The sequence below is a fragment of the Mesoplodon densirostris genome, chromosome 17, assembly GCF_025265405.1.
Source record: "Mesoplodon densirostris isolate mMesDen1 chromosome 17, mMesDen1 primary haplotype, whole genome shotgun sequence".
NCBI lineage: Eukaryota > Metazoa > Chordata > Mammalia > Artiodactyla > Ziphiidae > Mesoplodon > Mesoplodon densirostris.
Genome location: NC_082677.1, coordinates 48,818,492 through 48,919,863, shown reverse-complemented (window position 1 = coordinate 48,919,863; position 101,372 = coordinate 48,818,492). Strand labels below are relative to the sequence as shown.

The 101,372-nt window shown below is 38.3% G+C and overlaps 2 protein-coding genes and 1 non-coding gene across 7 annotated transcripts; 2 read left to right on the top strand and 1 right to left on the bottom strand.

Moving 5' to 3' along the window:
• Nucleotides 1–8,004: 8,004 nt before the first annotated feature.
• Nucleotides 8,005–50,713, bottom strand: UCHL3 (ubiquitin C-terminal hydrolase L3). The gene is made up of 8 exons (XM_060079874.1): nucleotides 50,591–50,713; nucleotides 40,414–40,542; nucleotides 37,440–37,596; nucleotides 37,006–37,091; nucleotides 35,125–35,172; nucleotides 13,930–14,005; nucleotides 8,960–9,018; nucleotides 8,005–8,214 (listed from the first exon to the last, which is right to left on the bottom strand). Exons 2-8 carry the CDS (start codon nucleotides 40,486–40,488, stop codon nucleotides 8,131–8,133), a joined length of 585 nt encoding a protein of 194 aa, XP_059935857.1. The 5' UTR covers nucleotides 40,489–40,542; nucleotides 50,591–50,713; the 3' UTR covers nucleotides 8,005–8,130.
• Nucleotides 50,714–58,579: 7,866 nt separating this feature from the next.
• On the top strand, nucleotides 58,580–79,623 carry COMMD6 (COMM domain containing 6). Of its 5 annotated transcripts, none has more exons than XM_060080188.1 (3): nucleotides 58,580–58,660; nucleotides 71,169–71,321; nucleotides 73,621–73,978. In XM_060080188.1, exons 2-3 carry the CDS (start codon nucleotides 71,196–71,198, stop codon nucleotides 73,669–73,671), a joined length of 177 nt encoding a protein of 58 aa, XP_059936171.1. In that variant the 5' UTR covers nucleotides 58,580–58,660; nucleotides 71,169–71,195; the 3' UTR covers nucleotides 73,672–73,978. The 5 variants fall into 5 exon arrangements, 4 of the variants coding, with proteins under 4 accessions (XP_059936171.1, XP_059936174.1, XP_059936172.1 ...); XM_060080191.1 differs by lacking the exon at nucleotides 58,580–58,660 and adding an exon at nucleotides 58,681–58,870; XM_060080189.1 differs by lacking the exon at nucleotides 58,580–58,660 and adding an exon at nucleotides 58,891–58,977.
• A 17,676-nt stretch (nucleotides 79,624–97,299) lies between these two features.
• On the top strand, nucleotides 97,300–97,372 carry TRNAW-CCA (transfer RNA tryptophan (anticodon CCA)). Its single transcript has one exon. It is a non-coding gene; the product is annotated as a tRNA-Trp (tRNA).
• The last annotated feature ends 4,000 nt before the right edge of the window (nucleotides 97,373–101,372 follow it).

Here is a 101,372-nt window from a genome sequence, read left to right as displayed (position 1 = left end):
GTTCATTCCACCTTCTTATTTAAATTATTTTAAAAATTAGATGAATCTGATGATTCATGAAACAAAGTTTGAAATTACATTCAATATAGCTTATTGCACTTGTGGAGTGTTATAGACACCACTTTTTGTGTGCTGGCTTTTATGTACTACATCTGTACTTCTCACAAAAAAACCTGCATGAAAGTACTTTTACTTAAGGTGTTAACAGCCCCAAACCACGCAGAGCCAGAGCCAAGAATCAAACCATGTCTAACACCAAAGTCTGAGCTCTGTTTATGAAGCAATGACATTTAGACAATTGTTAGTGATCCTAATAATGTCTCTTTTTTTAAATAGTAAAATCACTGTATTTTATGTCATTACCTCAGTATCATTCTATCGATCAAGCATTGTGGGAACACTGAAATTCTAAATTACTAGAAAGGGAATTTAGAAAGGGAAAGGGTACTAACTGGATATTAGAGAAAAAAATTCTCTTAAAAATGTTCCATCAGGGGCTTCCCTGGTGGCACAGTGGTTGAGAGTCCGCCTGCCGATGCAGGGGACGCGGGTTCGTGCCCGGGTCCGGGAGGATCCCACATGCCGCGGAGCGGCTGGGCCCATGAGCCATGGCTGCTGAGCCTGCGCGTCCGGAGCCTGTGCTCCGCAACGGGAGAGGCCACAACAGTGAGAGGCCCGTGTACCGCAAAAAAAAAAAAAAAAAGTTCCATCAGCCAAGATCTCCCAATTCAATGGAAGAGGTATCTACTCCTCCTCCAAGATTCACCTCTTCAGCTGGGTTCTAGAATCTCCCTACTCACAGTGAGGTCCTCAGACCAGCAGCCTGGGTGCTAGTTAGAAAGACACAGTTTCAGAATCTGCATTTTAACTAGATCTAGGATCTCATATGCTCATTAAAGTATGAAATGCTTTGCTAGATGATGCATATCTTACCCATCTCCACCCTCCATAGGTCCCCCTGTCATCCCTTTTCTTTCCTGTGTCCTAGTTTCTCTCCGCTTTTTTTTTTTTTCCTCACAAAAAAACACTCTTTTAAAAGACCTCTCTGATCCTGTTCTGAAACCAGTTATGACCTAATTTCTCTCCTGTTCTCAACCAAGTGGCTTGAAGGTGGTGTCTGTGCTCCCTGAATCCGTATCTTCACCCTCTATTCGCATCTCAACCCACTGCAGTATATAGTTCAATCACCTACTGAATATCATCTGGGCCCTACTATATACCAAGCACTGTACCAGACTCTGAGGATAAAATGCTGTGCAGAAGACACTGACTTTGTCCTCCAATGACTGTCTTCAAATTGTTTTGACGTAGATCACCACCGATTCCCTAAATTGCCAACTTCAGCAAAAGCACTTTTCATTATCAGAAAGGAGACTCTAGCTGTCTTCAGTAAGTCAGATATTAAAGAGATTTTGCATTTTGTTAAATGTGAAACAGTGCTACTCTTCTCACTAAATTTTAAAAGTTATTTTAATTAAAATGTTATTTTTTAACTTGTAATGGGTTTATTTTTACTTTTAAATGAATTCATAAAAATTCTTAAAATTTGCATAAATTTTTAATACTTACAGATCGACAGATATAACCTATAAACGTTCCCTGGACTCCTCAATAATTTTTAAGAGTGTTAACGGGTTCCTGAGATGGAAAAGTTTGAGAATAACTGGATCCCATTTTAAACCAGGTTAACTGCTCAACAAATTCTTAATAGCTACATAGCTATAAACTATAGAATTAATATTGGAGGGATATGAATAAATTGGCCTAAGCATTTTCTCTCCTATGTTTTGTTAATTTAGCTATAGAAGTCACTTGCTCTAGGCATTCCATACACAGTAAGTAAACAGTAGACGGCTACTAGCCTTGGGAAATTAAGAGCCTCCACTGGAATACTTGTAGCAAATGAGATACATGGGTTCTGAAAATGGAAAAAAGCATAGTAAAAACTAAAACAGTAAGGTGAATAGTTCGCTTTAAACATTCTTTCTGTGTTTATTTTGCCCACAAGTCACATTTTCTAAGGTTCTTAAAATAAAATCAGTACTACTGTACTGTTATCTCAAATACTTCATATGTAGCTGATTATTAAGCCATACCAGAATACAGCTATGAGAGCAAATATTATCATATTAAAATGAAGAACTATTTATGGCATGTGCATTTTGTTTATAAAAGAAATCAGTTCTTCATAAGAATGTTTCTTTTAAATTATACCCAGACCATGAAATATGTTTTGGTTTCAATGGTAAAAAATATATATATAAACAATGTAACATTCCCATTAACTGTATACACTATTATCAAATGTGTATACTTCTACCAGTGGTGGTGGAGGATGGGAGGAATGTCTGCCTTCAAATACTTAGTATTCAGGGCAGAATAAAGGAAAATAACTTTCTACTACTGAGCCCTAAGGAAAATTCAAAAGCCATCTTTTGTCATTCTTCAACCATAGGTAGTTAAACTCTCAGTAGGCAATTCAACATAAACAATGTTTATGTTTTAGCATAATGTTATTAGCATAATTACTGTTATTTAAATACCAACTATGTTTACGTGTTGATAAAGGGCAGAGTTTTAAGTGAACTAAAATGTGTCACTCATATCATTTGGGATTTATTCTTGACCATATGGATTTTTATTTTAATTCAATTTACACTCATATCTGTCTCATAGATTAGAAGAGCTTTATTACATATTTCTATGCATTTTAAATTATTTTAAATAATTCATTTTGCAAAATAGCTTTTAGTATGGATTATGTACATTCAGTGCCTCTAAACCAGGGATTTCCAACAATCCTATCCATTAGACAAGAAATTAATGTTCATAATCTATATAGCCCTTGTTGTCTACATAATCTCCCTTATAATATCTAGGCTTGGACTGTAGTAATGTCATACTGGGGACTCTCACCTATCAGGTGGAAGCAACAGACAGGTTCAGAACCACTATCCTAAACGAAGAAATCAAGAGAAAGGTTTAGAATAACTTTTGTAGAAAAGCAAAACAAGTAAGAATTTATGTGAAACTAAGGCATGGTGGACTGGTCTCCTCTATTGATACCATTGGCACCAAGAAAAAAAATGCCCTTAGGACACGGAATCTTCCAAAGCACAATAGTTTATGCTTGTAAGCGGCCAAAATTTGCAATCAGAAGGAACAAAGGCAGTGACAAAACTTATTTTCTGCTATCTGAAAACTCAGTGTATTCCACACTTGGTTTTTGGTAGTAATTCTGTTGAGAGCACAAGGAACCTCATTTTCAGACCTTGCCAGAGAATTCTGTAAGATTAAAACATGATTAAACTTTCTATGTGTACAAATCCATCTAAATTATCTCTAAAAACCTTCACGGTGATTACACACTTTTCAAACTGGTTTTACTTTAACTTCAGTCAGGGATTTTAATAATATGCAGAGAATTTAGACCAAAGTTATTTTCCTATTCAAGGTATGAATGTGTATGTACATATATATACATGCACATATATGCATATGTACATACATATATACCATATATACTTATTAATGTCCAGATAATGTATATACACCCACGCATGCATATATATATGCATGCGTGGGTGTAAATACACCTATATACATGTATGTAAACTTTCCCTAAAAGAAATAAATTTCTATAAATAGAAGTTTTTAAAAAGTAATGAAAATATGCCTCTTTGCAATTTTCTTATAAGCATCAATATAGGAATCTTAAGCCTATAGATGCTTCTTTTGAAAACTATAGTAGTAGTCAAACATTAATGGCTAGGGGCTTCCCTGGTGGCACAGTGGTGCAGGGGACACGGGTTCGAGCCCCGGTCCGGGAAGAACCCACATGCTGTGGGGCAACTAAGCCTGTGCACAACTACTGAGCCCGCGCTCTAGAGCCTGTGAGCCACAACTACTGAGCCCATGTGCCACAACCACTGAGCCCGCATGCCTAGAGCCCATGCTCCGCAACAAGAGAAGCCACCACAATGAGAAGCCGGTGCACCACAATGAAGAGTAGCCCCCGCTCGCTACAACCAGAGAAAATTCCACGCGCAGCAACGAAGACCCAACACAGCCAAAAATAAATAAAATAAAATAAATTTATTAAAAAAACATTAATGGCTAAAAACCTCTTAAACTATATTTTCATTAAATGAAACAAGCAGGTTTATGTTATAGAGAACCCAGTTATAAAGCTTACCTAATAAATACTGTACACAAATCTAAGATGGAAATTAAATTTAAATCAAATCTTTGTTTAAATAATTTTTCAGAATTAAAGATCGTTTGCATTTAAGCTATATTAAAGTTTGATTCACCATAAAATACAGCTAACTTCTGTTTTAGTCACAAATGAACACAATATATTGGGGGTTAAATATTATAGAGTTTATAAATGCTCCTCTGTTTCAATAATTTAAAGCAAATCATTACACCTGCTGAAAGGTGATGTTTAGTCAGCTCTCAAAAGTCCACCAAGAAAAAATTTAAAGTTTCATTTTAGTCAGTCCCATTTCCCCAAAACATATTATGGTCCTTAACAGCAGCATACAGAAATGACCCAGAACTTGACATACAAATGGCCAACAGGCACATGAAAAGATGCTCAATGTTGCTTATCATCAGGGAAATGCAAATCAAAACCACAATGAGATATCACCTCATGTCTCTTAGAATGGCTATCATCAAAAAGACCACAAACAACCAATGTTAGTGAGGATGTGGAGAAAAAGAAACCCTCAGACACTTGGTGGGAATGTAAATTGGTGCAGACACTGGGGAAAACAGTATGGAGGCTGCTCAAAAAACTAAAAATAGAACTGCCATATGATCCAGCAACTGCATTCCTGGGTGTAGTTTTCCTGAAGAAAACAAAGACACTAATTCAAAAGATAAATGAACCCCAATGGTCACAGCAGCATTATTTACAATTGCCAAGATATGAAAGCAACCAAAGTGTATATCAACAGATTAATGGATAAAGAAGATGTGGTATATATACAATGGAATATTACTCAGCCATAAGGAGTGACATTTTGCCATTTGCAACAACATGGATGGGCCTAGAGGGCGTTATGCTTAGTGAAATGTCAGGCAGAGAAAAACAAATACTGTTAGTTATCACTTATATGTGGAATCTAAAAAAATAAAACAAAGGCATGAATATAACAAAACAGAAATAGATTCACAGATATACAAAACAAACTAGTGTTTACCAGTGGGGAGTAGGGAGAGGGAAGGGAGGAAGGGCAAGATAGGGGTATGGGATTAAGAGACACAAACTACTATGTGTAAAATAAATAAGGATATATTGTACAGCACATGAAATGTGGCCAATATTTTATAATAATTTTAAATGGAGTACAATCCATAACAATTTTGAATCACTATGTTGTACACCTAAAACTAATATTATAAATCAAATATACCTCAATAAAAATTTTTTTTAAAGTTAGTACTCAACCTAGAAAACTTTGAGAAACTATGTAAATTCTTGCTAACATGTCACTGATTAAGAATCTATTAAGAAATTATGGGACTTCCCTGGTGGCGCAGTGGTTAAGAATCCGCCTGCCATTGCGGGGGACATGGGTTCGAGCCCTGGTCCGGGAAGATCCCACACACCGTGGAGCAACTAAGCCCGTGTGCCACAACTACTGAGCCTGCACTCTAGAGCCCGCGTGCCACAACTACTGAAGCCTGTGCGCCTACAGCCCATGCTCTGCAACAAGAGAAGCCACCGCAATGAGAAGCCAATGCACCGCAACGAAGAGTAGCCCCCGCTCGCCGCAACTAGAGAAAGCCCGTGTGCAGCAACAAAGACCCAATGCAGCCAAAAATAAATAAATAAACAAATTTATAAAATAAAAAAAAGGAAATTATATAGGAGAAATCCAGCAAGGTAACAGGCAGAACACTGCTTAGGAATATTTAAAATATTTAAGATGATACACAAGATAAATTTGAGGACAAAATGCAAACAATGTAACAAAAAACCCGAACACTTTGTTGTTATTGGCATGCCAAAGCATCATCTCTATCTACTATCCATTTACAGCATTGTTTCAGATTATTTCTTCACCCCTATTGCCAACACTTCATTCAGGCCCTCTTCAGATAGGTCGAAAGTGACCTCATTATAGTCTATTTTTTCTAATCCAGTGCTTCCCAGACTTAATATGAATCACTCAGGGATCTTGTTGAAAACACAGATTCTGATTCAGTAGGTAAAGGGTGGGGTCTGAAATTCTTCATTTCTAACAAGTTCCCCAAGTAATACTGATGTAACCACACTTTGAATAACAAACAGCTAATTTATTCAACTTTTTTAAAGGTGTACAATTTATTTAATGCATTTATATATTGCAAAATAATTACCATAGTGTTAACACCTGCATCAAGTTACTGACCATTTCTTTTTTTAAATTAATTTTTAGTGGAGTATAGTTGGTTTACAATGTTGTGTTAGCTTCTGCTGTACAACAAAGTGAATCAGTTATACACATATATATATAACCACTCTTTTAGATTCTTTTTTTTTTTTGGCTGTGCCATGTGGCACGCAGGATCTTAGTTCCCTGACCAGGGATCGAACCCATGCCCCCTGCGTTGGGAGCACAGAGTCTTAACCACTGGACCACCAAGGAAGTCCCTCTTTTTTAGATTCTTAAAATACCACTTATCTCATGTTGCAGCCTCAGGAATCCACCCTAACTCAGTGAAGCACGTATAAAACATCTACATTCAATTCTACGGGTTCAGAACTTCATTCTGGACCAATCTGGTCTTTCTTCTGCTATACTCATTCCACCCCATCTCTGCTCTGGTTTTTTTTTTTTTTTATTGTTGTTTTGTTTTGTTTTGTTTTGTGGGGGGGTAAAATGTATATACAGTGAAGTAAGATTTCAATGAGTTTTGCTAAATGTATACACCTGTGTAACCAATATTCTGAAAAGATGAAGGACCATCACACCAACCCTGTGTTTTGACGTTAACTCTTCAAATACTCTTCCACTTTTCCACTGCCTTCCACCTTATCCTTTAAGACTTAACTGAAGCCCCTTCTTCTTCAAAACACACCCCAAATTCACTCACATACCTCAATCTAAATTACTACTAATTTTAAGACCCTAGCCATCACTATCTGTCTCTTAACTAAAGCAGTGGGTTCCTCACGTCTCTCTACCCCATTCTTATCCCCCTCCCCAATATATTATCCACAGAGTAGTCAGTGATATAAAATTATAAACCAAATCAGGTCACTCTCCTGCTTAAAACCCTCCAATGGCTTACCATCACACCTGCAATAAATCCAAATTCCTTTCCCTGTATTCCTGTATCACTAAGCCCTCCTACTCTGACCTTATCTCTTGTTATCTTCCCATTATTTTCAATGCTCTGGTCATATGAACCTTTTTTTCTGGTCCTACAACACAGTGAGACTTGCCTACTTTAGGGACTCTGCATTAATTATTCCCTCTATTCTCCCCACCACTCTCCCCTCTTCTCCCATTTCTATGACTGGCTACTTTTTGCTATTCAGATCTCAACTTCAAAGTTACCTCTCACAGAAGCCTTCCCTAACCACAAAAATCTAAAGTATCCACTCAGTCACTCTCTAACACAAATCCGACTTTAATTTCTGCACAGCAGTCATTGGTATGTATCTTACTCATGTGCTTATCATCTGTCCATTCTCACAAGAACATAAGCTCCGTGACTAAGGAACTTGCCCACAGTGTTCACTGCTGTAACTCCAGCGCCTAGAACAGTGTCCAGCTCATTAAAAGTAGATGCTAACCAAATGTTTGCTAAATAAATATATATGTTCATACTATGCAGATGGAAATTGTGCCTGTGTGCCAATACAGAATCTCCCATGACATTCAAAGAGAGTAAGAAAGATACAGCTAGTCATCCAATAAGGTAAATCCTTCATGAGAAAGAAACGGAAGAACTGCAGCTTTAATTTGAGGCAAAAATAATATAAAACACAGATTAAGCCAAAGCTTAGTTCACATAAAGTTTAATCAGTCAAGTTAATGAAAATATCAAAATTTTTGAGTTAGTGTATGGCAGAAGAAACTTAATTTTGTTGCAAATAATACTGTGTTTGGTGTTTCCATTCCGGACAAGCTAAGCTGCAGAAAGAGCAATGGCATTGAACCTCAGCTCATCAGGGTCACGTTCCATAAACTTCTTGCAAACTTCTATGGCATCCTATAGGGAAAAAAGATACATCATCTTTCAATTTTAAAACGTGTTTTACTTAAAACTGATAAATAAATGTTTCACGTTTTCCTAATCCACACTAATTTTATACTGCAGACTTCTTTTCTCAAATAAAAAATAACTTAAAGGACACTAGAAGAGTGAATGGCTGGTGGTTTAATTTGATTAGTATGAAAATATAAGATCCGCTAAGTGCTCTTTCTTAAAATGCTTTTAAGAAACTTTTAACATGAAAATTACATATTTTATTGATTCTAAGCCATAAAATTTGTTCGTAAATTTAAAAATCTCTAAGATCAAGATATAAATGATGGTATCTTGGATTTAATGAAATATGGGATATGATGTGCATCTCTTTCAATACTATTCTCGTCTTTTTCAAATTTGATACTTGTTCACAGAAAGAGCTCTGCAAACCTCTTTATTTGCTGTAGATTTTTAACGCTAGTTCAAATTTTTCTTTTTGGATTTTCTCAAGAGAGCCAGGACAAGGAGAAATACAGAAAAAGGTTATACCAGTTATCTTTTAATTTATTTATTTTTGCCATGCCACGTGGCATGCGGGATCTTAATTCCCCGACCAGGGATCGAACCTGTGCCCCCTGCAGTGGAAGTGTGGAGTCTTAACCACTGGACTGGCAGGGAAGTCCTATACCAGTTATCTTTAGAGATGTTTTAAAAATAACAAGAACATTAATGACACTGAAGGTGGGCCAACAAGTTTTATTGTTACCTCTAATAAAGTTTCATCACTAGTTTCCCCATGGTTAATTGGAAATGGTTTCCGTCCATCTGTGGAAAATAGATGAACAGGTGAATGGTTAGTTGTTTGTATAGGATAATGTACTTTCTTTCTTTCTTTTTAATACTATAAACAATTAACAACATGTATTTCATGTACAAGTTTTTCCAATCACCAAGAAATATCCTTTATCCATATTGTTTTGTTTTATGTGGGATCTAATCAAGAATCACATATTCTATTTAGTTATCCTATCTCTTTAGTCCCCCTTAATTAAGAATGACAGGATAATGTACTTTCAACTTCCATTTTCCTCTTCCCACAATGAGGCAAAAGTTAAAAGATAAAATAATATATCCTAAAACAAACACTTTAAGTATGCTACCTATGAATATTTTAACACTAGTAGTTATTTAGAACCTTGCTTCCATGTTTGAAAGCCTATATTACCTTCATAAACAGACATTATTAGAAATATATACTATTGGCTTTAATTTCCTAAAAAGAATATGCAAAATTAATGTCAGCTTTTCAAAAGTTATGACCATCAGAAATATAAAAAATTTCTTTCTTCACTTTAAAGCCTTCTGATGAAGGCTCCTAAGTAAGACTGACATGTTTATACCAATGAAAGGAAGCCACTACAAGGTTTATATATTACTACTACTAATTGTGTACCAAGGTAGGAGTATAGACCAACAATCTAAATAACCTAGAATTATTTTACTGACCACCAAAAGTAATCAGTATCACCTTGAAAAAACTAGTACTTTTTCAATACTATGAAAAATGAAAAAGTCCAGAATTATATAAACTCCTGCTAACCCAAAGTTAACTGATACTCTCTATACAAGCCTATAATTTCAGATGTTTTATAAGTGGCACATCAAGTTCAAGCCATAAAACACAATTCCCTCTATAATTTCATGGCTTCTAAACATAATAAAAAGTTTTGAATCAATATGTATACATAGTGACAGACCTGGACTAAAAGATACTACTTTTAAAGAAAATATGAGGGAAGATTAACCAAACCAAAAAGCAAAACAGGACAATTATGAAATCTGGAGAAATAAAAAAGTTGAAAAGAAAAGTACATTGACTATGGCTCATCTGAGAATAGTATTTCTGTAGTCATAAGAATATAAACAACTATAACAACACTGGAAGACCAGGAAAAAGTAAACCATGTATTTTGTGATTGGGAGGGAGAGGTAGGTAAAGAGGGTGACAAAGGAAAGCTAGATTATCTTCATTGTGGGGAGCTAAGGAATAACATTAGGTAACTTCCACCTCTAGCCAGAATGAAATAATGTACTGGACTAGGCCTTCCACTGGAAACAACTAAAGACCTGGACTAAATATCTGAAACCATTGTTTTATAGATCGGGAAACAGGTAGCCCAGAACTGTTCGTAAGCCTAACAGTAATATCCATTATCTGCCTGTGCTGGAAAGGAAAACCCAAGCAGCCTACAGCAGCCTCAATTAGGAGACTGAGGGGAAAGAGAGCAGAGTTCAAGGAGGCTGAGGCAGTTGGAGTTTGCACAATGCCAGGAAGAAGGTAGCTACACACTTTGGCGAGCTGTTGCTCTTTGTCTGGGACCAGGCCAGGATCAGTGGGCCAGCTGGGGGCGGGAAGCAGTGTGTCTGGAACAGAGCTTTGGGCTGGGGTGGTCAAGAGCTTGTTTACATACCAGGGGAATGCTTAAATCAGAAAAGAAATGAAGGATAATGAGAGCTAGATTTCCCATGTTCAGAAAAGGAAGTCACAAATATGGATAACACTAGAATAAACTGTATAATATTAGGTTAGAATTATAAATGTGGATGTAGATAAATGCTTTTTAATATATAGAGAAACAGATATAATTGTGTGTGCATGGATATCCATATTCCCATACATGTATCTATGTATATAATACATACAAATATTTCCTAGCTCTGTCCTCTGAGAAAGCCTAGAAGTAATGATATCTTAATAGCAATGAACACACTTAGCACCCAGGTCTTGGTTCTAATCATTATTTTCCAATAAAAGGAACCAGGGCTCCTTGGAGAAGTGGCTGAACACAGGGCTGGGGCACGGAAAACAAAGGATGAACCAGGAAATGTTGTTCTACTAGAAAGTTAGAAAGTGCTCAAAAGAATGACAGGGACACATCAAAAGGACATATGCCAAGAACTACATGAAGCCCTAAGGACAAGAGGTGATAATAGAAAGATGAATAACTCAGTCCCTTTCATCAGCTAACCTTACAATTAGAAGGTTAATAGAGAATGAATGCATTAAAGACTACCACTACCCTTTGTTATACAATTGTCCCGTAGAAATTACCTTGCACCACTTCTATAATCACATAGCCTTGTTTTTTAAAATAAGGGTACTTAGAAATGACTTTTTTTTTTTTTTTTTTTTTTTTTTTTTGCGGTACGCGGGCCTCTCACTGTTGTGGCCTCTCCCGTTGCGGAGCACAGGCTCTGGACGCGCAGGCTTAGCGGCCATGGCCCACGGGCCCAGCTGCTCCGCGGCATGTGGGACCTTCCCAGACCGGGGCACGAACCCGTGTCCCCTGCATCGGCAGGCAGACTCTCAACCACTGCGCCACCAGGGAAGCCCAGAAATGACTTTTTTCTTAAAACCCATATGCTGTTCTCTTACCCACTGTTTGCTATGCACTGACTCAATACTCCTCTTGCTCAACATTCCTTTTAACTTTCTTAGGAATTTGCGTCAGGGCTACCACCAATTCCCCTTGCAATGAGTCAGCAGATGCCCATCTTCATTTGTCTTGCATTCATCCCTGTCCTCTCTAACATCTCAAAGATTCCAGCTATTCTTTAGAACTCTGAAATTCTTTAAACTCATTTAGAGAATGTAATCCTCAAAGGGCTCGAATTCTCTATCAGCAACATCGATCTATCTTTCTTCCTGCTAAAGAATACTTGAACCAAACAAGACCTCAGTAGTTCTGCCTTTCTTTTCTGATGTGCTTAGTTCAAACCAATTTTAAAATACTTTGGTGTTGATCTTGGCATGCTACTAAAAAGAACCATTCTGCATATGTAGCCTATCCCTGATACACGTCTTTCCTTCTACTGCCCTTTTAGTCTCTGAGCTCAGAAAGCTAGCTAGTCAGTCACACTGAGGTTTTTAGACAACTCATTCCTTCCCATGAGATGATCAGATTTTTTTCTTCTGAATATCTTCTAGATGTTATTGTTTGCTCTATTATGAAGTCTCCCATTCTGAAAGTCACCATTACTTTTATAGTCTCTAGTTATGGATCACATTTATCACTCCTCTGGCCTTTCCTAAATCTACTTTCTTGAAGTCAGCAGAATGTGTCTGTAAGTCTCAGCACACTCTTTATTTCCACTTCTACTAGTTACTCTTTATTATTCAGAATTCAGAGCAGAAACTAGCTTCCAGCAATCAGACATTTGAAATCCCCAATCCCTATTACATTTTATCTTTATGTAGATTCTAGAGACTGAATTAGCAAAGCATATGTTCCAAATTGCTCTGCAGGTCTGTTATATACTCGGATGACAACTATTTCACTTTAGTTTGATTCCTACTCAAATCACTCTACTATTGTAGATGACCCACAGGGATGTACATTCCTTTCCTCGTCCCCTTTAATAGAGCCACTTCTTTTTAATGGAGTGTATGATTCTGTTGCCATATTCCAAATATCAAATCCATCTAAATTTTATGGACCACATTTACAGTCACAATCAGAGTCCTTTTGGAACTCTTCAGTCTTTAAGTAAGTTAAGGAAAATGAAAGTGAAAAGTTAATATTTACAGCAAATGAGAAGAAAGAGAACTAAAAATCATGGTATCTAGACATTGAAAAGGATTTCACTTTTCTGTTTCTTTATTCGGCCTTTTTTAATCGAAGAAGGTCTCAGAGAGAAAGACAAAAAGGACTCATAAGTACTATCTACCAATTTTGAAAGAATCATAAAAGTTTCTTCTGTCTGAATGAATCAATTTAAACTATCCTCGGGTTATTATCCTCTAAAATTATCCTCTAATTATCCTTTAATTATCAATTAAAATATCCTCTCCTCCAAATACAAACTAAAGTAGTCCACCTATAGTTAAACGTTTAAAAGGTAAGTGCAAGGGCCTCCCTGGTGGCGCAAGTGGTTGAGAGTCCGCCTGCCGATGCAGGGGATGCGGGTTCGTGCCCCGGTCTGGGAGGATCCCATATGCCGCGGAGCGGCTGGGCCCGTGAGCCATGGCCGCTGAGCCTGCGCGTCCGGAGCCTGCGCGTCCGGAGCCTGTGCTCCGCAACGGGGGAGGCCACAACAGTGAGAGGCCCGCATACCGCAAAAAAAAAAAAAATAAATAAAAAAAATAAAAAATAAAAGGTAAGTGCAGGAATAGGCCAAAATACCAAGTAATTAATCATGGCTACTTTGACACATGCCTTAGGGAACTGTTGCCAGAAAACATAGACTCCTGTAAAGTCTTTTTAAAAATCAGATATGATACAAAGGGATAGTACAAAAGCCTGAAAACTAGTGATACTCATTATTGAATACAAAAACTAGTCATTATGAATAATACACTATGTTTTAAAACTAGTTTCAGGATCAAGATGGTTCATCCAAGATGTTGATGATAACCAACTCAAAAATTTAGTAAAGACTGCTGAAGTGATTTACAGGAGTTTCCTAAATGATTTAGCAAAACATTTTCCTGCTTTGCTAAAATGCAAAGGTGGTATGCAGGAATTCTTGAATTATAAGTTACTTGAACATCAAAAACATATTTATTTTTTCTAGTAAAAACTTTTAAATGGAAAACTTCCATTATGCCAACTCAATGTTATAGGGTAATCAATTAACTTAGGTAAACACAATAAATATCAACAGTCATGTTTATCATAAATACAGATTTCCCCATTTACTATTTCTTTCCCCAGGATAAATTAAAATAGTTCTTACCTAATTCATAGAGATGCCCATCTACATGAACTAATGCAATAAAATGAAGATCTACTTTTTCATCTATATTTGGTGCCTGGAATAGGAGGGGAAAATACATATTATATATATTAGTAGTCAAACAAATCAATCAACTACATGTAAACACATACAAATAATATCAAATGACATGAAAAAACATTTATCCAATATAATTCAAGGCTTAATCTTTGATATAGTGGACAGAGTGAACATGCCTACATTTATAACAAATGTGCTTGACCATCAACAAGGAAAACACTGACTCAAGGCACACCTTTCTTAATCTCAATTGATTTTAACCTAATTTGTTCACTCTGGAAGCCCAGCACCTAGCACAACACCTGGTACATAGTAAGTATACAGTGTATACTTGCTGAATGAAATGAATGCATGAACTAATTTGTCTAATTTCTGAAATTTGAAATAATAAAGTTTTAAGAAGTTTAATAATAGCATAAACAGAGTTTAAAAAAAACTCTTTGCAAGTTAAATTTTAGGACATCAAGAAAGTGAGTTCTTCCCTTAATGATGTAACCTTAATCTCATTTTTTGAAAAATGCAATATAGACTTAGAATAAAATAAGTATTTTTATTCATCCTAGATTCAAAAGGTTTAAAAACGGAGAGAAGGGTTTCCCTGGTGACGCAGTGGTCGAGAGTCCGCCTGCCGATGCAGGGGACACGGGTTCGTGCCCCAGTCCAGGAAGATCCCATATGCCGCAGAGCGGCTAGGCCTGTGAGCCATGGCCACTGAGCCTGCGTGTCCGGAGCCTACGCTCCTCAACGGGAGCGGCCAGAGCAGTGAGAGGCCCACATACCACCAAAAATAAAATAAAATAAAATAAAATAAAATGAAGAGAAGCAGGAACATAGCCCAAAAGATTAAAGGAGAAAAAGGGAATATGAACAAGTTAAAGTAAAATTTAACTTAGCCTACGATTTTTCTCTTGTTTCTCAGTGAACTATTTGATATTAAAATTATACCTAGGTTTTTTTAGCTTGCCAAATTCAATTTGCATGAGCAACTTGTGCTACATTTCTTAGACATTCAAATAACTTATGCAAGTCAATACATGATAAACTAGCACTGTTTACAATATATAGGAACTACACAGATAACACTAATATGTGTTAGCTATATACCAAATCTAAATGGTTTGAAATGAAATATAATCACTGTTAAATGTAAGTACAAATTTTAGAGGCAAACATTTTAAAGAGGCATAATCAAGTTATATCTCATATTATTTAATATCCAGTAAGTAGCACAACGGTATCAACTCTAAAATTTCTATTTTTTACCCTCAAGTAATTATATAATTTTAAGTTTTAAGTAATACGAAGTTTTCAGATGCAGAAATTGAAAGGAACAGAACAAACATTACTATCTTGGATTTACTGGATGCCTCTAAAGCATTTACAGAGTGACTCATCTAACCTCGTATTGTTCTTCAGAGATTATTGCCCTCAAATTACGAATGGCAACAACGCAACGTAAATTGCTGTGGTCAACTAGCTCTTCCTAAATTCAACTTAGAACTAAAGAATTTCACAGTTGGTAGGAATCACAGTTACGTAGTTTTACTGTTGCTCCAATGCTGGACTGCTCTCTATTGTAGCCCCATCTTGTGGTATCCCTGCAAACAACAGGGAACTGCCACTAGGTTTTCAGGCAGTCCATTCCATTTTGAGTTTTGTTAGAATTATCCCTCATATTGAGGCAAAAAATGTTTCCCAATATTTTCCATCATCTTAAAAAAGTCTAATCCCTCTTGAACATGATATTTCTTCAAACACTTAAAGACAGTGATAATGAGTTCCCTTATTTTACTGGTCAGAGAATCAAAGATTTTAGTGATCATTCAATCCAATACCCCCATTTCACCAATGACCAGAGAGAATCCAATTTTTCAAGGTTAAATCTAGGCAATTCAACAAACTATAAATTCAATTCTATAACACTAAGAACACTACAAAAAATTCCTTATCCAACTAGGAAAGGGGCTTGATTTACTTATTTTAAGATAATTCTCCAGTAGGATATAAAGTATATTTTAAATCTTTTGAGCTATTATGTCTTTAAAATTATTACTTATTTTAACACCATCTCTTCTTAAGAATAATACTTCTAATAGCTTCTGGTTTTTATATTTTGTCAGTAAATACAACTATGCTAGAGATAAAAGTAATACAACCAGAACCAGAGACCTGAATATGTACCCAACCCCTGTGAGCACTGGGTTTCTTATCTGTTCTGAGGTTTAAACAAAATGCATGAAACTACTTTAGAAACTGTTAAGTGCCATATAAACATTATGTGTTATTACAATACTAAGACTACATTATTACAAATGTAAGAAGTCACTAAATCAAGTGACTCAAAATTGTGAGTCATTGTACCTTTTATCCAAAAGTGCATACTAAAAATACAAAACACTAAAGAGGGCATGAAAAGCCTTCAAACTATTATAAAAGATAAATGCTCAAAATTTCTAAACCTTCCACAAGACCTCAGCGCCTATTACAAGCCTTTTCCTTTGGTCAACTTCAATTAGTCAGAGTCTGAAATCTATAATTATCCAATTGCTTAAACATTATTCCACTGAAAACAAGAACAATACATAAAAAGCAAATTCCAGTAAGTCTTCTGTTTCAAAAAATGACCAATAACTAACAAAAGGCAAAAATCAGAAGCTACAGATTAGATAATTTTTACCTATATTTTTATATCTTATTTTTTACAAAGTTTCTTAATTTAGAACATACTTCTTATTACCTTGAATTAAAAAAACGATTAGATAGAAATTAACTAAATGCTAAATAAAATTTTCAAATTATAAAAAATAGTTTAAATTTAATTTATAATTGTGGCGTTAAATATATACCAAGCACTGTTCTAAGTGCTTTATAAGAATTGACCAATTAATTGTCATATAAACCATATGAGGTAGGTAATATAGTTATAGCCATTGTACTGTCAAGAAAATTGAGGCACAGAAGTGTTAGGTAACATGCGCTGGGTCACAAAGCTAGTAAGTGATAGAATCTGGTTTCAAATCCAGGCAATGTCATTCTAGAATCCATGTTCTTAACCACTAGGCTATGAAAACACTTATGAAGCTATAAAGCAATGGAATTAACATGGGAAAAAGATCAGTATTACATAAAAACATAAAACTGAGAATGCCAATTTTTATGACATGTTCATTTATATTTAGAATATTTTTTAAGTACAAAGTAATTTATTCCTATTTGGAATCAACTGTGCCCAAGTCAGAATTTAGAAAATTAGGGTTTTACTCTGATCATCTAATTCACTTATATCTCCTACTGTGCCAGCGTATGGCACAGTAGGGAAGCAATAAATATCAGATGGATAAATAAATATGACAAATGCATGTTGTGACCCAGTGAGGATAATGAAATAGAGAGACACCAGTTTGTTGATACCAGTTTGTTGACGAAAGGCTATTTTGATGACCATACTGATATTTGGTGGAAGCAGATGTTTAAGGAAAAGTGCCAAGACTCCACCTCATAGTTTGAGAATAGCTCTAGAAGAGTAAATAAGGGAAAGGAAAGAATGTCTGACACCGACTTTTAATTTTTTTAAGCATGAAAGTATGTGTAGTCAGACTTCCTCTGGCTTCAAAAGTCACGATGATTTACTGAAGTGTCAAGTTTCTTATAAATGTGTGGCGTACGCCAAATCTTTCAGATGTAGCATTTCTAGGTAGGCTCTGCCAAGCTATAGTCATTACCATTAATTTTCTAAAACATCAGAAAGACAAGAACTATAGTTGCCATCCTGCATCTTATTTCAATTATGAGAATTATTAGAATTCCATCATCAGCCTCAACATTTAAGGTAATTAGCACGATTACAAGAACAAATGTACTTTTTAACAGTTTGCTAATATTATCAACTTAAGAAGGAGAAATTATAAAATTTGTGGGAAGTCTATATCAATTCACAGGGAGAAAAATCGTCACCTCCTACTTGAGAAAAGATCTTTAGAAACTGAATAGGCAGGGAAGATTGGATCAAGATTAAACCAAGTACCTGAGCCACCTCAGGGAATAAAACAGCTTAGATGAAACACCCTACACCATGGAGGCTTAGATTAAGGATAGAGTAAGTAAAATAACCCCACAGCATGACAAGAGACTAAAGTCATGTTCAGAAACATGAAAAAAAAATAAAGTAAGAGATGGCAAAGAACTCAGACGGTACACAGCATTTGTTGACCTGAGTCAACTAAATGAAATTGGAAAGATGAAGGGTAAGAGAATACATATTCACTTTAACAACTGACAGGAACTTAAACATTATCATGAATGTCGATCAGCACTCATCAAAAGGCAGGGAGGGACCTGCTGGCGTTATATGGAGTGGAAAGATGGATGTTCACCAAGGCACTGGTGAGGGTCAAGCTGGACTGCAAAACATAGAGGTATGCTTGCAGTCTTACTTGGGGAGAAAAAGCTAATGGTTGATGAACCAAGAGAAAAGCGCTCTGAAGACTGAAGAAGCTTAAGGGAAAAAATGGACTGCCCCTGTCACTGGAAGAAGAGATGGAAGATTGACTACACTTACAACAGAATGGAGACCCAAAGATGGTAGGCGTAAGAAGGGTCGCCAGCGACGAAGACGGAGAGATGGACTGGTAGCCTTTGCAGGGCCTACATGGTTACGTTTGGCCCAGGGCAGGGATGCATGGTGACACCATGATGAGGCCTTCGCTCTGCAGTGGCTAGAATGAGGCTGTGATGAGCATGGCGAGGAGGACTACATAATTAAAAAAGAGAACATTTTACTGAGACCACGTTACTGGGAGATCAGTTATTCTTAAAAGCACCGTATGGTCATACTTGGATTTATATGGTCTAGTATTTTTAATCAATCATAATTTAGAAAAGGATCGTAAATGAATATTAGTTAAAGGTACGTGAAGCGGAAATACATAACCTAAGTATCAGGTTATATTCCATAGCTTCTGTTAAGTGCACATCTAAACTATCCTCATTTGTATAGTGCAGACTCATGGAATTATTTAAAAGTCACTAAAGTGGAATTATTACATCAAACTGTTTAAAAAAAAAAAGAACACACACACAAAACACGTAACATATACAAAACATACAAAGAATTATGTGTAAAAGAAAACTGTATGGTAACAGGCACTAGTAAAAAGAATTCCTTAGCAGTAATAAACACTAAGGAAAAAAACAACTTCAAAATATAGAGGAGTGAAACAAATCCCTCAGAAGCTGATGCCATGCATAAACTATTCTCTTACTTAGGCTGAAAAGTTAAATGGAAACTATCATGGATTATTACCCATCTTTTAGTAAAAGAAAAAAACAGTTAAAATATGTATCACTTATTTTGTGCCAGGCACTCTTTTAAGCACTTTACACGTATTAATTCATTTAATCCCCCAGTAACCCAGGAGATAGTTACTGTAATTATCTCCATTTTACAAATAAGAAATCAGAGCACAGAGAGGTTAAGTAACATAACCCAGGTCACACTGCCAGGAAGTGGCAGGGCTGGGATTCAAATACAGGAAATCTAGTTCCAGAATCCAATGATCTTAATAATTGTGGTGTACAGCCTAAGTGGCCAAGAAAAAGATTTTAATACTAATTTATTAGACCAGATTCCAATAAGCAGAGGAGTAATCCTCTTAAAATTAGATTTTTGGGAGTCACCTTTTCGAACACTATTGTACCACAAAAGGTGAATCTGACCTAAGAGTTTTCCACAAAATGCACATGCTAATAATAACTAACTTATTAATGGTAATCCAAATGATAATTTTACATTTGTTGCCTCCAATAAATAACACCAGCACATGAAACTGAGTTTAAAGCAGTATGATAAAATTATAATCACTAACAACCATAGTGAGAAAAAGTAAAAAAAAAAAAAAATAGTGATATAAGTCCTTGCTTAGTGATAATGGATTTCACTAACCACGACCTATTTTCTTTAGGAAAATAAAGGGGTTTTCCTTGAATGATTTCTAAGACTCTTTCAACCCTGAAAATCCTATGATCCTACTTAGTACTTCTGATCTATGTAAATAATACAATAACCTAAAATAAAGGGTTTTAAAAACATGTTTGTGAACAGTTTAGCTGCTCATAACAAGAATCAATCAATTAGAAATACATAAATGAATCCTATACTTTGCTCTATATGGGAACAAAGGTATATATAATAAAGTGTCTGTGCTCACATAGTCTAACAGATGTTTGTCATATTCAATCTGATTACATTTAAATAAGAGAAAGACAGAAGAGTGGGAAAGAGGAAAAGGAAAATGGATGGAGAAAGAAAATGGAGTAAAGGAAGAGAGGAAGAGATGACTAATGAGTAGTGGAGAAAACAAAAATTTTCTAAGAATCTAGGGAAGGAGAGATTACTAAACCAGAAGTAGAACTAAAGGCATACATTGAAAGAACATATAAGGTTTGGGCAGGCAAAATGGGAAAGGTATTCCTAGCAAAGAATTCAGTGTGAGAAAAAAGACAAAAATAGGAATGAGGATGACATGTTCAGAGGACTAGACTATCAGGTCTCGGATCTGACTTTATACCCCTTCCATCTAAAAAGTTATCCTGTTACTTGTTCATAGGTGCTGGCAGAAGACACGAGACTCTTGTGTCAGAGACAAAGGACTTTACTCATAGCACAGCCAGGAGCATGATCATCACTATGTTAGTGTCAGTTCACCTGAAGGCAACACAGAGGGCCCAGATGGATGGCTGCACACACAACAGACTGCATTATAGGAGAGGAACACTGAGCTTGGGGAAACTGATGTATTATAATAAGCAGTAAGCAAACCTGTCTTTGTTCTGGAGGCAGACATTACCTCATCCCTCACAGTGCTTACTGGGAGAAAAGTGATTTCTAACTTCAAATATGATGGCTCTCTTCTTTTGCCATTTTTGAAGAATGTTTTTAAAAACTTAAAAAATAATTTCAAATTACAAAGAGTTACAAAAATAAAAAGAGTACAGGAAACACCTAGATTTACCTATGACATTTTACCCTGATTTGCTTTATCATCTGTACTTACACTCTCTTGCTCTCTTCCTGTCTCTCTACATAGTTGTTTTTTTTTTTCTTCCTGAACCATTTGAGGATAAGTTATATAAATCATGGTCCTTTACCCCTAAATACTTCAGTATTTCTTAAGACTAAGAAAATTCTCTTGGACTTCCCTGGTGGCACAGTGGTTAAGAATCCGCCTGCCAATGCAGGGGACACAGGTTCAAGCCCTGGTCCGGGAAGATCCCACATGCCGTGGAGCAACTAAGCCTGTGAGCCACAACTACTGAGCCCACATGCCACAACTACTGAAACCCGCGCACCTAGAACCCGTGCTCTGCAACAAGAGAAGCCACTGCAATGAGAAGCCTGTGCACTGCAAAGAAGAGTTGCCCCCACTCACTGCAACTAGAGAAAGCCCGTGCACAGCAACAAAGACCCAATGCAGCCAAAAATAATTAATTAAAAAAGAAAATTCTTTTATAACAGCAGTTATCACCTTCATAATTTCATATAGATATGGGCTGTGTTAGGATGTGTGTAGGTTGGATGTCATGTTAGACTTCTGTCTAACCTTCCATCCATATTTTAATTTTGTCAGTTGATCCATTCATGTCCTTTGTAGCATTTCCCCTCAGGATCTAATCTGGGAGCAGGTATTGAATTTTTTTTTCATGCCTCTTCAGTATCCTTTAACCTGAAGCATTTCCAACAGCCTTTGTCTTTTATGACATTAACACACAGTCCCCTTCCCCCATTTTTTAATAAACAGTTTTTTTTACATAAAAAATCATGCTCTCTGTGAATACAGACATCTGTATTTCTTCCTTTCCAATCCATATGCCATTTGTTTCTTTTTCTCACCTTACTGCATTGGCTATAGGACTTCTAGAACAATAATGAATTTCCCTGATTTTCACTTTTAATTATTTCTTCCTTGTGCATGCTTTAGGGTTAATTTTCTCTTTTTATTTTATTTTTTTGCTACCTTTAGGTAAAAACTTAGATCACTGACTTGAAGCCTTTTTTCTTTTCTATTATAAGCATTTACTGCTATAGATTTTTCTCTAACCTCTGCCTTTTCTTTTCTACTATAAGCATTTAATGTTACAGATTTTCCTCTAATCCCTGCTTTAGCTGCAACCTGTAAATTTGGATATATTTAATAATTTTTCATTCAATTCAAAATGTTTTCCAGAAAACAAATTTATGGTTACCAAAGGGGAAAGGGGGTTAGGGGAGGGATAAATTAGGAGTTCAGAATTGGCAGATACAAACTACTATATATAAAAATAGATAAAACACAATGTCCTACTGTATAGCACAGGGAACTATATTCAATATCCTGTAATAAACCATAATGGAAAAGAATATGAAAAAGAATATACATATATTTGTATAACTGAATCACTTTGCTGTACACCAGAAACTAACACAGCACTGTAAATCAACTATACTTAAATTAAAAAATTTTTTTTAATGTTTTCTCATGTTCTCTGTGACTTCCTCTTTGATCCAATGAGCTATTTAGAAGTGTATTGTTTAATTTCTAAATATATGGGGATTTTCCAGATACTTTTTACTGTTATTAATTCCTAATTTAATTCCATTATGGTTAGAAAATATTCTTTGTATAATTTAAATTTTTAAAAAATTTTTTTAAGATTTATTTTCTGATCCATAATATGGTCTATCCATGAGCACTTAAACATTTTTTAGAACAATTTAAAAAACAAAATTTATTTTATATTTACCTTTACTTGTTCCATTTCCAGTGCTCACCAGTTCTTTGTGTAGATTCAAGTCATAGTGCAAGTAAGCTTGTAATGAATTCTCTCAGTTTTTGTTTGTCTAAAAGACTTTATTTCTCCTTTATTTTTGAAAAATATTTTTGTTCCATCGAATTCTTTAAGCATTTTAAAAACCTTTTTCTTCTTTTTTTTTAAATTTATTTATTTGGCTGCGCCGGGTCTTAGTTGCAGCACATGGTATCTTCATAGCAACGAAGGGATCCTGCGTGTGGGATCTTCGTTGAGGCATGTGGGGATCTTTAGTTGTGGCACACGGGATCCTTTAGTTGTGGCACACAGGATCCTTTAGTTGCAGCATGTGGGATCTAGTTCCCTGACCAAGGATTGAACCCGAGCCCCCTGCACTGGGAGCGTGGAGTCTTAACCACTGGACCACGAAGGAAGTCCCTCTCTTTTCCTTCTGATTCTACCTGCACATATTAGATCATCTGAAATTGACCCACAGCTCTTGGGTGATCTGGGGGGTTTTGTGGGGTTTTTTCCCATGATTTTTTATTTTTGTGATTCAGTTTGGGTACATTTCTAGCAATTTATCTTCACATTTTCTGATTCTTTCCTCAACATTTGCAAGTCTACTGGCAAATCCATTAAGGCATTCTTCACCTCTGGTACTGTGTTTTTAATTACTAGATTTCCATTTGATTCTTTCTTAGAGCTTCCAACTCTCTGTTGATTTCCCCATCTGTTGGTATCTGTGGTCTACCTTTTCTACTTGAGCCTTTAACATATTAATCACAGTTATTTTAAGTTGCATCTGACAGTTCCAACACCTGGATCATATCTGAGTTTGATTCTGTTGATTCCTTTGTCTTGTGACAGTGTGTTATTTTTCTTGTTTTCTTCATCTTATAATTTTTGTTTAAAAGGCATACATCCTGTGTAGGAGCAGAGAGACTGAGACAAATGTATTTATGTCTGGGAATGGGCATGCCTCCTCTTCTGTTAGGGCTTTAGTGTGTGGAGTTGAGTCAATCTAGTTAGAAGTTGTGCTGTTTGGTTTGTTTTTGCTATGGTTATCCTCAGTAATCTACCAACTTAAAATCTGCCTTGCATTACTGTGTGCTTAGGGTAGGAGCTGGGTTGCTAAATGCTTTCTTTTTCAATGTTCTTGTTCCACTCATAGCTTTAGGATTTTTCTCAGAGTCTATGCCTCAGAGAAGGTCTCTCTTCATGCTCTCGGCCTACCCCACACATTTGACACTTGTTTGTTGGTGCTGGCTGGTCTAATGGTGGGAAGGTGAAGGCATTCTTTGTTGATATGGTTCAGCCTCCATCATAAGTAGGTTGTTTGTACCTGGATATCAAGGACAAGGCTTTCCACAGGATCCTTCCCTCCTCCACTGATTTCTCTCATAGGAGTTTCCTATACCTCCCCTGAAGGAGTAGTTTTGTCTGTTCCCTTCTCCAGGGAGGGTTTTCTGTCTCAGCATTGTTAGGTTTTATTCCATAGGGGAGAAGAATCCAGGCCCTTCCCAAAGTAGAAGCTGCTTCCTTCCCCGAGGCCTGCACCTTGGGCCTCTCTCTTGCCTTCTCCCTAGTTTAAGCTTATAGGTACCCAGTGAGGTCTGTGGAGAGTGGTTGTGAGCTCCCCTTTGGCAGTGCTTAACAGGGATTTTATAGTATCATACCAGCCTATACTTGACCTTTAGCAATTTGTTAAAAATTTTAACATTTTTTACAAAGAAAAAAGTCATATTCTTCACGCTGCTTTCACTTTCCATATATTTTGGGCATCTATCCACCTCAATAAGTATATATCTACATTATTTTTCACAACAACATATTATTCCCTAAATAGATGTACCTTAAACATATTATGGCATCTTTAGTTTGTTTCTAGTTTTCTACATTTATAAACTATGCTGTAGTAAATACAGTCACACAGGTATCTTTAAATGTTCATCAGTCAACAATAATAATAGCTAGCATTGAATGCTTACTATTACATACCAAATGTTCTAAACTGTGGATGCTATAGAGTCTCACAATGATCCTACTAAGGTAGAAATTATGATCATTTCTATTTAAAGATGAAGATACAATTTTTGTCCAAACATTATCAGATTATCTATGGGTAATTTTAGCCCTCTTTTTGCTCATCATGTTTTCCATATATAAGAGGAAGGAATGAAAAAAAGAAAGGATATGTTCAAAAGCACACCCTCCTGAATGAGTTCCATACATCAAGGTTCATGTGTGTGTGCATGTGTTTCTATTTGGCAACTGTTCTACAATATCAAATACAGGACAGTACGTTACTACATTATGACTGTCTTACTTGTAACTACCTTGTAATGCTCTTAGAAAAACCTTTTATCCACTATCATATTGCTAGCATACTAAGTATTGTTTTCCATAAGTAAATGAATATGTTGAGTTGTTAAACATTAGAACCAGTAATTCTAAATTTTTACTCTAGTCATATTTATTTCTACCTCTGAAAGCTAAAGGAACACAGTATATACACATTTTTTCCAACCGTACAATTTGTAAAGATAATTTAATTCATAATATAGACATAACTGTGTATATCACATATATTTTCAATTCCAATGAAAGTTTATATGATAATTCAGGGAAGGACTTTCTTTTTTTTTTTAACATCTTTATTGGAGTATAATTGCTTTACAATATTGTGTTAGTTTCAGGAAAGGATTTTCAAGTAATATTATTTTAAAAGATGAAAAGACTGATATGAAGAATGCTATTATGGAATCTGAATATACCTAGGCTTTCTCTTAGAATTACAAATATTAAAGACATATTCACCAACTTTTACACTGTCATAATATTAGCTGCCGAAGTAACTAAGTTAGCTTTGCTTTCAAATATGAAAATTTAAACTGTGAGTAGAAGCTTCAGAATAAATAGCCAATTTCCTTTCCATACTAACTGGAAAAGATCAAATATCTACAGCTTATTCTTGAGTCTTTCAGCAGATTTTAATAAAGAGCTCACTTTCTAGAGCATCTGAATAAAGAACTCACTTCCTCAGTTTTTCAGTCCTGGTAGAGGAATCCAAAGTTGTCAAAAATTATGTATTTCATTAGAATTATTAATGACATCAATGTCTGCCAGGACATCAACACTGAAACCGTGCCCCCTCTGCTTACTGCGTGGGTCTGCAACGGTATAATGTGACTTGACATACACCACTGCAATATAACCTATCTCTTCATTACAGTTTTGAAAAAACCAGAACAGGCTTTTCAAAAACCCTAGGAATTAAATGATTTGCTCCTCAGAAAGTACTCTAAGGAGTTTAACAAATATTTTTTGCATAAAGGAATTAGGTATAGACATTCGTTTTGAGATTTTTAAGCATTCTGATTCTGACTTAAATCCTCTTGAGTTAAAAAAAAAAAATACAGGGTGAGCTATTTGGACACAGCCCATGAGCATCAGGACAGTGTTGGGGTCTTTTAGAGGCACAAGGACTTAGTTGACTTGCCCACAGTCATATAACTAGCGACTCTCAAAGCAGAGGCAGAACCCATGACTCCTGGCTCCAATTTCAGTGTTTTCATCTCACACAAAGCCACCCACCCATCAACTGTCAACTACCTAATTCACAGAGGCAAACCTATTACTATCTCTAGCTGTATTCCCATAACAATCAACAGTTCAAATTTCTCTATCTTCAAAGTTATAACTGGTTCAGAAAGAAACCAAAATACCTGGGTCCTAAAAGGCCAAATTACTTTTCCTTCACAGTTAATGTGTATGTCACTTTGTATATGAAAAAATGAGTCAACTACCCTTTAAACTGTTTAATAACCACAAAATTAGAAATGTCATGAAGGCTAAAAAAATTTTTTTTTCAAACCTTTAATAAAAAGGTGGAAAGAGTGTGTTGGTCTAAAAAGCCAAATTACTTTTGCTTCAGTTAATATACATTCTCTGGGTGTACAAAAAGTAAAGTACTCTTTAGAGCACTTAATAACCACCAAAGAATTAGAAATGTTGTAAAGGCTAAAAAGAAATGATACAGACCTTTTAACAAAGGGGGCAGAGGGTCAGACTAGTATTACTGCTTTATTAAGAAATCAAGTGTTTGGTAGTTTACCCTAAGTGCTTAAATCTAAATTAGTCTAAAATGTTAAAATAAAGCAAGTAGATTTTGGCTTACACCCAAAATGTTTTCCCATCTAAAAGGGCATCCTGTTACTAAGAAAAATATCATTATAACCATGTAATTTCCTAAATATAAAGGGATCATTGGCTGGTAGGTACTTAAAATAATTACTGTTTTCCAAAATACAGATAACATAATTACCAAAAGACTGTGGTTGGTTTATGGGTAAGACTTTATGTTTAATATAAGGAAAAATCTACTGTTGACTGAGAGCTTGTTTGTTTTAGCAATTTTTATTTATCTATACATTTTGTTGCCTTAAGACCATGGACAGTACTTACTAGCTGTGTGACTTTGGACAAGTTAGTAACTTCTTTGTCTTCCAGTCTGTAAAATGGGATAACATCTATCTTAAGGAATTGAGAAGATTAGAGTAGGATACACACAGTGCTTAGTATAATGCCTACCACATAAAATGCGTTCAGTAAATGGTAACTATCATTATAATAAGATGACAGACATACTTTTAAAAGCAGTGAGAATTTAAGAAGATGAGAATACTTGGCAATTGATAAGCATGTCAATTTCCATTGCATTCACCCATAAATGACACTTAAGAATAATCAAGACTGATACTGTAACACCCCAAAATGATTCCCAATGTTTCCAGCAACCCCAGGTATCTCATGGTGAGACTCTTTTGTCTTAAATACCTACAAAATCATTCCTTTTACTGACCTGCTGATAAAATATATACTTAATCATGACAATTAAATTTATTTCCAGAATAGGACATGTTCTTTCAAACTTTAGAGATACCACTGAGTCCAAAAAAAATGGCACATGGAAAGGAAAAAAAGTAGGAACTTCTCTACGGCTTCCAAATGCCATGAAAAGAAGTAAAATTATAAATGTAGGCATACGTGCATGAGGATATGTACACATATATAAAACTTTAAAAGTTTAAAGTCAAAATTATAAATTAATTCTAAATGGACTCCTGTAGATTGGAATAAATTTCAGTATAATACATTGAATTACACTAAATTTGAGGTCCAAATTTAAAATAGGAAAGTAAAACCAGATTCATGCAAAGGATGCAAACTTTCCTATAACGTATCCATGTTCAGTTGGCAAAGAAGTCAAAGTGAAACATGGGCTAGATACCGAAATACACAAAATACCACTATATATTCCATGGAAAATGGCAAATTTCTTCATTTTGCTCACCTAATAAATCAAGATACACACAGATTTCTAGATATTCTTTAAAGACTTTTTTCTCTTACTGGTTAAACAACTGTATTTTCTCACTTCCGTTAACAATTCTCCAAAATCCCTATTAAGATAATGACCTATATCTCTATACTTTACATTAAACTCAAGCTTACCATTGTTAAGCTGGCCAAAAACTAAGTCCCAGAAATTATTTATTTATTTATTTTTACAATTTGAGAGTAGCTCCAATAAGATTCTCATTGACTACAAACAAAAAGAATCTTAAATCTTAACCCTCTGTTTTGGAAAGTTGTGGTTAAAACAAAACAAACAGAAAAATCCACCATCCTCAAATATCAATACAACCTCAACTCTATTTTTATTGCTGGAGCCATTTTTAGATAGAAGAATTACATTGGGCTTCCCTGGTGGCGCAGGGGTTGGGAATTTGCCTGCCAACGCAGGGGACGCGGGTTCGTGCCCCGGTCTGCAAAGATCCCATATGCCGTGGAGCGGCTGGGCCCGTGAGCCATGGCCGCTGAGCCTACGTGTCCGGAGCCTGTGCTCCGCAACGGGAGAGGCCACAACAGTGAGAGGCCCGCGTACCACAAAAAAAAAACAAAAAAAAACAAGAATTACATCTAGTCAGGTCTGGAAGAGTAAACTGATGAGTTCAATATAAGAATTTACTTTAAAATAATAATAGTTATATATCTCCTTTTCCAAAACCCTGATATTGGAGAAAATAAGAAGAACAAGAAGATGATTCAGAAAGAATAAAAAACAGAATATTTTGATTCATTTAGGACAAAATATTTGTTAACCTAAGAAAGGGAAAAAAGTGTAAACAGGACAGAGTAGTAACTATATTCTGACCCTTTCAACAACTAATTCAATCCATTTAACCATCATTCATTTTCCAGTGATATTAGATAAAGAAGAACTGATTACATGTAAGGAGATAGAATATCACTGCTTGAAAACAAAGGATCAAAAAAAGAACCATTTCAATAATATATCCCCCACTATGACTAATCCTAATTTGTACTTCCTCTTTCAAACTCAGCTCTCCCATTCAACTCCACACATACGCTTTAAACCAGCTTCTATTCAGGGAATGATATACAGAAAAAATGATAATGGAAGGAGAGAAAAAGGCAAAAGTGTAAGGAGTTAGGACAGAAGTTCCAGAGCATTTCTCAGTTTTAAGAATGACATAAAATGAAGTTGCCCCAAAAGGATCTACCTTACATCTTGTTGGAATGGAATAGAGAAAATGGGATATGGAAAATAAATGGAAAACAAAAAGAAAGATCAGAAAGATGCAATTTCAGATTTCTTGACAAAACTGGACTATACAGCTTAAAATGCATGGTACTTTGCATCTGAGTTTCATTTACTGTTCCCATCTGATTCTCCCAAAACAATCGGGACCTTAAATTGTACATTCTATAAGAAGTAAGTTTCTTCCTAATATCTTCCGTTTCTTTCAGAGTCAAGGAAAAAAGAAAATAAATCCCTAAAGAAGGAAAGTAAATGTGAGAGCATCTTAACTCCTTGTAATTCTAACATAATCAAAATAATGAAAAACTATACTTCAGAGTAAAATGAAGCCATGCAAACTATACTTATACATCTAATAAAGATAAAACTTGACACTATTTCCTCCCCCATCACTGACATTCTGCACTGATTGGGCCAAAAAAGCCAACTAGACACATACATATATATACACACAGACATAATTTATTTTAAATTGTGTATACATATACGTGAACACATAAGTGAAATCAGAATTTACCCACTGCTTTCCCAATAGTCAAAAACACCTTCTCTTATAGGAAACACTAACCAAAGTAGATTACACATTTCACTTGTAAATTAATTACAATTTAATTTCATGATTGAAATTCATTTCATAAACTTTTACAACAGATCTTTGAATGGTCTTAGCAATCAACCACATTATTTCCCTCTATCAAACAAGCCAAAATTTAAAAATAGAATTCAACACTGGCAACAGCTATTTTTGAAGCTATCTCCATTGAAATAAGAGATCCTCAAAGACACAAACTGCATATTTATCTCTGTATATATAGTTCCTAGCACCATACCTGGCATACTAGGTGCTCAAACAGATTACTAGGTTAATCAAATGAAAGACAGACAATAATTTTATATTATGTAACAAGAACTTGAAAAATGTTCATCCCTTCGACTCAAGGTAATTCTACCTATAGGAAATGATCTTAAAGAAAGAACCTAGAATGAATATATGAATAAACAAAGATATTCAATGAAGTTGTGTGTTTAACTTGAAAAACTGAAAACAATCTAAATATCAAAAGTTAGGGTAACTGGAAAGTAAATTATGATTCATTCACATGAGAGTACAGTGCCATAAGGAATTATTTATAAAGAGGTTTTGATGAAGAAAATACTCATGATAAAATAATAAGAAAAAAAATCCACAAAAATGTTTGATTTCGACTGTTCTAAAATTAGCTAAAAAAAGATTTGAAGTTAAAAAAAAAACCCATAAATGCTAAAAGCATTTTTTGCTACATTTTCCATACTGGCATGTTTGTTTAATACATACATAGAACAACTGTGTCAGTTTCTATTATTTTGCATTATTACTATAAATTTGTATGGAGGTTCCTGAGCAACATAATAAATTTATTCTTTTTGTAAAAAGTTAAATAAACAATAAATCATCAGGAGATCTCTACTCATATCTGGGCTGGCTCCTAAATTAATATGGGCAAATCACAAACTTTAGAAATGGCTTTTTAGATAAGTATTGATGAAGTAAAACTAGGGTCTGAAGGCAAATAAAATATTCTTTTGGATTTTTCTTTTCTTGCCTTTACGTTTGATTTGCATACTGTTTCCATTATTGTATTACTATATTTGTTCACAATTTAAAAAAACACTTTTAATTTAATTTCCTCATATCCCATTGTTGTTCTTCTATCTTCCCAAACTTAAGTGAAACATGAAAGCAGTAACTTTCAGAGTAGGTTAACGAAGCATAAGTGAGGTGGGGCTACCGTCCAAATTTCTGGATTAGCCAGAGTCGGCCAGACAATCATGGTGGGATTCAGAACATACAAGTAAACAACTACTCTTTGGCCGCATTTACGGCCAATCTTCTAAAGAGGCTACTGTGTTTTGGTGGCTCATCTTACTGATTTCTCACTTAGTCTACAAGTCTCTGCATGCAATAAGGCTCCTGCCTACTCCATTCTCATGAAAGCGTTCTGACAGAGAGTATCAATGATGTCAGTTGTTATTACACTGTTATTACTGGCTCCTCTTCTTCCACCCACTCCTTTAACACCTATGTGCCCCAGGGATTCATTGTGGTTCACCACTATTCTCCCTCTGTAGAATTCTCAAGGTTCTAACTACTCTCCAACCAAATACAAAACTCCAGATATCGCCCTAGAGCTTTAGACTCCATATCCAACTTCTACACAGATGACCCATTACTCACCTTGAACTCAATATGCTGAACACTAGACATACCATCTTTGGTGGCTCCCCATTGTTTATAAAATTCAAGCCACCCCTTGATCTGGCTTCACCCTATTGCTTCAGTTCATCCTCTGTCATTCATATTCATTTTTCTGAAAGCCTGGTAAAACAAAATCACCACCTAGTATTTACTGAGGGCCCATTAAATACCAGGCACTATTTTAAGCACTTTATATGGTTAACTCATTAATCTTCACAGCAATCCCATAAGGTAGATGCTATTCTTTTCATTTTATGCTAAGGAAAGTATTTTGCCTAAGCTACTAAATTGTAGAGTCAGTATACAAACCTACATCCTGTGCTCCTTACTTTTATACTATGCACTTTTTCATAAATGCCTATATACTGTCCAATGCCAAGCACTGTCCTGGGGATTCAAGGTAAATATGACAAAAAAGACCCACGTCCTCATGGGACTCCTATTCTATGAAATAAATGGAATAAACAAACAAAAAAATATTGTAGATTAAAAAATGCCAGGAAGAAAATAAAATGGATTTTATGACAGAAAATTCACTGAGGTGGCCCTACTTAACGGTAATAAAAGAAAACCTCTCTGAAAAATGACTTTTAAGGTGAAACCTAAAGGATGAGAAGGTACCAACTATGTAAGGTGAAAGGGTATACCTGGACAAGAACTGGGCCCTTACAAAGCACAAAAATGGTACTATGGACTGAACGATGTTCTCCAAATATTCATATACTGAAGCCCTAATCCCCAATGTGACTGTGTTTGGAGACAGAGCGTTTAAGAAGTAGTTAAGATTAAAGGAGGTCATAAGGATGAGGCCCTAATCCAACAGGGCTGGTGTCCTTATAAGAAGAGGAAGAGACACTAGAGACTTCTCTCTCTCTGCAAGTGCACAAAGAAGAAAAGCCATGTGAGGACACAGTGAAAAGACACCCGTCTACAAGTCAGGAAGAGAGGCCTCACCAGAAACCAACCCTGATGGCACCCTGGTATTGACTTCTAGCCTCCAGAACTGTGAGAAAATAAATTTCTGTTGTTTAAGTCATCCAGTTTATGGTATTTTGCTATGGCAGCAAAATCAAACAAATACAAATGGGAAAGACTGAGGTGCGTCGTAGGAACTGACAAAAAATAGTGTGCTGGAATACAGAGAGCAATGGAGATAATAATATGTCAAAGACTCTTAAGTCCACAGATGGTAGATGAACCAGAAATAAAATGATCGCAAAACCTGTCCCTGGTGCAGGAGTTTTAAGGTGGTTGATACTGAATTTGGAAATGTATGGTGTGGGTTTTTGTTCTCTCAGTGACTGGGAGTCACTAACATACAGTGGTTGGAATATAATAATCTATATTCTACCCTGGAATGAACAAAACAGCCCACACAACAAAGAGCTGAACTCGTCCCAAAATGTTAATAGTGCCCTATTGAGGAACAGTGGCTAATAGTATGTTTGGTTTACTCAGGGGACTACAGAACACCAAGATTTAGCCTTTTTGGGTAGTTCTTATACCACTAAGGTTAGTTTTGAGCTAATTCTGGTGAATTAATAATTATGTGTTGTGCCGATGCACAAGGAATGGTGTTGGATACTCTGGGGCATACTCACAGGAATCGAACACCAATCCTAGGTCGAAGAGCCACAGTAAGGGAGATATGACACCACATTTCAGCAAATCTAAGGCACCAGTGGTTTTAAGATGCATCATTTTATGTACCACTAAAGAAGGTAATACCACCAAGTAAATTACAAAACCAACTGTAAGATACACCCTAATTTCAGAGCTGTTACAATGTTAAAAAAAATACATCTTAAATAAATGAAAAAGAATATGAAAACAAATAGCTAAAATGCAAATAGTAGGAATCATATAAAATAAAAGAGTCTACAGAGGGAAGGAGTTTAGGTCTAGAGAAAGAGATGTGAACATCATCTAAAAGGAGGTATTAAAAGCCGTAATTTGGATAAAGGCCAAAAAGGAGGCAAGAGGAGGTACCATAAAGACAGTTTTTTTAAGTAAACAGGTATTAAAGCATTTAACTGCTTTACTACAATTAACAGTTTTCATATTTTACAATAATTTCATGCTGATCTTCACCATCACTGCTAATTTTAACACTATAAATTTGTAAACAAAAAAAAGCAAAGCATAGTGAAGATTAAGAACATGCTCAAGATCGTAAAAAGCAATACAAAAAACAGAGTATCCCATTCATTTCCAGTATGGTGTCGAAACCACTTAGACATGCCACTTATGTGTGTGTGCGTCTGTGTATGTAAACTTAGTCAAAAAGCAATGGTACACACCTCTGAAAGCAGAACCTGAGAGCAACCAAGAAAGTATGGTACAATTACATGGAGAATTAATGTTTAAATTCCTAAGTGGTTTTATTATAAACATTCACAGTTACCAGTCAGAGCTATGAAAAACGGCAGTTATATCATAGTATCAAATTGTTTTCTCCTTAAAAAAATTTTTTTTGAAGACAGTGGGAATATTTAAGTTCAATACTTTTAAATCAGTATTTTTTCAAGTTCGTTGTGGAGCACAGGCTCCGGACGCGCAGGCTCAGCAGCCATGGCTCATGGGTCCAGCCGCTCCGCGGCATGTGGGATCTTCCCGGACCGGGGCATGAACCCACATCCCCTGCATTGGCAGGCGGACTCTCAACCACTGCGCCACCAGGGAAGCCCTTTTTCAAGTATTTTTAAAGCATAAAGGCAATGTCATCTTTGTACATGAAAAAGTATGGTTCCAAGTCATGCATGGGATAAGAAAGAAGAAAATCTATAATTCTCTGGTATTAACACTTAAATGTGTTATAAATACACCAAACGATTTTAATTAAATTCTATTCATTTTGACTGAAACACCTTCTGACAAACTTCCTCCAAGAGTGGGAGGGTGAGGGAAGAAAAGGGAGGGTTTTGAGGGAAGAAAAAGGAGAAATGGAGGGAGGGAATCCCTCATGAAAAAGAGAATGAAAAAAGAGACAAGAGGAGGAGAGGAGAGGTGACCTATCTGAAGAAATAACTAGCTAACAGGGTAAAGATGGTGAAGATCATCACATTGCCCCCGAACAGATTTCCTGAATAAAGAGAATGTTACAGCTTTTTGCTAGAAGCTGAGCATGATAAAGGCTCTTGAAAACCATACTGGCTATCTACCTTTACTACAGGGCAGGTATTTTTCTCAAAATACTTGCAAGTCAAAGGAACCTGATGGGGAACACGCAGACCACCCGTTAGCCAAAGCAAACAGCACACAATCTGCAATCTGTCTAAATGATTAGACAAACTGAGATGGCTGTTATCAAAGTGCATATTAACAGTTTGTCAAAACATGTTCTTGGGCTACTTTATGACTACTTTTACATAAGCAAGTTCCCTCAAAGGAAAAAAAGTCCCAATAATTTTCTAAAACTACATGTCATACAATAGAACTGTAGTTAAATTTACAAGTGGCAGGAAAAGTTTTGAAAAATGTGAAATACCTCAGTCTGACCTTCATGGGCACTGGTCTCATGAGTAACTCGAATGGCCTGTAATAAGAATATAAAGTATTAACAGGAACAAATGACTATATCCAACTTTTTAAATGAAAACAACAACGCTAAATTTTAACATCTAAAGCCTTGTTAAGAAACAAATTGGAGGCGATTTTTGGAACAGTTTAACACTAAATATTTAAGAATGATTTCTGAGTAAGCAAATGAATTGCTGTGCTTCCCAACCCACAGATCTCTGCAACCTTAGGAAACTGAGTATCTGCTTATTTGTAATTGCCAGGGGTTAGTGGGAGTCATTTACCTTATTTAATTGCTGGGACTAACATTTAACACTTTATTCAACTGAGACTAGAATAAAGTAAGCATCTCACAGATAGAGACTGAAGAAGCTTAGCTCATCTGTTTCTCCAGGTTACATGCTATTCTGCAGCTCTGGCTGTATTTACGCTTAATCATGCAGCTTCAGTCAGCACTTTAGAAATGTGGAGCAAAAGGCATGCATTTATCAGAAGCTAGAGATTTTAGGTTCCTGAACTTAAAAAAAAAATTGCTCTTATAATACGCACTGTTAACAAAGATGAAGAGAAATAGTCAAAGTAAACTACAGGTGAAAGTACCTTTATGAATGGCAATTTGGCAATAAGTATCAAAGCTTTAAAAACATGCAAACTATTTGGTCCAGCAATTTCTCTTCTAGGAGTTTATATATTTACATATAACTGTACATAATTATATATAACTAATGATATTTGCAAAGACTTAGCTACAATGATATACCTTGTAGTATTTTTTCAAATGGAGAAAAAGGGAAAAATATTAAATTTCTGACAATAATTTATTGGTTAAATAAAATACTACACTATGGAAAGCTAGGCAGCCATTAAATGATGATGTCAGATATATACTTACTGGTATGTAATATGTTTGTGATAAGTTATGTGAAAAAAGCAAGTTATAAAACAATATTACCGTGTGATCAAATTTTTGTTTTAAAAAATTGTGTATACAATTATATACTGCCTATTAAAAATATAAATGGTGGCTACCTCTCATTGGTGGGATTACTGGTGACTTTTATATTGTTCATTTTATTTTTATGTAAAATAAAGATGTTTTATGAGATCAGCAGGCTTTTTAAAGAAAATACAACTTAAAATAATCAAAGTATATTAGAATGCTAAAACAACATAATCAAGTCAATGGATTTATTGGGCACAAACTCTGCCTAACACATTGTTCTAGCCAAATAATTTGTACACTATACTGTTTCTAATTTCGAAGAACTTACAATCTACTTAATAATGTCATTAAAAGGTAAAAAGCCTTCAAAAGAAAAATAGATTTCAAACAGAATAAAATGTAAATACCAATCTAAATTCTATGAAAAGGTACAATCATTTAAAACGTCTTAGACTATATGGCCTGTGTCCTCACACATGCAAAAATATTACACTGATAAAATAGCTAGAGAATATTCTAACATCTACCTTTAAACCTTTGTTTTTTCCATTGGTCTTCAGGCTTGTTCCAAATTCCCAGTGAAAGACACACAGGGTATTGCCAAGCATATATTTATTATAGGGAGGGAATGGTAAGGAACAGTCAATCATAAGATATTTTATAAATTGTTAAATCAAATTGCCTTTTTTCTCTCATTCAGCTCTGGACGTAGAAAAGAAGTGGCAATTTATCAACATTTATGGATATTTCAGATAATGTTACAAAAGTACAAAAGGCCTGTTTTAATGGATACAACAAAAATCCATAATTGCATAATATACAGTTTCAAGACAAACCCCCCAAAAGAATCTACAATCCCAGAGAATTTTGCCCACACATGAGATCAAAACAGAAAAAGGTACCGACGTCATAGTTCTCCAGGTATCTGGCTCGTTCTTCAGGGCTCATTGATGCAGACTCCTCCAGGAATTTTTTCAAGGTTGATCCAGATTCTGAGAATATTAAAGATGATAAAATTGAAAAGGCTTGCTATCTCAAAGAGACTGAGATATGAAAATACTAGAAGCATGCTAACTATTTCTCAGGTAAAACCCTTTCACTGTTAAGTTAGGAATATAAGAATATTGGGATAAATGATAGGGCTTAAGTTATTTGTTTGTTAAACCTGGGGAGGATTAATATTTTCCCTAATGGTATATACATTCCCATTATAAAAGAAAGAAGGGGGGAAAAGCTTTATTTGATACTTTGGAAGAAAGAACTAGAACACCACCTACTGATCAATAAGTTAACTTATAACTTAAGGAGAGGGAAGATAGCAGTAATGAAAAATTATTTACCAAAGTGCATCTTGTCTTTATTGTTGGCAATAGCATGGATTAGTCCAATTGTTCCACAGGCATTGCTGATGGTTTGCTTCATGAAATATACTGATGATGTAACATCTTGTCCCTGAGATTTTATTTTTTCCTCTTCTTCTGTTCTGAATATTTCATACTATCAAAAAAAAAATCAATAGTCTACATGTGAAAATAATACATTAAAAAGGACAAATATAAATCTGGAAAAGCTCTAAATATACATCAATGGGGATTTGGTTAACATGGCATATGTGAATGCAATACTATAAAACATTTTAAAAAGAATAAAATAGATTTACATATTCTGACTTAGAAATCTGTCCATGATTACAGAGTGGTTACAGGCCAGTATATATTAATATGATTCTCATTTATGTTTTAAAAATATTTACTTTATATATGCATTGAAAAGTGTTAAAGGACATAGAAAAACTTAACAGATAAGAGATAAGAGATCTGGGATAAGAGATTACTAGAGGATTTTTACTTTCTATTTTTCACATTTCTATAGTGTTACATCATATTATATTAACAAAATTCACATTATATTTATAAGCATATGGTATTCATAACATTCACCATTATCTATAACAACTGATTGTAAAAACAATATGGTACAATAACGTCAAAAGTGTGGGCTCTACATCTGATTGCCTTAACCCACAACCTGGCTCTGCCATTATTAGCTGTGCAACTCCAACAAGTTACTTAATGTCTCTGTGCCTCATTTTTCCAACTGTAAAAAGTGTTAAAAATAATGAGGTTAAAAAATGGGTGGGGAGAGAAATTAACACAACATTGTAAATCAACTATACCTGAATAAAATAAATTTTTAAAAAATTGAGTGAGGATGGGGACTTCCCTGGTGGTCCAGTGGGTAAGACTACATGCTCCCAACGCAGGGGGCCCAGGTTCGATCCCTGGTCAAGGAACTAGATCCCGCATGCCACAACCAAGAGCCGATGCGGCCAAAATAAATAAATTATTTAATTAAATAAAATTTTTTTTAAAAAGTGAGGAGATGGAAGAGAGTAGGAAGATGATTTTATTGTTTTGTTTATTGTTTTCCTATAATTTTTAGATTCCAATAGAGTAGGGAGCCCTACTACAGCCCACAGGCTACAGGCCAAACCTGGCCCACTGCCTGGTTTTGTAAGTAAAGTTTTACTTTTGTATTGTTTATGGCTGTTTTCATACTAAAAGGCAAAGTTGAATAGTTATAATAGAGACTGTCAGGCCTGCAAAGTTGAAAATATTTACTAGCTGACCCTTCACAGAAAAAGTCTGCTGACCCTTGTGATAAAAGAAACAAATGATGTCTATTTAAAACCCATAATTAAGGAACTGCTTTTAACAACAAACGTACCTGTGCCTGAAAAAATAATTTTTATGAATGTGTTCCTGAATCAAATTTTTATTTTTTTACTATTTTTTATTAGAGTATAGTTGATTTACAATGTTGTGCTAGTTTCTGCTGTACAGCAAAGTGAACCAGTTATACATATACATATACCCAAAATCAAATTTGTAAATATTTTCAGAATAAATTCTGAACCATTAATTCATTCATATAAGTTCAATGGATAAAAACTGAAAAGTTCAATATAGTAAGGTCTTGGGCTGAAATGTTTTGTACAGTCCTAGAGATTAGCTTGTTATTGCTGTTGCTTAACATCAATGTTCCTTGGTGACAAAGCAAAGGAGTCTGAAGTTATCAAAAACTTATCAAAAAGTTTGATAACTTCTCAAGATTTAAGGTTTAGAAAAAAAATCCTAAAATGATTCAGAGCAAGTATAGGAAAAAGGAAAGTGACTATGTGTTTTCACTGTGGTCTGCCATAATTAAAGACAACAAAAATATCAGAGAGAAATAAATTAATAGCATAAAGCACATTTAAAACACTGTAACTGACTTTATTTAAAAGATAATGAGGTATCCATAGCAATTCTTTTGCTATTAGTATGCTGAAGCCATTCACAACTACATAATCAGTTTCTAAATTAGAATTTAGAAGATTGAAACACTTTATATCTCCTAAACCATCCACTAGATATCCTTTGAGTGATTTTTATTATGTCACTTATGAGCTGAAATAGGGACCGACCAAACTGTAAGAGATATCAAAAAGTGGCAGATGCCACTATATTTTCTACTTATATAAGTAAGTATAAATACTTATTCCTCACATCTTCCCATTTACTTCATTTTTTACAATGCTGAGTTCATCCTATTATTTCTAAGTTTAAAAATAAAAATCAGAAAGATATAGACTCAAAACTGTTTTAAAATGGCTTCATAATACATATAGCTATGAGATATCATTCTAGAAGGCCTGAAATATGGAGATTTGAATTTAGATACAGAGAGCTAAGAATAGCTATTTATAAGCCCCAACATATCCTAAATCTGCCAATTAAATTGTGTTTAAGCTTAACGATTTGCACCCAAATCAAGTTTATTCTGAAAATAATGTAACCCATGGCATTAGTTACATCTACCTCCTTAAAACAAAGATTTCTTTATGTATATATTGAAAACATTTACATATTTTATATATTAAAATTTTGAATATTCTTTATTCATATATTTTCTAAGACAGATTTAAGATTATCCTAGTACTTAACAGTTCTAAAGTATACACATCAAATTGTGATTAAATGTCACATCAAAACAGTTGAGGCAAACTAACCATATTTTATTAAAAAAAAAAAGAAAACTACCAGAGTTTAAAAGACTCAGGGCTTCTCTGTCAATCTACAAATCAAAATCTAAATACATCTCTTTAACAAAACTAGATTTTTAGGCTGTCCCCACTGTCTAGATTTCCTCGTTTTATGCAAGAAGGGAGTCATCTGTTCTTAATTCGTAGGCTTAATTCAACAGTATAGGTTTAATTCAACATTGAAAGAGAATTCTGCATTTACTGGAAACTATATCTCACTTAACAATTACCTTTTCTGTAATAGGGAAGAGAAGCAACACTGCACACACTGGTCTTGGTACCATGCTAAGGAGTTCAGGATCCATTCCATATACATCAACAAACTGCCAGTTAGGATGTAGACCTAATTGTTTGAGAAACTGGTAAAAAGGGGGAAAAAAACAGTTTAGTGTTAACAGGGAAATAATGTGTATGTACTGTATATCTGATACATAAAAGGGAATGGAAGGTACAAAGATTCCTGATGTTCAATAAGAATGAGGTAAAGCAGGGTTTCCATGAATAAGGGTGGAAGAGAGAGCAATTTACTTATATCAGTTAACAAACATGTAAAATTTACAACATATTAAGCAAAGCTCCTTTTTTCAAAATCCATTACTTTGGGATTGAACATAATAAGTCAGGACTTCACCGAACATATACAAGTGGCTTGGTTGGTATCTTAAACTCATTCCCAACATTGGATTTTTAAGGAAATGCATCTAAGTTCTAGTACATAAAGAATTATTTTGGTAGTAAACCAGCATAGTTTATCCTAATTATCAAAAATGATGACTGAGGTTTAAAGATAGATGATAGGTCGATATCACAAGTTTTATCAATGAACAAAGAGTGTATAAGGCCAAAAAAGTCCAAGCAATTTGTGTGAACACCAGGAAATGCTTGATATAAAAAGTAACCTGGGGGGTTTCCCTGGTGGCGCAGTGGTTGAGAGTCCGCCTGACGATGCAGGGGACATGGGTTCGTGCCCCGGTCCGGGAAGATTCCACATGCCATGGAGTGGCTAGGCCCGTGAGCCGTGGCCGCTGAGCCTGCGTGTCCGGAGCCTGTGCTCCGTAACGGGAGAGGCCACAACAGTGAGAGGCCCACGTACCGCAAAAAAAAAAAAAAAAAAAAAAAAAAGTAAACTGGGACTTCCCTGGTGGTCGAGGGGGTAAGACTCTGCTCTCCCAATGCAGGGGGCCCGGTTCAGTCCCTGATCAGGGAACTAGATCCTGCACGCATGCCGCAACTAAGAGTCCACATGCCGCAGCTAAGTCCAGGTGCAGCCAAAAATAAATAAATAAATATATAATAAATAAATATTTAAAAAATAATTATATAAAAAATAAAGTAACCTGCTGGCTTCCTGGCTTTCAGTACACAATGAAACCTACTCAGCTTCACTGTCTCCCCTACATCCAGCAAAAAAAACACTGTAACAAAAGAGCAGTGGTTTTTTCAAACTCTTAAGAATTCATAGGGAAATAAAATATCAGACCCTAATCTATTGCAGAGAGAAAAGGAAAAAAGAACATAATAATAAGAATGATGTCAATTTCACAATAAACTCAATAAATGCCTGTATTGAAGGAAATTGATGGTTTTAAAAAGTTCACCATCACAAAATAAATTTTACATGATAGAAATAAAGGAGCAGCGGAAACAGAAAACATATTAAAAATGCATCATTATACCTTACTTCGAGAATACATTATAGTATCTGCTGGTCTAACGTTATCTGAGATTTAAAAATAAAAAGGTGCCTTGGGTATTTCTCCCTGAAGAACGATCACACATACTTAACTCATCAAATGAGATCTTGCAAAACCAATGGAAGCCATGCCCTATTACATAAACAGTGGTATTCATCTCACAGTCAGGTTCTACAAGACAAGACCTTCCTGATTAAAGGACCACTCTCCACATCCCTCCAATTCTCTACCTGTAGAAAAAACGCTACTTACTGATAGTATGGTTGGTCAAAAATAAGGTCTTAGATACATTTAATAAGAAATACTCTGAATTAAAAAACTTCTCTTGGCAGAATGTGCTCAACATCCATAGGTTCATCAAGTCACATGCTCTGCAACAGTCGGGGGCCACAGAAATCAATGGACTTCTCTAGTGAATACCTAGTCTTCATCTGATTCCTATGAATGATTCCAGACTTTAATAAAGTTCAATGAAGTATTCCAAACTACTTCCCTCTCCCTTCTCCACTTTCTCTGAAATTCTTAGTCTATGCCCTCCTCAATATTCAATTCTATCTAGAAACTAAAAAAGGACTAAAACTGACTGCAAAGCCAAAGGAAGGAACTGTGTCTTATTCATCTTTTTAATCCCACTGCCTAGCACTGTACTGGCCAAACCAGACACTCAAGTTCTATTTGCTGAACTTGCAAGAAATTTGTTGAATTTGTTAAAGATTGTATCTCTATCTTAATAGATAATCTAGCCATCTGTATGTCTACACGTCTGTTAAGCTATGTTTATAATGAATATTTTATATATACTTTTTATTTGTGCCAAGTTAAAGAGGTAGGAAAGATACATTTGGCTTCTAATCTAAAACCAGGCATTTATCAGCTCCAAATACTCCAAATACTATCTGCACAGGACTGACGGCTCTAAAAGGCATACTGTCAAGGAAAAGTATCATAAACCCTGATAAAAGAATTTAAATTTATTTGTTAATATTATGTACCCCCAATAGCCATATTGCTATAAAGTTATAAAACAAGAGGTACATGTAACAGAATAATTTTTACATCTGTGCTGCAAACTGAAAGTAACAGTTAAACATTTTAGTGAAAAAACAGTCTGGAGAAAATTGGCAAATTACCTTGACGTTGTAAACTTGTTCCATGTCAGCCAAAGCTGATAATGCCAGTTTTAAAACTATTCCCAAAAAATCTCTCCAGCTTACTCACAAAGAAAAGTATTCTATATAGTATAGGCACTTGCAAAGCCATCTCTACACAATTAGAAGCATCCTGTTTGCATCAAATATAATAAAGGGATTTATAACCTTTAATATGTCTTCAGGCTTTTTTAAACATTGGGTAATAAAATAACAAAAAATTCTGACTGACTAGCTCACTAAATTTTTATAATGCCACAATGTTTGGCCTATCAAGAAAAACAATTAGTAAATTAGAATATGTGCCCAAAAAAGATCCTTGGTTAACTTATCCTTTTCAATGATCCAAAGAGAAAATTTCCACCAGATACAGAATATTTTAATTTATTTGTAAATATTTTAAAATAGTATCTTGTATCAGAAACTACGCTAGGAACTTTAATGCACTTCACCTTTACTGCAAAGGAGGTTTTATTATTACATCCTTTCAGCAATGAGAAAACTGAGCCTGGGAAGTTCTGTGACTTTTCAAGGTCATGCTGCCAGAACCCACATGCAAAGCTCTGGATGTTCTGGCACTTATTTACTTGTCTCTCACTGCTTAAAGTATCTTTTTGTACTTTGTTCTCTAATTTTAGCCACAATGAACTCTTCAAGTTCTCAAAGGGTTGATAACCATCTCTTACTTTGCTTTTGCACACAAACTGGACTTCTATCTGAAAAACTGTTAGCCTCTCCCCCTCATTTTTTTTTTAAATTAATTTATTTATTTTTGGCTGTGTTGGGTCTTCCTTTCTGTGCGAGGGCTTTCTCCAGTTGTGGCAAGCGGGGGCCACTCTTCATCGCAGCGCGCGGGCCTCTCACTATCGCAGCCTCTCTTGTTGCGGAGCACAGGCTCCAGACGCGCAGGCTCAGTAGTTGTGGCTCACGGGCCCAGTTGCTCCGCGGCATGTGGGATCTTCCCAGACCAGGGCTCGAACCCGTGTCCCCTGCATTAGCTGGCAGACTCTCAACCACTGTGCCACCAGGGAAGCCCTCCCCCTCATTTTTAATGAATTCCTTCTCATTCTTTAGGTGATAGTCAAATAACAAAAACTCTGATTACATAAATATATAAACAAAAAAGAAAAATTACATCTACCTTCCTTTCAAGTTTGTTCTTAAGTCACTTGCTCCGGTCTTTAATGGCCAGCTCAGGACAGCAATAGATTCTGCCTTGTTACTAATTTACTAATGATTTGGGTTATGACAGAAATTATACTTATCTAGTAATTGCTTGATATCACTACTAGTAAAAGTATACTAGTAGTAACTGCTAGATGCAGAACTAGGAAAATAACTAATAGTTAAATGAGAAAAAAATGGTTTTTAAAGTCTGGAAACCAGCCAAATGAATTTTAATAGCTATTTAGTAAACAAACAAAAATGAAATTACTTAAGTACAGAATGGGGAAATACTAAACACATTTTATGTAGGGACCAGGAAAAAAGGAGTTTACTTTACTGCAGGCTCAACATGGACCACACAATGGTCAGCGTAAGTGATGCAATGCTGATCTGCTTTAAAAGTTGTATTGCTCAGGATAATTTAGTAACACACTATTTCAACACAGATTATTCAGAGTGGAATATGATATCAGCTCTGGCAGGCCTATTTTATGAAGGATGACAACAAACAGAATCAAGCTCAAAGAAAGGTCACCAGGAATGATAAGGTTTTGGAAGACATCACAGCTGGAGAATCTGGGCGTGTTCGAAGAAAACTTAAATTATTATAATCCTTTTCCCCCAGTATTTCTAGCAATATCATGAAGAAGCAATTAGATTTACTCGGTATGGTTTCAATGGGACGATGACAGACAACTGGAGGAAGTTACAGGAAAGCAGATTTTGTTTCAATATAAAGAAATATAATTCTTCTAATTATACATTATTCTCATGATAATAAAAAACTAAATCACTTTATGAGATAGAATACTGCTCACTGAAATATTCAAGCAAAAGATTCATGACCACATTAAAGATAATTTTAAGAAAGATTTTCTGGAGCATGAAAGGAACTATATAAAATTTATTCATTCTTCCATTCAATAACTATTTGTTGAGAGCCCCCTATGGGCCAGGCACCATTCTTAGTACTTCAGACTTGCCCTTGTTCTCACAGAACTTACATTCTAGTGGTATGATACACACAATAAACAAGTAAACACATAAACAAGATAACTTCACAAGATGGTTAAGTATTATGAAAAAAAGAAAACAAGACATGATGTCAATGTAGATTCAGGGCCGGTGGTGGGAAAAGGAAGGAACATTACCTGCATAATCAGGAAAGACTCACTGAGGAGAGGACTTTAAGTTAAGACACAAATGACAAGAACCAGCCGTGAAACAACCCAGATCAGAATGATTCAAGCAAAGGACGAGCCAGTACAAAGACTGAAGCAGGAACAGGACTGGCATTCAAAGACTGCAGCCCAGCAAAAGTGGGAGGCAGGCAGTACCTCCCCATCAGGCCATAGTAAGGAGCTTGAAGTGCATTCTAAGGACAAGCAATGGAAGGCTGTTTTGTGTTTTGAGTGTTTTAAGCAGGGAAACACAGACGTGATTTGCATTTTTATAAAATCTCCTTGGTTGTATATTGAGAATATATTTTAGGGAGGTAAAGGGAGAAGCAGAAAAACTAGTTAGGAAGCTACTGCAGTTGTCCAAACAAAGGATGATCGTGGCTTGGGACGCAGTGGTAGAAATGAACAGAATAGCCAGATTTGGGATAGATTCGGAAAGAAGAGTCTACCAGAGTTGCAGATCATTGGATCTGAGAGGTTAGGTCAAGAAAAATATTAAAAACAGCTAACTTCACAGAGTGCATGCTTTGTTCTGTACATTGTTATACATAAGTTACATGTAGCGATTTATTTAATCCTTACAACAATTTTACAGGATTAGGAGGGGTCATGAGAAACTAAGAAACTGAGGTACAGAGAGGCTAGGTAACTGCCTATGGTCTCAGAGCAGAGATTCAAACCCAAGAAATTAAATCAGTACAAGAATGGCCTCTCCAAACTAGCACAGTTGTGAAGAATTAATGACATTGACTTGGACACTGTATAAATGGTGGTACCCTTAAAAGACTGGGGAAGTGGATTTGCAGGAGAAATGAGAGGATATAAAGCCAGATTTCTCTTTCAGCCATGTTAAATTTGAGATATCTATAAGACATCCAAATGGAGATATATCGTAAAAGCGGTAGCTGAAGATAGTAGTTTCCAATTCTGTAGAGAAGTCAGGACTTGGAGGAACACAGGATCTGTCACACAGAATAGGTGACAACTGACAGTACTAATGCTATACAACAGAAAATATAAAAAGATTAGCAGTGTAGGACAAAGTTCTGAGGAACTGCTTAGTAATTGGAAGGGAAATGATCCAGCAAAGGCAAATCTAAGAAGCAGTCAAAGAAACAGGAGGAAAACCAGAATTATCACAGCAGCCAAGAAAAGATAATGTTTCAAGACGGATGGAGTGGGCTACTCTACCAAATGTTGCTGAGAGATCAAGAAAATGGTGACAGAAAAGTGAACGCTGGGTCTGGCAAAGTCATGATTAGTAAACTTGAGAAAAGTAGTTACTGTGAAATGGTGAGGATAGAAGCAAACTAGATGGGAGTGAATACAGGGTAAAAAACGCTGATAAGAAAGTAGCAAGAGCGTCTATGGACAATTCTTTGTGAAAATTTACAAAGAAGGGCAACAGAGAGGAGGTAGTAGAGGACGGCAGGGTAACAAGGGTGTTTTTCCCAAGATGGGAAACACCAACTAACGGTTTGTATGTTCATGGCAATAATTTAGCAGATGACTTCTAAATCTTTTTCCAACACTAAGCCACTAAATACAATAATTATGTTAAAGTAAACTTCTTTTCCTTCAGCCAGAAAATATTTTGCCTATTCCATAAAATCCACAATTAGGAATATTTCTAGGGAATTTCCACATCAGAAATGGGTGGTTCTAAAACACAATATTTAAAATTACATAATGTGGGGGCTTCCCTGGTGGCGCAGTGGTTGGGAGTCTGCCTGCTAATGCAGGAGACACGGTTTCGAGCCCTGGGCTGGGAGGATCCCACATGCCGCGGAGCAACTAGGCCCGTGAGCTACAACTGCTGAGCCTGCGCGTCTGGAGCCTGTGCTCCGCAACGGGAGAGGCCGCGAGAGTGAGAGGCCCGCGCACTGCTATGAAGAGTGGCCCCCGCTTGCCGCAAGTAGAGAAAGCCCTCGCACAGAAACGAAGACCCAACACAGCAAAAATAAATAAATTAATTAATAAACTCCTACCCCCAACATCTTCTTTAAAAAAAAAAATTACATAATGTGGCTGTGCAATACTCAAATCACAAAACATAATCAAGATGAAAATCCAGTGTGGTCATAAAAAGAAATTCCATGATTGCCCACATCACAAAATGTTCTTTTAAAAAAAAGTTATAATTCCTGATGCTTAATTACCTGTAACTTTCCATCAGCTACAAGCTGCTATTACCCCCTTAAATGCGTATGTAAATAAAATGGAGCTTCAATTTTTAAAATAATTTTTTCTATCATTTAACTGATTTTATTCTAGCTAAGTCCTACCTATAGCAAGACAAAATATCCTGAGAAGGCAGTGACAGCATATAAACCAACAAAAGAAATCACTACTTACCACATCTGCTGAGACATATGATTACTAGTTAACGTCTAACAGTTACTAGCAATCTTCATATAGTAGACATGTGTTAGTCATTCTTGTACAAACGAGGCGTTGTTAGAGCATTAAACAGTGCTTGCTCATCCTGAGTATAATGACACATGCAACCAACAAATGGTAACAGAATGAAATCAAGATAAGTAAAAGGCCTATGATGCCATTCAATTGAGGAAAGAAGAAAAGCTGGGGATGGATATTGTTGTTGGGATTAATCTGTGGCTTAATTTATAAATTTTCCAAATTCTGAGTGAGTTAATTAAATTTCCATTCATTTTCGATTCTCAGTTCTGCCACTAACATAAAGAGAATAAAGAAACAGCTACAAAAATTTTGGTTAAAACTGATTACTTCTTAGATACCTGTCCATTCTCCCACTAAAGGTACATTACTTCTTTAAAAAATAAATTTAAAGGGGTGGGATAGGGAGGGTGGGAGGGAGGGAGACACAAGAGGGAAGAGATATGGGGATATATGTATATGTATAGGTGACTCACTTTGTTATAAAGCAGAAACTAACACAAAAAATTTTTTAATTAAAAAAATAAAAAATAAATTTAAAACAAACTTAACCACACCAAAGCATGCCAGAAATAGTGTACAATCATATACTAATAATATCTTTTCTCTGTTTATGTCACCACAGAATGGCCTCCTGTGACCATCCAACCTAGTATGTTTTCCCTGATGGTCTTCATCACTGTACCATTAATTTTCTCCACTGCACTTATAATAATTGCTAACTATTTGTTTGCTTACTTGTTTATTGTCTGTCTTCCCAATGGACTGAAAAGCAGAAAACCATAAATGTTTTCATCACCAAATATAACCAGCTCCTGCTCAGATACCTGGTATTCCAAAAGGTGCCCCCCAAATATTATTTAATTGATGTGAAAAAGTGAATGTGTTTTGTAGTCTACCAAGATTACTTAGGAACAAAGGTTTCCAATTAGAACGTAGGTTTAGAATATAGGTTTCCAATTATATAAGCTTACATCTTATTAAAAATAATAATGGTATCATCTAAAAATGATTCTATTTTTTAGTCTGTTGATACAGTTAATTACACTGATTGACTTTAGAATAGTGAACCAGCTTTGCAATAACAGAATAAACGGCTCTTCGTCAGGATACACTATCCTTTTTATATACTGCTGCATTCTCTTTGCAAATACTTTGTAGAGGATTTTTACATCCGTGTTCATGAGGGAGAGTCTGCAGTTTTTCTTATTACGGCTTGTCTGGTAATGCCGGCCATAAAATGAGTTGAGAAGTGCCCCCCTCTTCTATGTTTATGTAGGATTAGTATTATTTCTTCCTTAAATGATCATCTCAAGAGATACAGGAAAGTCATTTAAGAAAATTCAACAGTGATCCGTGATAAAAACTCTCAGCAAACTCGGAAAAGAAGGGAACTTCCTTAACCTGATAAAAAAGCATCTACCAAAACCCTACACCTAACATATCTAATGATCAAAAATCAAATGTTTTCCCTCTAAGTTCCAGAATAAGACAAAGATGTCCTCTCTCTCTCCATCCTACTCAATTTTGTATTAAAGGTCCTAACTAGTTCAACAAGAAAAATAAATAAAAGGCATACAGATTGAAAAGGGAAAAATAAAACAGTCTAACCACAGAGAATATGACTGTCTGTATAGAAAATCCCAAAGCATCTACCAAAAAAAGCCACTAGAGTGAGTGAATTTAGCACAGCAGCAGTACAAATTTAACACGTAAAAATAAATTATACTTCTGTACATAGCAATGGACAATCAGAAAATGAAATTTTAAAACACCATCATTTACAATAGCACCAAAAATCATTAAATACTTAGGTATAAACAAACAAAAAAATGTGCAAGATCGACATGCTAAAACGACAGACCACTGTTGAAAGAAATCAAAGACCCAGGTAAATGATGAGCGGTACCATCTTCATGGATTGCAAGACTCAATATTGTTATGATATTAATTTCCCCCAAAATATATCTATAGACCTAGTCAACAAAATCATACCAAAATTTTTTGTGTAAGTTGACAAGCTGATTCTAAAATTTATATCGATAGGCAAAGAAACTAAAATAGCCTAAACAATTTTGAAAAGGAATGACGTTTGAGAATTCATACTATTTAATTTCAAGACCACAGTAATAAAACTACAGTAATCAAAACAAACACATAGATCAATAGAATAGAACAGAGCCCAGATATATGATAAATTGATTTTTAACTAAAGTTATAAAAAAATCTGGAATTAGGTCTGAGAGAAATATGCTTCCTTCCTAGGGCACTAAATCAGAAGTCGTAAATACTGACTTCTTCAGAAGGAAAGTTTTTTTCTTTACAAATCCGTCAAAATGTTTTAGGCAAAAAATGAACAACAAATGTCAAAGAGGGTAAAACGAAAGAAAATTAATATTGATAGGAAATGCCACCTTAATAATAACATGAAAGATATATGCTGTGTTCCAAGCTTTGTTCATTACTAAATTACTAGATTACTAAAGAGACAAGAATTGAGGCAGTAATAATCATTTCAATAGCATGTAATAAACCTGAATAAAAAATAGTTTGCTGACAACATTAAAATAAAGCACTTCTATCTGCTTTCTTTATATAAGGAATTTTCTACAAGCTTTCAAAACCCAAAACCAATGAAGTCCAGGATGAATCATTATTCCTTGGTGATGAGAAGGAAGATTATTGGGGGGGAGGGGAGAGAAGTATGATAAACTAAGAGGGCAGTAAAAAGTAAACTTGCTGTTGAGAATGAAAAACAGGAGAAGACAAAACACACCTGAGCAAATAAAAAGTTTATACCTGGTAGCACTTATTGTCCTTTTGATCGAGTGGCTGCGAGATGTTACCTCTTCCTTCCCCATCCCGAACCTCCAACACCCAAACGAACTTAAAGGGTTGTAGCTGGCAAAGGATGACGTGGGAATTGAGCTTTCCTATGGTATAAAAGCAACTAAATTCCACTTTTAAGAAACTGGAAGAGAAAGGGGGCGTGGCGGAGAAGAGAAGTGACTTGATCGGGCGAGAGACGATGACTGGAAGAGGATTTCATGGTTCAAGTGGCGGATGAGTTTACAAGGACTGGGTGGGAGACTTTACAAAGCTTGGAGTCAGGTACTGCAGGCAAATTAGTCACCTAGAAGGTATAGGGCTGGGACAATCATGGATTCGGCACTAGCAGGAGGCAAAACGAAGAGAGAAGAGGAACAGGGATACAGGGTGAACGTCCCTCAAAACCTCTGACCCAAAAAAAAACAGGAAACGCTGATGACGGGGAATGGGACCAGAGACAGCTGGGAGCATCTCCAGGACCCAGGTGGAAGGGAAGCGGCCGCAAACAGAGCACGCCCGTCTGAAGCTGAGCAAGAGGGACCCTCACGGAGTTAAATCCCAGACTCCTGGGGAGTGCAGGGGTGTAGGCGGCCAGGGTCCCAAGCGACAAGACACCTCACTCACCTGGTTGGTGACCTGAAAACGAAACAGAGAACACCATTTAGCGACAAACTGCCCGGGACTAGAGGCGGCAGCCCGGTGCCCTCCGCCCCTGCCCGCGGCCTCAGGCCAAGACCCGAGCGACGCTCACCTCGGGATTGGCCTCCAGCGGCAGCCAGCGTTGACTCTCCATGACCACTCCGCCCAGCCCCTCTCCAGCTCTGACAGCCGCCGCCGCTTCCGCCCCCTTGCTCCTGACCTGGACCCGTCCAACCCTGCTCCCCGCGGGAGGGGTGCCGAGAGACGAAGAAAAGTCTAACAACACCCTAACTCCTTTATCGTTCCCTACAGAACCACAAGTCAAGGTTTACACTTTAAATTAAGATACAATCGGAGAGGAAGAGAATAGGAGCCAGCTTCCTGTTGCAGAAGGGAAAAGAATCTCAGCTCTCTCCCCTCGCGCTTGGACTCTTCCGAGCCGACCGGACTGCTCCCGTGCCACGCATGCGCCAAGCGCGGGTCTGGGACCGCGTGCTCTCCGGCGCCCTCCCATGCCTGTAGCGTCAGCCGGAGACGCTAGGGGGCGCGCCGCTGAGTCCTGTTCATCGAGGGAGGGACCTGGGCGCTGCCAGTCAGGAGGCCCCGCACCCAGAGGATGCCAGTCGTGCTCAGAACCTCCTTTGCCAGGGTACAGAAGTGATATGTTGGACTTGTTGCTGTTACAGAGTGGGGAACATTTCTATATACCTACACAGTTCCGTTTGAGAAAAAATGTCAAGTACCTATTATGAATCAGACGCTGTAACTAAGTGTTGGGTACACAAAGCTAAGCTTACAGTAGGGTAGAAGAGGTGGACAAAAGAACGAAGAATCACAATGAAATGTGATACATGTGTGATAGTGGTAGCATGAGGTTGGTGAAACTACACAAAAGGGCAGCTAACGGGGAAAGGGAGTGTCCAGAAGGCTTCCTGGAGGAGGTGGACAGCTGGAGTGAGCCCTTAAAAAAGTCGATGGTAGCCAGTCAGAGAGGAGGGTGCTCGGAAGAAGGGACAGTGTGCACTGTGGCTGCAGAGCCTGCAAGACTGAAGGGCAGTGGTTAGAGACAGTTTTGGAGAGATAGGCAGGGACTAACCGGTCAAGACATCTGGGCTTCATCCTGAAAACAGTGGGGAACCGCTGAAGGATTTTAAGGAGGATTTTCATCTCTCTTTTCCATCAGGCTGTGAATTCCATAAGGCCTGCAGCACTGTCATTTTTGAATTCCTCACATCGTTTTCCCCAAAGCCTAACCCAGTGCCTGATACATAGTAGATGCTCAATAAATATTTGAGGAGTGAATGGAATAATCAGATATGCATAAACCCCATTTTCAATAATGTGGGAAATTTGCCAGAGTGAAATGATGAGAGACTTAATTAAGGCAGTAGCGGTGACGGAGGGACAGGAGGGGCAGGCATAGATTAAAGAGATACTGTTTGAAGCGTGTGTCCTACTGCTGAGCCCTCACTGTCAATGATGACTCCAGAGATCTGACCTGGGGTAGAGTGCGTGTTACTGCTGCACCCAAGAGAGGGAATGCAGGGAGAGGAGCAGTCAGGGAGTGAGGAAAAGATAATTACACTGAGCTTGCCTTTCTTGGGGAACTTCCAACTCTCCCACTCACATTCTTCTGGCCACTATTCAACTTCCAAGGAATTTCCAAGACTCCCCATTCTCCTTATCTATCTGAGAGATTGTTGCAATACCACCCAACTGTGAGGTGGTACATCTGAAATGTCCAGCTCATCATGGGCAGCCATAGTTGCATAATCACTTCAGTTGCACAGCCAGGCTCTTACTGGCATGCCAGGGGCTGTTTTACAAATGACTTCCTGTCAGAAGAATGACGTTGGTCCAGAACCTTGAGGTCCTGCACTGTGACTCTCCTGTTAGGGCTTCCCTAGGACTCCACACAGCGTGGACCTCTCTAGCACCATTGGATCTGCTGAGATATAGGGCCAAACAGAAGGCAGCTGGCATTCCAGCATGGACTTGCTGCAGAGGACTCCCTTGCTCAGGGATCTACTCAAACTGGCAGCCATCCATATCACCCAATAAACGTGTTGCACCTGTATTCCCAAATGTGATGTGTGCTGCGTCCAAAAGCCAGAAACCCACCAAGTTCTCTGCCTCTTCCCTGTTAATAGGAATCGCAGGGTACAATAGCTTATCCTTCACCTTAGAGAGGTTGTCCCATTGTGGGCTAGACCTTTGGACCCATAAAAGCCTTATGAGGGGCTTCCCTGGTGGCGCAGTGGTTAAGAATCTGCCTGCCAATGCAGGGGACACGGGTTCAATCCCTGGTCCAGGAAGATCCCACATGCTGCAGAGCAGCTAAGCCTGTGCACCACAACTACTGAGCCTGCACGCCACAACTACTGAAGCCCGTGTGCCTAGAGCCCGTGCTCCGCAACAAGAGAAGCCACCACAATGAGAAGCCCTCTCACCACAACTAGAGGAAGCCCGCGCACAGCAATGAAGACCCAAATGCAGCCAAAATAAATAAATAAATAACTTAAAGAAAAAAACCTTTATGAATGTAGTAGCCTCTCAGCCTCTGGCATGCATAGACCCACCATGGTATTGAGTCCAGTACTTCTTAAACTTGAAGGTACATACAAATACCTAGGGAATCTGAAATGCAGATTTTGATTCAATAAGTCTAAGATGGGGCCCAAGATTCTGCATTATTGGCCCCCATTGTTTTTGTTTTGTTTTGTTTTTTAATTTTTTAATTGAAGTAGAGTTGATTTACAATGTTGTTTCTGGTGTGCAACAAAGTGATTCAGTTATACATATGTATAAGGTCCCTATGTTTTAATTCTTCCTTTATCTATACCCTTTGCCATATAACACTGAAGTTTTTTCCACTAGGGGCAAAGTAGTGTCAATCCTCATTATTCATGGGTTCTGTGTTTTGAATTTATCTACTTGCTAACATTTATTTGTAACCCCCAAATCAGTACCCATGTCACTTTCAAGGTCATTCACAGATATGCTCAGAGTGGCAAAAAAATTGAGTTCCCAGCTGAGGTCAAGCAAGTCTGTGCTCTGCCTTCTTGTTCAAGGTCTTGTATTGGAAAGGTGTCCTTTTTGTAGTCTATATAGTGCCACATTTTTAAGGCATTTTTGTGCTTTCTGTTGATGATTTCACTGTATAAAATGGCCCCAAGCATTGTGTTCATGTGCTGTTTTGTGTTCCCACACACAGGAAGACTGTGATGTGCCTTACAGAGAAAATACATGTATTAGATAAGTTCCTTCAGGCATGAGTTACAGTGCTGTTAGCCCTGGGATCAGTGTTAACGAATCAACAACATAGATTAAATGCGGGGACTTTCAACAAAAATACACATAAAAAATGTGTTGATTTGTTGATTAAAATGTGACCAGAGGCTCACAGGAACCTAACCTGTTTCCACTAGGAGCAATGGTTCAGTATTTACTAACTCAGCATTCATGGTAGCTTTATAATGAGACTGTATATTTACCCACTCCTTGACATTGAGTTCAGCCATGTGATTTGTTTTGGTCAATGAAATGGGGCAGAAATAATTGGATGCCAGTTTGAAATCCAGGCCTGAATAAGCTTCTGCTTGCTGTTTGTACTTGTGTCATCACCTGGAAAAGAATGAGCTTGGGCCAGCCTGCTGGTTCCAGGAAGAGAGTAAGGACACCTGGAGCATAGCAGAAACACCTCAGCTGAGCCCAGCCTCCACTGGCCAACTCACTGCTAACCCCCAAGACATGTAAGCTAAATAGATGTTTGTTTGTAGTATGACATTGGGAATTTGTGGGGGGAAGGGCTTTTTTACACAGCAACACCTAATTGCTATATCTACCAAAAATTTTCATACTCAAATTCAAAGGAGTCATCAGATAATTGATACAGCTGCCCCAAATTCTAATAACCAAATAAAAACATGAAGTTGTACCTCCAAAAAATGTTATTTCCTACATGACTAAACTCATAGTTTCATTTTTTTCAGCAACTGTTGCAAATTCAGCAGCTTCTATTCAAACACACTGGGAAGTTTTTGACAAACTGATGTTTGATGTCTTAACGAAAGTATTTGAGACTCAAAAACTGCTCTCTCATTTTTATAAATTTCTTTCTTATATTCTGAGGGATCTAGCAACTTCTCCAAACTTGAACTGAAATAAGCAACACTTTTGTTTTATCTACTCAAGTCTATCCACCTTTTTAGGAATTGTAATTTGGTTGATTTGTAAGAAAACGTGGAATTTTGGTTGTTCCTCCCATAACCCATATTTGCCTTACTGATCTAAGTTTACAACCCACTGTTCTCTTTCCATGCCTGGTTCCATTCCTGGTAACTTTTTTTATGCCAAATCACAGCATAATCTTTTTTTTTTTTTTTTAGTTTCTGCTTTATAACAAAGTGAATCAGTCATACATATACATCTGTTCCCACATCCCTTCCCTCTTGCGTCTTTCTCCCTTCCACCCTCCCTATCCCACCCCTCTTTTTTTTTTAAAGGAACATTTATCTATCTATCTATCTATCTATTTATTTATTTATTTATTTGGGTCTTCGTTGTTGTGTGCAGACTTTCTCTAGTTGCGGCGAGCAGGGGCTACTCTTCGTTGTGATGCGCAGGCTTCTCATTGCGGTGGCTTCTCTTGTTGCCGACCACGGGCTCTAGGCGCGCAGGCTTCAGCAGTTGTGGCACGTGGGCTCAGTAGTTGTGTCTCGCGGGCTCTAGAGCGCAGGCTCAGTAGTTGTGGCGGACGGGCTTAGCTGCTCCTCGACAGCATAATCTTTTTAAAGACATTTCACATGGCATTTAAACATAGTATGTACACAGCCAGCAATACCCGTGATTCAATAGAAGTGTTGAACAGCTGTAGTCAAGTTCATGTACACACCTGCAAAAACAACTGAGTCACACCTGCTGCCTGCCTACCCGCCACTGTAAGCCGCCATCTGATGCAACGTGCAGTATGATTTCTGAGGAGTCAAATGCGAAAAAAAATGCATCTAACAATTGATGAAATTCGGTATTTGTACAACACCTGACTTAATCAAATAACGTTGTCATTGCTGTGATAACCAGCTCAGGGAGTGTTCTAGGATGAGGCCTCACCTGGCTTTCCTTAGGGCTATGGCGGGGGGCGGGGGGCGGGTCAATTTCACTACACACCTGTAACTCATTCATGGCACACCACCATGATTACTCTGTCTTATATTACTTATCTTAATAGGAATACGTCCAACTGCCTTCATGCTGTATCTGCCTTTAGCCTTTGTTGCATTGCCAAATAACCATCCTAAAACATAGTCTTTTTGCAATACTTAAGAACATACCGGGACTTCCCTGGTGGCGCAGTGGTTAAGAATCTGCCTGCCAACGCAGGGGACAAGGGTTCGATCCCTGGTCGGGGAAGATCCCACATGCCTTGGAGCAACTAAGCCCACAAGCCACAACTACGGAAGCCCGTGAGCCTAGAGCCCGTGCTCTGCAACAAGAGAAGCCACCGCAGTGAGAAGTCCGCGCATCGCAACGAAGAGGAGCCCCCACTAACAGCAACTAGAGACAGCCCGCGCGTGACAACAAAGACTCAACACAGCCAAAAATAAATACATAAATAAATAAAAAAAATTAACTTAAAAAAAAAGGACACATCAAAACTTAACACAATTTGGTCTCATCTGTCTGCAGGATGGATGAAAAATTGTCTGCACCTGATCAGAAATCACGACTAACATAATATTGTTGTGTTTCTATAAGCCAGGCACTTAATCTATTTAGGTCTCATTTTAAAAATGAGACTCTGTAAGTTCCCCTTAAGCCAAAGGTTAAAAAGTATGTCGTGCAGCTTTCAGGTGAATGTGTGACTCAGCCAGGTGAGCTGAAAGAAGAATGTGGGACAGTGACAATATGGAACATATAAAACCTATCCAAATGCATTGCCATTCAGTTTCTGATAGAGTTTGTCTTACTTGCTTTGTTTTGTTTTAAATATGTAGGTCCGTCAAATTTGGCCCCAAATCTAACAATCTGTGGTACTTCCTCTGCTTTAAGCTCTAAAACCTCTATGATTCTAGCATCAGTGATCATGCTTATTCTCCGTTCTGCATCGTTGCTCAGCCTGCCCGTGGATTTCCACCACTATCCACTTCCCCCAACACCCCTGCAACACACACAATCACACACACACTCATCCACATTTTTCAGTAGCCTGGAGTATAAATAGAACATTCAATTAGCACAAGGCAGCTGGAAAAGGATTTCAGCAGGTACACTGGGATCGCTAAACCCCTCTGGAGTTCTCTGAAATTAGATTGCAGACCGTAAAGTAAAACCAGAGTTTGAAGTTTTATATATTAGTTAGCTGATATTGCTTAACATTCCTGAATTTCCATTTTCTTAACTTTAAAATGGAGATAATTTGTGATCTAGATAACTTATAGGCTTCTTTTGAGGATTGACTATCATGACGATGATAATAGAAGCTGGTATTTATTGAGTACTCGCTATGTTCAGGAACTTTGCCATGTGCTTTACATATGGAATCTCATTGAACCTTTCATAAAGCCTTGTGAGACAAATATCTACAGCCTGAGTTTTACAGATTAGAAAGCCGATCTCCAGAAAGTCTACCTTTACTCAAGGCGTACAGCTGAGTGGTAGAGGGTTTTAGATTCAGGCCTATGTGACTATAAAGCTCCCAGCACTTCGTGTTATCCTCTACGAAGGAGGGTAACAAAAAGCATGCCCACCCCACCTCCAAGCTAGGCCAGTGAAATGAATCCGAGTGACAGAAGTTAATCATGAACCTAAAGGTCCCATTGGCATCTCCCTCGCAGGACAAACATCTGTGGGGAAGGGGGAGTAGTTGTCCCGCAGCTTTCAAACTCGGTGAGCAACCAGACTGCGCAGCTACAAGTCTGCGCTCGCTCAGAGGGCGCCTTGGGCTGCAGGCAGGAAGAGTCTACGTCCATGGCATAAGTAGGGGGCGACGGCATCCGAAAGATAATCTATCCTTCCCTTCACAAGGTATCTGCCAGTTTTCGGACCTTTTCCTCTACAGTGTATCCGTTGTTACTGACCGGCTCCATAAAACTGATGTGTAATTGAGATTAAGGATGAGGTATACAAAGATGTTTCTGCCCTCCTCCCCCCACGTCCGCTGCGTGCGACGGGCCGCGAGGGGCGGGAAGAGGAAGCGGAAGGGGTGGTGGTCCCGGGAGCTTCCACCTGAGTGGGTGGTGGGATTCCGGGGCGCTGCTATGGAGGGGTGTAGCGAGCCACAGCTGGATGCTAAGGCCAAGGTAAGACCTGGCCTGGAAGGAGCCGAGGCAGTGGGCTCCGGAGCAAGAAAGATCGTTCCCTAAGTTGTGTTTTCTGCTTCCATTTCAGGTCACCAACCAGGTGAGTGAGTGGCCATCCCTCCGCGGCCTCCGCCGGCCTCGGCTGGACAAGTGGCGGGCGGCTGCACCTGGTCCTCCGCCCGCCTCTGGCAGCCGCGGGACGATGCCACCGTGAGCCTTCCCCAGCTCACCCCCAAACCAAGGCCCATGTCCGTGAGCCCGTTCCTTTCCTCCCGCCACCCTGCATTGCTCCTCCCACTTGGCTTCTGAGGTAGTAGCCACTGCCGTTGTAATTTAATCTTCCCCACCCACTCCATGCCGAAGAGTACAGACCAAATATCGTTCTTCCTTGATTAAGCGCCGTTGATTCGATACTAGGTACATAGTATTTGGGGATGTAATATATATAGAGAAGAAATTATCAAAATTTCCAAAGATAGCTGCGCAAACATTTTCTTAAGTCATTAAAAAGCAGTTTGTGGAAGAGGGAGAGTAGAGTTTACCTCTTTAACTTTTCAGTGTCTGTTTTTTTATGCTTGGAATAAGAATTTGATTTTTAAGTATGTCTTAGGACTGTCTCTTTGTTCTGAGTGTTCCTGTCCTGTTTCAGCCAATAAACTGTTTTTAGGCAAATAGCTTATAACACTTCCCAGAAGAAGAGTACTAAAACTAGAGTATTTGAAATACAGGAGTTACCCAGGACCACAAAGTATAAGAAAGGGCTGAGATAAATAATGAGAACACAGGGGCTGAGAGATGTCCTCTGACTGCTCTCTGACATCTGTCTCCAGCTGATTTTTTTTTTTAAATATAAAGCTACATTTTTTTTAAGATGTTGGGGCTAGGAGTTTATTAATTAATTTATTTATTTGTGCTGTGTTGGGTTTTCGTTTCTGTACGAGGGCTTTCTCTAGTTTTGGCAAGTGGGGGCCACTCTTCATCACGGTGCGCGGGCCTCTCACTATCGCGGCCTCTCTTGTTGCGGAGCATAGGCTCCAGATGCGCAGGCTCAGTAGTTGTGGCTGACGGACCTAGTTGCTCCGCGGCATGTGGGATCCTCCCAGACCAGGGCTCGAACCTGTGTCCCCTGCATTAGCAGGCAGATTCTCAACCACTGTGCCACCAGGGAAGCCCCCTTTCTGTTGTTTTTGAGGATTCCTGGGAGATAGGGGGAAACTTAGCAGCCAAACCCCTATCTGGCTTTGCTCTGAGTTACTGCTCAATAACTTTGATTCAATCTCTCAGAAATCATCTTATCCATTTATTATACTTACATTAAGTCATATGTTTATTTGCGTAAGATATCCTGAAACTGAATTATACTAGATTATAGGGTTTTAAAAGTTGAACCTTTTGGGGGTGTGTGTAGGGGGAGGTGTGTTTAAAACAACACAAATTTATTCTTACAGTGCTGGAGATCAGAAGTCCAAAATTAGTCTTGTGGGACTAACGCCAAGGTGCCAGCAGGGCTGTGTTCCTTTTGGAGGTTTTAAGGGAGAATCTGCTTCCTTGTCTGTTTCAGCTTCTAGAGGCTGCCTGTGTTCCTTAGCGATGGCATCTACTTGCGTCTTCAAAGCACATCATTCCAGCCTCTGCTTCTGTCATCACTTCTCTTTCTGCCAGCATCCTCATATTGCCTTCTCTGATTGTGACCCTCCTGCCGCCTTCTTATAAAGCCCAGCTGGATGATACAGAAAAACCTCCCCACATCAAGATCCTTAGTTTAGTCATATCTACAAGGTCTGTTTTGTCATGTTAAAATAACATATTCACTGGTTTCTGGGGATTGCAATGTCGACATCTTTGGGCACTGTTATTCAGCCTACTACACATCCCTTCCATGCAGTCGTTCACATGTTATATGATTGTTTACATAGAAAAAGCCAAGATAATTTACAAGTAGATTATTAGAAATAATATTAGAGTTTAGGAAGGTGATTCACTGTTTTTTTGTAGTTCAAACACAGAGAGTTGAAAAATATTTTTTTAAAGATGTCATTTACCACATTAGTAGACTGTAAAGTGCATTGCAATAAATCTATGCAATAAACTTTTATGAAGAAGATTATAAAAAGTGATTGACTTCCAGTTTCTGGTCCAGTGTGTAAGGAGTTTGGAAGTCATTGCTCTGCCTTAAAATAAGTGAAAAGCTGAATAGACTGAAAAATGAACAGTTCTTCTTGGATAAGTCAGAAAAGTGAGGTCACAGGGCAAACTCCTGTCTCCCAAATTGGAGAGACAGGTGAATACAGAGAAGCACAACGTAACCGGAACAGAAACCTCCGTGAAAACCAGTGCTAGGGCTAGGAAAACCTAAACCATAATTGATGAATTACTGGAGGCTTAGCGTGGACAAGTCTGAGTTAAAATCTCAGGCACCCACCTACACCCCAGGCATTAGGGGGACCTCACACTTTTGTGAGTTTTACCTCCAGGAACTCTTAAATTGAACCTTTTTATTCATAGTTCATGATGTGTTTTTTAAATATTATATTGCTAGACAAAATGATTATGTGTATTCAGCAGTCTTGTAGGGGGGAAAAGCCTTGACCTAGCAGTAAGTCATTTCTGTTTGTAGTATATGCTTTTTTTTTTTTGTGGTACGCGGGCCTCTCACTGTTGTGGCCTCTCCCGTTGCGGAGCACAGGCTCCGGACGCGCAGGCTCAGCGGCCATGGCTCACGGGCCCAGCCGCTCCACGGCATGTGGGATCTTCCCGGACCGGGGCACGAACCCGTGTCCCCTGCATCGGCAGGTGGACTCTCAACCACTGCGCCACCAGGGAAGCCCTGTTGGTAGTATATGCTTTTTAAATGTACCAGATATAGCTAATTTTTAGGGCTAATACTAGTTTAAATTCCTTGAGCTATAATACCTTCTCTCTTTCTTTAAATATTTCTCACCAATATAAGAATCAGCAAGGTTAACTGGGACCACACCTCCCGTGAGAGTGCAGACCCCGCATACAATCCATCAGAATACTGTTTTCTCTGCCTTTAAAAATATTCTCTAAATTTACCTCCCCATGCTGCCACCTGAGTCCCAAGCAACACCCTCTTGTGTACATACTGTAATGGTCTCCCAGTTGAGCCTTTTTGTTTTCCTTCTTAAACTTAATGCCCTGTTCATCAATCTGGAGGAGACTTCTGCGGTCTGAGTTAGACCAGGTCTTTTCCCTGCCCGAAGCCATTTAAGAGAGTACTATCTCCCTAGAGAAATGTCTTAAATATTTCCCTTGACCTAAAGGCCCTTCAAAAAGTGGTTCTTCATCTCTTACCTCTCTTCCTAGCTCACGCCGCTCCAGCCGTGCGGGCCTCATCGTTGTTCCCTGCACAGGCCAGGCATGCTTCTCCCTCTGTCCAGAATGCTCGTTCCTCCAGTTATTCATGTGGCTTTTTCCTTCACTCTACTCAGGTGTCTTTCTCTTCAAAAACCACCTCCTCACAGAGGTCTCCCCCAAGCTGTATCTAAATAGCCTTCCTGGGGCCTCCCTGGTGGCGCAGTGGTTAAGAGTCCGCCTGCCGATGCAGGGGATAGGGGTTCGTGCCCCGGTCTGGGAGGATCCCATATGCCGCGGAGCGGCTGGGCCCGTGAGCCATGGCCGCTGGGCCTGCGCATCCGGAGCCTGTGCTCCGCAACGGGAGAGGCCACAACAGTGAGAGGCCCGCGTACCGCAAAAAGAAAAATAAATAAATAAATAAATAAATAAATAAATAGCCTTCCTGGTCACTCTGTTCCCTTACCTGCATTTTAAAAAATTCTTTTTATAACACTTAGTACAATGACACTATATATATTTGCTTATCGTCTGTCTGCCCTACTAGAATGTAAGTTCCTGAGGTCAGGAACCCTTTGTTTTATTTTTTAGAGTCCCAGTGCCTAGAACATAGTATTATTTTGTAAATATTTAACTGAATATTGGGGCATAGAGACATAGTAACTTGCCCAAAGCCACATGGGTAGAAGGTAGCAGAGCTGAGATTCAAACTCAGGTCTGTCTAACTTCAGAGTCTGGACTTGTTAAATTGAACAAACTGTCGTGCTACCTTGTCCAGCACCAGAAGGTCTAAGGTTATTCATTACTTCACATTCTGATGCTGATAATCACTGTTTTGAAGTAATTCACGGTTCTTTTTTTTTTTTTTTCTTTTGTACACGGGCCTCTCACTGTTGGGGCCTCTCCCGTTGCGGAGCACAGGCTCCGGACGCACAGGCTCAGCGGCCATGGCTCACGGGCCCAGCCGCTCCGCAGCATGTGGGATCTTCCCGGACCGGGGCACAAACCCATGTCCCTTGCCTCGGCAGGCGGACTCTCAACCACTGTGCCACCAGGGAAGCCCAACGGTTCTTTTTTATAGATGTCTAATTAGAACTCCTTATCATAGGTGAATGATTGTTTCTATTGTTGCCACATTGTATTGTTTTCCTGCTTGCCAGTTTTATGGTATAAATCAACAGAAATATGTATATTGACGCACAATATCTAGTGCCATTTTCCCTCTTCCGTGTATGAGACAGTGACTTCAGTTTTTGTACAGTTTGTGTAATAGTTCATAAATGTATGGCTGTTTTTGTTCTTCCGTGTGTCCTGTTGGGTGCTACAAGTCATGTAAGGATGTATGAACTCCCCTCAGGGAGTTTACAGTCTAGTAGATGGTGGGGGAGGGAGACAGATCCACAGATGACTACTCTTCAAGCCAGAATGTTCTAAGTGCTGGGGTGTAAGAAGTGACGTGACCATTCATAGAAAAGTTGAGTAAACGAGGAAAGACTACAGAGCAAGTAGAATTTGAGAGGAGTTTTGAATTTTAACTAGATGTTTGAGAGTTGTATTCCAAGAGGAATGAGCAGCATGAGCAAAGGTTTGAAGACTGAAAGATAATTTAAAGAGAGGATGCGGTCCAGCTTGAGCACGAGTGGGAAAGCTGTTTGGGACTATGCTGTGAGATGACTTAAGTGCTAGGGGAAAGGTTAACTAGTTCCTGAGGCAGAAGACATTACTGGTTTTTGACCTGTGATATTAGATTTGGTAAATTTATAAGTAGTGTTTAGAGTCCACTCTGTGGATTGGAACTGAGGAGGACTCTAGGCAAGAAACTGCAGTAAAATTGAAGGCAAGCTTTTTAAAAGGCTTTGTAACGGTGAGATTGGGAAGAAGGGAATAAATGTCAGTGGCATTGGTCGAAATAAAATCTTGAGTACCTAGCGATTCATAAGTGTTTTGGGTAAGGGAGAGAGAAAAATCAAAGTTGACTGAAGTTTCAAACCTGAGTCACTTAGGAAATGGGGGTCATCAGAAAAGACATGAGGATTAAAAACCATTTTGAGGAAAGCTGATACTGTTTTGTGCTGCATGGCAGTAGAACTGTGAACTTACTAGTAGTGATTGTGTTTAATGGGAAATGCTTTCGTTTCTGTCTTATTTTTACTGGTGGTATTAACACTAACCTAATATGAAACATTGTTTTGGTGATTTGTATTTGCTACAATTTCTATAAACCAATATAGTTCAGATTGTATAGTTTTGAGAATTCATTTTTGATAAATCGTATATCGTGGTCAGTTTATTAACAAAGCTATTTTCAGCTAGTTTTGTTTGCTCTGTTTTAGTTATCTGTCACCGCATAACGAACCACCCTAAACTTAGTGACTTCAAACAGTTGTTTAATTGTCTCTCATGAGTCTTTGGGTTAACTGGGCTTAGCTGGGTGGTGGTTTCTACTCCTCATCATGTCAGCTGGGGCTTCAGTCATCTAGGAGCCTTCAGTCATCTAGGAGCCTTAGCTGGGTGGAAGTGAAGAGGGCTCGCTCACATGCTAGTCATGACTTGGGCTGTGGGCTGAGCTAGAGCTGATCATTGGCATGACTTGGTTCTCCTTCATGTGGGTGCTCACATCATGGTGGCTGGGTTCCAAGAAGGAGAGTCCCAAGAGCCAGCATTCCATGAAGAAGGAAGGACACACTTCCAGTTCTCCTAAGGCCTAGGCTCAAAGATTCCAGAACACCTCTTCTGCCATATTCTACTTGTCAAAACAATCACAGGGACAGCTCAGATTTGTGCAGAGAGAAAATAAGCTCCACTTCTTTTGTTTGTTTGTTTGTTTTTGTTTTGTTTTTTACATCTTTATTGGAGTATAATTGCTTTACAATGGTGTGTTAGTTTCTGCTTTATACCAAAGTGAATCAGTTATACATATACATATGTTCCCATATCTCTTCCCTCTTGCGTCTCCCTCCCTCCCACCCTCCCTATCCCACCCGTCCAGGCGGTCACAAAGCACCAAGCTCATCTCCCTGTGCTATGCGGCTGCTTCCGACTAGATGTGAGGAGTGACGTGTACTTGTGTACTTACAGAGCCGGGTGGAATTAATTGCTGGAGGCTATCTTTGGAGACCAGTTACCACATACCCCAGAACTTCTAAACCGTTCAACAGATACTTATGTGAATATTCACTTTCTATCAGATAATGTTCTAATAGATTCAGTAGTAACTAGATTCATAATGCCATTTCCTTGGGGACACAGGGGATGAATAAGTTAACACAATTTTAGAAACCGTTAAGTGCTATGAAGAAAATCAAAGCATGGATGAAGGTGCCATTAAGCAAGATGAGAAAGGCTAATGACTTAGCAAAAGTGGTCCACTTAGGCTAGAGCTAATATGAATTTTCAAGAAGTTTGCTAATAACTCATGCCATAATCAGTATCTGCAGATACGAGGTACGAAGCACAGAGTTTAGCACAGCACTGTCCGATAGAACTTTCTACGATGATGGAAGTGTTCTCTGTTGGCACTATCTAGGATGGTAGCACTAGCCACACATTAGTCCAACTGAGGAACTGAATCTTTTATTCATTTTAAATTAATTTAAATAGTCACAGTTGGCTAGTGGCTACTATATTGGACAGTTCAGGCCTAGCATTTAGAAGATACTAAACACTCTTGCCCTGTCCCAGACCTGTCTGCTTTCTTGACCTATTAGGACTTGGTTTAATTCTGAATGGTAGTCGTGTTGCAGCTAGGTATAATGAAAAAGGCATGGAATGTGGAATCAGACAAATTTGGGTTTGAATACCAGCTCTATTCGTGTTGTATCCTGGGATGAGTTTAATCAGTCTTTTCCTGGTAATACTTTGGGAGAGATTAATGTGTGCAGAATGCTTAACATTCTTTCCATTTGAAAACTTTCATTTAAAAAAGGAGAGAAGGGCCTCCCTGGTGGCGCAAGTGGTTGAGAGTCCGCCTGCCGATGCAGGGGATACGGGTTCGTGCCCCGGTCTGGGAGGATCCCATATGCCGCGGAGCGGCTGGGCCCGTGAGCCATGGCCGCTGAGCCTGCGCGTCCGGAGCCTGTGCTCCGCAACGGGGGAGGCCACAACAGTGAGAGGCCCGCATACCGCAAAAAAAAAAAAAAAATAAATAAATAAAAATAAAAAAAAATAAAAAATAAAATAAAAAAGGAGAGAACATAAAAGTGTGTATTTTGTGACTCTAGCTATAAAAATTGCATATAAAGACTAGAAATGGGGACACAGGAATATGAACATAGTTTTTAAGATGATGGAGTTTTGTACGATTTTTAAAAAAATTTTCTCCTATGTTATGTTTTGAAAAATAAAAATTAAATTTAAACGGAAATGGTCTTAAAAATTTTTTTCTATGTAGACAGTTTTTATAGTGATGTTTTTATGTTACCAGTAACTTCAGCCACCATATCAACTATTTTTAGTGTGACAGACTATAGCTAATTTCTTTGTTTACCTCTTAATTTATACTTGCTTTCTGATTATTTTTCTTCTTTGTATTCATTTTACTTCTGGTTATTCCTATGTTTTTTTACTACTAGCTTTTTTTCTCTGTACATTTTTCTTTTTAAATCATTTTCTTGATTCTACAAAAATTTTGAGGCTACTTCATTCTTATTTCATTCTTAATATTCTCCATAGTGATGTTCGCCCTGTTCTGATTTTTTTGGTTTTTCTTTTTTTCTTCTTTTAAAAATCTCCTCTGTAGTTAATTCCTGTTTAAGGCTCAACCACACTTATTAGAAGGTTTGCTTTTATTGATAATTTGCATTTAAATGTTCAGTTCAGAATTTGGGAATTTCTCATCCCATAAACCTAATCCCAGCTCTTGTACTCATGAATACCAACTTTGCACAGTAAATGGCAGCTCTCCCAATTTCCCCACCTGCCAGTTAAACCATTGTAATGGTCAGTGAATTCCAACATCGTGTTCCTTAATTGCTTTTCTGCTTGAAATGTTCTGGATAATGCAGAATTTTATATCATACTTTTAGAGTAAAATAAGCAATGTTTTATCTCCCATTTTACTATGGACAGTAAAAATGGAACTTCTTGCATCAAAAAGTTGTATGGGCCAAATATGTTTAAAAAGTGTTGTTACTTTCTTGAATATCACCATTGAACTGATATAAAACTATATCTCTAATCATGAACTTCCATGAATTCTGTTCTTGAATTTTTATCCACTTATTGAACATTCCTATTTAGATATTCCTCATCACTTTAAAAAAAATTTTATTGGAGTGTAGTTGATTTACAATGTTGTGTTAGTTTCAGGTGTACAGCAAAGTGATTCAGTTATACATATATTCATTCTTTTTTAGATTCTTTTCTCATATAGGTTAATTATCACTTCTTGATAATACTTTTGGCCTTAAAATATAAAAAGTCCTGGTTCATATATGATATATTCCCCCAGTCATCTGGGCTCAAAATTTTATAGTTGTCTTTGATACCTCCCTTAACTGTAGATGATCATCAAGACCTGGTGATCCATTCTTCATAGGATCAGCTTAATCCTACTTGTCACCACCTTAGTTCTGGCACCTAAAACCTCGTACCTGGGTTATTGTATTCTGCAGCCATCAGAATCAATACTTCGTACCTTTCTCTGAACTCAGAAACTTTCAGTGATTACCCATTGCCAACAGGAAAAGTTTAAATGACTTATATGATAATGTTTTTCATAGTAAGATAAAATTGAGTTGACCCTTGAACAGCACAGGGATTAATCTGTGTATAATTCATAGTCGGCCCTCCATATCCTAGGTTCCTCTGCATACATGTGGATTCAACCAACTGCAGACCGTGTAGTACTGTAGTATTTACTATTGAAAAGTATCTGTGTATAATAGTGGATCCCTGCAGTTCAAACCCACATCGTTTAAGGGTCCACTGTAAATGAGAGTATTCTGAAAACTTGTACAATTTGCAAAAAATTACTGGCCTCTTGATTCTTGATCTCTTGTCAGCCTTATTTTCCATACTTCCTTATAAGAGCCTTTCACTTTGAGACAGTGTGCTCTATCCCTCAGCCAGATATGAACTACTTTTATCTCTGGTTGGTTCAGCTTAATATTTATTAAGCACTTATTCTTTGCTAGGTGTGTATTTATGGAATACATAAATAAAACACAATTTTTTCCTCTCAATTTCAGTTCTGTTATTCTTCAAAACTGATCTCTGTCTCCTCTGAAGCTTTCCTTTGATCACCTAGCCTAAATAAATTTTTCCTTTCAACCAGAAATGTGGAGCTCACTGACATATCCTCCCCTCCCCCTGCTATATGTGCAAGATAACACTATAATAAAACGTGCATAACATTTGGACTGTTTAATGAATAATTTTACTTTTTCCAGCTTTATTGAGATATAATTGAAATACAGCTCTGCATAATGACTTGACATACATATACTGCAAAATGATTACCACAGTACATCTAGTTAACCTCCATCCCCTCAAATAGTTACCAAAAAAGTGGGTAATTTAAAGGTGAACATCTGTGTCACTACAATCAAAACTCAAGAAATCGAACATTACCAGTATCCCAGAAGCCCACCACATGCCCCTTCCCAATCGTCTCTCTCCCACCCTCCTCCCTAGAGGTAATAATTATCCTTTTGTGATAGTCATATTCTTGCTTCTTTTTATAGTTTTGCCATCTGTGTATGCATCCCTAAACAGTATTATATTTCCTGTTTCTCAAGTTTAAGTGCATGGAATCACATAACTTTGACTTGTTTCTTTCAGGATTTTTGGTGTTAAGTGTAGCTGCAGTTCATTCATTTTCATTGCTGTACAGCATTTCATTTGTCCATTTAATTACCGATGAACATCTGGGTTGTTTATAGGTTAGGGCTATTTTGAATATAGCTGCTAGGAACATTCTCACATAAGCATCCTGTTTTCCTTTTTTAAAAATTAATTAATTCATTTTTGGCAGCTTTGGGTGTTCATTGCTGCGCGCGGGCTCTCTTTAGTTGCAGCGAGCAGGGGCTACTCTTCGTTGCGGTGGGCGGGCTTCTTATTGCGGTGGCTTCTGTTGTTGCGGAGCACAGGCTCTAGGCTGGCGGGCTTTAGTAGTTGTGGCACATGGGCTCAGTAGTTGTGGCGCACAGGCTTAGTTGCTCCGTGGCATGTGGGGATCTTCCCCGACCAAGGCTCGAACCCGTGTCCCCTGCACTGGCAGGTGGATTCTTTTTTTTTTTTTTTTTTAACTTTTTAAAATAAATTTATTTATTTTTGACTGTGTTCGGTCTTCGTTGCTGCACATGGGCTTTCTCTGGCTGCTGCGAGCAGGGGCTACTCTTCATTGTGGTGTGCGGGCTTCTCAATGCAGTGGCTTCTCTTGTTTCAGAGCACGGGCTCTAGGTGCACGGGCTTCAGTAGTTGTGGCATGCAGGCTGTAGAGCGCAGGCTCAGTAGTTGTGGCACATGGGCTTAGTTGCTCTGTGACATGTGGGATCCTCCCGGACCAGGGCTCGAACCCCTGTCCCCTGTATTGGCAGGTAGATTCTTAACTACTGCGCCACCAGGGAAGCCCCAAGCATACTGTTTTTCTAGGTTATATCCCTAATAATTGAATCACCGGATCACTGGATATGCGTAACTGCAGTTTAAGTAAAGCCAATTTTCCGAAAGATTGGCCCAATTTAGACTTCCATCAATAGCACTGTGATACATCCTTTCTTGCCAGTTTTAGAATCATCAGACTTAAAATTTTGCCATTTTGGTAGGTGTGTAGTGGTATCTCTTTGTGGTTTAAATTTGCATTTCCCTGTTTCCTTTCCATATGCTTATTAGCTGTTTGTAGTTCTTTTCTTATTAACCTACTATCCTTTCTCTATTTTTGTATGGGAAACTTTCATTTAAAAAGTACCTATACAATCTTTTTTTTTTCTTTTTTTGCCGTACGCGGGCCTCTCACTGTTGTGGCCTCTCCTGTTGCGGAGCACAGGCTCCGGACACGCAGGCTCATCGGCTATGGCTCACGGGCCCAGCCGCTCCGCGGCATGTGAGACCCTCCTGGACGGGGGCACGAACCCGTGTCCCCTGCATCGGCAGGCGGACTCTCAACCACTGCGCCACCAGGGGAGCCCTATACAATCTTTTTACTTATCAAAGATGTTAACCTTTTATCGGGACCAGCCTGGCCTTCATGCTGTAGCTGGTTCGTCTAACGCCAGTCTGAAGACAGGAGGAAATTTTGGTCCTTACACTAATCTCACCTTTTATAAGATTTTTTTTATTAATACGTAAAGCTATTTGCCCAGTAAGCATTCATTTGGTAGCAAAAGGTATCAGTCAGTAGACAGGTATTTTTTGTGAGTGCCTGCTAGGTACTACATATCTTCCGAAGCTTTGGGAACAAGACACAAAATTCCTCCATTTATTGTCTTATGTTTTAAACTCAGTATTAAGGGCTGCATTTATCCAGTCCTGTTTTATGCCATGGCAACACTGAACAGTCATTGAAAAGAATTAGCTAGAAGGTATTGAGGCAGCCAGTAGTTAATAAGCATGTAATCATTGGAGTCAAACAGACTTTGGTTTCAGTGATGAGTCCAGAAATGTGTGACTTTGTGCATATTATGTGTAAGCTCTCTGAAATTCAGTTTTGTCACCTGCAAAATGGAAATAATAGCCTATAATGTTATGATGATTCAGTGAGGCATGAAATACATGTAAACGGCCTAGCACATCACGTGGCAGGTATCCATCATCAACAGTGATGAAATCTAAAACCACCTTCCCCAACAGTGTAAGGTTTCAGGTCAAGGACTGTGGTGAGGAAAGAAACTGGTATGGTTCCCATGTATGCCTCAATCAAATATGAAGATGGTATCTAAGTCATCTTCCATTTTAGGACATTTGGGTTGTGGAATGGGGAAAGGCATATGTGGAACAGGACGATGAGATAAGAGATGGTCCAAAATGTTTGGAGTCCCCTTAAGTCCAGGAGCAAAATGAGAAGAAACCCAGTACTGCTATATCTACCTCCATAACACATCAGGTGGAGACTTTTGTTTTTTCCCTTTTGTAATTATGACAATGTTGTTTTCCAACCCTGTTTTTATCCTTTATTGCCTCTCTCTGTGTTCATTTGATTATTATATCCCCCTAACAATATTAAAATGAAGATATTTTCTTTTACTCTGACTGGCCTTGAAATTAAAACTTGAATAGGAGAGGAGTAAAACTGAATAAATATCTGCATTCAGGGCAATATTATAACTGGTGTATTGTGTACCGTTTCATTACAGCTAATAGATTTTCAGTGGAAGCTGGGTATGGCTGTGAGCTCCGACAGCTGCAGATCACTTAAGTATCCTTATGTTGCAGTGATGCTCAAAGTGGCAGATCATTCAGGCCAAGTAAAGAACAAGTCCTTCGAAATGACAATTCCACAGTTTCAGGTTTGTGATAAACCACATTCAGTTTAGCCATTGTTCTGTAATTACTGCTTAAAAAGATACATAAAATCTTTTTCAAGATAAAATTTTAACTGTTTTTATTTGCAGTTGTTTTGATGTGCTTTACATACAAAAGATCTGGATTTGCTTTATTTGGGAATTTGATAAATTATTTTCAATATAATATGCTGAATTTGTATACTGACACTCCATCACTTTCAAGGACTCATCTGTGAGTGTGTTTAAGAAATTTGCATCTTTTCTAGCAGGATATTTACTTTGCATTTAACTGTTTGATTCTTCTTAGGCTTAATATTCAAGAGTGATTAAGCTAAATGAATCTTACCTTTGAACAGTATTGACCCTGAATTTTCTGACTAATAATGTTTACAAAATGTAGAGCAGACCACTAGTACTTGATGGCTAATTTTATCTGCTAGGGATTAGAGTAACTCAATAGTTTATTTATAGAATCATGTTATATATATTATTATTATTAGTTTTAGTATCCAATATTTTATATATTATTCTACCTCTTTTCTGAAAGGAAGAAAGGGGGTGGATGAGAAATCATTTTCTTTTCAATGTACATACAGGGAAATGCTTTGTCTTTGGCTAGTTTAACTGGCCTTAGAGTTTTGTTTTTGTTTGTTTTGATCCTTTTGGTGAGTGAACAGATATGAATTCTTTCTTATAGCATACTCTCTGTTACCATGAATTCCAATTTTTTTAGATTCCACATATAAGTGAGATCATGCAGTATTGTCTTTCTGTGTCTGGCTTATTTTACTTAGCATAATGTCCTCCAGGTTCACCCATGTTGTCAAAAATAGCAGGATTTCCTTCTTTTTAAAGGATGAATAGTATACTGTTGTGTGTATATACACACCACATTTTCTTTATCCATTCATCTGTCAACAGACACTTGGGTTGTTTACATACCTTGCTATTGTGAGTAATGCTGCATTGAATGTGGGAGTGCAGATATCTTTTTGAGGTAGTGATTTTATTTCCTTTGGATATATATCCAGAAATGAGATTTGTGGTTTATATTGTAGTTCTGTTTTACAAATTACATTTTAAGGATTTTCTCTCCTTTTGATTCCTTTTTTTAGAACAGCTGTGTCTGCTGTAGAACAAAAAAGGGTCACAGATTCATTATTTTTAATGCTAAATGGTGTCTTGGAAGCATACTAGGACTTGGTTGAAAGGAAATAAATGTAGTGTATTGTGATATGTGAGTAGCTTTCAACTGAACATAAAGACCAAATCTACTTCAAAAAGGAATATAGATTTCAGTCCTTTTGTAATTCATAATACTGGCCTAATTCTTATTTTTCTTTGCCACATTTTTGCTCCCTGATTCCACCTCTTAAAATTTTTTTCTCATAGTAAAAGATCACAGATGGGGCAGCTCTTTTAAAGGTAGTTTTTACATGGCTTACAGCTAACCAGGCAAACAGAGCCTATTAGTCACATTTTAGGACTGAGCGCCAAGGAGCATTCTTTGAGCTTTTGACTTTTATCTTTCTAGTAGCAGAAATTACCATCATGAGTATATATTTTTTAAGAAATGGTTACTTCCTCCTTCGTTTCATAATAAACTTACATATGAGTTAAAACAAAATACAGATACTCTTTTAAGTAGCAAAATAGAGAATTAAGTCCAAAGAAGAGGGAAAATACAAGGATGTAAATCATTAGAGTATATCAGATTTGCTTCCTACTTCTCGGCAAGTAGAGGATAAGAAAGGAAAACAGAATTTGATCCCTTTTTTATCTGATGTTTTATCTGATGACTTCTACAGGAGAACTACCATACCAGCTTAGTTTTTAATTGAAAGAGAAATACGTTTCTACCATGTAAGCCACTGTCAGTGTTGGGTCTCTCTTAGTATAACTGACAAGACAGCCCCTATCACCCTGAAATGCAGTCTTTCACTGAATTAAAAGTGGTTCGGAGCCTGGGAACCAATCTGTCATTTTTTTAAAGTCTTCATTGTTGAGCACAGTGCTGGGCATTTAATAAATCTTTCTGTTGTGATCTCAAAGAACTTTGTTGGATGCTTTTGAAAAGTTTATTTATGAGCTAATTATCCAACTCTACAGTAGTATTTTTGCTTGCACCAAATTACACCTGTTTGTTTCTTACAGTAACTTTCGAATAATAATAGTTGAGGAAGTAACATTAATAAGCAAACTTAATATGTTCTAGAGCCTCTGCTGGTTAGATATAATTAAAAGAACTACTTAAACAGCCTCTAAAAGCAAAATTAATATTGTTTTTCCCCTTTCTCTCCAGAATTTCTACAGACAGTTCAAGGAAATTGCTGCAGTTATTGAAACTGTGTGAAAACTGATTACTTGGTTGATGAATTGCTACCATCATTCTAAAATCATGGATTTTACTTTCTGCAACAAAACTGCCTAAGGATCAAATGATTTTTATTGAATGAAAATTACACGTTTGGTTTTCCATTTTTTTAAATAATAAAAAAGAAAATCAGACAAACAGGAATTACAAAGTGGTGATCGCTGCACACTTTGTGAATGTACTAAGAGCCACTGAATTGGAAACTTTAAAGGGTGAAGAACTCTGTGGTATGTGAATTATATCTTAATGAAAAATAAATCAGACAAACAGTTGAATGATATTAAAAGCAGCACAAGTTTATGTATTAGACCAATAGTTTTAAAAATTACTGGTAATGTTACCCATTTTATAAACAAACTCTTCTTTTTTAGCATTCATTTTTTTATTGATGTATAGTTGATTTACAATATTATATTAGTTTCAGATGTACAACATGGTAATTCAAACTTTTTAGAGATTATACTCCATTTATGGTTATTATAAAGTATTGGCTATATTCCTTGTGCTGTGCTGTACAATGTATCCTTGTAGCTTATTTGTTTATTTATTACTTTAAAAAAATATTATTTATTTTATTTTTGGCCGTGGTGGGTCTTCGTTGCTGCACGTGGGCTTTTCTCTAGTTGCGGCGAGCGGGGGCTCTTTGTTGGGGCACGCGGGCTTCTCGTTGCGGTGGCTTCCCTTGTTGCAGAGCCCAGGCTCTAGGCGCTCAGACTTCAGTAGTTGTGGCACTCGGGCTCAGTAGTTGTGGCGCACGGGCTTAATTTCTCCACAGCATGTGGGATCTTCCCGGACCAGGGCTCGAACCCGTGTCCTCTGCATTGGCAGGTGGATTTTTAACCACTGTGCCACCAGGGAAGCCTCAACAGTCTTTATTTTAAAATCTATCTTATCTGATACGAGTGTTGCTACTCCAGCTTTCTTTTGATTTCCATTTGCATGGAATGTCTTCTTCCATCCCTTCACTTTCAGTCTGTATGTGTTCCAAGGTCTGAAGTGGGTCTCTTGTAGACAGCATATATATGGGTCTTGTTTTTGTATCCATTCAGCCAGTCTGTGTCTTTTGGTTGGGGCATTTAATCCATTTACATTCAAGGTTATTATCCATACGTATGTTCCTATTACCATTTTCTTAATTGTTTTGGGTTTGTTTTTGTGGGTCCTTTTCTTGCATTTCCTGCCTAGATAAGTTTCTTTACCATTTGTTGTAAAGCTGGTTTTGTGGTGCTGAATTCTCTTAGCTTTTGCTTGTCTGAAAAGCTTTTGACTTCTCCATCGAAACTGAATGAGATCCTTGCTGGGTAGAGTAATCTTGGTTGTAGGTTTCTCTTTCATCACTTTAAGTATATCCTGCCACTCCCTTCTGGCCTGCCGAGTTTCTGCTGAAAAATCAGCTGATAACCTTATGGGGATTCCTTTGTATGTTATTTGTTGTTTTTCCCTTGCTGCTTTTAATATTTTTTTCTTGAATTTAATTTTTGTTAGTTTGATTAATAGGTGTCCTGGTGTGTTTTTCCTAGGGTTTGTCCTGTATGGGACTCTCTTTTTCCTGGACTTGGGTGACTATTTCCTTTCCCATGTTAGGGAAGTTTTTGACTATAATCTCTTCAAATGTTTTCTTACACCCTTTCTTTTTCTCTTCTTCTTCTGGGACCCCTATAATTCGAATGTTGATGCGTTTAGTGTTGTCCCAGAGGTCTCTGAGATTGTCTTCAATTCTTTTCATTCTTTTTTCTTTATTCTGCTCCTTGGAGTTATTTCCACCGTTTTGTCTTCCGGCTCACTTATTTGTTCTTCTGCCTCAGTTATTCTGTTATTGATTCCTTCTAGTGTATTTTTATTTCAGTTATTGTGCTGTTCATCTCTGTTTGTTTATTCTTTAGTTCTTCTAGATCTTTGTCAAACATTTCTTGTATGTTCTCAGTCTGTGCCTCCATTCTATTTCTGAGATTCTGGACCATCTTTATTATCATTACCCTGAATTCTTTTTCAGGTAGGTTGCCTAGTTCCTGTTCATTTATTTGGTCTTGTAAGTTTTTTCCTTGCTCCTTCATCTGTGACATATTTTTTTGATGTCTCTCTTTTTTTTTTTTTTATGAATGGGATTGTGTTCCTGTCTTACTGGTTGTTTGGCCTGAGGCTTCCAACACTGGAATTTTTAGGCTGTTGGGTAGAGCTGGGTCTTGGTGCTGAGATGAGGAACTCCGTGAGACCTGCTTCCAATGAATATTCCCTGGGGTCTTTCTGTTCGTCCAGTGGTTCAGACTCGGAGCTCCCACCGCAGGAGCTTTGGCCTAACCCTCCGGCTCGTGAACCAAGATCCCTCAATGTGTGTGGGGCAGAAAAAAGAAAAAGAAAAAAAAACAGTAACAAAGTAAAAAATAAAATTAGACTGGGAAACTAACAGATATGTTAGGAAGAATATAAAAATATGAATCAACAAGCGGAAGGTACGTCAGTACCACAGTAGTAAAAAAGAGGAGGGAAAAGAAAAGAAAAAAGAAGCCGGGGAGGCCTTGGCTGTGGAGGGTGGGGCCTAAGCAAGGGCGAGTTTTGGGTGGTGGGCGGGGCCAATGCTCAGGACCCACAGGGCTGGAAAAGGCCCTGGGGGTTATGGGGGGTGGGGCTTAGGCTCAAGGAACAGAAGGGGCTGAGGCGTGTCCCCCACCCCTGGTCTCAGAGGGCAGGGGACCTCACCTGGGAGCCCAGCAGGCTTCCTGGGCTTGAGTAGGCGGGGCAAACGCCCTCCTCTCCTCTCCTGCTCCTCCAGCCTGCAAGGGCCCGTGCTGCCTGCCTCTCCTGATCTCCCCAGCCTCCCTTCTATGCCCCTAGGACCAATTCGGTTGGGGCTGGGAAGGACCTTGGAGGGCAGGGGACCAGCCTGGCAGCTCAGCAGGCTCCCCTGGCCTGAGTGGGCGGGGCAATCAACCTCTCCACTCCTCTTCCGTTCCTCCTGGAGGGCCCCTCCCGCCTCCTCTCCTGATCTCCCTAGCTTCAGGGGTGCCGATCCTGTCTGGCCTCCACTTCTCCTCTACCCTCAGTCCCCCTTCATCCTACCAGTTCACTTTGGGGTTCCTCGCGTCTTCTTGGGCATCAGAGTCCCCCACCAGCGGCCGGCAGGTGCCCTAGTTGTGGGGAAACGCTAACTCTTCGTCTTCCCACACAGCCATCTTGACTCCGCCTCTCTAAACAAACTCTTATACATAGAGTCCTTTATAGTCTTATATATAAAGTATATATGAATGACAAAAGTAGTATTTGATTAGGATAATGTTACTTTACAAATTCAATTTTATAACATTCATTTATTATGAAAGCAATCAGAAGAGTGAGGCTGCTCCTTCTCCAACATTTGGAATCAGGTTAGGATTGGTCATTGCTCCCTTATTTTAGCCAAGCATTCAGATGTTTCTGTTATTAATATTTGTAGAAAGTTCAAATATGTGCACAGACATAGAAAAATAAATTTTATTCTGAGTTTATGTACAACTGAGTTAACCTGGTAACACAAGTTATTGTGTTAGATGGTCTCTTTTGAATTTAGATTTATAAAACAGTTGTTAAAATATTTTATAAAACCACAGCAATCAACACTGTATGGCATTGCTCAGGAAAATAAACAGATCACTGGAATAGACTAAGTGGCCTAGAAATAGATCAAGGTATTTGGGACAAAGATGATATTTCAGTTGGGTGAGAAAACAGGATTAATTTAATAAATGATGCTAGCAGTCTCAACGCATGCGAAAGTAAGTTCCAGATGAATTAATGATTTAACTATAAAAGAGAGAAATTAGACGTTTTGTAGAATATTTATGTTAACTAAGGCTTGGGAAGCATCAACACCACAGCTATAACAAAACAAATATATTTGAAATGTAAGAATTAAAAAATTATATGTGGGAAAAAATGGATCATAAACAGATAAAAGACAAATGCTAGGTTGATGTATAAGTTAGTACTTAGTCTGGAAACAAATTGCTTTAAATATTTCAAGTAGGAGGAGATTTTATACAAGAAATGAGATGTTCACTAAACTGTCAGAAAGACTGAGGGAACAAGTCAGGAGAAATCATTGCTGGCTTTTAGAAAATCTGGTAGTGCAGGAATTTCAGGGAAAGCCCCTTCCAGTAATCTCTGCAGAATGCAGGGTGTCACCTGGAAGCAACTATACAGGCCATTTCTGCCAAGTGTCAACATGTTAGAATGAAATAAAGGCTGCTTGCTTTCTTCACCTTTTCTAGTTTCAGTGAGAGTGCCTCTCATTGGTGGAAGTTAAACCAGGACCCTGTTGACACAGGAATCTGGTCAGTGGAGTTTCTAGTCTTTTAGTACCTTTGGAAGGGAGATTTAGAAAAGCAAGAAAGGTGCTGAATATTCCTACTCTGCTGACAGAAATAGGAGTTATCATGGCCTTTTTTGCGAAGTGATAGACATACACACATTATATAGAATTTCACAGCCCAGAAATTTCAGTCCCGAAATACATCCTTTAGAGTAAAGCCACCAATACAGTAAGGCCCCTACATACGAACCTTCAAGTTGTGAACTTTCAAAGATGCGAACGTGCGTTCGCATGTCCAGTCACGTAAGTTAGTTCACGTGTCTGGTGTACATTGTCACGTGCATACATCCTCTGCAAGTGGTTGTGCTTTTGTGTACTTTACAGTACTGTATAGAGTACAGTAGTACAGTATTGTTATTTCAAGCCCAGGATGTCATCTATGATGAGAAAAAAAGTAGCTACTACCCCAGACATCACTGGATCGTTTTCTCAAGAGGGTAGATAGAATTGAATCCAGCAAGGAGCCAGAACCTGTGCCATCCACGTCAGGCGTGTGTGACATTGCAGCTGGCCCTCCATCTCCTGTTGCTGATGATCCTTCAGTTCTCCCACCTCCCACTCCCTCTCCCTCCTCCAGTCAGTAACTCTTCTTGCCTGTTCCCTCGATGCCAGCCCCTGTATGCCAGCTGTTGTACTGTATTACCATACTTTTCAAGGTACTGTACTGTAAGATTAAAAATGTTTTCTTTTTTTGTGTGTTTGTTTTTTTATGTATTATTTGTGTGAAAAGTATTATAAACCTATTACAGTACAGTACTATATAGCTGATTGTGTTAGTTGGGTACCTAGGCTAACTTTGTTAGACTTAGAAACAAATTGCACTTAACGAATGCGCTCTTGGAACAGAACTCGTTCATATGTAGGGGACTTACTGTATATAAAAATATTTGCAAAATTGACTAAATGTTCATCCAGTTTCTGTTAGGGCACACAAGAAGACTGCATTTCCCAGCCTCCCTTGCAGTTAGGTTGGGACCTCATGATTGGGTTGTAGCCAGTGGAATCTGGGCAGAAGTGTCCTAACATACATCCAGTCTTTGTCATAAACCTTTCCTTGTCTCCCAAGCTCTCTCCCATGTGGACTGCTGGAAACGAAGAAATCTGAGATAGGGAAACCATAACATGGAGGCCCTGAATCACGATTGGAGGCAAACTCATAGTAACAACCTGACTTGCACCAGACAGTGATGTGAGCTAGAAACAAACCCCTGTTGTGGTAAGCTGGTGAGATTTTTAGAGTGTTCGTTAACAACAGCAAGTGAGCATAAACTTGAATAACACAAGATATTTGTATGAAGATTTTTATTGTAGCATTTCCCCAAGCGGTGAAAAGTAAAATAAAGGGAGCAGTGACTGTCAATAAAGAAATGGTTGAATAAATTCATCATATCTATGTTACAGCATATCATATACCTGCCGTTATCATGTATTAAATGTATTAACAATACATTTGCTATTATCAACACGTTGTTTCATAAAACTGTAAAATGCACTCAATATATATTTGAATTCTTAATGGAAAATTAGGAAAATTAAGTAAAGATGTTTACCATGTTGTAAGCATTGATGGAGAGGGTATCTGGAGAGGGAGAGGAAGAGCAGTTAAAAAATGTTTTTTCAAATCCATAATGCATTGTAAGAAAATATGTATCATTGTTTTTAAGAAATATTTGATAAAAATTATTATTTTTTTTCTTTTTTTTGCGGTACGCGGGCCTCTCACTGTTGTGGCCTCTCCCGTTGCGGAGCACAGGCTCCGGACGCGCAGGTTCAGCAGCCATGGCTCACGGGCCCAGCTGCTCCACGGCATGTGGGATCTTCCCGGACCGGGGCACGAACCCGTGTCCCCTGCATTGACAGGCAGACTCTCAACCACTGGGCCACCAGGGAAGCCCAAATGTTTGCTTTTCAATTATGCTTCTGAAAAGTTCTTATGATTCTTTTTGTGGTACAATGTATCCTTATTTTAACAAATGGTATAGTGTGTCTCCAAATCAGGATAGACAAACCTGAAATACATCAAACGTAGGCCTCGCTGTGCTATAGAAATCATGACCGCAGCTGGGTCTGATATTTTGGCTGGTATCACGGCAAGAAACTTCATTTCTTCCACTTACCTTTGTCTCCTCTTCTGAGCCTCCCTGTTGGGAATTTAAGTCCTCTTCACACCCTGTCAGCATTTCTGCAGATCTCCTGTGTGAATCCACTTTCTTTCTTGGTTCTCTGCTCGGTAGCATACTGCCGTGAGGAGTGCGGGTCCATTGCCTACTGCTGTCCACCCATGTACTCAGGTCCTACCACCTTGAAGAGTCAGCCAACTGGTCATTCATACTTACCAGCTGCCCATAGACTACTCTATTACCCACCCTCTGCATAGTAGCACATTAAAGATTTAGGATTAGGAGAAGGCAAAGTCCCCTTTCTATCCCTTTCTCTGTCCTTTGGGGTACCAACTTCATTGTATCCCCAGAAATCAAAGTAGAAACCTGCCCACCCAATCTGGGTCAACACCGCACACCTGCCTTCCCAGACTGTGCTTGTGGTCTTTCCACCTCCCACTCACCCCAGTTTAACTCCCTCCATCTTCCTCTCCCTCCTTATCTGCAGTGTTGCAAAGAGGCCCAAAGAAAGCCCTTGGCTCAAACGCTGGGTGATGGATTTGATTAGAATAAATTTAAGGTGCATGTTTAAATTTATCTTTTGAATTTGAAAGGCAAGTTTTTTTCATAATATAGTTTTACACTATTTTCACTGAAGATGTCTGTTTTGCTTATTATGAGTTTAATGAGCTTCACCTGGCTGGCCTGGGCATTAACCACTGTTCGTAACAACATTTCTGTGGGAAAATGTGTTTCAAGTTTCAAACACTTGACTTAAATGTAAACTTTTGGAAAATACTTGGTTCTCAAGTTGGAAAATGTATTCGTGAGCATTTAGTTTCTAAAAAGAAATAGATTATCCCCAAGCTCATCAAGCAAAACCCAAATATTTTCAGATATTCTGCTACCAAGACAGGTTAACATACATACCAGATTTATGTGGAAAGAAGGCAAGATAGTCACATTAAATTAAAGGCGTTGAAATTTCCATCATGCTGGTGCTTCGTTTTTAAAAGTACTTAAGCAGAATTATCTTTTCAAATAATTATTTATTTATTTATTATTATTTTTTAATTTTTGGCTGCATTGGGTCTTTGTTGCTGCGTGCAGGCTTTCTCTAGTTGCAGCGAGTGGGGGCTGCTCTTCATTGTGGTGCGTGGGCTTCTCATTGTGGTGGCTTCTCTTGTTGTGGAGCACGGGCTCTAGGTGTGCAGGCTTCAGTAGTTGTGGCACGCGGGCTCAGTAGTTGTGGCACGCGGGCTTAGCTGCTCCACGGCATGTGGGATCTTCCCGGACCAGGGATTGAACCCATGTCCCCTGCATTGGCAGGCAGATTCTTAACCACTGCGCCACCAGGGAAGTCCCTCAAATAATTAAAAAAAATTATTTTGTACTTTAGATTTTAAAAAATAAACTTTGTTTCTTTCAAGTTTTAGATATAGAAAAATTGCGAAGCTAGTACAGAAAGTTCCCATATACCCCACACCATTTCCCCTATTAACATCTTATGGTACATTTGTTATAATTGATGAACCACTGTTGATACATTAGGTTTCCTCGGTTTATACCTAATATATTTTTCTGTTCCAGGATCCCATCTAGAACATGATATTACATTTAGTCATCATGTCTCCTTAAGCTTCTCTTGTCTGCGACAGTTTCTCAGACTTTCCTTATCTTTGTTGACCTTGGCAGTTTTGAGGAGTACTCAAACTGGTCAGGTATGTTGTAGGATGTGCCTCATTTGGGATCACAGATAGAAAGTGCATTTTCCTCACTTCATATCAAGGGTACATACTAGCAACATGAGTTATGAGTGTTCATGTGGATGTTGATAACCTAGCTGAAGTAATGATTGTTTCTCCACTGTAAAGTTACTTGTCTACCTGCTTTTTTCCATACTTTACTCTTGGAAGGAAGTCACTACCTGCAGGCTATACTTAAGGAATGTGGAGTTATGTTCCCCTTCTTTTTTGGTGACGTAGCTACATATTTTATTTGGAATTCTTCTGGGAAAGAGATTCGTCTCTTCTCCCCATTATTAATGTACTCAGTCATTTATCTATAACAGTACAAACTCATGGATATTTATTTTATACTTGGGGTTACATTTTTTCCTCAAGTCAAGTCATTCCAACTTTGACTCTTGGGAGCTCTTTCATTTGGCTCCTGTGCCCCTTTGACACACCCCGCCAACTTAAAAAAAAATTTTGGGGCACTACTTTCTGACACTTAACACTACAAGATGCTCCAGGCTCACCTTGTGGGTTTTTTTTTTTTTTTTTTTTTTTTTGCGGTACGCGGGCCTCTCACTGTTGTGGCCTCTTCCATTGCAGAGCACAGGCTCTGGACACACAGGCTCAGCGGCCATGGCTCACGGGCCCAGCCACTCCGCGGCATACGGGATCCTCCCGGACCGGGGCACATTCCCGTGTCCCCTGCATCGGCAGGTGGACTCTCAACCACTGTGCCACCAGGGAAGCCCTCACCTTGTGTATTTGAATCAGTCATTTCTCCCAAAGACCCTCATTCTTTTTATTAGACAGTGGTACTAGAAACCAAGGTCTGGGTGCTAGATAGGTTATGTATTGTAGATTTTGAAATCATTAAAACTTAGAAGTCTTTCATGATATTTGTATGTCAAATCATTATGCTGTACACTTAAACTTATATGGTACTGTATGTCAGTTATAGGTCAATAAAACAGGAAGAAAAAAAACTTTAAAAATTAAAAAAAAAACCTTAGAAGTCTGATGCACAACATGGTGACTATAGTTAACAATATTGTACTATATATTTGAAAGTTGCTAAGAGAGTAGATCTTAAAAGTTGTCACCACAAGAAAAAAAATGTAACTATGTGAGGTGATGGATGTTAACTTATTGTGGTAATCATTCCCCAATATATACATATATCAGATCATTATGTGCACATTAAATTAATACAATGTTATATACCAATTATAGCTCAGTAAAACTGGGGGGAAATTTAGAAATCTGAAAGAAAGAGTTATGCTGCTGGGATAGGTCCGACCACAAAGCGCAGCTCATGTTTTAGGATTGGTGAAAATGACGACCTGATCTCAGCTAATGTTATAATCCCTTCAGTTTACCATTTGAACTAGCTAACAAACAGGGCAAGATAATATATATGAGATCATGGATGCAAGAGAGTGCATGTGTCTTCCCGGTGAGATGGGCTAAATAAGATAGTTGGTATGGTGGCTAGAGAGGGCTCCAGGCTCCTTCTGTGTAGTTGACCAGCCATTCTCAACACATGGCTTCCATCTTGTGAAAAACATGGCTGCTCCAGTTTCTATCATCATGCCTACATACCAGCCAGCAGAAGCGAGGGAAGGAGACGGGAGGGCATACTTCTCCGTATAAACTCACGTCGTGAGTGTTACACACCCCATTCTACTCACATCCCATTGGAAGAACCTATTCATATAGCCACTTCTAACTGCCAAGGAGACTAGAAAATGTCTAGCGGGGTAGCTGTGTGCCCAGTTGCTATGCTACAGGGAGAAAAGGGATTCTAAGGAAAACCAGCCATCATTGCTAGTCTTCCTCCTTGTCCACCAACTACAGGCATCCTTCCTTCCACTTGCAGAACATGTTTGTCCTTCCCAAGGGAACACAATCCCAAAGTCCCACCGTTCTGCATCCAGCCACAAACAGAACCTCTCTTCCAAAGGGAAGTTTGCTCCATCTCTGCACATAAACCTAGCCTGAGCTTCTCTCTCTCGTAGAATTTTGCCGAAAGTGGCAAGACGGAGCCAACACATCAGTGTTCTGCCATTTTTTCTAGTTAGTTCCTCTAGTGCAGTGGTTCTTACCTGGGAGCAGTCTAACTCCTATAAGGGGCATGAGGGAATGTATGAGGAAGTTCTTGATTGTTATATTGCCTGGGGCTGGTATATAAGATCATTGAATCATTTTCAGTTCATACTGCTGGCATTCTATGGGTGGGGGGCTCTACATCCTACAATGCCTAGGGTATTCTTGACCAACAAAAAGTTATTCTACCCCAAATGCCAAGAGGACCTATGTGAAGAGACACTGCCTTAGAGCTATAGGCTCTGTAAGCACGTGGTCTGCAACTTACGTATCATATGGTGATAGTTTTATCAGATGTTTTGCCATAGCCTGAGTCACCACCGTTCCCGTCCACAGTATCCTCACCACCTGTTGCCTGACTGCCAGTGCCTCCTGTTACACGTTTTATTCCAGTAGCATCTCACTTTTAGGTACAAATTACATGTTAGGTTATCAGCTGCTGTGGTAGTAATCCCAAAATGACAATGGTTTAAATTAGACAAAATTATTTATCATGTCTGAGCTGTTTGTTCTTCTTGAAGACATCAAGGACCTACACTTCTGTCTTACAACTCTACTGTTCTTACTGTACAGCTTCTTCAACAAGTTCAGGGTGGTTGTACCAACTCCTGGCTTCACACACAAATTCCACTAGAAGGGATGCTTTAAGGGCACGATCCAGAAGTTGCCCTCATCTGGCAACAACCCATATGACTGTGGACAAGGGAACAGATAAATAAAGAGGGGTATGTTTTCACAATGGAATATTGTACTGAGAGAAAATAAATGAGCAAAAAGTATACACAACATCATAAATTAATCTTAGTAACATAATACTGAAAATATGTATGTAAAAACATAAAGATAAATAAAAGGGAATGAAAAGCAAAACCAAGATGATTGGTTACCTCTAGGTTTCAAGACAGGGAGAAGTTAGAGGCAGGATAGAAGAGGAACCCACAGTAGATGTAAATTACTGGTAATGTCCAATTATTCATGTTGGGAAATAAGTTCATGGTGTTTATTATATCACTAAATAAACATAAAATACATTAAAATAAAAGAGAGCTAGGTTTAGACCAATGATGAAAGTGTGCCACAAGCCCAGAACTACAATTAAATGATTAATCCAGTATTCGTCTGTGCTTCTGAAGTAATAACAAACAAACATGCAGTAAACCTATGATACATAGCATTTTGCTAGATGATGTAGTTGGGTCTACTAGTCCAACATCTCAAGAAACTCAATCCATCCAATGATCTTGCCTCAGGAGGAATGATTCATGCTGACAAAATTCAGTGAAGATGGGCATATAACTCAAAATATTTATTTATTTATTTACACTGAAAATATAATGGCTAAGTAGTCTATAGTAGTTATATTGTTCGTTCATTCAACAGATATTTATTGAACATCTCTGAAGTATCAGACACTTTGCTAATCACTTGGCATATAGTGGTGAACAGACAGTTTTCACAGGGCTTATAATCTATTGGGGGAGTCAGATATTTAATAACTAATAATAAAAATCAGCGGGTCAGCCTATTACACAATGTGGTAGAATGGAGAATTTTTTATCCATTAAAAAATATATTTATTTATTTGGCTGTGCCAGGTCTTAGTTGTGGCACACGGGATCTTTAGTTGTGGCCTGCAGACTCTTAGTTGCAGCATGTGGGATCTAGTTCCCTGACCAGCGATTGAACCCGGGCCCCCTGCATTGGGAGTGCAGAGTCTTAGCCAGTGGACCACCAGGGAAGTCCCCCTAATATCCATTTTGAAGACTGAACAAATTGAGTTAGTGATGTGACCTTGGGCAGGAGGTCTTCATGCCTTCCTGGAAGGATTTCCTCAGTGCTGTGGACCAGTGACAGCTGTGTCTCCCATTCTTCTCTTTCCAGTAAGTAAATGAATAAGTAAGTAAATGCGATTGAATTCTTCCTTGTGTTCTCCTGTCTCTGCTCCACCAATGTATGTTGGGTGTGTAGGGGGTGGGCAGATATGTTGACTTTGGGTTCCAACATGGACCTGTATTTGGATATGATCGAGACAACTGTGCATCAAATGGAGGTCCTGCACTTTGATAAAGATTTTTGAAATTTGTCAGTTTTCTGTCTCATTTGTCCTTTTTTTTTTTTTTTTTTTTTTTTTTTTGTGGTACGTGGGCCTCTCAATGTTGTGGCCTCTCCCATTGCGGCCTCTCCCATTGCGGAGCACAGGCTCCGGACGCGCAGGCTCAGCGGCCATGGCTCACGGGCCCAGCTGCTCCGCGGCATGTGGGATCTTCCCAGACCAGGGCACGAACCCATGTCCCCTGCATCGGCAGGCGGATTCTCAACCACTGCGCCACCAGGGAAGCCCTCATTTGTCCTTTTATGGGCAGTAAGTGGCAGAATTACTATTTTACAATTAAAATTGCTGGCTCTCTTAAAATTAGAGACTAACATAATATTTGAAATGAAACAAAATACCACTTTTATTTGATAATACAAATTCTTTAAGAATCTCCCAAATATAAAAACATTGTTACGTATTACCTATCTTGTGGTCATTTTTGATGCAACAAGCAAACTTTAGTAGTATTACAGTGCTTAAAATTACAGGTTGATTGTTCAATATACAGTGATTTAAAGTTTTATATTGAACTAAATAAGTAATGAACAGGAAATGTTTTTAAAATCCTGAAGTGCTGGAGGTAGGTAATAAAAATTTTAAGACAAACTTTTTTTACAGTGAAATTTTCAACTGACTGCAGGTACTATTTTCTTGTTCCAAATGAAACATTTAACAAATAAGTGATGTGGGCAGTTTTATACATTTCTATTAATTCATTGAAAGAGATATCTGTACCCCCAAGTTCACCACATAGTCTAAGCATTACATGCTCAGAACAAATGTGTAGTGTTTTCTGTGTGTGGGAATAAAAGTGCCTGTGGATATTTGAAGGCCAGAGGGGCAACCTCAGGCAGAAGTGACCAGCTATTTCCTCAGCTGTAAAACAGGGATAACAACTCCTGGGGTTGCTGTAAAAACTGAACACCATATGTAAAACATAGTAGACCCTGAAAATATATTAACACTCCTTGAGAAATGCAAATCAGAAGGGCGCTCAATGAACTTGAAACCAGAGAAAGGGGAATTACAATGCGCCCACCTTCATGGATAAGGTGTATCTGTCCAGGAGGCCAAAGTACATCTGACAACCGGTCCATCTAGTGCTTAGTGATAAATTGACTAATTTTCATTTTCCAGTATTAACTGCTTGCCCTTTTTTTCACTCTTCTTTCTTTAGACATGTTACATACTCAATCGTTTTCTTCCTTCCTTTATGGCTTACCTGAAAACTTTTGGAATGTCTGGCAATAATACCTGCAATAAGAGAGTTAGAAAAACACTGGGGAAGTTTAGGACACATTAAAATAAGAGTAGGAAAATAGTATAGCCAAGTTCAGTGCAGAGAAACATACACATAGAATACTATCCTGCACAATGGTTTAGATTGGGTTGCAAATAACTATTCGTTTTCTAAAGTTAAAAAAACGAAACAGAAAAACAACCCCCAACCACTCATGCGAGGCATGGTAAGATCAAAGTAAAACATATAGTTCAAGATACACCTAATTTAGCTAGAAGAGATCTGAATTTTGTCTGTGGGTCCTGTCTGATACAGAGTGTACGCTACAATGGGTCAGATGTGATCCTGGGCAACATCATGACAGCAACTAGAAGAGAATTCCTTATTAATGGTCTGTAAGGTTGACTACACCATTGTAACCAAAATCAGAACAAGGTGTAATTACAATCAATTGTACAGATTTCTTGATTTACAATGCTTAGGAAATCCTTAAGTTTTCATTAGTAATGCATTTAGAAGCTATATCTTATGTTGAGGTGCATATGATTAATCCTCAAATTAAGTGATTCTTTTAAAAGTAGATTAGGGGGTTGTGTTGGGGGTACTCAAGACCACCCTTAGTTTTGGTAATTCATTAGGAGCACTCACAAGACAGCATTAGTCATACTGATGGCTATAGTTAATTACAGTGAAAGGATACAAAGTATAAGCAGCAAAGAGGAAAGGCACATGGGGCTAAATCTGGGGTAAACACATGCAAGCTTCCAAGATTCCTCTCCCAGGGAAGTCATGTAGGCTGTGCTTAATCTCTCACCCAACGAGTTGTGACAAATTGTGTGAAATGTTGCCAACCAAGAAAGCTCATGAGAGACTCAATACCCAGATTTTTTTATTGGGAGCTTATCATATAGGCCCCCCTGCCTGTCATGTACCGGAATTTCAGACTCCCAGAAGGAATGCAGAGGGTTCCTTCCATAACTACATTGTTTGTACAAACAATTTAGGCACAGTTAGCCACTCTCATATCAGTCATGGTGGGAGCACTCCTGGAATCCAAGTTCCCAGATGCCAACCAAGGGCCAACCTTGTCAGCTGGCCTTTTTAAGTATACGCAGTCAGGAGTGCTATGTTAACTCTTTTCTGCACAGGGATAATTAAACACATCTAAAAAGTACAGCGGTAACTTGCTAAATAGCTTCTTATATATTGCCTAAAGAAGTAATCTACTTGTTTTTGTGCTAATTCATTCACGTTAATATTAATTCTCATGAAATGAATGATCTAGTATAAATTTAGGCTATACATTCTACTGTACTGATGAAGAATTTAAGAGTTTAAGTATTAAGGTTTTCAAATTTGAATAAGAAACTTATGTGCCATCATTTAAATGGAATTTTACTATTTCACCTGTCATTCTCCAATGAGTGTGCTGATGTTACTAGTCCTGTATTTGATAAGGGGATCTGCTAGCTATTGATTTAACCACCCTTTCACAGTACACAGAAATACCGAATATTACAACTCGCATAGCTTGATTAACTTGATCCTGATTTACGCTCTTTTGAATTCCAAGTACCATAGGAGAAAATAGCTATTAATCTTTGGCTAGTTACTATTTCAACATATGAAGAACATTTGTTAAAGAAAAGCACTTACATGTCTCATTGTGTTTCACACTTCTGTGCCAAGGTAAAGGGCAAAGAAATATTTAAGATGTGCTATTAAAGAACTGTTATTATCAAGAACATAACCGCAGGGTGTAGGCAGATTTTAGATGCTAAGCCATGATGACTAAGCAACAGGTTGGAGGAATTCAGACAGATATTAACGTTCTGGCCCATAGGAGTTTCCAAATGAATGGCAGGGCAAATGGGAAACCCTAGAGAAGCAGACTGTTTACTGTCTCCTTCCAACATGTGCAGACCCCGTCATGCTGTAGAAGCAGCAGCTTAGTTTGGGGGATGAGGAAAGACAGTATATTTTATTTCTTGCTAAAAACACCACTCATAGTTGGGCGTGAAAAACCCCTTGCTTTCTAGTATAGACATCTAACCATTCATCATTTATATACTTGATGTCTCCTCTGTAGCACATATACCAAGAGCCAAGGATACTGAGGTGAATGAAATTGATCATGCCCTTGAGGAGGTAAGTTTTTTTGTGGCAGTGGTTTTCAGTACTATAGGGTGACTACAAATCAGCTGAGGAGTTTGTTCCTACCCATAAACATTTAGGTATTGATCAGGGAAAGATTAGCTATTTATTAATCATTGTTGGAGTTGGGTGATGTGTATATTTGGGTTTGTTATACCATTGTCTTTTTTATTTGTATGAAAATTTCCATATAACTTACTTTTTGTGTGTGTGTGTGGTACGCGGGCCTCTCACTGCTGTGGCCTCTCCTGTTGCAGAGCACAGGCTCCGGACGCGCAGGCTCAGCAGCCATGGCTCACGGGCCCAGCCGCTCCGTGGCCTGTGGGATCTTCCCAGACCGGGGCACGAACCCGTGTCCCCTGCATCGGCAGGCAGACGCTCAACCACTGTGCCACCAGGGAAGCCCAACTTATTTTTTATATACTGAGAATTTACCATGTTTTATTAAAAAGTCAAAAGATATTAGTATCTTTAGTTTACAAATGTACTTGTTCTTTCTCCAAGATGGGAGACCAAGATACATCATAGAGCAATTTTTATCACACAGCTGGCCTCAATCATTCATACTGCCATATCTAAAGTATACTTTGAGGGCTTCCCTGGTGGCTCAGTGGTTGAGAGTCCGCCTGCCAATGCAGGGGACATGGGTTTGTGCCCCGGTCCGGGAAGATCCCACATGCCGTGGAGCAGCTGGGCCCGTGAGCCATGGCTGCTGAGCCTGCGCGTCCGGAGCCTGTGCTCCGCAACGGGAGAGGCCACAGCAGTGAGAGGCCCGAGTACCGCAAAACAAACAAACAAACAAAAACGTATACTTTGAGCCAGATAATGTGCTTTTTCTACTTTGATTTGTGATACATGAATTGGTAAGCAGTTTGTTCCGTAATAGGCAGTAAAAGAAGCTTGTTTGACTCCAACAAATTTCTAAAAGTAGTTTTACATGCAAATCATTAGGAAAAACTAACTTGACTAAAACATTTAAAAAGAAATTGGCAATAAGACTGAGGGATATGTAAGGTGAACAGAATAAATAATCTAAACATTAAAACTCTCCCAAGTCATGGTGTACATCTGAAGATAGGAATTATACTCTAGTATATGTGAAACATGAATAAAGTTGTAAAATAATAAAATCAAGTGATCATCTTTTTAAAATACCTTATTATAAATTATGTGCTAGTTGTTAAAACTTCAAATAATGAAACTGAGTATTGAATGAATGAATAGATGCATAAATAAATAAATAGGTGGTTCCCTTTAGCCTCAGTTTAAAAGTCACACATCTAATTGTTCATCAGAAATGATCTTTTGGTTTCCACAGTTTTTCTTTTAATTTGAGAGTCTTTTTAAAAAACTGGAAGACCCCAAAATACTACATGTACATTCTCCAGTGCCAATAATTGGCTAGAGCTGAGTAGTAACTACCCCCTTTAAGATGGAATTTGAATTCTTACATGCACGAGTACATGCCTGAGATTCTGTACATCTTGAATGTTCACAACAGTTTCTGTATGTTCCTTATACTTAAATGTCAGTTTGCATGGATATAAAACCCTTAGCTCACATTTTCTTTCCTTGAGTGTTTTGCATATGTTACTCCATTGTCTTCAGTTATAAAGGGTTGCTATAAAAAGATCTGATGACAATTTTATATCACTTCCCTTATAAATGATTTGTGTGTTTTGGTCTAGATACAAAATGAATACTTAAAGTTTTTCTTTAAAATTCATTAGTTTTACTAAAATAAGTCTTGATGTTGGTCATTTTGGATTAGTTTTTCCAGGTACATAGTGTGCTTTTCAAGATGTATGTTCAAGTTTTGTTTTTTTTTTTTTTACTTCAGGAAAATTTTGTTGGATTATAGGTTTTTAATATTTGTTCTGTTCCATTGATTTGGTTCTCTTCTTTGGGCACTTCCGGTATGCATCTGTAGGAACTTCTCTCTTTTCTATACTTGTCACTTTCTCTCAAATCCTTTTCACCTCTTTCTTCATTTCTTTTTGAATTTTAACATTTTCTTCCTTTTAATCTTCTATTTCTGTCATTATTTGTTGTTTTTATTTGTTCTTGTTTTCTTATATATGCTTCCTTAAAAAATTTTAAATTATTTCCTGAGTTCTCTCATTTTTTTCTCTACATAAACTTTTTGTATCACTAAATAAAGCACATTTATATACGAGGAAAACTCCTAAGCCCAAATGGTGAAGTACCCACTGCTGCAATGAATGCTTGCCACGGGCACGTTAACTCCAAAGAGCGGAGACTGCAAGATACTTAAAACTCTCTAAACTAGAGAGAGAACAGAAGACTGGCTGAAAGTCATACAACAATTGTCAGATCTCCTCTACCTCATGCTCAAAACCACTGAAGATGGTATAATAACTTCTAGAATTGGTGTCATGTTCCTGTTTGTTCAAGTGAGTTTTCTCCTGATCTTAATGATTAGAACAAAGGCAAGAGCTACAGAAGAGGCATTCCATGGATAAATATAGAACAATATCAGAACATCAAAGAGGAGGTAACATAGAAAATCTTGTTTTTTCAAATATCAGATGCTTTCATATTGTAGTCGTATAGCAGTGGAGTAAGCTCCACCTCTCAAAGGCTTAATTCAGGGCTTCCCTGGTGGCACAGTGGTTAAGAATCCGCCTTCCAGTGCAGGCGACACAGGTTTGAGCCCTGGTCCAGGAAGATCCCACATGCCACGGAGCAACTAGGCCCGTGCGTCACAACTACTGAGCCTGTGAGCCACAACTACTGAGCCCATGTACTGCAACTGCTGAAGCCCACGCACCTAGAGCAAGAGAAGCCACCACAATGCGAAGCCCGCCCACCGCAACGAAGAGTAGCCCCCACTCGCCCCGACTAGAGAAAGCCCACGTGCAGCAACGAAGACCCAATAGAGCCAAAAATAAATTAAAAAAAAAAAAAGGCTTAATCCAAAAACTTTCTGTTGGTATCACACCAAACAAGGTTCACTGTACTTTGGCATCCTTCTTGAACTGTGAGATCCAGCTGGCTTTTTAGGGTGTTGGAAACCTTTATTTTGTGATCTCCATCACAGATTTCAAAATGGCCAGCTATTTACTCAGGTAGACACCTTGATCAATTTATACATCAGCATCATTTTTTTTTTTAACATAAAGGTGTCGCATTTTATTTATTTATTTATTATCTTTGGCTGTGTTGGGTCTTTGTTTCTGTGCTAGGGCTTTCTCTAGTTGCGGCGAGTGGGGTCCACTCTTCATCGCGGTGCACAGGCCTCTCACTGTTGTGGCCTCTTGTTGCGGAGCACAGGCTCCAGACGCGCAGGCGCAGTAGTTGTGGCTCACGGGTCCAGTTGCTCCGTGGCATGTGGGATCTTCCCAGACCAGGGCTCGAACCCGTGTCCCCTGCATTGGCAGGCAGATTCTCAACCACTGCGCCACCAGGGAAGCCCCATCATCAGCATCATTTTTTGGTGGCAGTTTTATATACAAGGATTTCTTTTTGCACTTCAACCTCTACCAGCAGGGAGTCTCGATTCCTGTAAGGAAGAGTCGTTAGGGGCTATAGCAACAAGTACAAACCCTGGAGGACCAGTGCTTACAGCCTCACTCGGTGCCTGGTTGTACTTTTACCACCTTGCTAAGTGTATTTTGCTTTACTTAGGTCTGTAATATGGTCATTTCTCGGCTCAGAGGACTTTTGAACTTGCTTTGATTTGTCACGGTGGACATTTCCTCTTGCTGCACAAACTGCATTTCTTTCTTTTCATAATAATTTCTAATTTTCAGTCTTTGTTTGCACAAGATAACTTTTCTCAACCTTTTACCTTTTCTTTGTTGTTGCCTCTGTTTCTTCTACTTTCTCACTGGCTTTTGTTCAATGAAAGCTACCATGTGCTTAATCTGCTATTGCATGTCAGCACTGCAGAGGCTCATGGCAAAGGCAGAGTTAGCCTAGAGTATAATGGGCTCAAGTTGATGTTTGAAGGGCCAGATGAAAGAAATGGCAGAGAGAAACTCAACAAAGGTCTCAGCTTCCTTGCTTTGTAACCCCAGATTCTGGTTTTGCTATTTTTGAGTTTCTCTAATGCTGATTTATGTTATTCTTTCATAGCTTCTATACTTTTCTTAATTTCTGTTAGCTTATTTTGAAATATTAGATTTTATAGTTTCACATTTGGTTGCCATGTCTTTTCGAAGTGTTTTTGTCATGGTTTGTGGGGATTTTATTCTACCTCTTATTCTCCTTTTAATGATAATAATTTTGCATGGTACTTGGCCACATTTTTTCTATTGCTTATTTTGTAAATAAGTTTCCCTTTACTTTTTATGAGAGAGGAGAGTCCAAAGAGATAGATTTTCTAGCTTCCCTGTTCCAGGACTTCTGCTGCTGCTGTTTTTGCAAAGTAACAAGAAAAAATAGCCTCTTTCAGAGATCTGCCTCTCACTGCCTTTTCTTTTTTTTTTTAAATAGGAAAGCAATGCATCACTCTTAACTAGGGAGAATTACTTTAAAACAGGAAGTATCATAATGGGTAGCTGAGAGAAGAGTGGAATTTTAATCAAATGCACATATTGAGTTTAATGATCCAAAACAGATGAATAATTCTCCTCTAGAGTTATAGCCATAACCATAAAAAATACTGCCTGGTCTAAATAACTTTTTTCATATACATTAGAGCAAAGTGATGAGAAAATTTAGTAACTATATAATCCAGAGATGGTCCCACTGCTTCTCAGAGTGCTCTTAATTTCTCAGCCATCACTTTTGTTTCTCTCACCTTCTCCCTCCACATTTGCTGAATATAAATTCCCTAGGCCACCTTCTTCAGTGTTTTCTCTTAGATAATCTCAATACTAGATAATCAGTTATTTGGCAAAGTTTTCTACGAAGCTACATATGTTATTCAAGAATTTGTGTTGCATCCTCTAAAATTTTGTTGAGAACTGACTTAAAATTCCCTAGAGTTTGTCTAAAATACTTTATATACACATCATTTATTGGTTAGGTAATGACTACAATGGATGTGTAGTTTATTCATTTTTGTCTTCAACTTTTGTGTTGAACAGAATATTGTACTATTTATCCTTATACAGATTTGGGAGTTCTTCTGACTGTTGCAACAAAACTGCCTATCTTATGACTATTTTCTCTTTGGGGGGGCATGTTAGGCTTTCTGTGTTATAACCTAATAGAGTTTCCTTGTTGAGGCCATGGGCTAAGGTCATATTGAGGAAGATTTTAAGCAGGATCTCCTCTCAAAGGGAGAGGTCCTTTCCACCATCAGGTACTTGGGTGAGTAGAGGGAATGAAGTCCTTAGGACTTAAGCAGGCCAGAGCAGGGTCTTGAGGGCAAAGATGACTCAGGCTCTGTGTGAAGAGACTGGATAGACAATGAAGTAGACTTAGCCCCCTTCTTAGACCTTACGCCCAGTTTGCTCCTTTGAAGGTTAGTGGGTGCCTTGGTGATAGGGTCAGTATCTGGCTAGGCAGGTCTCAGAATTGTAATGAGCTACGAAAAGTGTCCTCAAGTGGAACCGTGGAACATCGTCCTGGTTAGGAGGCAGAATTGTCCAAGGTCATGGACTCCCAGGGAGCTCTCTACCAAATCTGGTGGAACAATGCCAGGAAAACAAAGGAGGGAAAAAATATTGAAGACTGTGGCTAAGAGTTTCAAGTGAGGGAGGAACAGGGAAAGATGCCAGATGATGGTGAGTTCACCTGATTCAGCCCTGAGGCCCTGTACAGGGAGTATATACGCTGGGCAACCTTTTTCACGAGCCACCACGCGTACTGCAGAGGCTGGTGGCTGCTTAAAGGAGCTTCTCTCTGAAGCATCCTTTCAGAATACAAGAGACTATTCATAAACCTTTTTCATTCTTCCCAGTCCTTCCAATCTACCACTCCCCAGATTTTATCTTATGTTTCTCAGATCTCATCTTCATTTCACAGAGAAAACAGAAATCATCTAATGGCACTTTCTCAAGTTCTTGACACCACATCTACCAAATGAACTGCATGCACACTCATGTCCTCATTTTTTGCCTTTTTGATGGAAGAGATATTGTGCCTCCTGTCTACAGACAATTTCTTCACTTGGTTTCTGGATTAAATACCTAATTTCTTATAAAGGAATTCAGTCATTTATTTGGCAAAGACTTACTGAGCATCTACTTTGTAACAGATGTCATGTTCCATTCGTTGATTAACTTTTTTCTCTTTTGTAGATTCAGCTTCCCTCACTCCATTCATTTCTTCTCGATAGCATTTTATTGTGCTCAATACCCTCTACCAGTAAAACCAACTAAATGGAACCAAAATGAAAAACAGCCCCCCTGTCCACCACTCCCTCCTTCAGCTACTAGTCTTTATTCTTCTCTTTAGAGCCAAGCATCTCTAAAATGTGGCCTATATTTAGCATTTTAATGTCTGCATCTCTCATTCATTCTACTTCTGCTCTTACTAAAAGTATGTTCCCTGTGGTCACCAATAACATGCATGTGGCTAAAAATGGAATGGAACCATTTCAGCCTTCACCTTATTTGATCTGTATGCAGCATGTAAAAATGTGGACCACTTCTGTTTTCACTGGGTTTCCATGACACCACATTCTTCCTATGTCTCTGGTTTATCCTTCTTAGTCTTTTTTTTTTTTTTTTTTTGTGGTACGTGGGCCTCTCACTGTTGTGGCCTCTCCCGTTGTGGAGCACAGGCTCCAGACGCACAGGCCCAGCGGCCATGGCTCACAGGCCCAGCCACTGCGCGGCATGTGGGATCTTCCCGGACTGGGGCACGAACCTGTGTCCCCTGCATCAGCAGGCAGACTCCCAGCCACTGCGCCACCAGGGAAGCCCCCTTCTTAGTCTTTTTGCATGCTACATTTTGGTCTGCATTTCCCTTAAATGTTGATGTTCCTCCGGGTTTCCTAGGCATCTTTCCTTCTCATTGTCGGTGCTCTGTGGTTGATGTCATCAGCTCTTCAGACTGGAATTATCATCCATATCATGTAAGAAAAATGCTTTGACATTGTGTTTAGACAGGAAGTTGTTGGAATCAAAAAGATTATCTTGTTTAAATAGGTCTATAAGGAGAAAGCCAAAATAAATGTGTTAATGAATCCTTATTAGCAATCTATTTCATGCTGATTGGGAACATATTACAGCATAGGTGTGTAGAGTCAATTCTTACAACAAACATTCTAACAGATACAGTTTCATGCAATGCTAATGTAATTCATAAATACATTATCATAACAAACATGAAAAACAAACTTTGTAGTATCTATTGTCTTGAGTTAATGTTACATTTTGAAGGAGATGATGATGACTATGACAATGATTATGATAATTCTTTTGTAATTACAAGTAGAATATCACAAAAAAGGTTCTCTTTGTCCTTCTCAGCAAACTGTCCAGAGATTCATATTTATGATACAGAAACTACATATATAAATTCAACATGGCCTTCTCCCCACCTGGCTAGTGCTATACATTCTTTTGCATTTTTGATACCTGAAATATAAATGTTATTAAATCTTCTCCTTTACCTAAAACCTGTGCTAGTTATTTTCCATTTGCTTGTCTGGATACACTCTGCCCTTCTCTCCCTTGCCTTATGCCTTGGAAAATTGTCCTCTGAGGACTATATCACTTGTGCCCCTTTGGCTTGTCCAGTGGCATGTGTACCAGCTGGAGATACAGCACAAGAGGAGAGCAAGGTCAGGGCATTTCTTCCTTGCCTGCTCCGTGCTCTGCGCCATATCTCTGGCTGTAGCTGTGTTCCTCCCCAACTATATGTTCTGCTGGGCAGTGCCTCCCTCTAGGTTCCATTAATGCTATTTCTTGGGGACATCCCTGGTGGTCCAGTGGCTAAGACTCCATGCTTCCAATGCAGGGGGCCCAGGTTCAATCCCTGGTCAGGGAACTATATCCCACAGGTATGCCGCAACTCTCCGCAACTAAAGATCCTGCGTGCCTCAACTAAGACCCAATGCAGGCAAAATAAATAAATAATAAATATTTTCAGGGCCTCCCTGGTGGCGCAGTGGTTGAGAGTCCGCCTGCCGATGCAGGGGATACGGGTTCGTGCCCCGGTCTGGGAGGATCCCATATGCCGCGGAGCGGCTGGGCCCGTGAGCCATGGCCGCTGGGCCTGCGCATCCGGAGCCTGTGCTCCGCAACGGGAGAGGCCACAACAGTGAGAGGCCCACATACCGCAAAAAAGAAAAATAAATAAATAAATAAATAAATAAATAATAAATATTTTCAAACAAAACAAAAACCACTGTTTCCTACTCTTGACTGTTTAGTCATAGGCATAATAATGTTTCCCCACTGCTGCAAAGCTCTCAGTGCCTCGATATTCCCTGCCCTCCTCACTTCTGCCCACTCCTTGTTACTCCTTTCATTAAAGTCGTATTTGACTCCATCTAGGGTGAATTTCTTTTCTTTCTGGGAGCCTGACTTTTATGATAGGGTTGTAAAACGAGCCCAGTGCTCCGCATCCTCAAAAGCACTTGTGTCAACAATGTTCTGCTGCTGTTAAAGATTCTCATGGAATAACATTGTCACTTGGGGTCCCAAGATTTTGCTTATATTTCAACCAAAGCTGAAAGTTTGCATTTGTAATTTGGTATTTCATATGTGCTAATAATTCTCAAATTTATATCTCTAGCCCAGATCTGTCTCCTAAATTTTATTTATTAAATTAAATTAATTAATTAATTAATTTATGGCTGTGTTGGGTCTTTGTTGCTGTGCATGGGCTTTATCTAGTTGTGGCAAGCAGGGGCTACTCTTTGTTGCAGTGCGTGAGCTTCTCATTGTGGTGGCTTCTCTTGTTGCGGAGCACGGGCTCTAGGCACATGGGCTTCAGTAGTTGCCACACGTAGGCTCAGTAGTTGTGGTTCGCAGGCTCTAGAGCACAGGCTCAGTAGTTGTGGCACACGGGCTTAGTTGCTCCGCGGCATGAGGGATCTTCCTGGACCAGGGCTCCAACCCGTGTCCCCTGCATTGGCAGGCGGATTCTTAACGACTGTGCCACCAGGGAAGACTTGTCTCCTAAATTTTAGAACCACATGTTCAACTCCTCTGATTTCTCTGCTCTGATATCCCACCGACACTTATAATTCCAAATGTCCAATTCCAATTCATCTCCTTGTATGTCCTTTGAGCAACTGTCTCACCCTGTTCCTGCCTGTATAAAGTTAGGAACCCAGAAACTTATTTATGATTGAATAGTCACGGTCCCTATTAGTCCAGGCTGGCAGTACTTTTGCTAGTACAATTCCCTTAAGAACTTTGGGAGTCTTCTATATATAGATGAAAGTTCACTCCATGCTCTAGAAGCCAAAGCCACACTTGTTTTCAAGACAGTCTTCTCTTTTTAGACTAATTTACTGCTACTTTGGGATCAGGCTTCTGTGGACCTACATCTTTAAGCTTTTGAGAAGCCATTTTGTTCAGCCCAAGAAAGCACCAATTTAAATTCCTTAGAAGCCTTAGAAAAGTGTCTTCTGGCCATAGTTTTGATTTTATCCTTTATCTTTAGGCCATATCTTAATTTGAAAATCTTTTATTTGCTTGAGAAGCTGGAAATAAGAGTTTACATTCCAGACTAGTAAATTCTAGCCCCTCTATAATCTCTTTAAATTCTGCTTACATATTTGTCAGTTGTTTTCAGAGCCCATCTCTTTCTTGAATCTCCTCATACTTTGGCTAGTATAAACACTCTCAATTTTCTTCCTAGAAATCTCTGCTCAAATCCAAAAGCCCATCAGGTTAGCGGGTGGACTATCTTTCAAGTTACTGCAGGTGATACTTTTACCACTATATTATATGACATGGGTCACTATTTTTTAAGCTTCTGTAGCAGTTTCCTCATCTTTTTTCTAGTCTCCTGCAATTGTTTTCTTGCTCTTTCTATTAAAGTTTTCCTTTTCATCTGCCACATGGTCTTGGAATCAATGTCACACATTTTAGAGTTTTGTTATGGCATGATCCCAATTCTGTATACTGCATAATATTGTAGTTGCTTTTCCCTTGACTGCATTTCTCATGTGAGGATGGCAAGTATGTTTCCAGTGCCTGGACTATAGTAGGTTTTCAATAAATATTACTTCATAAGTAAGTAAATTAGTTCTTAACTGTTAAAGACCCTTTAAAGGCATCATTGTAAAGTTTTATCAAATCTCAATTATCCTAGTAACTATTACTCTATTTCAGCTATTTTCTCTAGTATAGTATCTGTTTGAGTACAGCCTGTACAAATATGAGTAATGCTCTTGTTTGAACCAAAATTCTTCCACCTACAAAGTGTGACCCTAAAAAAGATTCTTAATGTTTGTATGACTCAGTTTTATCATTTGTAAAATGAGGAAAATAGTGGTCATTATCTCATACCATTTTTGTGAGGAACCTTGGTGCAGAGTGATTATTCAACAAATGGTGGCTGTTATTATTATTTCATTTTTAGATCCATGCATAATAAACGTATAACAATGGTTGTTTCCAGGAAGAAAATGGGTATCTGGGGAAAGGAGTGGAAGGGAAACTTACATTTTGCTGTATTTACCTTTTTTTTGTAACTTTCAAACTCTCTACCCTCTACATATATTACCTATTCAAAATAATTATTGGTTTGAAAAATATTACATGTATATTTGTTCATTTTAATCTCTATTATGTTAGTGGCTTGAGTGTTGCATTTTAAAATCAGCAAGGAAAATGTGGAATAATTCATCCATGACAGACTTAAAATAGATTTATTTTTAAGCTTCTTAGGGCCCATTAGAAATAGTAATTAAACAGGAAACATTTTTACAGGGGGACAGTTTTATTGCAGCATCACTATTGCTTTCAGTTGCAAAGATTTTCATTAGGTTCAAAAGAAAATAGTCAATAATATCAGTTTAAATCCACATAATTCTGAAGAGCATAAATGTGAAATTCCACTTAGTGATAAAGGAGTGCATAGTGCAGGAAGTGTTTAGTCTCTCCATACTAATATCTTCATTGAAATATACAGTATTTCATAACTTGTGCTTCACTACATATGCTTGGCTGATGTGGAGCTGTCTGGCCTGAAATTGTGCATTAAATAAATGTTCATTTTAACCCTATTTCTTTACATCCCTCAAATAGGTTTTATGACAACAGAGTTTTTCAAAGTTTTTCACTCCAGGCACTTCTGAATTAGGCAGGAATACAAAAATGGGTATTGTAAAATATGAAAAAAGAGAAAAGCTGCTTCCTCTGCAGAAATTTTTAACCTCTGGAGAGATTGGTTCAAGATGGAGGAGTAGAAGGACATGCACTCGCTCCATCTTGCAAGAGCGCCAGAATCACACCTAACTGCTGAACCATCAAGGGCAGGAAGACACTGGAACTCACCCAAAAATATACCCCACATCCAAAGACAAAGAAGCCACAATGAGATGGTAGGAAGGGTGCAATCACAATAAAATCAAATCCCATAACTGCTGGGTGGGTGACTCACAAACTGGAGAACACTTACAACACAGAAGTGCACCCACTGGAATGAAGTTTCTGAGCCCCATGTCAGGCTTCCCAACCTGGGGGTCCAGCAACGGGAGGAGGAAATCCGAGAGAATCAGACTTTGAAGGCTAGTGGGATTCGATTGCAGGACTTCGACAGGACTGGGGAAACAGAGACTCCAATCTTGGAGGGCACACACAAAGTAGTGTGTGCATTGGGACCCAGGAGAGGAGCAGTGACCCCATAGGACACTGAACCAGACCTACCTGCTAGTGTTGGAGGGTCTCCTGTGGGGTGGGGGGAGGGTAGTGGTGGTGGCTGTGGCTCACCGTGAGGACAATGACACTGGCAGCAGAAGTTCTGGGAAGTACTCCTTGGCATGAGCCCTCACAGAGTCCACCATTAGCCCCGCCAAAGAGCCCAGGTA

Excerpts from the sequence above, each read along its gene's own strand:
- UCHL3 (XM_060079874.1), bottom strand. The coding sequence starts at position 40,488 with ATGGATCCTGAACTCCTTAGCATGGTACCAAGACCAGTGTGTGCAGTG. Across the intron at positions 14,006-35,124 it reads CCCATGAAGGTCAGACTGAG|GCACCAAATATAGATGAAAA; the intron begins GTATTTCACATT and ends CTCCTATTCCAG. Across the intron at positions 9,019-13,929 it reads TGGGCATCTCTATGAATTAG|ATGGACGGAAACCATTTCCA; the intron begins GTAAGAACTATT and ends TATTTTCCACAG.
- COMMD6 (XM_060080188.1), top strand. The coding sequence starts at position 71,196 with ATGGCTGTGAGCTCCGACAGCTGCAGATCACTTAAGTATCCTTATGTT. Across the intron at positions 71,322-73,620 it reads TGACAATTCCACAGTTTCAG|AATTTCTACAGACAGTTCAA; the intron begins GTTTGTGATAAA and ends CTTTCTCTCCAG.